The 144179-nt window shown below is 36.5% G+C and overlaps 5 protein-coding genes across 5 annotated transcripts; 1 reads left to right on the top strand and 4 right to left on the bottom strand.

Annotated features, from left to right (window-relative positions):
• Positions 1-35946: 35946 nt before the first annotated feature.
• Positions 35947-38329, bottom strand: LOC107799664 (auxin-responsive protein IAA1-like). The gene is made up of 5 exons (XM_016622829.2): positions 37941-38329; positions 37133-37323; positions 36940-37051; positions 36323-36384; positions 35947-36181 (listed from the first exon to the last, which is right to left on the bottom strand). Exons 1-5 carry the CDS (start codon positions 38195-38197, stop codon positions 36150-36152), a joined length of 654 nt encoding a protein of 217 aa, XP_016478315.1. The 5' UTR covers positions 38198-38329; the 3' UTR covers positions 35947-36149.
• Positions 38330-44764: 6435 nt separating this feature from the next.
• On the bottom strand, positions 44765-49388 carry LOC107799494 (auxin-induced protein AUX22-like). The gene is made up of 3 exons (XM_016622648.2): positions 49020-49388; positions 47946-48039; positions 44765-45138 (listed from the first exon to the last, which is right to left on the bottom strand). The coding sequence occupies exons 1-3, from the start codon at positions 49333-49335 to the stop codon at positions 45030-45032; spliced, it is 519 nt and encodes a 172-aa protein (XP_016478134.1). The 5' UTR covers positions 49336-49388; the 3' UTR covers positions 44765-45029.
• A 3939-nt stretch (positions 49389-53327) lies between these two features.
• Positions 53328-70957, bottom strand: LOC107799577 (N-terminal acetyltransferase A complex auxiliary subunit NAA15). The gene is made up of 26 exons (XM_016622742.2): positions 70773-70957; positions 68217-68295; positions 66849-66931; positions 66591-66740; positions 65637-65752; positions 64660-64765; positions 63710-63781; positions 63517-63632; positions 60806-60938; positions 60284-60361; positions 60150-60203; positions 59978-60048; positions 59062-59116; positions 58871-58966; positions 58522-58650; positions 58314-58396; positions 57999-58229; positions 57402-57534; positions 57219-57326; positions 56705-56836; positions 56396-56452; positions 56134-56231; positions 55956-56014; positions 55755-55866; positions 55547-55647; positions 53328-54122 (listed from the first exon to the last, which is right to left on the bottom strand). The coding sequence occupies exons 1-26, from the start codon at positions 70821-70823 to the stop codon at positions 53926-53928; spliced, it is 2700 nt and encodes an 899-aa protein (XP_016478228.2). The 5' UTR covers positions 70824-70957; the 3' UTR covers positions 53328-53925.
• A 1279-nt stretch (positions 70958-72236) lies between these two features.
• On the bottom strand, positions 72237-82182 carry LOC107799418 (DNA-repair protein XRCC1-like). The gene is made up of 7 exons (XM_075218943.1): positions 81713-82182; positions 80961-81149; positions 80135-80246; positions 75179-75264; positions 74953-75063; positions 74537-74623; positions 72237-72764 (listed from the first exon to the last, which is right to left on the bottom strand). The coding sequence occupies exons 1-7, from the start codon at positions 81890-81892 to the stop codon at positions 72432-72434; spliced, it is 1098 nt and encodes a 365-aa protein (XP_075075044.1). The 5' UTR covers positions 81893-82182; the 3' UTR covers positions 72237-72431.
• A 53192-nt stretch (positions 82183-135374) lies between these two features.
• Positions 135375-137185, top strand: LOC107783780 (F-box/kelch-repeat protein At1g80440-like). Its single transcript, XM_016604798.2, has one exon. It carries the CDS (start codon positions 135610-135612, stop codon positions 136681-136683), a length of 1074 nt encoding a protein of 357 aa, XP_016460284.1. The 5' UTR covers positions 135375-135609; the 3' UTR covers positions 136684-137185.
• Positions 137186-144179: the final 6994 nt, after the last annotated feature.

Genomic DNA, 144179 nt, shown 5'->3' with positions numbered 1-144179 from the left:
AGCCAGTTAAACCCAATTCACTTTTTAAAACAGTTAAACAAATATAAAAGCAGTCTAATCATGAATTTATGACAATGAGTAAAGGATATACAACCCAACACAGCCCTAACCGGGGTGTCACAAGTCATGAGCATCTACTAGGGTATAAATACAACTGAAAGCCTGGAGTGTACAAATACAGTCTAATGAAAAGAAGAGAGATAAAAGCAGTGCTGCGAACGGCGGCAGCTACCTTGCTAAACTCTGATGACTCTACCTCCGATCAGCCTAAACATACCTGAATATGCACACAAGGTGCAGAGAGTAATGTGAGTACGCCGACTTAGTGAGTAATAATAATAAATAAAAACTGAAGGCAAGAAATCACATAAAACATATCAAGATGTTGTATAGAAGCAGTCCAAAACCAATAAGAAAGCAGTAAAGCTTAAATCTCTTAAAATATCTTAGCTCAGTTTAAACTTATTTGAAAATGGCTTTTTCAACGGTTACGCAAATAAATGCAAAATAGTTAGTGTATAGAAGTACAGAAATTTGCCCCTCGGACACAAATACCATAGTTTAACAGGTAAAATGACAAGTAAATATGAAAGATAAACAAATAAAGATTCGCCCTTCGGGCACAATGTCAACAACTCCACCCCTCGAGCAATATCTAAGAACAATATCAACCCATCGGGCTATCACATAGAACGGTACCAGCCCCTCGGGCAATCACATAGAACAATATCAACCCCTCGGGCTATCACATAGAGCAATATCAGCCCCTCGGGCTATCTCTCACATCACAATGGGTACTCGCGCTCACTAGGGGTGTACAGACTCCGGGAGGGGCCCCTTACGGCCCAAGCGCAATATCAAGCCATTTGTGGCATCAAATCTAGACCCCCAGCCTCATATCAGTCAAGCCACCTCGTGGCGTATATATCTTAGGCCCTCAGCTTCATAAACAATATCAACAAGTCACCTCGTGGCGTACATATCTCAGGCCCTCGGCCTCAATCAGTATCAGTGTTTCCTCACAACTAGGCCCTCGGCCTTGCTTAGTCAAAAATACTTACAAACCCCTCAGGCATTAGTAAAACAGTATTTCTTAGCTCAAAACATCATTTAGAATATCATTTAAGTCTCAAAACGGAGTAAAAATGGATGAGTTGTAAAACAGAGGAAAATAACATAACTGAGTTCAATTAATAAGTCAAAGCAATGAGGAAATAGTAATAAAAATCCCCGAAGGGTTCAAATAGTTGGCATGAAGCCCAAATATGGCAATCAGCCCAAATCATGATGATAACAAATATGTTTCAGTCAAATACGCGGTAAAATCATCAATTGGGACGGACCAAGTCACAATCCCCAATAGTGCACGACCCCACGCTCGTCAACATGCGTGTGCCTCACCTTAATATAGCACTACGATGTGCAATCCGAGGTTTCAAACTCTCAGAGTATCATTTACAATCATTACTCACCTCTATCTAGTCTGAACTCTAGCCTGTGATACCTTTGCCTCTCGAATCGGCCTCCGGATGCACCAAATCTAGCCGAAATCAGTGCAAAACCATCAAACTGTGCTAAGGGAACAAAGCCCACTCGAAAATAATTAAATTACCACAAAATTCCCGAAATTTGACAAACCTGACCCCCGGGTCCATAGCTCGAAATTTGACAAAATTCACAAAACTAAAATCCTTATACCCTCACGAGTCTAACCATATGAAAATTATCCAATTCCGATACCATTTGGTCCTTCAATTCATCATTTTACATTTTTGAAAGATTTCACAATTTTCTTCCCAAATTCCATCCTAAGTCACGAATTAAATGATGAATTCAATGGTGGATTCATGTACTCTAGCCAAATCTGAGTTAGGATCACTTACCCCCGATGAATTTCATGAGAAACCTTCAAAAAATCGCCAAAATCCGAGCTCTCTAGGTCAAAATATCAAATAAAACCCAAAACATCGTATTTATAGAGTACCCCACAGATTTCCACCTCTGCGGACCGTAGAAAATCGACCGCGGTCCGCACAAAAATGACCGCGGCCGCATGGGCTTTCCTCTGCAGTGACAGACTTTAGTTTTATGGCCATAACTTTCGCTACAAATGTCCAAATTGCGATATCTTTACTTTATGGAAACTAGACACGAAGGGCTACAACTTTCGTTTTTGAATCATCTCAAAATTCCTTGTATATCAAAAGATATGAGCTTCCGTAAGACCAGTAAAATGTCTCCCACCGCGGCCGCACTGCATTTTGTGCGGTCCACACAGCACCTACCGCGGCCGCACTTCATTTTGTGCGGTCCGCACAACACATACCGCAGCCGCACTTCTTTTTGTGCGGACTGCGCGGGTGGGTTCCGAGGCCTGCAACCCATCTGGACCTGCTACCACTATGATTTTCGGCCTAAAACATCCCGGAACCTACGCGGAACTCCCGGAACTTCAAACCAATTGTACCAACACATCCCATGACATCGTTCGAACTTGTTCAAAACTTCGGAACGCTCACAACAACATCAATAACCAAATAATACAACAAAGCTACTGCAACTCTCGGAATTCCATTCTGACCTCTATATCAAAATCTCACCTATCAATCGGGAAAACGCCGAAATCTCAATTTCGTCAATTCCAGACTAAATCTTCTCTACAACTCCAAAACTCATTCCGATCGTGCTCCTAAGTCACAAATAACCTAATGGAGCTAACCAAATCATAAAAATTTCGATCCAAGATCATATACAAATAAGTCAAATCTTGGTCAAACCTTACGAATTTCAAGCTTCAATTGAGAACCGTTTTCTTCCAAATTCGTTCTAATTACTCTGAAAACCAAAACCAATGATTTACATAAGTCATAACACATCACAGGGGGCAAGTCATGCCTGAGAACTAGCGAGAAAAGTGCAAAAGCTCAAAACGACCGGTCTGGTCGTTACACCAGGTCACCATTTTAAATATGATTTTTCCTTTAAAATACTTTGGACTCTAAAACTAAGTCTGCACCAGAGATTTGGGTAAGGGAGAAGGTGTTAGGCATTCCCCGAGTCCCGTAGCTAGTACGGCTGCATACTTGATCTAGTCGGCTTTTAGAATGTTCGAATTGAGGTAAAAACACACAAAGGAAAATAAACATCCAAAATGTTCGAGGTCGTCCCTTTCTAATAAAATAAAATGAAATAATATATATAAATTTCATGGGGCATTCCCCGGATAAATTTAACTAAGGGACAACCTCTCACCTTATATCCGAACATTATAAATTAAAATAAACTTCCTAAAGGTTTGCCTACCCAAATGATAACGGCCTAGGCATGCTCCTAATGTCACAAACAAGTAAATAAAATTAAAAGAAGAGCAAGATAATCACTTAATTAAAGCCTAATTCTCTTTTTAGCTTTCAAACTGGAAACCACACGGTCCCGCTTATCTTCTAGTTGTCAACAACCACACAGACCATTCATCTAGCTAATGTTCCCTTCCCCTCAATTTTACTCCTAAATGTGCAATTCAATTAAAGTCCAAACAAATACAACATAAAAGAAATCATCAACTCATTTAAACAAAATCACATAGTCACACAAATAAAAATAGCAACACGAGAGAAAGTAAGAAGTGAACCTTTCTTGAAACCAAAATTTCTTTCAAAATTTGATGTAGGAATGTCTCTGAGTACGACACCGGAAGGCAAACATTTGACTATAAACTTGCACTAAATTGAAAATTGATTCGTGTCTCTGACCGCAAACACGGGCGGCAACAATAATGTGATCGCGAGCCACGAGCGGTACCTCAAACTCCAAATCTCAATTGAGCTCCAGCAACAAATAGATATTCGACCAAACGTGAGTCTAGAAACCAAATCAGATGCAAAACCGAACAGATCCGAAAGAGTACATAATTTTGGATCCGTAGAGCAAACTAGAACCAAAAATCTAGAATGTGTTGAATTTTTTTCTTTCTGGTGTAATAAAAAAACTAATATTCAAAAAAAACTTGGTTTGAACTCAAACAAAAATCAGAAGCAGGACCTATAATTGAAGAAGGAAAACGTGCCCTCCCTTTCTTTTCCATCTCACGTTCGTTCCTCCTCCTCTCTTTTTCATTATTGTTCGTCTCTCTGGTTGCTATTTGTATGTGTGGCAGTGATTTGTTCGGATCAGGGGGATTGCGATCATTGGGAATGGCTGGAGATGGGGCATTCTGGTTTTGGAGAAGAGGAGGTCGGCGGCGCTGCTCGTTTATTTTTGTGTTCCCTCTTGTGGGTCTGATTTTCGTGGCCTTTGGTTAGGGTCCAGGTTAATGGAGGTTGTTGATGGATTGAAGAAGAGGGAGGTCGCTGGTTTGGTCTTGGTCGTGTTGCTGCTATCTCCGGCAGCTGGGATGGTGCTGGGACAGCGGAATAGAGGTGAGAGTGGTGATGTGCGGTGTTTGTCGTGGCTGTGTTCTGTGTGCAGCGGCGATGGGAGGGGAGATGGCTGGAATCTGGTATTGGTTGTTGGTTGCCGCTGGTTTCGGGGTTCGTTGAGGGTGGAGAGGTCCGTTGGTGGGTCAACTGGTTAGTGGGGGTGGCTGGACTGTTGTCTAAGGTTCTAGGTCTTGTTTTGGCTTAAGAAGAAGACCCTTTAGGGTTAAGGTGTAAGGGTTTAAGAGGAATGGGAAGTGGGTTAGGTATTGTTGGGCTTAAAAATTGGGCTAAAAGACTAAAAATGGACCTCTCATTAAAAATGTGATAAACTAACCCAAAAACTCACTCTTCCTTCTGAAAATGATATAAAATTTATAAAATAAGTTATAAAACTAATCCTAATTAATTAAAGCAAACAATATTATATTGTGAAACTGTTTTGGTATTTTTCAAGATTATATAAAAATAAAAATCCTAGTAAAATAGTATGATTACAAAATATTAATGAAACTATATATATTTTTGTAATTTTTTTTTTGTGATAAAAATAAAGTAGAAGATTCAAAACTAGTAAAAATAACGATATTATACCTAAACTAAATATTTAAACGCTAAAATGAGTAAAATCTTGGTGACGGTCAAAAATTACATGTCTACAGCTGCCCCTCTTTGACGGGAAACACGAAGAGTTTTTAGACAAAGAACTACGAGACAGGTTTTTTGACTCGACCCTTATTTAGAGAAACCAAAAATTAGAAGAAAGAAGAATGTGACCGAGCCCTGGTATCTGAGCTGCCTACATATCCTTAGCAATAAAGGAATCAGGCCACGTGTAGTTCAGAAGTGAATGAGGTGATGGAGTATACTAAGGTGGAGAGCCGATCGAGGTACCGTTCTGTCGAGGTTCCGGTCTGTGGTCCTATTATTACATCAAAATCAAAAAATGAAAAAGACTAACTAAGCCTGTCAGCTATGAGTTACAAAATTCCTATCTATAAGTCTTCTGAAGCTTGATCTTGAGTCTTGAATGGTTCTTCATGCAAACCTTAGATTTGAATCTTGACGCTCGCTAGCTGCATGTGCTAGTTCATTCTTCTTCAACTTTTCGTACCAAGACTGGACATGTAGCGCTCGTAACTTCAACCACGTCTTGAGAATTTCACATCTTTTTTCTGCTTCTGCATTTGGATTTGCTTCTTTTTTTTCTCTTTATGTTATTCTGGATTGAGACTACTTCTATTGGTCATCTCGGACCATTGACTCACATTCTTACCACGAGATTCTGCTACTTCTAAATTGAATTGGATTTTGAAATGACTTCCCTTGTTCTCCAGGTGGGCGTCTGATTGCTAAAACTTGAATTGTATTCCCTTGTTCTCTAGGTGGGCGCTTGATTGCTAAAACTTGAACTTTATTCCCTTGTTCTCCAGGTGGGCGCCTGATTGCTAAAACTTGGACTGTATTCCCTTGTTTTCTAGGTGGGCACCTGATGCGAAAACTTGAAATGTATTCCCTTGTTATCCAGGTGGGCGCCTGATTGCCAAAAATCGAAATATGTTCCCTTGTTTTTCAGGTGGGCTCCTGATTGCCAAAACTTGAAACAATTCTGAAACGAATTCCCTCATTCTCCAGGTGGGTGCCTGCAATCAAAACAACAAAACAAATAAAATTTTCTGCCCCAGTTTGCACTAGGAAGATTTGTGAGTTGTTAGCAAAATTGTAAATCACCTATGTTATTTATGCAATGATGAAAGTAAAACTAAAGACTTGACTGGGATGTGTGTCTCTTGTGAATCAAACCAAGAATATTTGACTAGCAAGTGCGTTTGCTAAGAATAGAATCTGAATGACCCAGACTAGGAAGTGCGTCTCCTAGATTTAAGATTGAGCTAGCGCATCACTGGAGCTGAAAATGCCACTGTACCTAGTACCGAAGCATCTAAAAATGAGCATGCTGGATCCTAATAAGCTCATAAACAAGGTGCGTATGATAAAAGGTCCTCTTCTAATGAAAACGAAAAAGAGAAAAGCAAGAAAAAATATAGGATAATAATGAGACATTTCTCAAAGGTATGATGGAAATTATGAAAACCTTTACTGAAAGTCAAGACAAAAGAATGGGTGTCTTGATTGAAACGATTGGGTATCGTGACCGATTCAATATTCATGGCCAAATTTATTCTATTCTTGAATCTCCAGTATTTAAGTTGTACACTATAGAGAAACGTATCAAAGATTCAATGATTCTCTGTGATGATGAGAAAAAGATGGAATTATTTTTACGTATGGGTGAATTTGAGCGCCATACAATGATGTCAATGCTCGTAATTGATAAACTTTGAAAATATGGTAAACTTGTGGATATAAGTGGTGACACTAGTTTGATAGTTTTTTGCTTGGCTAACAACTTCAAAGTTTGATGATAGTGCCATTTTTGATACCTCTGGTTATTGGTGTGGGTAGGAGTATGCTAGATTTTTGTGTAACTAATGTTTATTAAATAAGTTTATCGCGAAAATGGTAACAATAATTAAATTTGTAAATGGGATTCTAAAAATACGTGATCTATTTTTATGCTATTTGTTAGGGCAGATGATGCTAAGAATATGAAGTTTGATGATAAAATACAAGCTAAAATGGGGCAATGATCAAACCGATGAGCTTGTTGTCCTGGCTTCGGAATGGTCGATGGAGGACCTCGAGGTCGATGGAGGACCTCGAGGTCGATATCTGGGCTAGATTTCGAGCTATCGGGGGTAGCCGAGAATGGGATAACAGTTAAGATATGATTAAACAAGGCTCTTTATGGCCAATACCAAGCAATAAATGAAGAACAAGTGAGAGAATAGTAAGTACTAGAGTGGCCTCGAGCTAGCAGGAACGGGCAAGTTAGAGAGAAGAAAGAGAGAGAGAGGGAGATATTATTGATCTTGTGGAGGAATAGTTGGAGAAACATCAACCCTTTACAAAGTAGTGTAGGTTCCCTTTATATAGGAGGGGAACCCGGTTATAGTACAACATGCATTAATGTAAAGTATGGAGATGGAACGGCGAGATGCGACGCTTCGGCATAGGCTCTGGATAGGCAGGCTTTGTCAGATTTAGCCGTGTGCCTTTGGAGCTTCCCCTTCTGTTCTAGCCTCGACCTCCGTCTTCTTTGAGTCGGGCCTCGACGATCCCCGAGGGAGGGGACTCGATCGTGGCTCCACGTCCTCGGGGTCTCGAGGCATTCTTTTGAAGTGGCTTGATAGTGAGGAATTAAGTCCTCTAATTGTTTCGCATACAGATAGTCTCCGCGTTTCCCAAAACGAAGCGATGGGAAATGATTCTAACACCTTACTTCATAAGCTTTTTACGATGAAGTCGTACCAATGACGCAACCTGTGGCACGAGCTTTGGTGGCAACTGGGGTGTCTCGTGGATTTGTGTATTTTGACATCATTCAATGCACTGGCATTTCCCGTCCTCCAAGGTGAATTTACTGCCGTCGATTCGGTTCTTCAAGAATGCAGTAATTGTGCCCACCGGTCAATATTCCAAAGCCTTGATGACTGTGTCATTACCCCCTATAAATGGGGGTGCCTTGGCGTTGTTTTTTCTATCCCAGTACCTTCATTGGCTCATTTGCCCATTTCTTCTCATCATCTTCTTCTATCCTAGAACATTATGCTTGGGGCTCATGGCCTCATGGCCATTCGGCAGAGCTCCTGTAGGTTGTGTTGTGGCCTCCTGTAGACATGTAATTTTTGACCCTCCCCCAAATTTTACTCATTTTAGTGTTTAAATATTTAGTTTAGGTATAATATCGTTATTTTAACTAGTTTTGACTCTTTTACTTTATTTTTATAACAAAAAAAAAATTACAAAAATATATATATAGTTTCATTAATATTTTGTAGTCATACTATTTTACTAGAATTTTTATTTTATATATAAAATACCAAAATAGTTTCACAATATAATATTGTTTGCTTTAATTAATTAGGATTAGTTTTATAGTTTTATTGTATAAATTTTATATCATTTTCAGAAGGAAGAGTGAGTTTTTGGGTTAGTTTATCACATTTTTAATGAGAGGTCCATTTTTAGTCTTTTAGCCCAATTTTTAAGCCCAACAAGACCTAACCCACATCCCATTCCTCTTAAACCCTTACACTCTAACCCTAAAGGGTCTTCTTCTTAAACCAAGACAAAACCTAGAACTCTAGACAACAGTCGAGTTGTCGCCACTAACCAGTCGACCCAATAGCGGACCTCTCCATCCTCAATGAACCCCGAAACTAGCAACAACCAAAAACTAAGACCAGATTCAAGTCATCTCCCCTCCCATCGCTGCTGCACACAGAATACAACCGCGACAAACACCGCACAGCACCACCCTCACCTTTGTTTCGCCGTCCCAGCACCATCCCAGCCGCCAGAGATAGCTGCAACACGACCAAGACCAAACCAGCGACCTCCCTCTTCTTCAACCCATCAGCAACCTCCATTAACCTGGACCCTAACCAAAGACCACGAAAATCAGACCCACAAGAGGGAACACAAAAAGAAACGAGCAGTGCCGCTGACCTCCTCTTCTCCACCCCTTTTTCACCACCTCACTAACCCTCTTAAATTAATAAAAGATTTAATGAAGCTCAAAAGGGTTTTCAATTTTGAAAGTGACCAAGTAATTGTGTTCAAAAGGATTTTTCAGAGTCGCCACCTTATATTGGTTTCGGTGTGCCGGGTCACCATTTTAAATATGATTTTTCCTTTAAAATACTTTGGACTATAAAACTAAGTCTGCACCAAAGATTTGGGTAAGGGGTTCATTTGACTCAGGGAGAAAGTGTTAGGCATTCCCCTAGTCCCATAGCTAGTACGGTTGCATACTTGATCTAGTCGGCTTTGAGAATATTCGAATTGAGGTAAAAACACACAAAGAAAAATAAAAATCCAAAAGGTTCGAGGTTGTCCCCTTCTAATAAAAGAAAAATAAAACAAAATGAAATAATATATACAAATTTCACGGGCCATTCCCCGGATAAAGTCCACCTATCACCTTATATCCGAACTTTATAAATTAAAATAAACCTTTTAAAGGTTTGCCTACCCAAATAATAACAGACTAGGCATGCTCCTAATGTCACAAACAAGTAAATAAAATTAACATAAGAGCAAGATAATCACTTAATTAAAGCCTAATTATCTTTTTTGCTTTCAAACTAGAAACCACACGGTCCCGCTTATCTTCTAATTGTCAACAACTACACAAACCATTCATCTAGCTAACGTTCCCTTCCCCTCAATTTTACTCCTAAACATGCAATTCAATTGAAGTCCAAACAAATACAACTTAAAAGAAATCATTAACTTATTTAAACAAAATCACAAAGTCATACAAATAGAAATAGCAACACGAGAGAAAGTAAGAAGTGAACCTTTGTTGAAAACAAAATTTCTTTCAAAATTTGATGTAGGAATGTCTCTGAGTACAACACCGGAAAGCAAAAAGTTGACTATAAACTTGCACTAAATTGAAAATTGATTAGTGTCTCTGACCGGAAACATGGGCAGCAACAAGAATGAGATCGCGAGCCACGAGCGGTACCTCAAACTCCAAATCTCAATTGAGCTCCAACAACAAATAGATATTCGACCAAACGTGAGTTTAGAAACCAAATCAGATGCAAAAACCGAACAGATCCGAAAGAGTACATAATTTTGGATCCGTAGATCAAACTAGAACCAAAAATCTAGAATGTGTTGAATTTTTTTCTTTTTGGTGTAATAAAAAAACTAAGATTCAAAAAAAAACTTGGTTTGAACTCAAACAAAAATCAGAAGCAGGACCTATAATTGAAGAAGGAAAATGTTCCCTCCCTTTCTTTTCCATCTCACGTTCGTTCCTCCTCCTCTATTTTTCGTTATTGTTCGTCTCTCTGGTTGCTATTTGTATATGTGGCAGTGAGTTGTTCGGATCAGGGGGATTGCGATCGCTGGGAATGGCTGGAGACGGGGCATTCTAGTTTTGGAGAAGAGGAGGTCGGCGGCGCTGCTCATTTCTTTTTGTGTTCCCTCTTGTGGGTCTGATTTTCGTGGTCTTTGGTTAAGGTCCAGGTTAATGGAGGTTGTTGATTGGTTGAATAAGAGGGAGGTCGCTAGTTTGGTCCTCGTCGTGTTGTTGCTGTCTCCAGTATCTGGGATGGTGCTGAGACAGCGGAACAGAGATGAGGGTGGTGTGGTGCGGTGTTTGTCGCAGCTGTGTTCTGTGTGCAGCAGCAATGGGAGGGGAGATGGCTGGAATCTGGTATTGGTTGTTGGTTTACGCTGGTTTCGGGGTTCGTTAAGGGTGGAGAGGTTTGCTGGTGGGTCAACTGGTTAGTGGCGGCGGCTGGACTGTTGTCTAAGGTTCTAGGTCTTGTTTTGGTTTAAGAAGAAGACCCTTTAGGGTTAAGGTGTAAGGGTTTAAGAGGAATAGGAAGTGGGTTAGGTATTGTTGGGCTTAAAAATTGGGCTAAAAGACTAAAAATGGACCTCTCATTAAAAATGTGATAAACTAACCCAAAAACTAACTCTTCCTTCTGAAAATGATATAAAATTTATAAAATAAGTTATAAAACTAATCCTAATTAATTAAAGCAAACAATATTATATTGTAAAACTGTTTTAGTATTTTTCAAGATTATATAAAAATAAAAATCTTAGTAAAATAGTATGACTACAAAATATTAATGAAACTATATATTGTTTTTTGTAATTTTTGTTTTTTGTGATAAAAATAAAGTAGAAGAGTCAAAACTAGTTATAATAACGATATTATAACTAAACTAAATATTTAAACGCTAAAATGAGTAAAATCTTGGTGACGGTCAAAAATTACATGTCTACAGCTGCCCCTTTTTGACGGAAAACACAAAGAGTTTTCAGACAAAGAACAACGAGACAGGTTTTTTGACCTGACCCTTATTTAGAGAAACCAAAAATTAGAAGAAAGGAGAATGTGACCGAGCCCTGGAATCTGAGCTTCCTACATATCCTTAGCAATAAAGAAATCAGGCCACGTGTAGTTCAGAAGTGAATGAGGTGTTGAGTAGACTGAGGTGGAGAGCCGATCGAGGTGTCGTTCTGTCGAGGTTCCGGTCTGTGGTCCTATTATTACATCAAAATCAAAAAATGAAAAAGACTAACTAAGCCTGTCAGCTATGAGTTACAAAATTCCTATCTATAAGTCTTCTGAAGCTTGATCTTGAGTCTTGAATGGTTCTTCATGCAAACCTTAGATTTGAATCTTGACGCTCGCTAGCTGCATGTGCTAGTTCATTCTTCTTCAACTTTTCGACCAAGACCGGACATGTAGCGCTCGTAACTTCAACCACGTCTTGAGCATTTCACATTTTTTTTTCTGCTTCTGCATTTGGATTTGCTTCTTTTTTTTCTCTTTATTTTATTCTGGATTGAGACTACTTCTATTGGTCATCTCGGACCGTTGACTCACATTCTTGCCACGAGATTCTGCTACTTCTAACTTGAATTGGATTTTGAAATGACTTCCCTTGTTCTCCAGGTGGGCATCCGATTGCTAAAACTTGAATTGTATTCCCTTGTTCTCCAGTTGGGCGCTTGATTGCTAAAACTTGAACTTTATTCCCTTGTTCTCCAGGTGGGCGCCTGATTGCTAAAACTTGAACTGTATTCCCTTGTTTTCTGGGTGGGTGCCTGATGCGAAAACTTGAAATGTATTCCCTTGTTATCCAGGTGGGCGCTTGATTGCCAAAAATCGAACTATGTTCCTTTGTTTTCCAGGTGGGCGCCTGATTGCCAAAACTTGAAACAATTCCGAAATGAATTCCCTCATTCTCCAGGTGGGTGCCTGCAATCAAACCAACAAAACAAATAAAATTTTCTGGCCCAGTTTGCACTAGGAAGATTTGTGAGTTGTTAGCAAAATTGTAAATCACCTATGCTATTTATGCAATTATGAAAGTAAAACTAAAGACTTGAATGGGATGTGTGTCTCTTGTGAATCAAACCAAGAATATTTGACTAGCAAGTGCGTTTGCTAAGAATAGAATCTGAATGACCCAGACTAGGAAGTGCGTCTCCTAGATTTAAGATTGAGCTTGCGGAAAACTATAAACTAAGCTTGACTAAAGTAAAAACTGACCTTATTCTCCAGATGAGATCCCTAATTTCAAGAGAACTAAAGATTAATATCTTAATAAAAGTAAAGATCTATCCTAGGAGAAAATTTATTAGACTAGGTTTTCTATCTTAGAAGAAAAATTCATCAGACTAAGATTTCTATCCTAGGAGAAAGTTCATCAGACTAGGTCTTCTATCTTAGGAGAAAAATTCATCAAACTAAGATTCCGATCCTAGAAGAAAATTCATCAGACTAGGTCTCTTATCTTAGGAGAAAGATTCATCATACTAAGATTTTGATCCTAGGAGAAAGTTCATCAGACTAGGTCCCTTTTTGTTATCTTAGGAGAAAGATTTCTCAGACTAAGATTTTGATATCTTAGGAGAAAGATTCATCACATTGAGATTTTGATCCTAGGAGAAAACTCATCAGACTAAGATTTTGATCCTAGGATAAAATTCATCAGACTAGGTTTCTTATTTTAGGAGAAAGATTCATCAGACTATGAGTTTATCCAAAGAGAAAATTCATCTGACTAGGTTTTCTTATCTTAGGAGAAAGATTCATCAGACTAAGATTTCGATCTTAGGAGAAAATTCATCAGACTAAGAATTTTATTGGGAGGAAAATCCATCAGACTAGGACTTTTTATCCTAGGAGGACAAAGCATGTTGATTGTTACCAACTCAATGCGCATACCACTTTTCCTTGACTTATGCAACTTTGATGTGCTAGCCAAATTTGTTTTGTGCAATTAGAAAGTTGGTAGCAAATTTTGAAGTCATTTCTCACATGTTTTGACCAAACAGACTCAAGAAGGGACTCAAACAAAACGAGAGAAATAAAATAAGGGACAAGGGAAAGAGATAATACCTAACAAGAAAATTACAAAGTAGAAACTTATCCGATGTGGATACTAACTCTAATGACCATGACATGCACCTTTGGATTAAGTGACCTAATCTCTTCGCTTTGAAAATGGGTTTCAGCACTTCAATTGTCCCATCTGATCCACAATTATCAGTTGACTTGTGGTGCCTTGAAGGGTTTTCACCATCAAGCCTTCCTCATTTTGTTCTTTTCTCAACTCACCATCGCCTTACGGTGCCCATGAGGGTTTTCACCAATAATACTCTCTCATTTTACCATTTTCTATCTTTGTGCTGAGTACAAAGTATTACCCATGATGCAAGAAGATCATACTTTCACCGCACACTTGATTTGACATCCTCAAAGATTGGTCGGAAGGTCTTTCTTTGGACCATATTGTAGGCTTTCGGACAGGGTTGGAAAGAAAGGGTGGCATGAAGGCTCAAAATAATTTAAGATGAAAGGGTTCAAAATTACAACTTTTGTAATGAGGCCTTTTGGCAAAATTAAAACTTCTGCCCTAGTTTCTTGGAGTTTGGGGAATTTGTTTTTCTTTTTTTCTTTTTTTCTTTTTGCTTTTTTTGGATTTTTGCTTTGATGGGATTTCTAAGAAAATCTGCCCCCACTCTTGCCTTCGGAGATTATGAAATATTTTATTTGGTGTGACCGAACCGTAAGGTTGCCTACGTATCTTGTGGTGACAAGAATCAGATCGAACATAGTTCAAACATAAAGTTGGTTTTTTTCCTTTTCCTTTTCTTTCTTTTCCTTTTTTTTCTTCTTTTTTTTCTTCTTTTTCTCTTTTCTTTTTTTCTTTTCTAGTTCTCAACTCTACTTCTGATTCCAAAAGAGGGGTATGGAACAAAGCAAATTAAGGATCAAAAAGTGGTAGCAAAAGATAAAAGTGTTTGGGTAGCAGAATAAAATGCCTTCATCATACCAAACTTTAAAAATGCCAAGTACAGACATGTAATTGAATATAAGCAAAGAAATCATACACAGTATCTATTGACGACATCAGCACAAACAAAAAGTGTCAATGGGCAATGCCTTTGTCCCAATGAATGACCCTTGCCAGTTCGAAGCAGATTTGACTCAGCCTTATCTCGATGTGAAAGAATGCATTTGAGCACTGACTGACTTACCTCAAACTGCTTAAGAGACATTTCTTTGTTGTATGCTCTTATCAACTTCTTGATTTACCAGACTTACTGCCTCAGTTTCACTCAATTCAAGCTTCAAGTCATCTTAGAATGCGTGAATCTCTACTTGTTTCCTCAAATGCCTCTTTTATCATGTTCAAAACTGTGACATTGCTTCATGATTAAACTAATTTTCAAGACCAGGCTGAGAATTATGTGTGCATGTCATGTCACTAGAATCAGGATGAAAAGAATTATAAAAGGAAAAGTAACCTAAACAAAAAGTGATCGGAACTAATAGAAAACATGAGATTGCATTAGACGGATGGTGGAGAGGGTTTGAACAAAACAAGCAAAATAGACATGGATTACCACCCTGGAACAATCCTAAATAACCCTAGACGAGTTATTACAACTAAACGAACTAGACAAAATAAGAAGAAGAAAGGTTTGAGCCACAAGACAATGTCCAGATTACAACCCCGAAATAACCTGGACAACAGACATGACAACAAAATAAACCACCAAACTCCTCCCTGGCTAGCCAAGAAAGGAGTATTTTTCCAATTACCAAGCTCAACATCTTAGCCATTGGATTGCACATCAAAATTACTGGGACCTTCACCAATTTCAATATCATTAACTTCAATCAGCAAGTTTCCAAGAGGATTATCATACTCCGTGTCACCACGCATCTTCCCCACAAAGTGTGCTGACCTAGATAAATTTGGCTTCCTAAACTTGAGCAGGGTATGAGGTTGTTTTGGCTGGTGGGGCATGGAAAATTTGGGACAAAGTGCTGGGGTAGGAGTTGTAAGGGGTGAAGCCCTGGGCGTGTTGAAGGGAAAGATCAACAGTATTGGGAATCTGGGCTTGGGACAGCGGTGGAATGCATGCATGGTTTTCTATATAGTTGGTAGGGAATGAAGGTGGAGGATGTCCCTTGATCTAGGCCTGATACATTTCCTCTATCTGATGTTTCAACCCTCAGACCTCTCCTTTCAGTTCCGATTCTAATTCAACAATCTCCCTCGGCGGGTCAACAACTCCTGTGTCCAAATCTTTGCTAGCCATGACTACTTTGCTCTTTGACCTTGTGCTGTATGGATGAATCGCCAAAGTGCCACAAACTAACCACCCTCTGTTATGATAACAATGAGAGTAACAAAAACGAGCAAAACAAAGCCAACATGTTAGCGTTAGGATATTTATCAGATAGAAATATCACATTGCGTGCAATGCCCCTAGCAACAAGTAAAGGTTCTAGAATAACTTCGAGGGTCAGAAGGTCATTTGACATCATCCCAATTTTGTTCATTTCAATTTTCTCTTTTCTTTCTTTTCTAATACTTCTTGGCTCGCTCATTTTCCTTCCTCTCTTTTATTTTTAATTGTCACTCTTTTCTTTCCTCTCATTTCTCACATCCCACAACTTTTCCTTTTTTCTTAATAATGATTCGATCGAACCCTATGTAGGTTGCCTATGTATCATGACCCCCATGAATCAGATCAAGCGTAGTTCTAGAAAAAGTAATGGACAAATAATCTAAAAATAAAAATCTTTTTGGATTTTTCATTTATAATTTTTTTTTTGGTATTTCAAATACAAAATAGTAAATACCATAACAAAAGACTCGACAATCTTAACTAAACTGACAGACTCGATACTACTGTACAAGACTAAAATTAAAAGACAACATAAGATAGACTAAAAAAAAATAAAAAGTTTCGTCAAGCAGCTCGTGCATGCAATGGTCTTAACTAGAATGGTCATCGGGTATTTGTCATGCTCAAACTCTAGCAAATTGCTCCATACCTGAATGGAAAAAATAAGATCAAATAGAGTTAGTGACTCAAGATACATGTAATGCCACGACACCTTCTATTGGACACATGCAAGGCATGATTAAGACTATTTTTGCAAAAAGGCTTACGTAGCCAAAAGTGACTAAAAATGCAAAACTTAATAAGGAAACACCTCATATGGCCCTAAACATCAAGGAATCATAACCTCTAAAGTTACTTTGCAAAAATGACCCCATTTTGCAGAAATGGCCTATGTGGCCAAAAATAATTAAGCATGCAAATTCAACAGGAATGGACCTTAAACAAAGAGGAGACAGCTAATTGTGGATTCTAGACTCTCCAGACACGGTTCAACAACCACTTCGCAAAATAGCCCTATTTTGCAACAAGGCCGATATGGCCAAAAGTGGCTAGACATGCAAATTTTGGCTAAGACCCCGCAAAGCCAAGAACCTAAGACTCACTAGAAAGACCGGACCCTATGTGGGTTGTCTACGTATCCCGCACCGAAAGACGAGAATCAGGTATGCGTAATTCGGGAAGATTAGATATAGGATAGAATTTTAAAAAAATGCATCTGATTTGAAAAAAACTATATTTTTTGTCTTTTTGAAAAAAATGATGGAAAATGTAAAATCTTTTTGTATTTTCTTTTTTTTTTTCCTTTTTTTGGAAAATGATGGGAAAGTATAAAATCTTTTTGGATTTTTCATTTTTTGTATTTTTTGGCTTTTTTTAAAAACGTTGTGAAAGAAAAATACAACTGAGCCCTACTTGTTTCATTTTTCACTCTTCTTTCCAAAACATCGGTCTGCCAAATGACCTTTCTACCCTTGAAGATGCAACAAGTATCACATAGGGATGATTGAATGTCTTTTTGGGCCACGAGCCTATTTTGACAACATTTGGATAGGCCTGATACAAAGGGACACGGTACCTGGGATCGAGCCTTGCTATGTCTAAATGACATGATGCAAATAAAATTACCTAAAGGCTGACCTAAGTTTGGGGTTCACCAGACAACGCAATTCGGGACGGCATGTGGTCGATGGCGACTGCTCTAGTTGTCCTCCCACTCCACACTCCCACGCCACCCCCTAAAGACACGGGTGAATCACAAAAGGACGTGTACACTCAAATGTACTCCGGAGGACTTGTTGCAGAAAGAAGACTCATGGTTATGCAAATGATGACAGTTTATAAAGAAGTAACACATAAAGAAAAGCGAAAAACAAATAACCAACAAAATAAGGAAATAAGACAAACAAACCAAATAAGCAGAGCAAATAAAAAAACAAACACCACAACCGAATATCCTAAAAGCCAACAAGATCAAGTACCAGCTCAAACCTGCAACTCCTCAGCAAAGTCACCAGAGCTATCACACCCCTTTTTCACAACCTCAATAACCCTCTTAAATTAATAAAAAGATTTTATGAAGCTCAAAAGGTTTTCAATTTTGAAAGTGACCAAGTAATTGTGTTCAAAAGGATTTTTCAGAGTCGCCACCTGACATTGGTTTTGGTGTGCCAGGTGTCACGACCCTAACCCCGAACCCGGTCATGATGGTGCCTTTCATGAAGACAAGGCCAGCCAGTTAAACCCAATTCACTTTTTAAAACAGTTAAACAAATATAAAAGCAGTCTAATCATGAATTTATGACAATGAGTAGAGGATATACAACCCAACACAGCCCTAACCGGGGTGTCACAAGTCATGAGCATCTACTAGGGTATAAATACAACTGAAAGCCTGGAGTGTACAAATACAGTCTAATGAAAATAAGAGAGAGAAAAGCAGTGATGCGAACGCCGGCAGCTACCTTGCTAAACTCTGATGACTCTACTTTCGATCAGCCTAAACATACCTGAATATGCACACAAAGTGCAGAGAGTAATGTGAATACTCCGACTCAGTGAGTAATAATAATAAATAAAGACTGAAGGCAAGAAATCACATAAAACATATCAAGATGTTGTATAGAAGCAGTCCAAAACCAGTAAGAAAGCAGTAAAGCTGTAAAAATTTCTTAAAATATTTTAGCTCAGTTTAAACTTCTTTGAAAATGGCTTTTTCAACGGTTACGCAAATAAATGCAAAATAGTTAGTGTAGAGAAGTACAGAAATTTTCCCCTCGGGCACAAATACCATAGTTTAACAGGTAAAATGACAAGAACTCCGTCCCTCGGACACAATGTCAACAACTCCGCCCCTCGGGCAATATCTAAGAACAATATCAGCCCATCGGGCAATCACATAGAAAGGTACCAGCCCCTCGGGCAATCACATAGAACAATATCAGTCCCTCGGGCTATCATATAGAACAATATCATCCCCTCGGGCTATCTCTCACATCACAATGGGTACCCGCGCTCACTGGGGGTGTATAGACTCTAGGAGGGGCCCCTTACGGCCCAAGCGCAATATCAAGCCATCTGTGGCATCAAATCTAGGACCTCGGCCTCATATCAGTCAAGCCACCTCGTGGCGTATATATCTCAGGCCCTCGGCTTCATAAACAATATCAACAAGCCACCTCGTGGTGTACATATCTCAGGCCCTCGGCCTTAATCAGTATCAGTGTTTCCTCACAACTAGGCCCTCGGCCTTGCTTAGTCAAAAATACTCGCAAACCCCTCAGGCATTAGTAAAACAGTATTTCTTAGCTCAAAACATCATTTAGAATATCATTTAAGTCTCAAAACGGAGTAAAAATGGATGAGTTGTAAAACAGTGGAAAATAACATAACTGAGTTCAATTAATAAGTCAAAGCAGTGAGGAAATAGTAATAAAAATCCCCATCAGCTCAAATCATGATGATAACAAATAAGTTTCAATCAAATACGCGGTAAAATCATCAATCGGGACGGACCAAGTCACAATCCCCAATAGTGCACGACCCCACGCTCATCAACAAGCGTGTGTCTCACCTTAATATAGCACTATGATGTGCAATCCGGGGTTTCAAACTCTCAGAATATCATTTACAATCATTACTCACCTCTATCTGGTCGAACTAGCCTGTGATGCCTTTGCCTCTCGAATCGGCCTCCGGATGCACCAAATCTAGCCGAAATCCGTACAAAACAATCAAAATTTGCTAAGGGAATAAAGCCCACTCGAAAATAATCAAATTACCACAAAATTCCCGAAATTTGACAAACCTGACCCCCGGGTCCACAGCTCGAAATTTGACAAAATTCAAAAAACTAAAATCCTTATACCCTCACGAGTCTAACCATATGAAAATTATCCAATCCTGATACCATTTGGTCCTTCAATTCACCATTTTAAATTTTTGAAAGATTTCACAATTTTCTTCCCAAATTCCATCCCAAATCACGAATTAAATGATAAATTCAATGGTGGATTCATGTACTCTAGCCAAATCTGAGTTAGAATCACTTACCCCGATGAATTTCATGAAAAACCTTCAAAATATCGCCAAAATCCGAGCTCACTAGGTCAAAATATCAAATAAAACCCAAAACCTCGTATTTATAGAGTACCCCACAGATTTCCACCTCCGCGGACCGCAGAAAATCGACCGCGGTCCGCACAAAAATGACCGCGACCGTACAGGCTTTCCTCTATAGTGACAAACTTTAGTTTTATGACCATAACTTTCGCTACAAATGTCTAAATTGAAATATCTTTACCTTTATGGAAACTAGACACGAAGGGATACAACTTTCATTTTTGAATCATCTCAAAATTCCTTATATATCAAAAGATATGAGCTTCCGAAGTAAGACCAGTGAAATGTCTCCCACCACGGCCGCACTGCATTTTGTGCGGTCCACACAGCACCTACCGCGGCCGCACTTCATTTTGTGCGGTCCTCACAACACATACCACAGCCGCACTTCTTTTTGTGCGGACCGCGCGGGTGGGTTCTGAGGCCTGCAACACTTCTGGACCTGATACATCTATGATTTTCGGCCTAAAACATCCCGGAACCTACGTGAAACTCCCGGAACTTCAAACCAATTGTACCAACACATCCCATGACATCGTTCAAACTTGTTCAAAACTTCGGAACTCTTACAACAACATCAATAACCAATTTAACATAGGACCCAAGCCTAAGAACTCCAAGAACTCTTAATTTATGCTTTCGATCAAAAAGTCTATCAAATATCGTCCGAATGACCTTAAATTTTGCACACACATCCCAAATAATACAACAAAGCTACTGCAACTCTCGGAATTCTATTCTGACCTCTATATCAAAATCTCACCTATCAATCGGGAAAATGCCGAAATCTCAATTTCGTCAATTCAAGCCTAAATTTTCTCTACAACTCCAAAACTCATTCCGATCGCGCTTCTAAGTCACAAATCACCTAATGAAGCTAACCAAATTATAAAAATTCTGATCCAAAATCATATACAAACAAGTTAAATCTTGGTCAAACCTTTCAAATTTCAAGCTTCAATTGAGAACCGTTTTCTTCCAAATTCGTTCTGATTTCTCTGAAAACCAAAACCAATGATTTACATAAGTCATAACACATCACACGGGGCAAGTCATGCCTGAGAACTAGCGAGAAAAGTGCAAAAGCTCAAAACGACCGGTCGGGTCATTACACCAGGTCACCATTTTAAATATGATTTTTCCTTTAAAACACTTTGGACTCTAAAACAAAGTCCGCACCAGAGATTTGGGTAAGGGGGTTCATTTTGACTCGGGGAGAAGGTATTAGGCATTCCCCGAGTCCCGTAGCTAGTACGGTTGCGTACTTGATCTAGTCGGCTTTTAGAATATTCGAATTGAGGTAAAAACACACAAAGGAAAATAAACATCCAAAATGTTCGAGGTCGTCCCTTTCTAATAAAATAAAATGAAATAATATATATAAATTTCACGGGGCATTCCCCGGATAAATTTAACTAAGGGACAACTCTCACCTTATATCCGAACATTATAAATTAAAATAAACTTCCTAAAGGTTTGCCTACACAAATGATGACGGCCTAGGCATGCTCCTAATGTCACAAACAAGTAAATAAAATTAAAATAAGAGCAAGATAATAACTTAATTAAAGCCTAATTCTCTTGTTAGCTTTCAAACTGGAAACCACACGGTCCTGCTTATCTTCTAATTGTCAACAACCACACAAACCATTCATCTAGCTAACGTTCTCTTCCCCTCAATTTTACTCCTAAACATGCAATTCAATTGAAGTCCAAACAAATACAACTTAAAAGAAATCATCAACTCATTTAAACAAAATCACATAGTCACACAAATAAAAATAGCAACACGAAAGAAAGTAACAAGTGAACCTTTGTTGAAACCAAAATTTCTTTCAGAATTTGATGTAGGAATGTCTCTGAGTACGACACCGGAAGGAAAAAATTTGACTATAAACTTGAACTAAATTGAAAATTGATTCATGTCTCTGATCGGAAACACGGGCGGCAACAAGAATGTGATCGTGAGCCACGAGCGGTACCTCAAACTCCAAATCTCAATTGAGATCCAACAACAAATAGATATTCGACCAAACGTGAGTCTAGAAACCAAATCAGATGCAAAACCGAACAGATCTGAAAGAGTACATAATTTTGGATCCGTAGAGCAAACTAGAACCAAAAATCTAGAATGTGTTGAATTTTTTTCTTTCTGGTTTAATAAAAAAACTAAGATTCAAACAAAAACTTGGTTGAACTTAAACGAAAATCAGAAGCAGGACCTATAATTGAAGAAGGAAAACATGCCCTCCCTTTCTTTTCCATCTCACGTATGTTCCTCCTCCTCTCTTATTCGTTATTGTTTGTCTCTCTGGTTGCTATGTGTGTGCGTGGTTGTGAGTTGTTCTAATTAGGGGGATTGCGATCGTTGGGAATGGATGGAGACGGGGCGTTCTGGTTTTGGAGAAGAGGATATCGGTAGCGCTGCTCGTTTCTTTTTGTGTTCCCTCTTGTGGGTCTGATTTTCATGGTCTTTGGTTAGGGTCCAGGTTAATGGAGGTTGCTGATGGATTGAAGAAGAGGGAGGTCACTTGTTTGGTCTTGGTGTTGGTCGTGTTGCTGTTGTCTCCGGCGGCTGGGATGGTGCTAGGACGGTGGAACAGAGATGAGGGTGGTGTTGTGCGGTGTTTGTTGCGGCATTGTTCTGTGTGCAGCGGCGATGGGAGGGGAGATGGCTGGAATCTGGTCTTGGTTGTTGGTTGTCGCTGGTTTTGGGGTTCGTTAAGGGTGGAGAGGTCCGCTGGTGGGTCGACTGGTTAGTGGCAGCGGCTGGACTGTTGTCTAGGGTTATAGGTCTTGTCTTGGTTTAAGAAGAAGACCCTTTAGGGTTAGGGTGTAAGGGTTTAAGAGGAATGGGAAATGGTTAGGTCTTGTTGGGCTTAAAAATTGGGCTAAAAGACTAAATATGGACCTCTCATTAAAAATGTGATAAACTAACCCAAAAACTCACTCTTCCTTCTGAAAATGATATAAAATTTATAAAATAAAAATATAAAACTAATCCTAATTAATTAAAGCAAACAATATTATATTGTGAAACTGTTTTGGTATTTTTCAAGATTATATAAAAATAAAAATCCTAGTAAAATAGTATGATTACAAAATATTAATGAAACTATATATATTTTTTTGTATTTTTTGTTTTTGTGATAAAAATAAAGTAGAAGAGTCAAAACTAGTTAAAATAACGATATTATACCTAAACTAAATATTTAAACGGTAAAATAAGTAAAATCTCGGGGAGGGTCAAAAATTATATGACTACACCTCCTGCCGAAGTTTCCCTTTGTCGAGCATAACCATGCTATCCTGTCACTGTAGTGGTTGTCGTTAAGTTTGCCGTTGCTATTACCGTTGGCTCGAGACGATGACGGACGGGGAGTCAGTTTTCCCCTTATTTATACAGTCATTCAGACTATGCACCGCTGCTCACTCTCCTGCCTAGGCCCAGTGTGGCACTTCATCCCTTGGGTTTTTCCTTTCCAAGGGATAAAATGGCACTACCAGCCGTTGAGGTTGGGGCCCGCCGAATCTTCAACCTTTGGCTTTGGTGGGCCATGTCACTTTTCTCTGCCTCCTTCGCATCCCCTCATTTTCCTCTTCTTCATCTTTTCCCTCGGTAGGGACCCCTCCGGGGATCGAGCTAGGAACCTAGAGGAGCTGGCGATCGAAGGAATCACCCTCAAGGATGTGTGCTCGAGGGGGCGACGCTCGGGGATGCTGATATTGTAGGTGGGCCTTCGAGGATGGACTGGGCTCTCAGGTTTCATCACATGTACATCCTTCCGTTCCTCCATTTTTGTGTAGAGACCGTCTGCAGGCTTTTGTAATTGTATGTAAGGACCCCTCAAGGGCTGTTGTACATGGATATTTATGAATATGAAGATACTTCCTTGATTTCTATTTTCGAATCTTGCCTTATTATTGTATGCTCTCGTGCCCTTCGAGGCCTTTGAATGTTTTCCTTTGTCGTTGACCGCTGATATCTAACTCGGACGAGAGCGTTCTTTTCGATCTTTTGCCAATTGACATGGCTCTTTTCCGAGTCTATTATCATACCTCGAACCAAGCCCGAATTATTCTGATACACCCAAGATGTCGGGCCCTTTGAGTTGCATGGAGATAGTTCACTGAGTTTCGGAGCCTTCGAGAGTGGTATCCTGACGAGGGTCATCTTCAGGCACTAGGAGGTCTGTTTTGAACTTGACGCAGATAGCCTTTTTAAAGCGTAGTGGATAAACTTCCTTTGAGGGGTTGCCTATACTTAGGCAATGCCTCGAGCCCTCCTAGAGTCTGCACGATCGGAGCTTTTCATGCTTATTTTTCTTTTTAGGAAGAAAATTTATGAGATCGGGTACCGGCTCGAGTTCTATGATGGCGTTGAAAGATTACCAAAGCCTGACTTCTTTTTTGGCGAAGATCCTCGAGATCGGGTACTACCTCGAGACTAGAGACAATGCAGTTGACTCTATAAGGCCTGACTTCTTATCGATGGATGCCTCTGGGGTCAGGTACCACTCCGAGATCTGCATTGAGGTCGTTGGCCTCCCGGGACTTACCCTAGATAGGCGAATCGTCGCTGCTTCCTGCATATATGTGGGGTGGGTTTTGTTTCCTTGAGAGTTCTCATTATTCTGGATAGTTATACCTCTGCCTTGGCATCAGTTCCTTCTTCTCTTCAGGGGCAAAAACCGTTAGAGGACGTCTTTACCTTAGTCTATCAATTTCACCATAGTTATGGCAGCAACTTCGGGGCCGGACTGGTAGGGAGGGGAGAATCCTACTCCTAACGTTCATGATCCGCATGAGTTTACTCTGAAGACTATGTCTTTGATAATAGAGGAACATCTGGAGATGGTGAGGAGATACTGCGGATGGAGAGAGGGGATCGCGTTGCAGGTGCTTTCCCCGGATAAGAGTATTACTGACTCTGTTGATGGATTCTAGAACGTATACCTATATCCCTTTGCATTTGGCCCCCTTGATAGGGTCGTGCTTGATTTCTGCTTGGAGTATCGGGTTACTTTGGCGCAGATACATCTGTCATTCTTGCGAGTGGCTGATGATGAGGTTCTTTGCGGAGAAGGTTGGGCTTGAATTCACGCTCAACCACCTCGTCAGGTTGTACCGGCCCTTCCATCACCGAGGCCTATTAACCTTGTGATGTCGTTCGTCTACGCCCTTTGTTGTCGATGACGGAGAAGATGGGGACCAAGAGTGGGTCAGTCAATTCATCCGGGTCCGGACGGTTGACATTATCCCCGTGGACCTCTTGCCATTTCCCGAGGGATGGAATTACGCGCGTGAGTGGGGTGTATTCCGCTCCTTTTGATTTGCTCATAGTAAAAGCCAGTTGGATAATCGTGTCTCTTCCCATTTTGCAACAACTTCATGGACGCCGAGCGAAGTTCTCGATCTGCCCGGCTGGGTCTAGAGGTTGGCAACCCATTTGACTTGCGATGAGCGTAGGTGGCAAGTTGTGTTCCGCAACTGTTGGGGAACGAAATGCCAGGGTATGCGCATACGCTGCTCCTACCTTTGCCTTCGTATATTTTAGATGACATTTCCATCTCTCTCTGATACCGGTTTTCCATTGCAGGTATCGGGCGGTTCCTTGGGGCGAGGTTGTGATCCTCCGGAAAGGGGAAGGAGTCGCTGGCCCCCGAGCTAAGGGATGATGGCGATAAACAGGATTTGTACCCGTAGTGTGATGGAGCTTTGAATGGGACTCAACGGGACCGTGTCTTTGAGAAGAGAACATTGCTAGAGCCTGTTGTCCCCGGAGTGCTTGATTTCAGAACAGTGGTTCCTCCAAGAAAATATGCTATGCTCGAGGTTGATTCTTCCGGGGCTGAAGGGGCAGGATCGATAGGAGTGTGCTCTACTTTCGAGGAAGTCCGCCGGCTTCACTTTATGGTGAGTTCCAGCGCTGTCTTTATGTATTTTGCGTCTTCCTTTCTTTATTGGGTTTTTCTTTCGCAGGCCTTTGATAGGCTCAGGTCTGAGCTGCTCCATCATAGGGCCAGGCTTTGGAAAGATCTAAACGAGGGTGAGTCCCTTAGGCTCCTTAGCGAGGAGAAGGAGGTTGAGTTGATGCACTGGCGATATGAGGCGTGTCAGAGCTCGAATTACGAGAGCTATTTGATGGAGTAGGTATCCTTCCATAGCAGCGCTTCGCTCTCTTTGACCCTTAAGGTTAGCCCTTTTTCCTATCTTAGCTATAGAAAAAGACGGAGGCCTGGGAGTACCTTAAGAGCGAAGCTGACCGCGCCAGGAGTGCTTGCGGTGAACTGAGGGCTCAGGTGCAGGCTCAAGCTTTAGAGGAGAGAGGCGCCTTGGACAAGGCCCCCGCCTTCGAGGCCCAGCTCCGCTTGGCTCGTGACAATGCTATAGTTCAAGCGGATATGATCGAAAAGCTCGAGTTCGATCTCTCGAAGATTCGGGCTGAGATAATCGATGCCCGAGCTGAAGCAGCGTTAAGTCAAACTAAGGTTGATCAGGAGATGGCGATTCATATAAAGGATGTCGCTGATGACCAAGCCGAGTTGAAGCGGGTCCTCGATCGTGAGAAGAGGATCGAGGAATATGTTCGTTGCAGATCCCGAAGAGAGGTACTCGAGGAGATCGACGCTAGAGGCTTTATTCTCTTGGAGGAGTTGGATCGAGCTAGGGCGAACGAGCGAGATGCTCAGTCCCTCCTTGCTTGCATCACGGAGAGCGAATCTGGGGCCGGCAGGCTGTAACCTTTTGGAGCGAAGCGTAGATTTCACTGCTTTTCCATTTTGTACTTGATATTTGCAGAGCATGTTTGTAGATGGAGACCGCGCATTTTGCGTAAATAAGAGAAAACTTGAAGCTTTATCTCTTTTATATCTCTTTCTTCATTGTTTTTGACTAGGCAGGCTGGTTTCGGTGTCCAGTGGGAGCCCTAAGGGTCCGGAGCTTACTAGATAGCCCAGAGGCTCTTAAGTGTACTTTCTGACGTGAGTAGGCGTCAAGGTATTTGTGCTTTGCCCATCTGTTTAGGCCTAGTCTCCGAGTTGGGCCCTAATTTGAGCTTGCCTGACCTCCGTTCTCCTGCACATGTATGGGAGGATGGTGATTGTCTTTATTCCTTGCCCTTGGGTATTTGTGTCTCAACTATCTCGGGTCCAATCTCCGAGTTGCGTTGCGACTCGAGCTTTAATTGACCCTCAAGTTTTTTCGTGTCCGCATGGGCAGGCGACGATGGCCCTTGTGCTTTAGGTTGAAGTGACCTTCTAAGTGTGTGGCCCGGAGGCTTGTTCAGTTGGCGACAATGGCTCTTACGTTTTTTCCCATGGGCATTTGTAGTTAACTATTTTGGATTCGGTCTCCGAATCGGGTTACGACTCGAGCTCATTTTATCCTCAAGTTTTCAATTTTTAAGCTTGCGACAGTGGCTCTTACACTGTTTGGTCGTCGAGACCTTTTAGTGTGCGGCCCGGAGGATCGTTTTGTTGGAGACAGTGGATCTTACGCTTTTGCTCATGGGCATTTTTTAGGCTTTGTATTCCTCTCGTAAAGGTCATTTTGAAATGATTTTGCCTGACCCGTCGTCGGTTCTGGAAGAACCTCGATTTCAAGTCATAACAGCGATGTTCGAGCACCTCGGAAGGTTCTTAGCTCATAGGCTGAGTAGCTCGAAGCCATGTGTTTTTTGGAGCTGACATGGTCGAAGCTCGTTTGCCTGTTGAGGGAAGCCTGTTTTAACCGGTTCTTTTCGAAGTATATTTGAAGTAATGGCCTGCGATTTTGTAAGCGACAGTCGGGCGTCCCCGAATTGCATTAATTTGGCTGGAGTAGCCATTTTGACAGTAGTCATATATGTTTAGACGGAGCTATTTTTTATCCCGTGTGATAGTTTAGGTGTCTACACCGAGGTTATGCCCTTTGGGATTCTTACAAATACGACGTATAGCCTAAACTTCGGGATTGAGTTTTATGCCTGTAGAAAGGTCTTACAAAACTTTCATGCCTATTGAGGTCTTACAGTTTGTCATGCCTGTTGAGTTCTTACAGTTTGTCATGCATGTTTAGGTCTTACAGTTTGTCATGCCTGTTGAGGTCTTACAGTTTTTGTTGCTATGTAGAATGGATCTGGTTACACTGAGTCTGCCCGCTTGGGGTCTTATGAACTCGGGTTCTCCAGTATACGGCGATTGACGACAGTCTCCGAGTTATCGAGTTTGCTTAGGCTCGAAGGCCGTTATTCGTGAGCTCAGAGTTACCTTATTGGGGCTTTATGAGCCCGGAGTTCCGACCCTAGGTCGTGCAGATGCCAAGTTGTTGATGCTAAGTCTCCGAGTACTTTGGGACGCATTTGGTGGAGGGATCCCTACCGAGAGTATGCTGAAATTCCCTTTTTTGGAGTGTGAGATGCTGAAAGATATCTTTTTATTGCTTGGTGTAATTACATATCGTTTTATTGTTGTGAGCTCGGCCCGCGGGGGCGCGACTCTTTGGACCGTTTGGTTCGGTACATGATTCCCTATTGAAGATCAGTCTGTCGTTCCCTGGCCTTTCCGAGCGGACGACCTCTTCAAAAAAAGGGGGGGTCCTTCATCGTTTGATTGCAGAAGAAGGCCTACGATCTTGTCGGATCCTCCTTAGGGGTACGTTGCTCCGCTAAAAACCTTGCTGGTGAGACCCTCTTTGGGGAGGAAGTCCGGTCGAGGGGAAAGAGCACTGCAGGTTCTGTTAAGGCCTTGAGGTCTCCGGGTAGAGTTGGAACTTCCGAACGCCCTGGCTTATTGTCTGCATACAGGTTAGTGAAAAAATAACAAAGAAGGGAGGTAGTTTTTCTTTACCGTGTGACGCGTAGGCGATGTTCCGAGGATTGGTACATTATTGTTGTTTTGGGGCACGGATTATAGTACAGCCCTCCGTTGTGTTTAATCGGGCTTGACCGACGATGGGGTTCGCTTACCCTTTGGCTCATTGGAGAGTGGAGATATTGGTGTCGGCGATGCGTCATGTGATGCGGGATTTCCCCTTGCCGTGTATTGCTTCCTGCCGATGGATTTAGTTTCGTTCCTTGTAGGGGATTTCATCCTTTTGGCATGGTGGGGGCAGCCCCGTCCTCGGGCAATGCGCCCGTGGTCGTCTAGATAGGGCGTCTGTGCCTTGCGCCTCCTTTGATGATATGGAACTCGGCATTCCGGTCCGGGCCAGTCATGCCATACTGAGAAAATGGTCTTTCTCCTTGCCATAGCGATTGTCGTTTGGAATCCTCCAAAGATTCGAGAGGTGGTTGCATTTTGACCCGGCGGTCCGAACCGCCTCATCATCTTTAGCCCGTCAGTGCGAATCGAGCCACCTGTACTCATGTGCACATGTTTTATTTAAAATAGATCGAGTGAGGAAGAAGGTTACCGGTGCATCATCGTGAGGTCGAGACGAGATCTCGATACCCTCTTTGTTGAGTGTAAGGGCGTCCTTGGGTGTATATCCCTAGACCCTCCTTTCTCCGGTGGCGAGAAATTTTACTCTCCCTTTTACAAGTCCTTAGAGAGGGTCGTCACTCCTCTATTATCATGGTAATACGTTGCGGCCTGTTTGCTTCGTTCCTCCTGGCAGCCTTCTGTACTAGGTACTGAACTTGAATTCGGTTGCTCGTCAATTTCCGATGGTGATTTTTGTCGAGCGGCTTGGCATTTTTCCTTCGGAGTTGGGGGCTGTCTTCGGCCCCGCGGCCACGCTTGTTATGTATTTCCTGCGTTGGGTTGTGATTCCTTTGAGAGGAATTCGGCCGAATTGGTCTGAGCCATTTGACGTCTCCGGTTTTGCCTATAGCAAACATGATGTTTGGTATAGCGATGTGGAAATTGTACTCTGATGGGCAAAGCGCCCTTGTCGGTTATGCATCCTCGTCAAATCTGGCTTAGTTATTGATTCCTCGATTATATTGTCCTCGGGCCGTTCTCCGATTGTTGCGAGGTAGATTGCATCTCGGGGCGTTCCCCCCATCTCCGGCGCATGGGCGGTACCTCCCTCTGTTTGGCATTGGTTTCTTTGCCAGGAGCCTGATTGAGTAAGGTAAGCACGAGGGGGCTCTCGGATGGTCATCCACGACCCTGATTTGCGACCGATGCCGGGTACGGACATCCGACAAGGTCTTGGCTGGATACCCGATCAAGTTTTGTTTGAACTGCCTTAATATCGTTGGTCTTAGGCTATTTAAGCTATGAGTGAAGGTCTGTGTTGCCCAGTCATCCGAGGCCGGGGGCAATTATGTTCATTCCACCAGGGAATAAGGTGCGAATTCCTGTGGCATTTCATTCTCCCTTTGTTTAGCCCTGGATGTGTCGGGATCTCTCATCACTACTTCGATAGCATCGGCGCGCGTCTCTACGGAGGAATCTACCAGTATGGTAGGAGAGTTTACGGGATCGGGCGCTAGATTATGACGCCACATCATGGTTCCTTTCGAAAGTGTTTCCCCGAACCTCTTCAATAAGGCGGGCTCGAAGTCATCATCTTGTGGGTCATTGCCTTTTCCCGCGCACATATAGGTGGTGATGTGTTTGTTTGGATCTGAGGTCCTGTTGTACCTATAGAGCTTGGCGTTCTGGACTTCCTTGAAATGGGTTCCGGGGCTGCTTCCTTGGTCGTTGGCTGCAATAATTCTCTCAACTGATTCGATCCTTTTGGTGAGATCCTCAAGCATCTTGATTATGGCAGGGTCGGCTACCGATCCATTATTGTTTGATCTCTCGAGAACTTGTTCGGCGGGGGGAGCTATTTCCGGCGCTGCTGTGCTGGGAGTCTTCGGATGACTTTGTAACTGAGCGATGGCCAACTGTTGTGCCTGCAACATTTCAAAAATAACATGAAGGTTGACTTCCTATTCTTCCCGGGCTGGGGTTTTTTGGGCTTCATGTCGGTCGCTCTGCCGCACACTTCTATCGGTATGTGAGGTTTCGTCGATCTGTTGTGTGTCCTGTGAGTCCGCGTCCGCTAGAATCGACTCGGGCGCGTTATCGGGGTTCTGTGGTTGCGTTCTTGCAGCTGGAACAGCCACGCCATTTTCCATGTGGTTTTCGAGGTTATCGTTCTCGATTATGTTTACCGAGCCAGACATTTTGAGCTGAATTCAAGAGATCTTGGACAAGAAAAAGTGTGAAAGATAATTTGCGTTTTTGTAGCGAAACCAGCAAGAAAATAATCACTATTATTTTTAGCCCTACGGTGGGCGCCAAACTATTTACCGTGAAAATGGTAACAACAATTAAATTTGTAAAAGGGATTCTAAAAATACATGATCTATTTTTATGCTAGTTGTTAGGATAGATAATGCTAAGAATATGAAGTTTGATGATAAAATACAAGCTAAAACGGGGCAATGATCAAACCGAGGAGCCTGCTGTCCTGGCTTCAGAATGGTCGATGAAGGACCTCGAGGTCGATATCTAGGCTCGATCTCGAGCTATCGGCGGTAGCCAGGAATGGAATAATAGTTAAGATTTTATTAAACAAGGCTCTTTATGGCCAATACCAAGCAATAAATGAAGAACAAGTGAGAGAATAGTAAGTGTTAGAGTGGCCTCGAGCTAGTAGGAACGGGCAAGTTAGAGAGAGAGAGAGAGAGATATTATTGATCTTGTGAAGGAATAGTTGGAGCAACATCAGCCCCTTACAAAGAAGTGTAGGTTCCCTTTATATAGGAGGGGAACCCGGTTATAATACAACATGCATTAATTGTAAAGTATGGAGATGGGACGGCGAGATGTGACGCTTCGGCATAGGCTCTGGATAGGCCGGCTCTGTCAGATTTGGCCATGTGCCTTTGAAGCTTCCCCTTCTGCTCTAGCCTCGACATCCATCTTCTTTGAGTCGGGTCTCGACGATCCCCGAGAGAGGGGACTCGGTCGTGGCTCCACGTCCTCGGGGTCTCGATGCATTCTTCTGAAGTGGCTTGATAGTGAGGAATTAAGTCCTCTAATTTTGCCGCATACAAAATAGCTCAACTCCAGTGTAAATGTTAAATGCATGTATAATTATACAGCTGTTATGGCAGTTCTTCAAACTCTTTGTAGTCGTTTAACTTTGAGATTCTATTATGTAATTATATAAAGTTGTTATGATAGTTCTTTAATTTCTCTTTTGTTTCTCTGATCTTACTTCTCATTGGTAATTTTTCTATAATTTGATAAGTTGTTTGTGACAGAAGAAGTGATGAATTTCTCTCCACAACTTGGCCACCGCCAAGAATGAATCACTAAAAATAATATGGTTCTCAATTTGTTGATGCAGATTGCTCCATTTTAGAGCTATACGTTCTTGTTTTCTTGAGGAGGTTGGAAGTCAAAGAGCAAGAGACCACCAACTTGATGTAAAAGAAGAATCTTTGTTAAATTTTATTAATTTTGGCCAAGATAATATTTTAGAGCTCAAGTCCAAACATATGGACTTATTTTCAAGAAGCGCAAGATTGATTTCAAGAAGCCAAGATTCTTTCCTTCTTAAAATAGAATTTGTGTTATTCCTTTTAGAATAAGGATTTTCCTTTTAGTAGGATTCTAGTTTCTTTTCCTTGTAGAAATAGGGATTTTACTTTCCTTGTCTTTAGTTATTTTATTTTCTTATTAGAATAGGAATTGTAGTCATCAAAGAAGAGATTCTAGGCCTATATAAAGGGTTCTCTTGCCTTGTAGAAAAAAAAATTACGTTTTTGAGCTTTACCCTAATTTGCAATAGAGTATTTTTCTTTATTGTGTCTTCTTTATCCTTATTTTTGGTTCCAAGCAAGGTGGTGATAGTCTTTATCTTGTTTTCAATTGTGTGTGGTGTTTCTTTATCACGTTAATTGATTCCAAGAGGTGACTTTAGGAATCTTATAGTTCTTGATCATCCAAGAACACGTGTCTTGATCTTTTTTGTTATCATATGATCATAACTTTTCTTGAACTGGTGCATCATCAATATTTACTTGTTTTGAACGAGTAAATAGTCTTTCTTATAGTTCAGATCGTCATTTTTCACCTCGTTTTTGAATCATCAGATTCTGATCCTAAAACTTAAGATACGTTGTTTCTTGAAACAGGCCCACAAACCACGTTTTCGTTTCAAGATCTTGATCCTGGTCGGTTGGTTCTTTGTTAACTCGAAGAATCACATCACAACTTCAATTCAGTAATGAAAAGTTTTACTATTAGATGATCTCTTGTTATGTAAATAGTGGGAATTGCATGTGACTAACCATGTTATCGTTCCAAACAAGTGATTATTATACACAGAATATAGCCCAAGAGTGTCAAACATCTAATTTTGAATTAACGTCACAACTTTACCTAGATTCACTTCATTGAGCAACATACTGTGAAAATGGAGCATCAAAAGTAAACTTGTTATAGCTTAATTCTTTGATAGTACTACTTTATTTTTTTGCATTATTATTTTTGTACTAATCCATTTAGGTTAATGGATCACTTAAAAGAGCCTCAGTCTTTTGCTCGAGGTAGATGTTACCTCTCAATGTTGAAAGAATTTCCTATTTTGTTATCTATGTAGTTAATTGTTATAGCTAAAGTAAAAAAATTGTGGAGGGTACTTTTGTAAACACCCAATTTTTTAAAAATTATGCAATAATTTAATACATCAAATCAAACGATGGATAAAAAATAATCTCAGTATTATTATATACTTTATTCAGCACTATTCTTATACCTCCAGCGAACGATCCCTAAGAGTCAAAAGAAAGCTCTGAATTTCATTTTAAACTAAAAATTGCCAGTGAGGCCTTAGTTTAGTAATTAGTGATTAGCAGGTTAAGATGAACGCGCTAAGACGTGACCAGAACATCCCTCGGAAGTAATAAAATCCAACTCCCAAGTATCATTGATTTGCACTACTGACTTGTCCATTCAAATGAATAAAACAACAAAAGATGCTGGCTTTTAGGTAAGATTCGACCAAGAAAGTACACTTTTAAAACTTAATCCAACGAAACCCAAACAGCAATTCATAAAATAAAATAGAAAACAGTCAAATTCACAGTGCAAAAACAGCATAAAAATCCCCACAAACCACAAAACTGTTCTGAGAAAATAACAACAACAACAATAACAATAACAATCCAATAAAATCTCACAAGTGGAGTTTAGGGAGGGTACAGTGTACGTAGACCTTATCCCTACCCCAAGGAGTAGGGAGGCTGTTTCCGATAGATCCTCGACTCAAGCAGACGAAAAAGACAATATATCAATACCAACAGCAGAAAGCATAGAAATAATAACAGAATCAAAAGTACCAAAAAATAGATCAAAACAGAAAATAGATGAAAAACAAAATAAATTGAGAAAATTCGGGGATTACTTTGGAGCTCAGAGAATTGAATTCAGGCTCGCCGGAAAGATACCATGGGCTAGTCTTTTTTAGGCTTACGAACTGGTGATCTCTAAGAGCCCAATGCTCTTGACTCAAGGAGGTCCTATCCATTAAATTAACAAGTCATAGACTCTCGGGAGAAATTCAAAAATAGCCAAATTTACAAGTGGTCATTCAAAAATAGCTACAGTTTTAAAAGTAATCGAAATTTAGCCACTTTTTATTTAAAGATAAATTTGAACGAAAATACTGTTCAAAATCCGGAAAAATACTCCAGTATAATATACTGGAGTTCCAGTATAATATACTGGTCCTATCCATACCGGTGCTTCAATCTCTAGTATATTATACTAGAACTTTTCGTGTATTGGAGTTCCAGCATAATATGTTGGAAGTTCATACACAGGTGCATCGATCTCCAGTATATTATGCTGAACCGGTTCCTGTCGCAGCAAAATAGTGGTTATTTTTTAATGACTTTGCAAATGCTGGCTATTTTTAAATGACCAGTCCGAAAACTGGCTAGCCGGTGCTATTTTTACTAGCCGCTCGAGTTCTTTACACAAATAGCCCATCATATTTACTATTTATTTTTTCTAGCCACTATACATCTATTACACTGATTATATTCGATTATACACATATTTACATAAATTATACTCTCCCCGGTCCACAATAAGTGATCAATTTGTCTTGGGCACACCCATTAAGAAAATACCAAATTCTAGACAAAATTAGTTAGTGTGACTAAACTACCCTTAATTAAATGTTGCAACATAATTTAATGTGAAGAATAAAAGACTTTTTAGGGATACGTACATAAGGATAATTTTGAAAAAATAAATTGAATTTTTTCTTGATTGTATAAATGGACACTTATTTTGGACCAAGATAAAAAGGTAAATTAATTACTTATTATGGACCGGAGTGAGTGTAATTACCTTGAAAATCTAATTCGTCATCGGTAAGTTAAATTTAAATGGCATGTTAATTACATCCATTTCTACCTAGTCTTGTTTATCCGGCCTTGTATGTCTTATTTTCTAGCAATAGTTAAATATATTTTTTGATAGCATCCGTGTTCTTTGTGGACGCTGCAAGTTGCCCTTGCTAACGTACATACTGAAAAATTAAAATCTAGATCAAAATCTTAGTAAGATGTGTTCTTTACTCTTTAACTTTGAACGATATATCACTTAACATGACTTGTATTTATACAACAACAACAACTCAGTATAATCTCGCTTAGTGGGGTCTGGGGAGGGTAGTGTGTACGCAGATCTTACCCCTACCTTAGGGTAGAGAGACTGTTTCCAAATAGACCCCCGACATCCTTCCCTCCAAGAACTTCTCACCTTGCTCTTGGGGAGACTCGAACTCATAACCTCCAAGACCTTACCCCTACTCGAACTCACCCCGCATGACTTGTATTTATATTTTAAGATAAAACCATCGCAGCATTTTTTATGTGAACTTATTTTGTGAGACGATCTACAAGTGTCACGTGAAAGCTCTATCGCATTAAGTGACAGCAAGAAAATAGAATGAATAAAGAGAAATAATGAGAAAAATTATCTCGTAGGTCTCAAAATATATTCACCAAAGACTCTTTGCTATACTTTAATTTTAAACGCCATAATTTATATAATTAAATGGAATAGTTTTCTTTCACTCTATTCCTATAAAATTGTTTCTGTGTGACATATAAGTTGCAGGTTCGAGCCGGAATATAAATATAAGTATAAGAAAATTACTGTTTAAAAATAATAATTTTAAACTTATAATTCCAAAAGCATAATGGGTGCAATAGTAAGACCTATAGATTGAACCCGTAAAACTTATATCCTAGATCGATATTTTCCTGACAGTGCACCCATTTTTTCCAAAATCTTGGATCTGCTTCTACTAATGTACATGCAGGCCAAGCTGAGAAAACTTCTTCAATCAACTTGTACTCGATCATTTCGCCATTAATTCGTTAGTTCTTGGAGCTGCAGTACACACCATTAACAAAATAATTCGTCCATTTAGTAAATTATTACTATGGCATCTGAAAATTAAGCTAATTTAATTTCACAACTCTTATATGAAGCAGGAATAACAAATTGAGAAGAAAGATAAATTAAATGTACCTAATCCAATGGCCTCTGAGCTCTTCATCAACCTGAGCCTCTTGCAAGATTCAACAAACATTCTGGCAACACAAAATAAATCATAAAAGAAATGTTAATAATAGACAATTAAAAGAAACCCCACGTAAAAGCCAGGAAAAAAGATATAACAAACAGGATTTAACTTATTTACAGTACTGACAGTTTAAGACACTATACTATATCAATTTGGCATTTAGTTAGAGAAAAAGACCTCAGTATGATGCTTATAAATACGGGAGATCAGTTTTAAACTATCAAGTAATGAAGTTGCTTCCCTTATTTTTCAAGTTATCAATTTCACTTATTATGAATGTCGTTATTTATAAATATTTTTAGGTGGATATGAAGAGAGAAATTTGCTTATTTCACTGGGCTGCCCTTCGTGAAGGGAGCCTTGGCGTAACTGAAAAAGTTGTTGTTACGTGACCAAGAGGTCACGGGTTCGAGTCGTAAAAATAGCTTATTACAAAAATACAAGATAAAACTGCGTACAATAGACATTTATGGCCCAACCCTTTCCCGAATCCCGTGCATAGCGGAAACTTAATAATGCACCGGGCAGCCTTTTTATAGGAGAGAAATGTTGTAAAACATACTTCCATGGAACGTCTCCAACTAGCATCCAGTCCCCATCTTTGTCTTCATAAGTTGGCAAGTATTCCACACCATTTGTAGGGTCCATAAGCATCCTCTCATTTACAAAGTTACCTAAAAACCCATAGTAATATTACGCCAAACATCATGATTATACTTAAAAGAAGTTGAGAAACTATGAAAGATTATACTTACAGATAGTTGTTAGGCAAGTAAACATGTTTTCTAAAGCAATTAGCAGCTGATCATAGCTGCTATACATCTCCAAATCAACTTTTCTCAAGTAGGGAGCTCCATCTACTGCCACCTTCACGTATTTGCACTTCTTTACTACTCCTATATTCTTCCTGTTTGATCTCACTGGTGGCCATCCAATTACTTGTGTCCTAATATTATTTTTCAAAATTTTGTCAAACTTTAGTGCACTAAGAATAATTTTTTTAAAAAAAATCTTCAATTATGATTAATATATACAACCATCTAGAGGTTAGTATATGGCAAGCTCATTCGGTAATCTCCCTGTTTTCCACAAGCGGAGGATTCAAACCCCATAAATAGCGTAGCATCTCTTTCCTTTCCCCCAATGTAATTGGAAAAAAAAAATACGCAGAACCCTAAATACAACCATCTATGATTAAGCAGTGTCGTAACCACATATAATGGAGCGTGGCTAGTTGAACATCCTTAATCAAAATATTATACGGTGCATATAAAATTTATATTGCGTATATAAATAAAAAATCACTTTTTATCCATCTATATTAAAACTAGAACACTCTTTGCAAAATTCTTGATTTCGCCACTGTAGTTAAGGTGTACTTCTTAACCTGTTGATCACCTTAACTATATGTGATTAACCAACAAAAAAGAAAATACTACAACCAAACAAATGTACTGTATATTATTTATTGTAGCAGCTAACCTATTTTATTTTGCAGGTAACTAATTACGCGTAGTTATCATGTGTACAAGTTGAGCTTTATGTTTTTATTAGGGAACTTACTTTGCCGAAGGTTTGGTTGCGGTGGAGATTTCATTGTTGCAATAATGGCCATCTTCGTAGTTTTGATCTTGAGGATTTGTGGAAGTAAAGCTTCCTAGGCTCAACTCAACAGCTTCAGATGAGAGTCCACGTTTCGCACCACAGATTTGTTTTTCTGAATCTCGGCGTAACCCAAGAGTGAGTTCAGTTTCCTCGAAACTGAGACAGGACACATCGGATTCCGACAAGTCCTTTGTTTTTGTTTTCTCCGATGACATTTTTTTTACTTCTAGTTCTGTAGGCTACAAGGTGTTAAAAAGTGGCTACAAATTGAAAAAAGGGGCTACGAGAAGTGTTGGGTCTGATGTTTGGCTACTATATAAGCTTGGGAATGTGGAAGGAGGCTATCATTTTAATTAACCATTCTCCTCTCAACACGTTTAGACAGATGGGCATGCAGTTCCGTTTAATTAAGGGAGTGAATTATGGGAAATCATGCATCTCTCCGATTTGATTACTTCCGCAACCTTGGGTCTCATGTGAATCATTCTCTTTGTTATATGACCCAATTCAAATTTTAAGAGTCAAACGAGTTGTATTTTGACTATAATTTTTTAATTTTTTTTAATATTTTAAATTATTAATTATTATGATTTATAATATATATATATGGTTAAAATTAAGAGATTTGAATCTCAAAAATACCACATAGAATTGAGACCTATGAAATAGCATTTTTCTTGTTGAAAAAGAGTTTGCTTTTTACTCCACTTACCGCATAAAAATATTTCGCACTATAAATTTGCTTCAAATTTTAATGCAGATTAGTGTTTACCTGTATTTCGAGTATTAGTAGCTACTCTGGCGATAAAGTGGCTAATTTTATAAACAGAATTACAAAATTAAATCTAATTCTTAAAAAAAATAGTGCAGTGACACTCTGTAATTATTGAAAGCTCTATAACGAACATGGTGGAATTTATTGAGAAAAAAAATCGTCTTTTAACCATATTGAAAAGGACCGGGACTATATGCGCCCATGTCTTTGCTTGCGCTGTTCAGTCATTATTGGAAAAAGAGGTTCTTTTTATCTAATCATATTAGATGTCCAAAGTTTATTTGTTCGCCTAATCATGATTCATGTTGGATAAATTTTGTTAAATAATAGAGAGAAAAAAATCAAATTTGTCTTAAAAATTATTTAATTTTGCTCTTCCTTTTATTTTTTGTCAATATATACTTTTTCCTTAGCAAATCTGTTGGGCTAAAACGGCTCATAGATACTGTTGATACGATATAATATTGTCCGTTTTGAATCAAGCTCACACGACCAAAAGGTCTCACACCATTAAGCGCGACATACACATTACATGTAAGATCCCAACTTTCTCACCTATCAATTTAGAAACTTTATTCGCACATCCAATAAGACCTCCTTGTCGAACTAAGTTCTACCTGGTCCACTACCATATGATCCATGGATCTCACCTTTGAACCAGTTCCACGTGGCCCATTACCACGATCGACTGGTCAATTTTTGAGTTTCACTGTGTATCACCCACATTGTTACAGTATTTTTGGCAATTGAAACCCACAACTAACTTCTTTTTGTGTCCGTGTCTCCGAGCTCATAAAGGTAAGCAAACCGAACCTCGCACTATTACTCTACCACTCGTCCCGCTGAATTTGGGATATGATGCTATTTTTAGGCTAAAACGCCTGTAAATACTTTTAATACGGCGTGATATTATTCGTTTCCGGCTAAACCTATATGATTTTCTGCCTCACACCATTAAAATATCCTTACGCTTTATATATAGACTCCCAAATTTTTCAGCTATCGATATGAAATTTTTTTTTACACCCAACAAAATCATTTTATATTTACCCTTTGTCATTACTAAAGCTCCGATCTTGAAATGAATAAACTTCACGTATCCAAAATTTACAAGAGGAAAAAGCCCAATTTACCTTTTAGTTTAAGAATTCGTTATCCTATTTCCTTTGTTCCAATTTATGTGAAACTATTTTTTTTTTTTTTACGTTTTAAAAAGAATGATAACAACAACAACAACAACAACAACAACAACGGCCCAGTATAATCTCACAAGTGAGGTCTGGGGAGGATAATATATACGCAGAACTTACCCATACCCTAAGGAGCAGAGAGGCTGTTTCTAGGAAACTTTCGGCCCAAAAAGAATGACTATTTTTTAAATATAATTTGAAAAAAATTTAATTTAAACTTCTAACTCTACCCTTAATGAGAATCATTTATAATCATATAAATAATTTAGATTCTTTTTTGACTTATTTAAGAACATAAATTCTACCAACCTTAATTTTTCTTAAATTTCATATTCAGTCAAACAAGTTCACATAGATTAAAACGAACGAAGTATCTCGCTGCACGAACAAGTGATTGAATGAAGCAAAACCATGGCGTTGGCGCCCGTGTGTACAGAAAGGTGATGAAAGAGTTGGTGGGCCCTACATGTCTGGGGTACTTTAGGGAACAGGTCAACCTAGAAGAGTCCATGTGCTATACCCAAACTCAAATTAAGAAAGTAAAAGGGTCCCACAAAGGATAATCATGTGACCCTGTTGCTTTGTCGGGTTTTGACTTATTACTACCTTTGTCACGCCAACCGACACGTCCACTCTTTATTGTATGCTTACTTATGTCTACCATTTATTCTGCAAAAAACTCAATGAAATTGAAATAGGACTAATTATTACGCAGTACGTACTATCATGGGCGAAGCTAAGGATTGTTAATTATCAAAAAAAATTCATTGCAGACGAGTTAAATCTCTCTATAACTTTTTTCGTATATAATAATAATTTATTATTGTAACTAAGCTTTTTCGGAATCAATTTTCATATTATGTTATTATAATGCATCCAAAAATATTTGAAACAAACGAGCTTGTTATAAAGAGGTTTTGACTATATAGATAAATATATTTAGATTTTAAAGATATATAACATATATTGAACATTATTTATGAAAGAATTTCTTTTATTTTTTTAAGTTTGAACACTTTTGAAGAAATTTTTATCTTCATCACATACTCACTCCATACTACCTTCTCGTCAACACGTAGTACTAAACTTGAGGGAATTTATCACGGGGTAATTGAATGAAAGTAACTTATATAAGCACAGCTAATATAATTTTTTGTCTTTTAATTCATTTTAACATTTTAATATCAAGTAATAAATCCATTTTGTTGTTTATTAGTGTTCACTCCGTTAAGTTGAAGTGTTCAAATGGAAAAATATAAGTTCATATATAGGCTTTACAAATCGGTACAAATTTAATTGAAGTGACCAGGAAACCATTACGCCTAAAAATTAATATGATCAATTTCATTATTAATCAATATTAAAAAATTAATCCCTTAATATATGTGAAAACAATTGAAAAAATAAATTAAAGTAGACATGATAGAGTATTAATCGCAATACGTTTTTTATGAACTGTGCGCATATTGTAATTTGGTACTAGTTCGTACTGTCTAAACCAGTGTAACTAAAAGCACATGCCACACATGACTCCATATTTTGGTTGAACACATATATTAATGCATATGTAATGATATATGATCTCGTAGCTTTACGGTTAAACACAGGGCGAAGCTATGTTGGGTCAACGGTAGTCAATTAAATACCTTTTACAAAAAAAAAATATTTGTTATTAATTAAAAAATAAATTTTGAATACCTTTGCATAACCCATTAGCAAAGTGTGTTCAAAACTTCAAAACTTTTATTGAATTTCATGATTTTGTCACTGGTTAAGCATAACATGAGTACTGGTAATTAATGATTTCAGTAGTGGCCTAGTGGACAGACTCTTCATTTAATATTTGAACATGACAAAATATTAAAGTGAGTTTTGGGGATGAACAGTAGACGTGGACCTGTCTTCTTGATGTGTTTCAATATTTAAGGTTATTTTTCTTGAATTGATTGGACATTGCATATTTGGCAGTTAGATGGTACTCCTTTTAGTCGAAAATTAGCTATTTTTTTTTGTTGTTTTCGCACAAAAACGCACGTATTAAGAAATTTACCTTTTAACATTAATTAGCAATGAAATTGGTCATATTAACATTTACTATCTTCACATAAACACTTCTAACACATACTTTAACATTAATTACTCCAAGGGCAATGGAGGAAAAAAATAATTAATTCATTCTTGAAATCTGAAAAAATTACTTATTTTGAACTACAAGAAAAAAGCTAAAAAATCACTTATTTTGGACCGGAAGGAGTATTATCCTTTTTGTGAAGGAATGCATACTTAGATTGACCTCTTATAAAAAGGGACAAAGAGTTTATCAACTTTTCTTGTGCGTGTGCAAGTTATTTTTGGAAATGGCATGAATTTCATTATAAAAATTACAGACAGGACATGAGTGACTACGTACTCATTGGTTAAAATCAATTGTAAAGGACAAGAACTTGTGAAATTTAGACCTACAACAATAAAACCACATGCGCTGTCTAGACTTCGTGTACAATCTACTTCAGTAACTAATTAATACTAACAAACATATGTAGGCAAAAATCTGAAAGATATATATTAAACTAGATGTTGTATCTCGTTCTTGTGCTATTTTTCAATAATCGTTATGTCTTGATCAGCTTGCATGCATGTATCTTCTAGCTCTTGAAAGAGCAAAATTACTAGTGCATGATTATAATTTCATGATAGATTTCGACTATAACATTGATTTAGATCTCCTTTATTTTTTTTATTTTTTTTTGTTGGACTAGTTACTTATTACGAACGGACTGTGATACTTTTTTTTCGAATTAAGCAATTCGCCCAGGCTTTCGCCTTTCGTGATAGTAACATTGCTTTCTACGCCTAGTTTACGAGTAATAATCAAAAGCTCCAGATCATGATACTGAATTTGCACTTTGATAAGTCTTTGCAGGGAGAAGAAGTCAAACCGACAGATACCATTATATGCAAATAGGTATATATATGCAAATAGGCAAGAAGTGCTTATTGCAGTTGAAGAAAAAGAGAATGAGTGCAAATTACACAATTCAAAGTTTCTAGCAGAACATAGTCTTAATCATGTGATTATGGATCAATTAACCGAATCCCATTTAAGATTAACAAAAAAAAATATTATTAAAATCATGTTATTCCCTAAACATTAATCACAAGAATGCCTTCTGTCGGACGTATCTTTGAGGAGATTATGGATGGCAGTTTAATTAGTTGGTTGGTATATATTAGAATAGATACGTTACTACTAAATTATGCATCTATTGAAGAACCTGCATTGATCTTAGCAATAAACTGAATACTCCATAATATTCTTGATTATATTATTCTACTGAATAATATTATATTCTTGATTCTCTTTTTCGACTTTGATAATGTATTACACCCCTAATTCACGTTGGACATGAGAACTGAAAACTTGACCTGAGAACATGGTTTCTCGTGTGCTTTAGAAATAATTACTTATGTTGGTCTTTTATGTGATGCACTTTGATTGAGTATGAAGTTTTTTTTTAAAAAAAAAAAAGACAGTTGAAATTTATGGTCTAAAACAATTAATTCATATTTGTATGATTATAATCATCTCATAAAAGATAACATGAAAATTTTAAAGTTAAATTAGTTTTAAATATAAAAATATTAAAAACAAGCTAAAAGAATGCTTTTGGGACGGAGTACCTACTACTCCATTGCTTGTTCAAAAATGGATGTTTGACTGATAAATGTTTGGATTGCATTAGAAGTCTGAGCATGCATGCATGTAAGCGTTAAATTAAGTTATGCTTATAGTGGAAACTTTCATTGTTCATCTGTTTTTCATATTCCCAAGAGAAAGATACATAATGCATGGGAAATGAGTTGGATTGATACAGAACCTTGCCATTGGTATCTCTTCTAACTAGGCCAATTATACCATGTGGCATTGTAAACTTTTCACTGGATTCTAGGGGTTTGATTGATCCAAGCTTTAATTATGTTGAACAGATAAACAACAGAATGAACCTAGCCACCACATTAATCAAAATTATCTATTTTAGAGCTATATTTGCGTATCGGGGGTCAATGTATTATTGCTCCTGCTTTAGAATAGAAAAGGATTTAATTATGCACATTGATAGTATAAGTTTACCAGCTGCGCCAAGACTCCCTTCAATCGTGTTGAATAGATAAACAAGAGAATGAACCTAGCCATCACATTAATCAAAATTATCTATTTTAGAGCTATTTGCGTATCGCGGGTCAATGTATTATTAGTCCTGCTTTAGATTAGAAAAGGATTTAATTAAGCCCATTGTTAGTATAATAATTTTTTTACATTATCAGTGTATTTGTATCTAGTACAACAAGTTTATTTTATTTTCTTAGTTATCAAATTAATTAAGTTTATAAAAAAACAGTTAATATTTGTTTGTTGTTGGTTTCTCTAATTAATCTGTTTTTGAAATCAATAATATAAAATCTCGTGTAGCACGTTGAGGTTATAATATATTACTACATTGTTTCTAAATACCCGCTAATCTGATATCTCAATAGTGACCAAACTTACCTTAGCGTACCAGAAATTATTTGTAAATTTTAATGGCTTAGTTTCTTACGTAATTTTAATGGCTGAGAAGATTTTTGAAAATCTTTTAGAGTATATTTGTAAACAATTGTGACGCAGATTAATTTTTCAAATATGGTGTTAGGAAACTTGACTAAAGCTCCCCATATTTGACGTTGCAATAAAACAAAGTTACCAGTAATATATAATGAGATAAAAAGGAAGACAAACGATTTTGTTTTAAAAAAAAAAGAAGAGAAATTACATGTCCTAAAAGAAAATGCAGTAGCTGCGAGCTTTAAGCACATTATCTGGATTACACTTATACAACAATAATAGAGCAACAAAATAACTAGAAGAGGAAATCATATACTTATTCAACACCTAAAATTACAGCCACATTTGATGTAGGGTATTTCTCAAACAAAACATACGAACAAAACATTAATAACGTAATTAATTATATGAGAGGCCACTCGTCCAGTGGTTAATCACTCTATTTCTTACTAATAATCCACTGATTAAAAATTAAATCCTCATTTGTCTTTAGACATTCCCTTGAGAAAGTCTTTTGTTCGAATTCCTATCACCTTTGCATCCGATCTCTTCATAATCCTTAGCCTTTTGCATGATTCAGTAAACATCCTGTAAATCACGGTTTAATATATTCATTAGATTTTTTACCTTTCCCCACCAAAAGATTAAGAGCGAACCGATGCACAAAGTATTTCGCATTAACATTGGGTCTGGAGAAGAACCGCACCCTAAAGATATGATGTAGACAGTCTACCATAATACAAGCATTAGTAATTGCTTCAATGCTCTAATCTTTTTAAGTTACCGAGCTCTAAGTTAATAATTGAAGCAGTACATATTCAATAAATTTCATAAGATAAATACAGGGTTTGAACTAAAGTTACAGGCTTCGACCAAACCCATAGTTGATGGGCTAGCTATGCCCCTGCACACTGATACAATTTTATCGTTACTCCAAGATTCCCTTCTACTAATACCAAAAGATCAGTTAAAAGGAAAATAATACATATAAATAAAAAAAATAGATTAAGAAATATTCAAGATATAATTGATTATGTACTAGGACGAGATAGCAAATTAAAGTTGTCTAAGGGGTCGTTTGGTAGGATGCATTAGATAAAATAATGCTTGCATTAGCTTTGTGTATTAATAATACCTTGTTTGGTAGACATTTTGAACCTATGCATTAGTTATGTAAGCATTAGTTATGTAAGCATTAGTTATACATCCTATTTGGTATTATCATATGCATAATTAATGCATAGAAAATCATGGTATTAGCAATGCAATGGGTTTTAATGCATGTATTAGCTTAGTTAAAGACAAAATTGTCCTTCAAAATTTATGCTTGATTAAAATATGCTAGTTATTATATTGATGCAAGTTTAAAATAATTCAAATAGTGAGAAATAAAATTATATCTCTAGTAAATAAATAAATACTTAGCATATTTCCTTTTTTATAAACAAATATTTAGTTCTATTTTACAATATAGGTAGACAAATCAAATAATTTTTTAAAATTTTTTCATTAAAAATATTTTTCAACATATGTTTCTTTTAAAAAGTTTGAGTGATGGACTAGTTTTGGGGGTATTTTTGTAAACAAGCAATTCTTTTAGAAATTGTGCAATGTTTTAATACATCAAACCAAACAATAGATAAGAAATATATTAGCATAACTAATATCACGATAACTAATGCAAGCATAACTAATATCAGTATTACTAATACACCATATTCAGCATTATTCTTATGCACTCTACCAAACGAGCCCTAACAGTTAATGATAGTCCAAGAGAAAACGTGGTCCAGAAAAGCTTTTAATGTGATAATTACTGTTTGACCTGCTATATACATTGTCCTATGGGACATTCTTGTCTGATTCAACAATTTCATGAAAAAATACGTGTTTGTCGGCAATTTCTGACTTCTGGAGAAGAAACTGTGGCTGGTGAAAATCATTGTACAAACTCAGTTTCCCACTGTCCTTTCACTTTTATGTGGGGATACTTTAGACTTCCGGTCTTTTGTCTTCGAATATATTTTTGGAATTCTTATTTTTTTTTTTAAATCAATGAGTTTGATTTATGCTAAGTAGTTTAACTTGGTAGGATCGGACTTATCATACATGGTTGAATATTTTATTGATCATAATTCAGGGATTTCTTCCCAAAATTTGGGGTATCTTTGGTAAAAAGAAAGAATATAACCTTTAGTATTTAAATCAATTCTTTTCTCTCTAACAAGTTTAGTCGTAATGTTCAAGTCACTAAAGACGGATTTAAGATTTAAGCGGGTAAATTTTCAAAATAGTTACAGTATATAACTATGATTTTTTCATTAAAAACAAATAACTTTGTTTTCTTATATAAAAATCATAAAATTTTCACTTATTCACATAAAAATCATAGTGACCGAGAAAAATAAATTTCTGGTAGTATTTTCTTATTTTATGTTTTTCTATTTTTTATTTTTAATTTAATAGATAATAATTCAATTAAAATAGGAGAAACATATATTATTAGCAACTCCAAAAAATAATAGTCGATATATATATATATATATATATATATATATATTATTTTATTTTTGTTTAGCGAATGCAATTAATTAGTTTCGGTTCATATTTATTTTATTTTTTTAAAATAGAAATGACCCAACTCAAACCGGCCCAATACTCATATACATATATTAAAATAATATTAAAATTTAATCTTTTCCCGAAAAAAAAAACTTAGTTTGGAATGTACGAGATTCTGGTAATAAAAAAAGAGAGGTATAATTAGAGAGCACTTGAAACAAAAATTCTATAAATTTTAATGAAATCTTGAAAAGAAAAAAGGAAAAATAGAGGTATCGTGATTTGAAAGATTTACTTTGAGTATTATTTTAATTTATATATATGGGTATTATTATTTATTAGATAGAAAAAAAACAAAAAAATTGTGGAATAAGAAAATAATACTGAAAAGTTGTATTTTTCGGTTAGTATGATTTTTGTGTGAGTTAGTAAAAAAAATTATGATTTTTGTATGAGAAAACAAAGTTATATGACTGTGGTGAAAAAAATCATTGTTGTAACCATTTGTGAAATTTATCCGTATTTAAGCACTATGAGTTTAATCTTAAAATTTTTAGCATAGAACCCACTATATTTTAAAGCAATAGTTCCATATCTACTATTTTTTGTAATTATAATAAATTTATACTTCGCGCTAAAAATACTAGGTTCAAATAAACTCTATACCTTCATTCTGCATTCGCATTTTAACTGTGTCAAAATTATCATTATTAATAGCAGTGAAAATCCTACCAACAAAGTAATACTCCCTCGTCGCATTTTAACTGTCGCAAAATAAGAAGTAAAAAAAAAACTATTTTTAATATATTTGACTAGTAGAGAAGTGAACTTACTCCCAGGGAACGTCGCCGAGAAGCATCCAGTCTCCATCTTTGTCCTCGTATATTGGAATGTACTCTGAACTGTCTCCTTCTTTCAACGCTTCGCCTGTCCATATTTCCCACCAATCTCATTTATTATTCCCTTTGTCTGACTTTCAAGTATTAATTTAAAAATAGATTTTCAGTTTTGTTTGTTTATTTTTGCGTATCAAGAAAAAAATAATTTATTTTTCCTATTTTACCTTTAGTATTAATTATTATTTTTCAAATCCATTAAGATTATACACTAATTAATATGAGTATCATGGTAAATTATATACTTTATTTATTATTCTTAAGAGGTGTGCTAAATCAATAGTGGATAGTTAAAAGTGAACGGAGGGAGCAGTGGCGGAGCCACACCCTCTTCGTCGAAAAATTACACTGTTTAGTTCGATAATTTTTTTTAGAATATGTACATATACTATATAATGACACTCCTTGACTTCTTGGTGAGTTTCTTTCTTTATATTTTGACTCCCCTTAATGAAAATTCTGGCTCCACCACTAGGAGGGAGTACTTGTCACTTTTAGCATATTAAGAGAAGACAATTTTTTTTCTGTTATACTCATAGTATTAATTACTCATTTCAAATTATTTTTTCAAATTCATTAATAATATGCATCAATTAATATGTGTATCATGATAAATTATGCACTTCATTTGTTTTTTTTAAGGGGAGTGCAAAGTCTATAGTGGACAAGTAAAGATGATCAGAGGGAGTATAAAATATTGTAGTAGTAATGCACTAATTTCACTATGATCTTTTTAATTTTCCTTTTTTCTTTTTAATTTTTAAGTCTAATTTATACTTCGCTTCCCTTCTGCATTTTCGTGATAGTTTTTTTACTTCCATTTTTCAAATTTGTTTTGAAAATGCTTTTCTTGAGTCGAAAGTCTAATAAAAATAACTTCCCTGTCTCATACAAGACAGAGGTAAAATCTGCGTATACCTCGCCTTCCCATCAACTTACAATTTCCATCTGTTTGTGTGTTTGCAATTCTGCATGGCATAATTAATAAACTAAAGAAACAACAAAACTTACAAATGCCATAGCAACCAAAGAGCTTTTCAAGATTCATGACAAATTCAGAGTAATCGTTTTGAGTCCCCAAATCAACTTTTCTAAGAAAAGGTACACCATCCATGCTAACTTTCACGTACATTTTAGAGCTATAATTCTTTCTCCGATAAGCACAAACCGGCGGCCAACCAACAACTCGATTTTTGTTGTGACACTTGACATCATCATCGTCGTTAACGTTGCTACTATTTCGATCACTGTCAATATCTGAAAATACCCTTTTCTTTTCACCTGGAATTCCCAATCTTAGCTCAGTAATTTCAAGTTCTGTCGCCATTATTTCTTTTTCGAGTCAATTTTTGAGTTAGTAATAAAAGCAAAAGGGTAGTAGTTTTAATTTATAGTAAAGAGAGGAGCAATGCCAGGTCAATGAAGGCTAAATGGTCGGTCACATGAGATAAAAAATGGTAGGGAACTATATGTTACCTAAAACACTAATATGGACCGGCAACTTTCTAATTTTATATGGGAGAAAAATCGTACGTTGGGTTATATAAATATTGGAGATTTAGTGAGTAGTGTTTGATATTTGTAAATAAAAAACATGCCATGTGATCTCCCTGATTGAAGGGTTTGCCAATTTATATGCATATATTTAGACACACACATGCGTGTATATGTCTGCAAAATAAATACACCGAATTTGTTGTGTAATTATTAAAGTGAGGCTTCGAGAAAATTCATGGAAAATATTGAATAAATTTCACAAATTATTATATAACTATGACTTTTTTTCACCAAAATCATAACTATGTTTTCCCACTCAAAAATCATATTGACCGAAAAATACAACTTTTCGATAGTATTTTCTTATTCTAGATTTTATTAGTATTTTTTATTTTCGGAAAATACTACTAGAATGTTGTATTTTTCTGAGTTATTGATAGTTCTATGATTTTTGTGTAACAAAACATAGTAGTATATAACTTTGATAGAAAAAAATTATAGTTATTTGACCATTTGTGAAATTTACCCGAAAAATATATAGTGAACCGTTTGGTTTTGGAGATCATAGAGAATTAGAATGCAAAAGGAAATGAAAATACCCGAAAAGAGACGTATCAAAAATTAAAAGTAGGTTGTTTCAACACATGATGTGATATATATTATGAGTATATACTTATGAGAGGATAGGAATGCAACTTATAGAAGTTATTATAGTTATAGGTCTTACATTATCATTTACTAGTCACATTGACATATTCAAATTAATAGAAGTTTAAATGCAACTTATGGAATAATATATATTGCTTCTTGTGGCGAGTACAAATCTGTATGAACATTTCCAACGATATCCTATCAAAGAACAACTACAACCAACATTCAGAAACCATAGTATCTCTAAAAAGGGAGGCAAAAAGTTTAAGTCAAAGAACAATTAGAATATCATGCAATTCTGTTTAAAAAGGAATTAGAAGCTATTTCGTTGAGAATCTGCCACCGCTATTAGTACATAAAATCATGCATTGAATAATATATCCTTGAATCCACATATTGCTCTAATTACTCTATTATTTAGCAATGATATAGTAATAGGACTTATGCAAATTAATGAAATTTTTGACCGTCTTCCTTCCAAAAGAGAAAAAAAAGCTAGAAAAAGGGGCATTTCCCTCTAATGTTGATTACTACTAATCATGATCCTCAGATATCTTCTTTTTTTCCAATGGGAAGATGCTCAAGCATTGTATCGACCTTATAAAAATAGAACCGAGAGAATAAAACAATTTCTTTGGCATTAATTATAATGTTGTGCGCATTGCACGGGTACTAATACTAGATTTTTTATGGAATAAAGGGCAACTCGATGCACTAAGCTCCCGCTATGCGCGAGGTCTAGAGAAGGGCCGGACCACAAGGGTCTATCGTACGCAATCTTATCCCACATTTTTGCAAGAGGCTATTTCTTCAATTTGAACCCCGTGACCTCCTGGCCGATCACATGACAACAAGTTTACCGGTAACGCCAAACTAGCATACGCTTCCTTAGGATAGGACAAGGCAATGAAACAGACTAATAACATCGTCCTACATAAGGACACATGTAATATAGAGTTTGTCCCCAACACATTGACCCAAATCATAATGTTGTTTGTGATCACTCCAAGTCAATCACATACCCATTCTGCCACTTGAGGCCCCTACCCGACTACCAGAGTCAATTAAAGAGTTTAACTTCTGGGCAGACAATGTACAGTTTTTTACATGCACGTTCAAGTAAATCTGAGCTATAACAATATTTATAGTAATCTTAAGTTGGTAACTTGAATAGTGCATTATATATTCTTCTATGACCATTTCAAGTCAATTCGCTGTGTAATCTTTACATTTGATTAAACTTTTAATTAAATTAATTAAAAAATTTAACGTGCCCAACGCAGAGTAATTTTATAAACAGTGTAATATATCACATTGTGGGAAGTTAACCTCTTCTTTCGATTTCAGTTCAGACCATCAATTAACTTATTACTTCCTCGGTCCCATCTTATGTAGCATATAGTTTCCTTTTTAGTTTTTCCAAAACGAATAGTAATACATTTTTTTTATTTAAAAATAATTTAATTTTTATACTTTTTACTTTTATAAAATAATTTATTGCCATACAAATATTTAAGGCTTATCGCAAACCTTAAATTTCAAAAAGAATTCTTAATTTATTTTCTTAAACTCTGTACCTAGTTAAATAATACTGCATAAATTGCGAACGAAAGGAGTATATGAAATGTGTGGCTAAGATAATGTTGGGAAGCCAAGTTATTAGGCCCTCGTAGCACGTGAATGGCACGTGGGGCATGCATTCAAATAAGTAGCTATTGAAATAATGGAGGTTTTCTCATGGAGTTTGCTTTAGCCTTTAACTGTTAGAAATATGTCAAAAGAAAGCTTGTGGTTAAAGGAAGAGAAATCACCTTAAAATTGTGTCAAACATAAGTTGAGACAGAACCGAGTCCATTCACGTAACTTCTATAGGTTTCACAGTACGTACATAGAAAATTATAATAGTAAAATCTCCTTTCGTTTTCACTGAAATCCACGTACATAATGACGACACATAACGTTAATTATAGTTTTATAGATGATTCACGAAGCGTCTAGTACGTAAAATTGCATGGATTTGTTGTGTTGCGAGACATGCATATATACTACGTACGAAAAGATTGATATTCTTGTTTCTTGAAATCTCTGCTTGTCTTCTACCGTTGTGCTGGTGCGTACGATAATTGATAGTAGAAACCAAATAGGTTTACAACTTCGCCACTCATTATAAAGTAGAGAACGTGGCGGATTTAGAATGTCAAGTATGAGATTAATTGACAAGTGGGATTTGCTCGGTTGGTAAAAGCACATCCACCCACGATTGTTAGGTCCTGGGTTCGAGTCATGCTAAAGGAGAGGTGTGGAAACATTATAGATCCTCCTAACTAGAATTTGACCACCAGTTATTTTTCATTGTTGATCATCTTTTTGTCCTGTTGTTTTTATTCTACTTTTATATGGCTTTTGGTACTGCCCCTTCTTGTCTATATTTTCATTAATATGTTGCTTATACTTTCCTGAGCCGATGGTCTATTGGAAACATCCTCTTTATCCTCACAAGGTAGGGTAAGATCTGCGTACACACTACCCTCCCCAGACCCCAACAGTGTGGGATATTACTGGGTATGTTGTTGTTGTTTTAATAAAAAAAGTATGAGATCAATTAAATTCACCATATTAATTTTTGAATCCATATTTTAAACACACTTGAAACTTGAATCTATTAAGTTTAAATTTTGAATTTGGCCAGCTTTGGAAGTTGCTCTGTTCTTATCGTTCCATTTTCCAGGACCCTCCTTTCACTGCTCATCAGTTCATGCACTTATGCAAGGCTACAGATAGCAAAGGCACAAAATCTAATTCCTTAATAAGAAACTGATACTCAGGCAATGTGTTCTATATATTAAAAAATGGAAATGACACTCTGGCAACGTTTGGCTTGAACTAAGCTCTTTCCGATGGCCAACAACCATTGCATCTCCTGCATAATTTAGCTCCTCCACCCTATGTGTTTACATGCTTCCAATGAGGAATGTTCGAGAACTCTCGGAGCTAGAAAATCCCAGTTTGTAATAACTCTTTCTTATTTTCTCTTATATATAAAATATAATATCAACCCTTATTACCAAAAAAATATTAATAAATGGAGCGCATCTGCTCGAGGCTCGAGCCTCAAGCCACCTAAACACCGCATAAAACAGGCTAGAAAAAACACGCACAAAACCAAGAAAGGGAGAAGAAACTTATGTCTAGTTAAAGCTTCGGATAGACAGACTTATGACCTTCGATTTGTCCAACAAATCATGGAACATCATCCCAGCAACTCTTATCAATTTTTCACTCTGAGTACTAATGCAAAAAATTTCACATAGAACTGCGTTTATACATGAAATAATGCTCGACAAAATGGAAAAATACACACGCCTTTGCAGACGTCTATGCTAGTGGTATACAAGATCAAACTTGAAACACCTCCGGAGAGCTCACTTCAATCTGTAAGTTGTTGAAATCGCATTGCACTTTGCCAAAGAAACTCTTTTTCTGGTATCTTACCAGACCCTGAGCAACCAGAGAATGCTATACCATCATAACAATATCAGATCAAATATACACATAAAGCCAACAAAATTGAATCCATGGGTGGAGAACTGCTGCAAAAGGACGTCCATCCAAAGCAAAAAATCATCTGATGTCCCACAGCCCTGGTAGGACCTTATATATTCAACTGGAACCTTTGCATTTGGTGTGTAGGCGCTCAGAGGTTAAACATGCGGTTCCAGTTAGCTTCTCCAGTACTCTTGTGGACAACTTACTTCAGCATGAAAGACAATTAGATGTGTAGATCCTTCAGTTTGTCCAGCTTATCTAATCTCCCATTAGGTGAAGGCAAAGCACAATTTTCACCAGAATTCAAGATGACAACTCCATTTTCAGGGGTTTTCTGTGTCTGATGTGTAGCAACTGAGCTACGAATGCCTTCAAAATATGTTGAGAACGGGAAGTATTCGGCACAGCGCGCTTTCCACCCTACATGAGTGCGTCAAACACATCACTCTCCAGAGAATTATTAACTATCAAATGTAATTGTCTGTCAAACAAAAATGAGGATTTTGGGTCTCCATTTTGCTAAAAAATGTTAGCACATATAGGTAAGTAGCATAACCGAACTATCACTCAAGACCCATACACCCTAATGAAAATGGCATAAAATGATGAAGGGACATACTATTACTAAAAGACACAGAAAAATGAAAGACAAGAATAAGCATGTATTCAACTTAATTTTCTCTCTTTTGGTAAAGTAATAAGGAAGCACTTAAACTTCAGACAACAGTGTGTAGAATAAAGGCTTGAAGAAGTTGCGACTACAGCTAAAAGTCATTTCTTGTAGGTGTCGCACTTAATGGGAATGGGATAGTTACCGATTTTTCTCTTTGGGTAATTGTTTATAAATACCTAAAATCAATCAGAGAAAACAAGCAGACAAAAAAAAGACATTTTTACATTTGAAGATGTATTTATTTGAAATGAACAAATTTGGGTGATCTATCACTGCTGCCACCCTGGATGGCCACAATTGACTAGCACGAGGTTGAATTTACTACTAAGAATAGTTTGTTGGATAATTAAGCGTTTAATATAATACCAAAATGCAGATAAGAGGAAACAAAAAAAGAAGCATGTTCCCAAAACGGGCCAAATAATTCCAATCAGATGGAATGCGAATGAGGTGTCGGCCAACTTCCTCGAATAACATGCACCTTTTAGAAGTTTACTCCTATTTCAATGCTAAAGTTCAGGGAGATAAACTGGAGGGGGGGGGCAGTTATCTTGACTTAAAATCTCGTAAATGTTCGTGATGCTAGAGAATACCACCAACACCCTGATATTCATGCTGTGGAACAACAATGAGAAATATGGATATGACTGGTCAAGTGCTAAATGTCTATCAAGTCAATGATATGCATGTCCCATAACAAACCCATGATTTTCATGGTGCAGAACATTAAGGAGAAACATGAATATGACCAGTCAAGTGCTAAATGTCTATCGAGTCAACGATGCATGTCCCATCTGACCTAGGATGAATTAATTTGAACTCTCCTCTATCTTTCTTAAAGAACCATAAAAAAAATCTCTTTAAAAAGATGGAAGAATCGGAATAGAGCAAAAAGGAAACATCTCTGCAAAAAAACATAAATGAACAGGAACAGAACAAAAGCACTCACTTTCTAAAATTTAGCAGTTTGACATGGACTGTATCGTTTTTCAAGCCACAAAGGTGTATTGGTCACAAAATCCAAAACAAAATGAGTGGCTAATTTAGTTTGCCCCATTAAGATTGCAGAAATGTTATGTATGTATTTTTTTTATCTTCTAACGAAATAAGAATAGCATGCATGATATGAAGAATCAGAACAGTATGAGATGGCAAAGAGTGAATAACTTACTCAATGCAGCATCATGGTCATTAAAGGTTGTTTCCAGGAGTTTGTGAAGTGAGATGCAGTCTTTCAGTTTCCATGTACTATCAGCTCCTCGGTCTCCATCTCTAATAATTTGGAGAGAAGTTAAAACAGAACCCTTAAAGTTTTGATAACAGAGAGAGCTATGTATGTGATAGACTGCTAATTAATTTCCAGTACTGCAAGTCCTTACAAAGAAACAAGATCATTAACCGAGTCTTCAATTAACTTGACAGCCTCAGCCTTCTTGTTTGGTTCCAGAACATACATCAACTCAGCCACTGCAGCCCTGTGCATCAATGATTCTGCACACATACAACAAAGGAAGTCATTCTTTTGCAACTGAAACATGGACCGAGAATGTCAAATCCATTAATGCCAGCCGAAAATGCACCTCGATGCTTTTCAAGGAAAATATTGTTTGCATCAATTAGAGATTTCTCGTGCAACTGACTGAAAAAGCCAACAGAAACAAATAGGTAACTCAGTCTAATAACAAGGATAAATCACTGTCTAATAAATGAATATCTAAAACGTCAAAGATAGACGGAAAGTGGATGGTTCAAGGGAACCTAAAGGTAGGTCGCTCGACTTCTAAGACACGCCACACAAGTTTTTCAGCGTCAGTTACTGGAGCAGGCAATGCTCCTACTTTATGGAAGAATTTTATCTGCAAGAGATCACATTCTATATCAAGAAAGATGTAGAATCCTCAGAGTTGCAAAGAGTTCAACAAGAATTTGAACCCAGTACAAACAGTTGGCGAGGCAAACGAATATAATCTACACTACTGCAGAAAACATTATTCAAAAGTCTTAAACAAGGTAAACATACCAAGCAGAGATGAGATTTTGGATTATCTGCATCCAACCTCACCAGATGCTTTACAGCCTGGAAAAGATAAAAATCAAAGAGAACGTTTATAAATGGTCATACAGAAAGGAAAGGACGAATCCTGATAGAGCATTAGATGGATAATTACACCAGAAAAAAGAAAAGGGTGGTAATTCAAGAAGCCCGCTAAAATGCACTGGAACCAGTACCCGGCAAAGATATACCATACAAAATGATATATAAATGGATAGAAATTTGAGTAAAATGGAAGAGGAACTTTTCTAACTGTTGAGTTACAAAGGACCTTACCTGCAAGGCAAGCAAGATTTTCTGTTTCCTCATGTTTACTTCAAACGACAGTAAATGTGTCTCCAAGCAATCAGACGAGTGCGTAAGGAGCAGCGTCAGGTACTTCGTAGCTTCGGCCAGAGGATCTTCAATCTGAAGGTTTCTCGGTATTGAGAAGATTTTATTCAATCAAAATATGCAAAATTTGGAATAGCCTCAAATTAATAAAGATTTGTTCCACCCATTTTATTGGAAACATAGACTCCAAATATTTAACATGACCTCACAGATATACGACGTTAACCACTCAGTTTCATGAACTCAATTTTCATGGAAAGTAAAAATTCAAATGGTGATGGAGTTATTCCTCAGCATACTAGACTCCATATAAAATCATTTCGAGTGTCTTGTAACATCACTAGGGTCATACAGCACTACTTATTGTGTCATATTGTGCATATATCAGACTGGAGTTTATGAAGTCCAAATTCACCATGCGTAGAAGATGTGACAGCACGTTACAAACAAAAAGTACCTGAGCCAATTTTTCACCATGTGGATCAGGATCTACAGGCTTCAACTGGCGCTTCCCCGATTTTGCAACGCAAGTGGAACTTGATTCCTCATTTTTAACTTCTGCATCCTAAAAGCATGCAAAAGACTAAGTCACTTCACACTAAGTTAATTTTTCAAAAGCAATAGGAAGCAATTTGAGTACTTTCTTAGCTCGGGCCTCCGCTTTCCTCAATTTTTGCCTTAATTTCTTCTTTTGAGAGGCAGGCAACTTAGACATCTCGTCATCTTCTTCAGCTGCTGACTTTGGAGGACAATCATACAGCCTCAGGTAACATCTAATTACAAGCAAAAGGATGCCCAAGGAAACATAATAAGCTTCACTCAGAGAAACGTTCAGTACACTAGCCGACAATCTAGGACAAAACATGGATACTAAGCAGAATCATTTCAGTTATCGGATTAGCAAATGTCTATCCAAACACAAGTTTCAAAGGAAGATAACACAATAACTGAATCAAGGTCAATAACAACTGAATCAAAGATGCCCAAGGAAACATAATAAGCTTGAGTCACAGAAACATTAAGTGAGCTAGTAGACCACCTAGGACAAAATGTGTATACTGAGCAGAATCGTTCCAGTAACCAGATTGGCAAATGTCTTTCATAGGAATACTTCGTAAATTTCAAGGGAAGATAGCAAAACAGCTAAATCAAGGTCAATAATAGCAGAACAAATTAAAAATCCAAGGTTCCTGAAGATCCAAACCTCTGACAATTTTAGCGAAGTCAAAATCAGTACCTGATAGCACCACTTGCTGCTTTGCGAAAATAAGCATGTGAATGGAGCCGATCTTGAAATTTCAGCATTTCCACATACATGCGTAGTGTCATTTTCCTTAAGCAATAAGAATGAAAATCAAATTGGTCCTCTGTGATATCTGCATAATGCTTTTCCACTGCCAGAAATTTCTTTAAGGCCCGTCCAAGCTCGCGTTGGCGCAGATAACTTTCCCCAGATGCCAGTTCATACCTTTTCAAATATTCATCAAACAAAAGCTGCTAAAAGGATCACAAACCCAAGCAGATCATGATCAAGCTTTGTGAAGAGACTTACCACATGCACTGCATATCGTAAAGGTTGTTGTGTTGATCCCCATCTTTTGTGAATAATAAAGCCGTCTTTTCGGCCAATGCTACCTTCAAATACATCCAGCATAAAGAAATGAAAAGACAAATATAGGAAAAATGCATAGAAATTGAAAATTACCAGCAACGATTAGAGAGATAAAATTAAAGAAAACGAACATAACAAAGCTTTGTACCTGATCAGCCTGAAGCATACGCTTAACGCATTCACTGTTAATATAGCGATCCGCAAGATCCATACACCTGGCTTCATCAGCCAATGCTGCAGCAGCAGCCAAGTCACCACTATGTTTTACTATGCGGCTCTGTGTCAGAGAGAACCAAAGTCCAAATACAAGTAGAACTTAATTAGACACATGAAAAGAGGAACTTTTCTTGATAAACTAGTACTTAATAGATAGTGTGTGGGTGGATTTTACCAGGGATATTGCCAAATATCAAAGTCAACAAACAAATGGTAACAGCAACAGGAACGAATTATGACAGATTAGAAAATATTTTGATAAAATAGATGAGCAAATATACCTTTACAGAGTATAAATCTATAACAGTAGGAGTGTGTTCTATTGCCTCATCAATTTTTATAAGAGCAATGTCATACTGTCCACATCTATCATAATGCTGCAGCAAGAAAGTTTTTCAGCAATAAGGAAGGTGAAAAGGAACAAAGAAATGGACATGAAAGCTCTGAATATTTATGGAAGATGTGAGCAAACCTGAGCCAAATAAAATAATATCCACATAAGTGTTGAAGGAGGCTCTTTTCCCTCGCTGCAGCAGGGAGAATAATGTTACATGTAGAGTAGAAGAGTATATTCTAACATATAAATATATAAATAAACGAATCAAAATCCACAGAAACCATAGCATCAAGGTAAGCACTGATTACACCTTGTAGAATTCTAAGACTGAATACCCTTAAGTTGATCTCAATGGAATCAAAGAGCATCTAGTTTGATTGCTAGAAGAGATTGAGAGCGTGATAAAGGATAAGAAAACCAAATAATCATGCATGAAAAAATAAATAGTAGCTCCTCAAAATTCATTTCTTGAAGTTGTATTGAGAGTGCAACAACAACAACAAACTCAGTGCAATCCCACACGTGGGGTCTGGGGAGGGTAATGTGTACGCAGACCTTACCCCTACCTTATGAAGGAAGAGAGGTTGTTTCTGATAGATAGTATTGAGAGTGCATTAGTCAAATTTGAGAAATCAGCTCTGATGTTGAAGTTTTATTGTGATACATGCAATTTTATCATGAGAATCACTTTGATTTTGGTCACACACACACACATATATTCATCTCTTAGCCTGAAACTAGCAAAAAATGAATTATTTATTGCAGCTCTTTAAAGTAAAAAATGTAACCTGAATTTACCTAGTAATAAGAAACCTATAAACTAGCGTCCAACCCTGAACTGGTCTCAAGAAGGTCAAGGTAGTGCAAGAAGAAAAGCAAATGAGAACTTCTTACTGATCAAATAAGATAAAGGGGGCAAAATAAACAATAAATCAACTCATGGTAAATGGTTTATTCGGTTTGACCAGCAGTTTGGTTAAGCCTATTATGAGTTTATGTGACATGCAATAAGTGCAACACGCATCGGTAAGTACAGACAGACTTTGCTTACCTCTCGGGATATCCACCAGTAGTCTTAATTGACTGCTCCAACCTCAGAACCAATTCACCTAAAATACTGGCCTGTAACAGATACACAAATAATTTCAAACACCAAAATAAGCAGGAACATAATAAACCCATGCATCCCCCGTAATAGTACATGAAGGAAGATATAAGCTAACCTTGCCAGGGTGATTGTACAATGGATAAAGATCAGAAAACAACGAAGGAACACCCTAGATATTCATCACCAAAAGACATGTCAGCTTAGCTCTAAAGACCACGGAGACCAAAAAGTATTTTAGCCAGTAAGTACCTTTGCTAGAAGAGGTCGAATATAACTCTCTGCTGCCTCCCGAAACTTGTCATCTCTGAGAAAATCAAGTGGAATTCTCTGAAAGAAATAGGAAAAGAAAGTTCACTGCGGATGCTTATGATATTTCCACAAGATTGCAACAGGTAAGAATGGTGATAGACTAGTAATAAGATGTTTGCATGTCAAGTTGCTGAAGACAGAAACAGGAAATCTGTTAATGTCCTTTTAACATTTTAAAAAGGAAAAACAGTAATCATGAGAGAGTATAGCTTATACTTCAACCGTAATAAGGTCCAAAGAGACAACAAAGCAAGGTAACAAGATCAGCTATCACAAAATATACACAGTACTTTGCTGACAGCAAATATAATTAAGGAACTTCCTTAAAACGATTCGACAGGATATGGAAAAGAAAAAATAGCCACTGCCCAACAATCATTGGCAACAGAATAAATTCAATGATTATTGGACAGAGCTAGACAGCTATTATCTTGAGAGTAGGCAGGATAAAGCACACGTTACCTTTACGGCAGAGGATCTACTATATTGCTGGGCAAGTGACTTGTACAAAGATTCTAACTTATCAATTTCATCAGAACTATACTGCCCTTTTTCAGAATGCAGTCCCAGACATCTTTGTAACCCCTCGTAGTATCTGAAAGTTAAAGAAAGAACATATTACAGGTACAGTTCATTCTTCAGCTTCGGTAAAAGAGGAGCTAACCATCTATGTCCATCCACAGAAAAGAGAAAGGTCAAAATGACAAGAAAGACACATGCATGTGATTAAGAAAACAACAAAGAAAAGGCCAAGGCAAGAGCATTAGAAAGTAGGACTAAATACATGGAGCATCACCCCAGATCAGGTTCAGAAGGAAGAAAAGGAAGAGAACGGAATGCAACGATTAGCTTCTTTTCCTTCTTGTACCTTGTACCTTGTATACAACAACTGTGGAAGGCATAAAAATGTCATGACAAACCTGAGGTACCAGAAAAGATCACCGTGCCTTTAAAAAAAATTACTATTTCTTTGAAAAATCCTAAAATATTATTGGTAGTTCTGGCACTCCTAACAGCTCATCCATTGCACCAGCAATATGTGTCTAACTCAAAGGTAACTTGAAGTTAAAAGAAGAAAACAACTAGATAACAAGTTTCTTCAACACATTGCTTGAGAACTGGACCTTGAATCATTAGCTGAAACAACCTTCCAAATTATATTGGTTACTTTGATCTCCATTTATAAAGGACAAAAAGACACAATAAGCCAATGAATTGCCTACTTCTGTTTTATTTTTGGTGCAAAGGTGAGTTTGTAAATGACATAGAATCTCTGTTGGGCATTATAAAATCTTCGTAAGAAGAACAAAAATTTACTCTTGGGGCTTTTTGCTTTTTGTAAGTTGTAAAGATGGCTCTTGATGGTAGGCTAGAAATATGAAAGCCTATTATTTGCTATATTTTAATTGTGTTTGAGCTTAAAAGTAAAGAATTTATACTAATTAGGTGTTTCTTATGTGCAGGAGCAAGTTTGGATGAAAGCTGATCAAAAGATGACAAGTTGAACGCAAACCAGGAAGTGAAGAAGTAAGAGAAATAATGGAAGCTGTTGAGATGTGGAACATGTACATTCAACGGTGGCTTCATTGTTACTAGATGTAAAATTGCAAGTCATTTTGGTGGGACCAATAATTATGTAATGATGAAGCATAAGGAAAGAGACATAAACTAATAATGGAAGACAAGCACAGAGAATGGGAAAGGATTGTGCTTTGGATTTAAAGCTCCAAAAGCTATAACGTGAGGCGGAAACGAATCAGAGAAAACGGCAGCAGAGTTTGACATTGGACAAGCCCTCTGATAAGTCTCACAGGCACGGTGGATGGTGCGCTGCGTGGCGCGTCGCGTCTGTGCATTTTCTTAGAGAGGGTAGTTTCGTCCGGGCTCGTTCCTACTTGGTATAAATACAATGACAACACGTATTTGAAAGGACTTTTGATCTACGAAAGATTTGGGAAGCAACTAAGGCAAGAAGACACGAGATTTCACCAAGATTTCAACCAACGATCGGTGCAATACGGGAGTTTGTATCTAATCAATTGATGTTTTCTATGTCTTTAAACCTCATTGAGATGACTTTTTCCATTGCTATGGAGTAGTTTTCCCATAGGGTGTTGACAGATATAGTGTATTGATAATTTGTTAGGGATTCGATTCTTGACAATTGTTTGACTTAGTTGATGGAGTTCTGAATTATATTGTGAAGTCGGTTCATTATTTTCCTTAATCGAAAGAAGAGTTTCATATTGAATTTCTTTACATCTTAAGCTCTAGTTTAAGTTCGTGATTCAACTAGGTAATCGAAAGAGTCTTTTGAATTATTAATCGAACCAGAAAATAGGAAAATATTTGTGAGAAGTTATCCTTTAGACTAAAACCATCATTATGTTCATAGCAAGTATTCATAGTGCTTCAATTGGATTATTTCTGGGGATTAACGTTTAATCGAAAGAGCAACCTTAACTTCAAGTGTAATCTAATTATCTGGTAAATTCGCGAGAATCAATAGTATTATAGAGTGAACTACTTCAAGAATTGGATCCCGAGTCAAGTGTCTTGCACATGTCTAGTCAATTACCCTTATTTCTCTTACTGATATTTTTGTGTTACTCAACTCTTGTCTTCCGTGATCAATTGATAATTGCTTAAATTTTAGTAGTTACTTATAGTTGATAATCATTCCAATCAAGTGTTAATTTCCCTGGATAGTAATTAAAGGAAGATTATTCAAACATTGTTCAAATACAATCCCTGTGGAGACGATAATTAAACTATACTATCTTTGACTAGCGAGCAATAATTTCGTGTTGTGTTTTGCGCTCGTCGGCTCTTAGCACAGACTTTGTGCTAAATATTCAAATAAAACTGTTATCTTTCTCAAAAAACACCTTACATACACAGAAATATGAAAACTCGAGTTCGCTCTTATCATTTTGCATTAAACAGCAGAAAACTAATTATGAAGATTCCTTCTACTTATCAGAATTTACAGGAAAGAGCACCAAAATGAATACTGATTTATTAACCAAAGAACGACCTAATCCTAGAATAAGCGAAAAGATGTGCACACAGAGAAAATTACAGGTTACCTGTAAAAATGAATTTATAATTATATACAGCATCACCGAAACGTCTCAGTAATTTATGACAAACAAACTGAGATAATAATGCACCTGTAATTGTCAGGATTCATTGAGAGCAGCACTCTGAATAATCTTTCACCTTCTTCAAAGCGGCCAAGCTTCAAAAGAAGTGAAACCTCTTGCTCCTTGTAGCCCAATTTGTCAACCTATTGTGGCATAATAAAGTCAACATCCGGGTGTAACTTCAAACTGATTTCTTTAAGACTGCATTATATGAACTTACAATCTTAGACTCTTTCTTGTGCAACTCTTCAAGGGCCCTCTCAAGAAAACCATATTCCTCCAACAGAGAGATCTGAAACAGATTACAACCAAGTGAAGTTGAAGCTTTCAGAACAAAAATAAGATAATTCTTAAGGCAGTTGATAACAAAGTGCTCCAAAAACAAAAGGCGTTCATTGGTCTAACTTGCAAAATGCATAAATCACCACATAAAGTAGTAATTTGTTTCACATATTAAAGAGTTGAAAAGCAATTGTAATTTAATTGAAATAAGACCAGTGAAGTCTCGTTTAAATAGGCATAACCTGACGAAAATTAGTTCAAACCCCAAATTCTACTTATAACCTCAAGCAGGACGCAGAAATGTCAAAATCAGGAAGATCTTCGAAATTAGTTCCTTGTGGGTGTTTAAGTAAAGCAAGTGAATGGTTTTTCATGTTTAATTTCACAGCTATGCATAGCAGCTTTTATCCAAAAACATTTTACAGGAGCTGAGGGCCTTTCAGGTTTTTTGAATAGAACTATATCAGAAAACAAGGAAATAACCATTTATCCAGAGTCAGTTTTTAATGATTAATTATGTATCTCAGGGTCAGGCTTTCGGAATGTGTTGCTAAACTAGCACTACAATGAGCCAAAATTGAACCAGATGTGTTGGTTGAAGGAAAAACCTTCAGCATGCTGACAGTAGGGCGCTGGAAAGCACCATCCCAAAAAACTATTCTCATGAGATTCCAGCTCATTTTGGGCAGTAATAAATAAAAGTACATTAATCTTGCTGGAAATTTTAAGCCTCAAGGTACAAATCCTAGGTGGTATCGAGCAGCAGAACAGCACTGGTATATGTATTGCACTAATCAAACACACTTCCCATTGTTCCCAAATAAATGAAAAATTAGCAAGAACAAAATCACCAGAAGCATGAGATAGATACTCCCAGCAGATTGTTACCTTGTATAGAAGCATCTCTCCATGTTCACACCGTTCATTTTCTGGAGGATAATCATCTTCAAGAGTCCCTTCATATGCCTCAAGGATATCAACAGCTTTTGATCCACTAACATACAACAAAATGAAATGCGGGTTGATGTTAAAAGTCAATGTTACTTTTTGAAATGCAACATCCATTATAAAACAGTCTAACGGAAACAAAAAGATACAGTACCATTACCACCAGCACGGGACAATTGTAAGCAACTAAGCATATTCAGGCAAGGGAACAGCAACAGAAGATCACATGATTTGATCGCACAATATCTTCACATTATTCCATTAGAATATACCAAACTCCAATTCTTGTGATGCCTCTCAGCAATTAATAATAGTTCTATTTACTGTTTCTCCACTAAAGAGGCTGGTTATTACTAAAAAACCATGCCATTAGCACTTCGAGAGACTACATAACAAGGACAAAAGCCATGCATCTTCAAATTTCACGAAACCTAAGAGTTAACTTTTCTGTTCTACTGAGTAAACAAATATTACCTCATTTGCTTTTCTGTTCTACTGAAGTAAGCAGATAATACAACTTTTGTTCCTGTTCGCTCACCCAAGACCCCCCCCCCCCCAAAAAAAATCACTGAAGTAAACAAATATTTCTGTTCTACTGAAGTAAACTAATCTTATCCTAAACATTTGCAATGTGCGACTATGGCCTACAACCATAGTTGAAAAAAAGGGAAAAGAAAATGACAAACTAAGGAGTCAGATCACTGCCAACAATCAGTCATACTCTATTTCAAATGCAAACTAAATCAAATTCCCCAATATGGATGTCCCACATCTCACACACAAAATCACTGTGTAATGCAGCAGTTCTGCAACTCCTCAACTAGATTTGCATCAGACATCAATATAGAGAATCGCCAGGAGAAAAACACACATCTACCAGTTGTACTAGCTATTTCTATAATAGTAGAGCAAGTTACTTGGAGTTTAAATGATGAGAAACAGCAAAGCCAATCCAATTCATGCGATGATTTGGTTTCAGAGTGAGCAGTTGCTGTCTCGTTTCAACAAAACCTGACAAGTCACGCATTTGTGCCTGCAAAGAATACGCATAACCCATAAGTTGGACAAAGAAGCACGCCAATGGAAAATGAAAACAAAACATAATGAACGTGACAGAAGTAAAATAACAGAGCTGCTACACTATACAAAAAAAGCTCTTGCTCACCAATCTAACCAAATTTTTAGATGCTAACCATGCAAAAAACGCTTTGGCATAGAAAATTATGATATCAAGGACCCGGAACAATTGAAGCTTACAACAGCATAGAAGGAACCTTTAATGCCAGGGCTGCAGCTTAATTTGGAATGCCAAAAGTTACTGGGATCGTCGGATCCATGACATAAGAAGCATTAAGCAAGTGATCCAAGAGAATATACCACATGAATGTCACATGATGAAATATAATACAGCTTTAAGCACGGAACACAAGAAATAGGATTTGCATGAATGCTAAGACATTATAACTTTACGAGCATAAGCAACCCTCTTAATCCACTTGCTGGTGAAGGGTATACAGTGACAGTGCCATCCAATGCTCCAGATACACATCAGCGATGAGACAATAACGATAAATGTGCTTCAATTGTATGTGCAAGCTCAAAACCAGACAAAAGAAAAGGTTAAGCAGAAACTAAGGCAAATTCTTTATCCGCCTCCCTTTTATATGAAAGCTTCTTATGAATTCTTGTGACTTGCTCATTGGGGAGCAGCTATTTAACGACAGTTTAAGATATGCGATTGAGATGCAATATAACTCTAATCTTTAGCAACCATGATATGAGGCTTAGCCTGATGACCTTGAATGAAAAACATCTTAAGTGCAGGCAAATTCTCAGAAGGGAAAGAAGAATGTTATTAAGATGAGTCCAACCTGTAAAAGAGATAGATCACGTAATATCTCAATGTTGTCTGGATCAATTCTAAGGGCATTGCGGTAGCACTTAATTGCTTCACGGTACTCTCTATCAGACCGGTAGAGTAGACCATAAACATGCCAACAAACATGACTCTTAAGGTCATTCTGCAAAGAGAAGGGCAGTTAACCCTGATATACATAACACATAACAGTAGAAGTTAAACTAGGAACTTTCCATTCCTAAGAGAAAAAAGGGAACTAAATTAACTCTACCTTCAATCCAAGTCGGACAAGTTCATATGCTTCTGATTTGCGGTCCATGCAATTCAGCGTTAATCCTTTCATTGCTAGAGTTTCTGTAACCAGATCATTAAGTAAAATGACAGCAAATAACTTAGAAAGTCTCAGAAAAAAGGACAGTCATTAAGATACAAGAATACAAGAACTAGTGCTACTTTACTCAAGCTCATCCTGATTACTTCACATCCAGCAGAAAAATGGTCTTAAAGTGAGAGTTTGAAGAACTGATCTAAAATATATAAGGATAAATTTCATTTGGCATGCATATTGCCTATGGTTTCATATATATTTTGTTATCCATCATACTTACCAGGGAAAAGTAAGGTTGCAATACTTCATCTATTTACAGATTACAAATTAACTTGCCAAGGACCAATTAAAAATGGAAACGGTTGTTATTCAGGAACACCCTTGCCAATTGGAGTTTTGAGCGGAGCTTAAAGCCTTTTACACAATATATATCTTTGATTATTAATCAAATTACTGAATATGCAAAAGCATTCAAAAGATAATGTAGATTCACTACAACAACAACAACAACGACCTAGTATAGTCCCACAAGTGGGGTCTGGGGAGGGTAGTGTGTACGCAGAGTCGCAGACCTTACCTCTACCCCGATGGGGTAGAGAGGCTGTTTCCGAATAATGTAGATTCACTATCAATCAAAATAAATAGAAGGGAAAAAAAAGGCAAAGAACACATGTTTGAATGCAGAAATAGAATTCAAAGAGTTAGCCATATCATATTTGAATGCAGAAATAGAGATCCAGAGATTAGTTCATCTCCCATACTCAGCCTTTGGTTTTACTCTATAATCTCCTCTTGATTAAGGACACTAACTCAGTCCCACTATAAGAAGCAATGCAACTAAACTATCTGTAGGTAACATACTAGCCATGGAATATCAAGCCAACCTTGACATAGCCACAGCAGTTCAGACTAGAAGATTTGACTATAACTAGTTATGCATTTATTGGCTCCAATAATACAAGGAAGTGGAGGCTGTTGATTGTGTCCCTCCATCACCTTGATATCATTAACGCAAGCAAAAGAAGAGGAAACTGCAGCACTCAATTAAGTTATCTTGATAGGTGTTTTATATTTGATACCAAAAAAAACTCGTCGCTTCTCCCAGACAGTGATTCATGTATCACTGCTTTCAGGCACTTCCACTACGAGAAGAATGCAATACTTCATGAAGCAAGTAACTCAATCTATCAACCCTAAAACGGTACACATTGGCTTTTACAGTTGAAGGAGCAAAAACCAAACAAACTGATATTTCTATCTAACGTTTTATGATTTTTAATCCAGATGTGCACCAAGTAGAATTGTACATACCTCCATGGTCGGGAAATTTCTTGAGAACAGTGTCAGCAGCTTTCAGACCTTTCTTATACTGCTTTGTCTCATACGATTTCTGTAGCAATTGAGAAATTCGACTCCAAATTAGTCATGTTTTGGCCATTCAGTAATAACGAAATTAGAAGAGAAAAAAAAGGTTGGACATTGTAATATGTACACAAGTCATAATGATTTAACTGGAATATTTCATGTTAATGTTAGTCATATGATTTAGTACGAAAAAGATTATATGTCAAATCTTACTATATAAAGTAAGTATTCCTTCCGTCACAACCCAAAAGAAAAGACTGGATTTAGGATACAAGTCAAAGCATCTAACTTTCTGTGTGATTTTTTTCTGATAGATAAGAAAAAAGTTTTATTAATCAAAAGTAGCCTAAGCTTGTGCTCTGAAATTATAACAGGCGAAAATTCAGTTCCTATCTAGACTAGATGAGGTAACAGGAAGTCTTGTATGCTATCCACATCATATACAATTGCATTTTACACTGAAATATCAATAGAGAAACACTAAATTTTAGCCGGTTTACGTTCTCCTTCTCACTCTTAAAACATTTCTGATTCCTTCCCTTCCAAAATTACTCAGCATACACAAGCAAATATTCTCTCCTTTTTCTAATTTTTAACATGAATTCGGACAAGGACTCCTAACTTTGGAGATAAAAGTATATGTTTGAAAACCACATGCAAAGTACTATCTATCACATTTTTACACTAAATATATTTAAAAAATAATTGAAAAAGTTGGTTTTCGTCAATATAGATCCTCTATATATTCTTGATAAGGTATACATACCCTATTTATTCGGCTATATTATAACTTAATTCATTACAATATTGGTGATTAATCTGTAGTTCAAGAGTTCTTTAAATCTCAAGCTCATACCTACCCCTACTTAATGTAAATCTAAGAAGTAACAACAACAAAGCCTTAATCCTAACTTGCTTTCAAATCTAGAAACTGTAGGTCTTTCTACTTATCCAGAACAACAAAAAAAAAGGATGTAGATCTTTTGAAAAACTTTCCTTCAATGTGATTTTCAAGTCTACTTTGTTCCCTTTTATCACCTTCAATCATCATACTATCTCACCTACTAATTGGCATAATTGAAGGTCTACCCCGAACATGGTGAAACCATCTCAAGTGATGTTTGTCCTCAATGTGTGTGACTTGCACGCTGTCTGATCTTAACATTTATAACCTTGTCCAATCATCACGACCGCACATCCATCTTAAATTCGCATTACGACCAATCCTTCTAGCAAAAATTAGCACCTATTCTAGATCACCAGGCACAAAAGTGAACTGGCTTTTGATGAATGTCCCTGGTATATGCTTTCATACTTTTGCCTAAAGTTTCATTTTATGACTCTTGAGTTTAGCACCACTATAGTTTGCATAACTTTAAAAATATATCCCTTTATTCTTATGTTCTAAACTTCATACTCTTCGTGTCATCATTTACTCTTATTGTAATATGAAAACGATACACCACCCTATCCAGGCGTCAAAAATGGTTGTTTCCCTCTTTACTCCCTTGATGATTTGTAATCTCGTGGTTGAGAGCGGAAAGGTCTTTCCATTGGAACAGCTTCTTTTTCACACATCTAACTCCACGAATATAGCTAAGGTTTTTTCCGTATATATACATATATTTCGCCTATCCTGGATGTATTAGAATTGGCAAAAAAAAAAAAAAAATCATCAACACTTGTATTGAGAAATTAATCAAAATAGCCTCTCAATCTCTCTTTGATCTGTATCTCTTTTTTATTTTAATAAGGTTGATCTCAGCTGTCTCCTGTCAAAACTTATTAAGAATATTCCTTAGTACACTTAACTTAGTTTAGTCCAAGCTAATACATTTTCTTTCTTCCCTTTCCGTATCCATAACTTTCGGTATAAGTCGTCTAAGATAATCCAAGCTTTGTGAATCGCCTTCTTGTGTTGGTAGTAACTTCATATGCCACTCTCTTTTTTGTCGAGCAGATTTGCACCAACTCCTCAGTCCACAACCATGCATGTGATTCTAGACCTTAAGAAACATCTTGAGCTTCATTTGTTACTCAACTTATAAATTTCTTGGATGGATAAAGGAGGAGGATTGTGGTAGGTTGAAAATTAGCATGAAAGGAGTCAATTTATCATGAATCCTCATAGTACTGACATGCCTAGTCAGTATAGTAGAAATTCCTCTAAAACAGGTATTTTGGACCAAATGAATCCATATTTGCCCAGCACAAAACCATATTAAAAATCGCCAGCGCAAGTTCAAATTCACGATTACACTACGATTCCTAATTTAGCATTGCAACTCAAATGCTACCTGCTCTTATAAAGTCAGAACTCAATAAACAGCATCGACAGATACAAATGCAATCGTCATAGTAAATCAGTCAATGAAGTAATTTAGCATAAAAACTAGATTTTTAACTGGAAGAAAGAAGACAAAGGAATTGAATTAAAGTAAATACGACCTACAAGCCTCCATTAAAAAACAATTTTTTTTGTGAGAGAATCGAAGAACTTACAACGATGAGTTTGAAGAGGTTGGCCTCTTTAGGAGGAAGCGACGCGCCCATTGTTGAACAGCGAAGGTTCTAGAGAGTGAGGCTGAATTGAGAAGGTAGAACGGAGATGGTGGCGTTTATCTGCTGCAACCCTACTGAGAGTGAGATATACTCAAAGTTGCAGCTCTCGGGCTTGGTGGGGAAGTCCGCAGGGGGTATTTGAGTAATTTCGTTAATTAGTTACTCCTGTGTTACGTTTATGTGAAACTATTTCTTTTTGGTCCGTTCCAAAAAGAATGAACCCTTTCTAAATTTGGTAATAATTTAGCTTAAAGTTACAACTTTATCTTTAATGAGAAGTTTTTATAATCACACAAATACTCTGGGTCCCATTTGGACTTGTTTAGGACCACAAATTCCAAAAATCTTATTTTTTATTTAAACTCCGTGCCCAATCAAACAGATTCACCACGGAGTAGTACATTCCATCTCTCGGGGAAATTTACTTTTCAATTTTACACTAGTTTGGAAATTTACTAGTTTACTCAAATGGGTAGGTGAAAAAAGGATGTTACTAAAATGGGTAAATTTCGAGATTAATTTTCAGAATTGTCTTTCCCTACTCTCAAATGCTGAATATAGTAAGCTAGCGTTGGACATAAATTTGATTAAAACTTTTTTTAAAAAAATTTAAAGTTACATTAAAAAATAATTTTTGAAAGTTAAGAATGTGTTTACACATGCATTTTATTTGAAACAAAAATTGAAGCTTTGTGAGTGTATAAAAAAAATTTACCCAAAAACTACGTTAAACCATTTTTTAGGAGCTTAATAAAAATTCAATATTTTTTCAAGAATTGATCTTATGAACAAATAATGTTTTCAAAAAAAAAATTGAATAAAAATTGCCAAAATTTATGGCGAAACAGGAGCTAAGTTTCCTTCCTAACAACAATTAAAAAATAAAACGAGCATAACAAACAAATAAGGGGGGAAGAAGAAATTGATGTTTGTGAGGGATATTGTTACTGACTTTTGGGGCCTAGACCAATTTGACCCAAAAAAAAAAATCAAGAAAGATAAGATCAATAATTCGATGGACATCTGCCTGGAGTTTTTCAAATTGAAAATTAAGGAGTTCGAGCATGGCATGAAAATGCAACATCTACACTAACTATAAGATGACACATCGCAAAAACTTTTATTTATATTCGCGTGGAATGAGTTATTTTGTATACGGCATGGAGAAGTAATGAGCGCTTGAATATTATTTTTTCGGGTTAGCTTTAACATTGACTAGTCTGGAGGAGCCATGCTACCGCTACAAACGAGTTTAAAATGCGAGCTCTCACCCTCAGGCCTAATGAGCAATCTGCAACCAAGAAAAATGAAGGTTTGAAACAATAGCATTCATGTTGAGATTCCCTACGCTCCAGACATATACTTGGACTCGCAACAATTCTTGAGCTCAGAAAGAGAATTGAGTTTGTTAAGCCAGTTGGTACCCTCCTAAAGTAATTGAGTTTTTGTACTATCTACAACAGGTTACAGATGACTACTCTTGGATGTTGACATTCGCTCAAGATATAAAAGAGACAAAAACAACCAAAAATGAGGAGCGGAATTGAAAAATTCGGTTAAGCAGATATACGTCTACTCTACCTCCCATTTCACGCTCACCTAGTGTTTTATAATGGTAGATGCCACAGCATTATAAGCTCGGTTAATTTCCTCTTCCGTCATCTCAATGGTATCATCACTGTCATATGCTGCAACATCTTTGGCAATGTCACCAGCTTTTCTGCTTACACGAGTACTCTGCTCTTTTATCTTCAAAAGTTCATTATCTTCTCTATTTCTGTACTCCAACTCATAGATCTGTTTCCAGGTCACAGCTTGTCTGCAAAGATCATTGTGTGGTTTAGCTGAACCAACAGAACTACTATCAAACGTTGCCAGCTCCTCAACTGCCCGAGGGACACATGCCCACTGCTCAGTTATTTGGCGAATATCCTACAGAGTTGAATAATGACGACCAACAAGCAAAAAACAGAGATTAAATGGAGGATGAGTCGGACACATTATCAAAATCTGGAGTAATGCAACTAATGCCAAAACCTTTCATTTCAGTAATCAATTTTTTTCTTTTTTATCTCTACAACTTGAATTTATCTGTATAACTATTCTATTATAAATCTTATAACAAAATTTCCAGTAAGTTTGTACCGGAAAATTAACATGAATACAGCTAAAATTCTTACAACATTCAAGGACCAAAACCGTGATGAAGTTTCTCCACAGGAAGCACAATATTCAAAGAATAGGCCGAGCAAATAAATCGACAACCTACCCTCCATTTCCTAGGACACACAATTCAACTTCAAATCCAAATCAAACACTTCTAGCCCTAACAATGACTGCTTACTCTTTCAAAAGAACAATTAAAATTCTCTCCAATGGCACAGCCATCTTTTTATAAGGGCAACGGCACAGCCATAAAAAGTTTTTCAATGGGTTCATCGCATCACCTTGGTCAATCATCAGTCTGCTACAAGATGTAACTAAGTCATTTGCTCATTCAGCTCTATGTAGCTGTGCCAGCGCTCCAACTTCTACTAACACTTGCTTGGAAACCAGCAGTCTTTTGCCATCGTTTAACACCATTTCCAGTTGCTTAAGCACCCCTCTACACTGCCAACCATCACCAATACCACCCTAGTAAACCACCTATAATCCTAACGTGCCTCCATGATAGCCACAACATCTAATGTTCACCCTGACTAAACACACGACATTTGCTGGTTACAACCACCACATTTACAGGTATTTAATGTACTTGAGATTGAAGAATTGACTGCCATCACTCTCACAACCTTCCTCCATGTATTTAAGGTACTTGAGATTGAAGAATACTCTCAGAAACTATGTTGCTCGGACTGTCCGGAAATGTCGCCGGGTGCGTGCCAGATCCTCCAAAAGTAGTGTATTTTGGAGGATCCGACACGGGTGCGGCAACATTTTGGAGAGTCTGTGCAACATAGTTCATAAAATAAAATTTCTTGATGACATGACAAATTGCTTAATAAACGAAATTCTATCATGAAAATGCTCTTCACTAATATAGTATGGTAAAATCTAACAAAAAATCAATTAGATAAAAATTTGCAATCTAACTATTTGGTGTAGAGAGCTAACTATTTTCTTCATAAAATAACTATCAACAGCGGTAACTAGTTTGTGTCAAACATAAAATACTACTTACTTTATCATCCACGGCAATAACAACTATGTGCAAACAGTCCAACATTAGTAATCAACTAAGCATAACTCCCAAACCAATTGGGTTCAGCTATAAGAACAAAGAGTCCAACATCATCAACAACAACAACAATAACAAACCCAATATAATCCCACAAGTGGGGTCTGAGGAGGATAGAATGTACGTAGACCTTTCCCCTACCTTCAAGAAGGCAGAGAAAAGTCCAACATCAATGGTGCTAAATAATTTATAGCAACTGAATATGTTACCACAAATTGGCAAGAAGGAACTCCTGAGGCAAAACTATAGCAGTTTCAAATGGTGACAAGGGAAACAAGTTTAACAGCAAATGGTAAAGTTGATAACAGAGTTACTATCGTCCTAGAAGCTTTTTCCGGTGGGTCATATAGATTACTAAGGATATCCAAAATGACAAGTAAGAGACCAGCAACATAATTCTTATTCGGTATAAAACAAACATTCAATAGAAAAAAAAGGTGGAGAATTCTTGCCAAAAAAGATTTACCTGCCCTTGCTTAAGAGAATCTATGGCGTCCTGTAAACAGGTTAGAATTCCCTCAGCAGCTATTTTCTTCATCTCACTGGGCTCTGGCTGTATCAAAATCAAATTTGATGGAGTAAGAGAGCTTGTGATAAACAACTACATACAATTATGCAGGATTAAGTATTCATTCAGACACTGGACTCTTTCTTGCAATTCCACCAATGCATTTCTCACCTTCTCTCCTCCCTGCTCCCACCCAAAAAAGAAGTAACAAAATTATTGACCTATTCTTTGACAGAACTCCATTTTGTTTTGTTTTCTTTTTAATAAGACAGACACAAAGCTATTTCATGCTTAAATGAAGATGACCAGTCAGATTGAGAACACTCAAGTACAAGCCAACATCTGATTCCAAAAAATTAGATACATCACTTTACCCTTTCATCTTGATTCTCCAGCCATGATATGGTTCGATTAAGATCATCTATAGCCCATTTTTTCACTTTAGAAGGAGAAAACCCATCTTTTACCTCATCACCACGTACATCCTGTCACAATAAGATAATGTGAATAACAAAAACAAGTTCTGGACAGTTGATACATAATTTCAAATCTATATATTCGGTGAACCTGTGTAATTACAGACAGGTAAAAAATAAGTACCTCAGATGAAGGAGTAGTAGTTGTCTTAAAAGGTGAACTTTTTTTTTCTCTTTTATGAGATTTTCTAGATGTGGATGGTTTTTGATCTGCAAGGTCCAAGATGGGTCAGTTGTGGAATATAGACAAATGGAAAATAGGTTAAAGAAAAATCTCTCTTCTTTCAGAAACAGAGAAAAAGAAAGTTTCTATTAAAAAGAATGAAAATAAATTAAGACTTTGTCCCATGACTCCTCTGTCATCAGGTCAGCAACTTCCTTGACCTTCCGGCACCGGATAGTCATCAGGCCCCATAGTATTTTACGACTTTGCAGAGACCTGAATTTTGGTATGAAGTCACCCAGGCATGGTCATGGTCACTGCATGAGGAGGCACCCCTTCTCCAAAAGTTTAAGGCGCTAATTTTTCTAAGTTGCTTAGAGAGAGTCTTGGGTCCCTAGATATTCTATCCCTACCCGTGTCAATTTTAGGTACAAGTACCCTCTTGCCTAAGATCATTTAAGCTTTTCCCCGAAGCATGGCATAGGTTTTTCAGCACCATAGCTCCTGGCATTTGAACGCTAGCTCGAGTATTTTCTCTACCCCTTCTTACCCTGAAAAACTAGGGAAGCCTTATGTACTTTAACTCGACCATCTTTTCTCATTTGAAGTTACATGTTTCTCCCTACATTTGTATGTCCTACATAGGTTGGCCACTTAAAAATTAAGATACCTTTCATTTTCTTTATCTGAATTAGCAGTAGCTTCATGTGGACTGATTGAATAACATTGCCTAAGCAAGTCTCTCGAAACAGTCCAAAATTTTAAGGATAGTCACTTATTGGGACTGCAAAAAACAAAATTGCTAAGTCAACTAGCAGGTTTTGAGACAACACAACAACTAAGAGCACTGACAGAGGAGGAATCAGTGAGGAAAGCAGCTACTCTAATGGAGATTGAGGAACAACTCAAGAATGAAGAAATTGTATAAAGACAAAAATCAAGAGCTCTGTGGCTCAAAGAAGGGGACAGGAATACAAAATTTTTCCATCGCACTGCAAATGCACACAAGAGAAACAACAACATTGATCAACTAATGATTCAACATGAAGTAGTCGAGGATCCAGACAGAATAGAGATTGAGATAACTGAATTCTACAAGGAGTTATACAAAGAGCCTGAAGAGTGGAGACCAACGGTCAATTTCGAAAATAGCTCAAGAATTTCTAAATCAGAAAGGGAGCTTTTACAGAGTAACTTTGAGGAACAAGAAGTTTTGACCTGTCTGAAGATGTGTGCATGTGACAAGGCCCTAGATCCGGATGGATACACAATGGGTTTTTTCAGAAAGTGCTGGGACATTTTGAAGGAAGACATCATGGCGGCCTTCAACAACTTCCATTCTCAGGAGATGTTTGAGAAAAGCTTCAATGCAACATATATAGCTTTGATTCCAAAGAAGACAGGTGCGAAAGAATTGAGAGATTTCAGACTAATCAGTCTGATAGTGAGCTTCTACAAATTGCTCTCAAAAGTCTTAACCGAAAGACTTAAGAGGGTGGTAGCGAAAATTGTCGATGCTCAACAAATGGCTTTCATCAAAGGAAGACAAATAATAGATGCAGTGTTGATTGCCAACGAAGCTGTGGATTCAAGAATAAAAAAGAAGGAACCTGGAATCTTATGCAAATTAGATATTGAGAAGGCCTATGATCATGTAAATTGGAGCTTCCTACTCAGAATGTTAGAACTAATGGGTTTTGGGCAGAAATGGAATAGATGGATGAAATTTTGCATATCTACCGTAAAATTCTCCATTCTCATAAATGGATCTCCTAAAGGTTTTTTCCATTCACACAGAGGTCTAAGACAAGGTGATCTTTATCTCCCTTTCTATTCATTATAGCCATGGAAGGATTGAACAACATGATCAAAACGGCTAAAGTAAGTGGATGGGTTAAAGGTTTTGAGGTAAACAGCAGTGGGGCAAACAATCTAGAGATCACACATCTCCAATATGCTGATGATACTCTAGTCTTCTGTGATGCCGAAAAGGACCAACTTAGATTCCTAAGAATCATTTTGGTCTTATTTGAGGGAGTCTCAGGATTACACATCAACTGGAGAAAGAGCAATATTTTTCCCATTAATGAAGTTAACAACATGGAGCAACTGACACAGATATTGGGAGGAGAAGTTGGGTCCCTACCAACTGTTTACCTTGGGATGCCTCTTGGTGCAAGATCCAAATCAAAAGAAATCTGGAATTCGGTCATAGAAAAGTGTGAGAAGAAGCTGTCAAGATGGAAATCACAATACCTATCATTGGGGGGCAGGCTAATACTAATCAACTCAGTATTAGACTCACTTCCTACTTATATGATGTCTTTGTTCCCAATTCCAGCAGGCATTTTACAGAGATTCTTTCTTGGGCTTGCGGGTCAAGGTAATAAGGAGAAAAAGGTCTTCCATTTAGTTAAATGGAAGACACTCACAATGGATAAAAAACAAGGTGGTTTAGGAATAAGGAATTTGAAGAATCATAGCAAGGCTCTTAGAATGAAATGGTTATGGAAGTACTCTCAAGAACCCCAATCTTTATGGGGCAAAGTGATCAAAGCAAAGTATGGTGAGGAAAATAACTGGGTGTCAAAAAAAGTCAGAACATCATATGGAGTAAGTGTGTGGAAATCCATCAGAGAACCTTGGCCTATAATGAAGAATCACTCCTCCATAAGAGTGAACAACGGAAGGAACACATCATTATGGAATGATAATTGGTTAGGAAACGGAAGCTTAAAGGAAAGATACCCGACATGTTTGGTTTAGCACAAAACCAGCATAAGACAGTAGCTGATATGAGGAGTCATCAAGGATGGGAAATCGCTCTAAGAAGACAGTTGAATGACTGGGAGATAACAAGATTAGCTGACCTTTACAAAGAGCTGGAAGCATTTAAAGGATTACAGGAAGGTTTTGATTCACTTTGGTGGAAGAGGCACAACAGAGGGGTTTACCGGGTGAAGGATGCATATAAGATTTTGAATCATAATAATCAACAGGTGGACCCATGGCCTTGGAAACATATATGGAAAACAAAGATTCCATACAAGGTAGCTTGCTTCACTTGGCTACTAGCAAAGGAGGCGGTATTAACCCAGGATAATCTCATAAAAAGGGAAATTTCTCTGTGCTCAAGATGTTTCTGTGCGAGGAAAATGCTGAAACTGTCACACATTTGTTTCTACATTGCAAGATTACAGACCAACTATGGAAAATCTTTATTAGTCTTAGGGGTATTTCATGGTCAATGCCATACAGGCTTAAAGATGTCCTTTATAGCTGGGAAGAAGCTGGAGCTGAAGCAACTAGTAGAGATAGATGTAGGACTGTCCCGGCTTGTATCTGGTGGACAGTTTGGAGGGAAAGGAATGCTAGATGTTTTGAAGATAGAAGCAATTCAGTGCAGAAGATCAAACTCAATTGTATTCTTCTTTTTTGTTTTTGGTGCAAACAGATTTACATAAAAGATACATTGACAATCATAGACATACTAGGATCTTGCTAGGTCTCGAATTAGAACATCTACTAATCCTCTCCATGTAAATTTGGTTTTCAGTGCAACCTATGTACTGATGTTTTTAATATATACAATAGTTACCAATTCAAAAAACAAAAAAAAGATACTCAAATCATGAAAAAATCATGCATGCTTAGAAGGAGATAAACATTTGGGGAGGGCAAGCAATGCATCTTGTTATCAGTTGACATCAAGCATGGATTAAAACAGCAGGAATTCCGAAAGCACGAGTGAGGAGATATATTAGGCTGTATTAGATAATTCTAAGTTTCACTTATACATTTCTTTTTTGAATGGGTACTTCGACATTACATGTTGATTGAAGAGAGACACAAACACCAGAGACAAATTTCATTAACCTAAAACTTAAACAATTCACTGGAGTTGGAAAATCTAGACATTAAAAAGCCACTCATGGATTAATCACTCACCATCACCATCAGGTTATTGGTAAATTTTGTTGCAGTGTAATTTTTTTGATAACCTTCTAATTCCAAAAGCTACAATACTAACTAGTGACTACCTCTCTAGACATGTATCCAGAGTACTTGTCTCAGCAAGGTGCAGACACCAAATGAGCATGCCTACACTCAAAGGAAAGTAGCAGCATGCTAGATTCATTAAGCAAAGCTGCAAAACAATACTTTTAAAATAAAACACAAAGAAATCATAAATAGGTACTTTGATGTGCATGTAGATGCCTCAAAATATACATATCTATACACACACACACCAAAATCTATATATATATATATATATATATATCGTGTCTGTGTCTATGTGTTTATTTATTTATTTAGCGGCTTTATACAAAGTACATTAGTACACCGATCCTTGAGATGTTTATGAAAGAAAGAGGGTAACCAATGACATAATCAGAAGTATCTATGCTGATTGCACCCTAATCTAAATAAATTGATGGGCTCAATAATGGAGCCACACTTTAAAAGTTAATCAAACTTTTATAGGGCGAAGGGGAAAAGGATTTAAGATATTTCTTATTTTTTTCTCTTTCTATTTTCTTCTTGAGGGGGGGTGGGGGGGTGGAGGGGAACCATAAGTTAAATGTGGACAGGGTGGACTAAGACATAGTCTCTTGCGCTTAACAAGCCTCAGCCTCAAACAAGTAGGGGTCCGCTATATGAATCCTCAGTTCCTCACTAACCATATTCCCCATTTAAATTCATCTCAGGTGTCTCTTGCACTTGTCTATGCAATTTTCAGCATTGACAAATGTTCTACCCTATCTCTATTATGACTGAAACATGGGTTAGTTAGAAGTATCATTCACTATATTGAGTTCAATGAGTCCCATCCTTGTTTAAAACACAAATAGTCTGCGTGTTTGGCGTGGGGTGGGATGGGGGAGAGGAGGATAGACAAAGACAGAGAGAGGTAACCTTGGCTGGATTCATGAGAGACACTTTGACACCTCCATGGTTTGCCAGCATGCATAAGGTAAGTTTCAATTTCAACAAGTTTTCGTTCTTTATAACACTCTGTTATCCACTCCTGCACAAAACAAGCAAAAACCTTTAGTCTTAGAGAGAGCATAGTTTGTAGAATAAAAATTAAATTCCAATAGTAACCCCATGTCCCCACATAAAGAAGGTTCTCAACGTGAACCAATTTGAACAAAATAACACCCACTGTTAATCCCTCATTTTCATGTCATGTGGATGCCTAATACTTCCACATACAGCGCAAAGCACCCCCTGCCCAAAAAAAAATAAAGAAAAAAAAGATGAATAAAACAGAAGGAAGTCGCAACAAAAAAGAAACAAATACTTCTATCAGGTTTTTTGTCTCAAGTAAGTTATCCCTTGATATTACAGAAATATCAAAAAAGTAAGATCCACATCTAGGTCTAAAACACTCTCATGTTCATATACAGATTGAAGTATCATTTTCTGCGGAGGAAATAGCATTAATAAAATAGAAAAGATCAAACAGAATAATATTTTTGAGAAGGTAACAGCATAGAAAGGATCACACACGCATAGAAAGCAGAAGGAAATTGGCACAAAAATTTTCCATGAGAACAGGAGCAAGCATATAGTTCTATTTCAAACACAATGACAAAATTGAAGCCTACAAAGCAGCATTTCTTCGTTGAAACACGTATTACTTGGTGCATCACTATCTCCTAGTACATCAGCCTCCTTTCTGTCATAATGGACTTGCAGGAAATCAAGTCATTTATAGAACTTAAAAGGAAAGAGCTACCTTTGATACAATTGTTCCATTATCTGCTTCAACCTGCCGAAACTTTGGTGTATTGGGAAATGCACAGATCAAGAGTGTGCAACCCGAGTTCCAATCAGGTTCATACTTGGCTCCCATTTCTAAAGCCTGGGACCTTAATGTACCACGCTCGGGATTGACAAAACCTGATAGCACAAATACAACCCCTTCCTGCAGCATTCAGAATATGGAATAGTGGTCAAGATTTAAATGAAACAACAAACGAGCTCAATCAGTCAACTATTCCCAAATTAGTAGGGCCGACTATATGAAATGCCGAGTATTAAATTCCACTCCATTCACCACATTTTCATACAAACGAAGCTAAAATTAACTAGGTTCAACTATGTGAGTCCTATATATTCATTCTGTGCTATTTAACCCATTTCATGTCAACCCCAGCTAAAATTAGTTAGTGGTCGGACAATGAGCACTGTATATTCTTTCTAACCTATCCTACCCGTTTCATAACAAATGCAGCTAAAATTAGCTTGTGTCCAATATAAATCGTAGGTATTCATTCTGCTCTATTTGACCCATTTCAAAACAAACAAAACTAAAATCAGTACTAGTCTACTACTTGAATCCTCTATATTCATTCTTCTCCATTCGGCCAATTACATTACAAAAACAGCTAAAATTAGTTACTGCTGACTATTTGACTAATCATTCCGCTCCATTTGGCCCATAACATAACAAACACAGCTACGATTTGGGAAAACTCAAAAATTTACCATAAGTTTTGAGAAATTTGAACCGCTCGAAGTCGATGTAGAAACTTTTGCTTCATTCTCGGCTTCGTTACTCTGAGCTGAACCACTTGAGGCTTGTCTTGAACTCATCCATGAAGGAAGATTACGTTTCCTCCCATTCTTGCCACCGTCGTTTGTTTGGTCTTTCTTTGACGCAGACATTTTCGAACGGCACGCTTATCGATCGATATCCACCCAATTTCAGACTAAAAGAAGTCAATTGAACATGCAATACGCTTATTTACATTTATAGTGATACAATGGCTGAAGAACCTATAAAATTTAGGGCATATTGAGAAAGAGCAATCACTTTAACGATATCAGCAATTTGATTGAATATTTTTAGTACATTTACTTCATTTTATGGGTACTAACATATTCTCTATACCATCATTTAGCTTCTCCTACGTGAATTAGTATTGGATTTTTACTCGTATTTATTTGATGGCTTAATGCTACAGTATGTCTAAATTAGATATATATACTAGAAATATATAACTAAAAAAGAAAAACAATACAATTTCTACTACTCCATTCACTTTTATTTGTCCACTATATTAAAAATACATTTTCACTTTTACTTATCCACTATACTAAATTAAGGGAAAGATAATATTGTTTTCCGGTTTTACTCTTATCATTAATTATTTATTTCACAAATCATTTCCTAAAATTTTTGAAATTACTATCATTATTATGGATAAAATTATAAAATATATACTTCATTTACTTTTTCTCAAAGGACGTGAAAAATCAAAACATATGAACGGAGGGAATATCTAATAAGAGAGTGTTAAGAGACACTCTCTTATTAAGAGCACATGTTTGAACTCCATCATTTTGGGCCCTAACAACCTAATACTCTTTTGTGGGGCGATGTGCACAAATAGCTATTAAGAGCACTTATCTTTACTTTAAAGCCAGTATTTTAAATGTTTTTAGTCTTTAGCCACTGGTTTAATAAACTTTTACCTGACTAGACGAAAATACCCTTCTACTATAACTTATATCTACGCTTTTATTAACTTTTACCTGACTGGACAATCAGCAGCAGCAGACTGTGATCGTCAAATTTCAAACTCTAGAATTGCAGAAGCTTCTCTTCCGATTTGAAACTATTTAATTCAACTTTCTCGTCCAAAAATAGACATAAATTTAAATTAAGTTATGCTTTTGTGTATTTCTATTGATTTTTATTTCGTTACCATGAATTTGATTCTAGGAATTTGATTTTTTTTTTTTTTAATTTCTGGATTGCTAAGGTTAAGTACATCACGTCCTGTGATAATTCTATAAAAAGTGAGCTCATAATGTTAAGGATTTGGTGTCCTTAACATGACCGTTGTTGCTAATATTAAGGACATAGAGTCCTGATTTTTCAAACTGAATTGAAAAAGTTAAGGACACAATGTCCTTAACTTTTTTGTTGTTCTTTTGAATATTAAGGACATACTGTCATAGTTTTGCAAATTGTTTTGAAAAAGTTGAGGACACTTGGTTCTGAAGTTTGAGTTTCAAGTTGAAAAGTTAAGGACACTTGGTCCTGAACTTTGACTTACATGTTCAAAAGTTAAGGATACTTGGTCCTTAACTTAGAGTTACAAGTTAAAAAGTTAAGGACAGGCATTCCTTAACTTCAATTTCAAGTTCAAAAGTTAAGGACACTTGGTCCTTAGTTTGAGTTTCAAGTTGAAAAGTTAAGGACGCTTGGTCCTGAAGTTTGAGTTTCAAGTTAAAAAGTTAAGGACACTTGGTCCTGAACTTTAACTTACATGTTCAAAAGTTAAGGACACTTGGTCCGTAACTTAGAGTTACAAGTTAAAAAGCTAAGGACATGTAGTCCTTAACTTTGAATTCCAAGTTCAAAAGTTAAGGACACTTGGTTCTGAACTTTTATTTACAAGTTCAAAAGTTAAAGACGCTTGGTCCTTTACTTACAGTTCCAAGTTCATAACTTAATGACACTTGGTCCTGAACTTTAAGTTCCAAGTTCATAAGTTAAGGACACTTGGTCCTGAACTTTGAGTTCCAAGTTAAAAAGTTAAGGAAACTTGGTCATGAAGTTAAGGACACTTGGTCCTTAACTTTAAATGCCAAGTTCAAAAGTTAAGGACACTTGGTCCTTAACTTGGTCTTTAACTTACAGTACCTGTTTTTAATTATATAAGGATGGCTCTATAAAATATGTTCAGTGTTTCCCATTCTCTTGACTTGCAGGATGAAAACAATATGCATTATAGTTGCTTTTAATAGTAGATGGACTGAAGACTATAAATATCTTGATCATCAAACAAAGCTTGTTCTAGTACCTGAGGCAGTTCGGTTTGAAGATTTCATTAAACAGACCTTTGAAATTATTGAATCGGATAGAGACAAGTTTGAAGTAGTGATATGGTTTGATATCAACCTTGGAACAAGCAAAGGAATGCTTGTATCCAAAGATTTAGATCTTCACACATGTATAGAGTTCCTAAAAAGTCATTCACTCTTCAAAGGCTGTCGTTTCATTGTTGATATTTCGGAAAGAGTTTTTGGATCAACAAGCACCTTTGAACATGTCAACAGAGAAACTCAACATGACAATCAAAACAAATGCCAACAGATAATGGAAATAGATATGGTTGAAGCTCAACCAATAACTAAAGAGGTGCTTCAAATTTTTGATTCTGCTCAAGTAGAAGGACAAAGCATTATAGAGATTGACAACGAACAAGCTTTGGGTATTCAAGTCTTAGAGAGTGCACCGGTAATCGAAGAAGTTTCTGAAAAAAACTCTACTCAACTAACTAGACGAAGGTCAAATTTGAAAAAAAAAAAGAATCCCTAACTACGATATTAAGAGAAAATGCTTCGTTGGATGAAATAAAAGTGGGATCAATATTTGACAAAAATAAGAGTATAATTAACTTTTTTCGAATATAGCAATTAAAGGACATTTGGAATTCAAGGTTGTTAGATCAATCTCAACAAGATATTCATTGAAATGCAATGATGATAGGTGTGGGTGGTGTGTGCGTGCTTTCAGAATTAAAGATTCAACATTGTTCAAGATAGAAAAGATTGAGAAAAATCATGACTGCTATGTTAACACTATGAAAGATGATCAAAGGCATGCAACTTCAAAGTTGATTAGTGGTTACATTATCGACAATCTTCGAGACCCAAGGTTTGAAGTTACACCAGCTTTTGTCATGGCAGAAATGCAAAAATTTAAGGACTCTATGTCCTTAACTTTTGACTTTGAACTCAAAGTTAAGGACTGCATGTCCTTAACTTTATAACTTGTAACTCTAAGTTAAGGACTGCATGTCCTTAATTTTTGACCTTGTTAGTCTAACTTCAGGACTACTTGTCCTTAACTTTTGGCCTTGTAACCTGAAGTTCAGGACTACCTGTCCTTAACTTTTGACCTTGTTAGTCTAATTTAAGGACTGTATGTCCTTAACTTCTGTTAACCTTGTTTTATACTGTATTTTCAGGTTTCTTTATATGTTTTATGCATATGGATAATCAATATCTGGTTGGAATCATTGTAGACCAGTGATTGTTGTTGATGCAACTTTTTTGAAGTCAAAATTTCGTAGTGTTTTAATGATTTCAGTTTCAAAGGATGCAAATAACCAAATTTTCCCACTAGCCTTTGGAATAGCAAAATCTGAAAATAACAATTCCTATGAGTGGTACTTTAATGAGCTTCGCAATGCAATTGGAAGTCGTGAGAATTTAATTTTTTTATCAGATATGCATCAATCTATTGCATATGCCATCGCAAAGGTATATCCTGAAAGCCACCATGGAATTTGTATCTATCATTTGGAGCAGAACCTAAAGCGAAGGAAAGTGAAAAGTGAGGTCATAAAACTTTTTCAAACTGCTGCAAGAGTACAGGCGCAAAGAATTTGATCTTTACATGTCGGATATAGCAAAAGTAGATAAGAAGACTTATGACTACTTGATGGAAGAACCATCGGAAACGTGGGCACGTTTTTGTAGTCCACGACGAAGATATGACATGCTCACAACAAATATAGTTGAGTCAATGAATTCTATCCTATTAGAAGCAAGGGAGCTGCCTATATTAAGAATGATGGATTCATTCAAGTGAAGCTACAACGTTGGTTTTATGAAAGAAGAAATGAAGCAGAAGGAACATTTTATGATGTTTCTTGTTGGGTAGAGGAGGAATTGAAGAAAAAGATAGATTTAGAATTTACTTTGAATGTAATTATTATGTTCTATGTTTAGATTATGATTTTAATATAATTTCACATAATGTACTAACTTATAATTTTTCAACATTGAAGGTCTTCCCTGTTGATTCATGGCGTTCTAGAGTTGAAGAAGAAGAAATAACTTTCTTGGTGGACTTAAACAAAAGAACATATAATTGTTTTCAGTTTCAATTTGATGAATTACCATGCATACATGCAATTGCAGCTATCGAGAAGAGAAACATCAAGAAGTCCAACTTTTGCTCGCACTGGTACTTAACGGAATCTTGGCTGAAAAAATATGAAAGACAAATACATCATGTAGGACATACTGATTTTTGGATTGTACCAGAAAATGTTAAGTCACAAATTGTTAAACCTCCAGATTTCAAAGTGCCATCAGGTAGAAGGCAGAAGAAAAGGCATATTCCAGTTACCGAGTCATCAAAAATAACATTCAAATGTGGTTGTTGCAGAAGAATTGGTCATAATAGAACAACTTGTATATATTCTCCGGCAGTCCATCCAGTTTCAAGAAAGCATCGAGAATAGTAGATATATCCACTTATGTTTATCGACTCTTTTAAGTTTTTGCTATAAATTGGATTCATTTAGATTATTCTTATTTGAGCATATGTCTGAATTTTCAAAATTTCTTTCTACTTACATTCTTTTTATTTCTTTTGAGTTAAAAGTTCAAAAGTTAAGGACAGACAGTCCTTAAGTTTGACTTACAGGTTCAAAAGTTAAGGACAGGCAGTCCTTAACTTTGAGTTCAAAGTTCAAAAGTTAAGGACAAATAGTCCTTAACTTTAACTTACAAGTCGAAAAGGTAAGGACATTTGGTCCTTAACTTACAGTTCCAAGTACAAAAAATAAGGACACTTGGTCCTGAAGTTTGAGTTCCAAGTTCAAAAGTTAAGGATTCAATTTCAAAAGTCGAGGACACATGGTCCTGAACTTAGACTTTCAAGTTCAAAAGTAAATGACACTTGGTCCTGAAGTTTGAGTTCCAAGTTCAAAAGTTAAGGACACTTGGTCCTGAAGTTTCAGTTTCAAGTTCAAAAGTTAAAGACACATGCTCCTGAACTTTGACTTACAAGTTCAAAAGTTAAAGACACTTGGTCCTTAACTTTGAATTTGAAGTTCAATTACACTTGGTCCCGAACTAATACTTACAAGCTCAATGGACAAATCAATACTTGACAGAAACAAAGAAATTAATAACATGATGCCTTCATATTACTTCTGAAATTGTAATTTTGCATAGCTGTGACAAAAAATTATGCTATGCAAACAAAATAAAAGTGCCTTTTGAGGAATTTACAAGATATTTCAGAATTCATATGGATTCTTTACAGCAATTTTATACAAAAAATCAACCACAACTAACTTTCTTTACAACTAAACTACAGCTCCTTGGACAACAAGTTTTATTTTCACTATCATAGTCGTCGCCAACATTTTCTGGTGGTGTATCATAACCAGAATTTCTTTACTCTCCATGTACCCAAAGATTTGCTGCAATTTCTTTTCTAAAGTATTTTATGTCTTTAGGTTGGAATTTCTCCACATCCTTTCCCTTCATCAACAACTCCACATACTTGAATAGGAATGCACCACAATCAGTCCTAAGAAAATGTAAGATACAGGATCAATTAAACAATAAATCTAAAGTACATATAAATTATATAATAAATAGCAACACGTACGATCCAGTTTGGTGTGGTGATCTTTGCCACTGAATATCAAATTTGTTGAATGCATTTCCAAAAGACTTGTGATGTTTCTCAAACTGTGAGAACTTGAGCAAGTGGGGGATCATGCGTGCATACATTTCAATGTGATTCATTCCTGCCTCATATGGCTCACTATATATGGAATCGTACACATCAATCTTTTTCTTATTCAAGTCCAATACCCCCAAAAGAAAATGTGTCACAGCATTATCATATTCTGAAGGAAGCCGACATGGAAAAAAGATCTTGTTAACCTTTGTCCAAGAAATTCCACATCTACGAGTCACCCCACACATATGGTGTCAGAAACAATTGATTATCACCATACCAAAACTCATCTACAGCATCTTTATTGAAATCCTTATACACAAGCACCATATAATTATCAAAAAGTATATATGTAGTTGTGCAACGAAAATGATGGTCGCGAGGGTGGTAGCATTCCTTCTTTCTGAGATAACATATGGCAATGTCAATATGCTTCATAAAAAGGCAAAAAATAAAACAAATCCATCAGTCACAAAATAATTAAAAAACGATAAATTAAGAATAAAGAAAATAAATGCCCTGTGAATTATCAAACCTTATCATCAAGTACAAAGCTACTATCTGAAAGCTCAAGGAAGAACATTTTGCTACTAATTTTTTGATGATACAATTTGTATGGATTCTTTCTCACACCATTATCATCAGCATATATATCAGTTTGTCCCCTGAAAATTTTGAAAATATCAAAGTTAGAGGTTAGTCATGAACTTAGACTTTCAAGTTGAAAAGTTAAGGACACTTGGTCCTGAAGTTTGAGTTTCAAGTTCAAAATTTAAGGACACTTGGTCCTGAAGTTTGAGTTTCAAGTTCAAAAGTTAAGGACACATGGTCCTGAACTTAGACTTACAAATTCAAAAGTTCAGAACACTTTGTCCTTAATTTAGACTAACAAGTATAAAAGTTAAGGACATGTAGTCCTTAACTTATAGTTTCAACTTCAAAAGTTGAGGACACTTGGTCCTGAAGTTTGAGTTTCAATTTGAAATGTTAAGGACACTTGGTCCTGAACTTCAAGTTTCAAGTTCACACATGGTCCTGAACTTGGCTTTTCAACTTCAAAAGTTGAGGACCCTTGATCCTGAACTTAGACTTACAAGTTTAAAAGTTAAGGATATATAGTCCTGAACTTTGACTTACAACTTCAAAAGTTCAGGACACTTGGTCCTGAACTTTGAATTCCAAGTTGAAAAGTTAAGGACACTTGGTCCTTAACTTTGATTTCCAAATTCAAAAGTTAACAACACTTAACTTTAGGAATTTCAATATCAATATACTTAGTCCTAAATTTAAATTACAAGTTAAGGACACGAATTTAAGTAATTAACAAATAATGAAATACATTTCGGGACTTACGCTTTTTTGCGACCTTTCCTTTTCTCCTTGCCCAACCACACAATGAATTTCTTCAATAATTTTGCATCATCTTTGGCATAATGAAAAATACATGTACGAGTATATTTTGATTTTATCCAGCCCATTTTTTGGGAGTATTTTCATTGTGTTCCATCGATTTTCCTGTTTTTCTTTCCTGTTCAAAAGGAGATTTCAAATGCCAACTAAGCTTCTTCTTCCTTTTACCTCGACCAAGCTCTTCTTCAAAATTTCCTTCAACCTCCATAGACAAACCCTTATCAATGCCCATTTGTATACTTGTAGGAGTAGGAGTAAGAATAGAAAATGATGGATCATCATAACCAATACTATCTCTCTTCCTTTTCCTAGTATATTGGTTAAGATCTTCATCTTTGTTTTGCTCTGCAGACAAATGAAGAGACAAAAACTAAGAACATTATTTTTGAAATGTACTGGCATTTTCAATTATGAATATAATATTTAGGACACAATCATTACCTGTCTTGTTCACACTGCCTTCTTGTATTTTTTCAACAGACAATTGAGCTGACATATTGATTGCATTTTCTTTATCTTCCAACTGCACATTTTCTTTATCTTGCAACTATTCTCCATGTTCTTCAATTGCAAGTTCACAAGATTATGCAAAATATTTACAAGAGCTAACACAATTAGTACTTGTTACTAATCTTTGATTAAAATAAACATGTATAAAATTAAAAAAAAACACTGTCTAACCGTTTGCAACTGTCAAGATCATCGCAATTAAATCATTATCTTCACTAGCATTTTCTTGGCTTCCAATATTGTCGGTAAGAGAGCGAGGTGTAGAGAGATCACACGTTCCATCTATGCATTTGGAAACAATCTCACTTATGGTTGTTCCTTGGGTATTTTCTAAGTCTTGAGATTGTACTCCACTTTTCTCTTGATACTCCACTCCATCTTCTTCCCTTGCAGCTTCAAAAGATTTTGTAACATTTACAATTAATACCCATTCTAATAGTTCACTAAAACTAACATTCAACATATCATGAAAATTTCATCTAACCTTGATTGGCATAATTTTGAACTCCAAATTTCTCTTTATATGAGAGAGGTGTATACATATCATATGTTCCTTCTAAACATTTGCATACAATCTCACTGACACTTGTTCCCAATGGACTTTCTAAATCCAGAGGTTGCACTCCACATTTACAAATTTTTTCTGTTACTCCTGTCTCTTTTGGATTTTCCGGGTCTTGACATTCTACTACATCTTGAACTTCCACTCCATCAATAGATTCTACATATATTTGTAATCACAAAAAAGTTTATATGTATTACACTATTGAATATAAATTTCAATGACAAAAAATTTAAAATCTATATCTAACCTTTCCCAATTTCACTGCCAATATCAGTTTCATCATCTAGATGTGCATCTCTATAATCGCTTTCATACTAAACTTCTGCATGCACATCTGTATCATCACATTCATCACCACCTGCATCTTTGTTAATTGTAACAGTAGGTTTTGTACCATTACAATGATCATCAACTCCATCTTTAGTAATTGGAATACTAGATTCTCTCTCTATGTTCCTTTCATCAGGTTTCACAAAAATCTTCAACAAAGTATCAATCTTTTATCCTAGACTTTTCTTTAAATCCTATGAGAGAAACTAAGTTAGAAAGTTAAGGACAAGTAGTCCTAAACTTCAAGTTACAAGTAAAAAAGTTAAGGACAAACAGTCCTTAACTTAGAGGAACAAGTTCAAAAGTTAAGGACACTTGGTCATAAACTTCAAGTTTCAAGTTCAAAAGTTAAGGACATGCAGTCCTTAACTTTGAATTACAAGTTAAAAAAGGACAATAGGTCCTGAACTTCAAGTTTCAAATTGAAAAGTTAAGGACACTTGGTCCTGGACTTCAAGTTTCAAGTTCAAAAGTTCAGGACAGATGGTCCTGAACTTAGACTTACAAGTTCAAAAGTTAAGGACACTTGGTCCTAAACTTCAAGTTTCAAGTTCAAAAGTTAAGGACAGAAAGTCCTTAACTTTGAATTCCAAGTTCAAAAGTTAAGGACCATGGTCCTGAACTTCATGTTTCGAGTTCAAAAATTCAGGACTGATGGTCCTGAACTTAGACTTACAAGTAAAAAAGTTTAGGACAGGCAGTCCTTAACTTTGAGTTACAAGTTCAAAAGTTAAGGACACAAGGTCCTGAACTTAAACTAACTGAAATTAATGATATTACCTTGATATCATTTTGAATCTTTTTTTCTGATACAAATATTTTCTGATTTATTCTAGTAACTTCAACATGTAGATCCTTTTTAAACTTCTCTGATAATCTCTGAATAAAAAACCACAAAAACAAAAAAGTCTCCTAAGCAAAAAACAATCAAATAAAAAACTAATGCTATCCAAAGACAGAAAACCTACTTTAATAATTTCCTTAAGCATGACTTCATCAAATTGTGTGGAAGAAGGCATTGAGCTTTGATCTTGAGAAATTGGCTCATGCACACTCACATGCTCTGTATCTTCTTCAATAGGAATAAATAGTGCCACCTCGATCAAATTATACAACTATTATATAACAAAAAAAAAATTTTCAGAACTAAAACAAATAAACAAAAAAATAGCTAGTAATTAGATTAACTCACATTTTCATTATGGAAGTATTTTTTACACAAAGAATCATATTGTGGAGATTTCATTTCCGAATAACTTAACATCCGAGGAAAATCACATTCTTGGAAGTTCACAAATTGTTTTTCCTAGAAAATAGGCAATACTTCCATAATCCAAACACAAAAAGCAAGAGGAAAGCCAAGTATAGTGTAGCTATCCTTGTCTTTATCTTTCTCTTTCTCTTTCTCATTCTCATTAGGCTTTAAATAACTCTTCAATGATTTTAATAACGTTTCATAGCAAAGAGATCCCCAGTTGAAAGAAGAGCAGAGTTCATCATCATCTACGATTTTTATTATCTCCCCGGACACATTCCTTTTCTTCCGCTTCCCCATCAAAATAGATTCAACAAAATAAATTGTTGCCAACTTCACAGCATCATCACCGCTGCCTACAAATGATGCAGTAGTACCATTTGGGTGACTAGTAATAAAATTAAATAAATCACCCAACTCAACTCTATCCTTTCCGGGGAAATAGACTTTTGAAAGTCTATTCTCTTTTTCATGCAAATCTTTGATGTCCAATGAAGAATAACACTTCAAACAAGTAATTATATGAAATGTCTCATGTGTAAACTTAATTTCATGGTCAAAAATCTTGAATGTCATCGAATTATGGTCATTATTTACAATTTCTAAAAGCAATACACAATGAATAAGTTTACCACAGAACTTCACACTTTGTAATCGGAAAAAGTTTCCGAAAATACCATCTCTCAACTTCTTCCACTGCCTATTCGACAAAGAACTTTTGATTTTTTCCTTATACTGTAAATCTCATTTCAAATAACTCATTAAATTACGCCAAACATCAAAGTCGAACACACGATATCCTTCCATTAGCACACTACAAAGAAGGAAAAAGAACATAAAAGATTAGGACTTACAGTTACAAGTTGAAAAGTTCGGGGCACTTGGTCCTCAACTTCAAGTTTCAAGTTAAAAAGTTAAGGATAGGCAGTCCTTAACTTAAAGTTTCAAGCTCAAAAGTTAAGGACAATACGTCCTGAACTTCAACTTTTAAGTTCAAAAGTTAAGGACACTTGGTCCTTAACTTCAAGTTTCAAGTTAAAAAGTTAAGGACAGATAGTCCTTAACTTATAGTTTCGAGTTGAAAAGTTAAGGACACTTGGTCCTGAACTTCAAGTTTCAAGTTCAAAAGTAAAGGACACTTGGTCCTTAACTTTGAATTCTAAGTTCAAAAGTTAAGGGTACTTAGTCCTGAACACTTACAAGTTCAAAAGTTAAGGACACTTGGTCCTTAACTTAGAGTTACAAGTTAAAAAGTTAAGAACATGCAGTCCTTAACTTATAGTTTCAAGTAGAAAAGTTAAGACACTTGGTCCTGAACTTTAAGTTTCAAGTTCCAAAGTTAATGACACTTGGTCCTGAACTTCAAGTTTCAAGTTCAAAAGTTAAGAACACTCAGTCCTTAACTTTGAGTTCCAAGTTCAAAAATTAATGACACTTGGTCCTTAACTTTTATGAACACAGTTAACTAACAATTCATAAACACAGTTAGCTTATGAATTCGTACGACTATTTTTATGAAATGTCCTTACATAATCAAATATATTGATTGAACCACAAACACATTTCAATACCAAAAATTTCTGAATAACTTCCTCACAAAAATCCGCTACTTATTCGACACTAAAGCAACTTATAATTATTATTTTTGAAATTTCAGACATACTTGACACAACATTAATCATGATTAAACATATACAAAAACAAAAATGCATAAAAGCAAAAAAAATAAAAAAATACCAGTTCGATCGTTCGATGCAAAGAAGATGACAGAGAATATGATGAAGGAGAAATATTAAGTGGAGCTGGTTTGTATGCGAGGACGATACAGATACTGAGGAGCACGAGAAACTTTCCTCTGAAATTTTCGCTCTCAAATTTTCCCTCTGAAGGTCTGAACGAATAAAACAAGGGTTTGAGAATATAAGAATTGAGAAAAGGGTAAAACTGTCTTTTCAAAATAATTTTAATAGAGTAGTGGTTATTTTTGCTCAACATTAAAATTAGTGGATAAAAAATAAAGACCACCTTACTTAGTGGCTATCACACGCCATTTTTACTCTTTTGTGACATCAAGTGGACATGTGAAGAACCCACGGGTTCATCCCTAGTTCATGGCACTACGACAACCAACAATATATTCATTTTTTCTCTTCAATTTAACATTAACAATATAGTAGCTTGCTTTCCAGAGGGTCTAAATAGCGTAAATCGGTCAAATACCACATGTATCTATTCGTCACCTTGCGTATACATATTTCACATACCACAAATAGCACCATATATCACAATCCCAAGGGACACAACGTTAGGCAAGATACTTATCTAAACTAGGCCAACTCGACCATCAAATATATAGTTTTTCCCTTAAAACTTGCCTCAACACGACTCAAATCTAACCAAAATTGACCTAATAACATCAAACAATCCAAGAGAAATCAATTACAATAGATAAAACTTTGATCTTTACACATTAAAGTCAACAAAAGTCAACTCTGGGCCCGCCCGATCAAAACCTGGGTCCAAGGGTAGATTTCGATTATCCATAACCCATGAGTCCATATATGTGATATGTTTTCAAATCCGAGTCCAAATCGTCTCTCAAAACTCAATTCTTCATTTTTCAAAAAAAAAACATGACAAAATTTCCCAACTTTCCTCTTTGATTCTCATAAATTTGATGTTTAATCGAAGTATAATTATTAAATATAGTTAAAAATTGATAAGAATAACTTACCTAATGTTTGTAGATAAAAATTTCTATAACGACCCGACCGATCGTTTTGAGCTCTAGTGTGTCGTTCAACAGTTGAGGCCACGAGCAGCTTCACTTCAGGTATTATGACTTGTGCGCATGGTCGGAATTGAATTCCGGGAAGTTCAGAGTTGATTTGGAAAGAGAATTCTCATTTCGGATGCTTTAAGTTGAAAGAATTGACTAAGATTGGATTTTTGAGTGAATGGCCTCAGAATCGGGATTCGAAGGTATAGCAGGTTCGTATGATAATTTCGGACTTGGGCGTATGTCCGAACTGGTTTTTGGAAGACCCGGAACATTTCAGCGCCTATTGTAGAAGTTAGCATTTTTGGAAGAATCTCATAAGTTTGGATTGAAGTGCATTTCAGGGTTATCAATGTCCGTTTGTGATTCCGAGTCTGGGAATAGCTCTGTATGGTGATTTTGGTATTGGGAGCGCGATCGGAAATGAATTCGGAGGTCCGTAGGTCATTTTGGAGTCATTTGGCTAAAGATAGAAATTTGAAGGTTTTTGAAAAGTTTGACCGGAAGTGGACTTTTTGATATCGGGGTCGAAATTCGATTCAGGGAGTTGGAGTAGGTATGTAATGTCAAATATGATTTGTGTGCAAAATTTGAGGTTAATCAGACGTGATTTGATGAGTTTAAACATCGAAAGTAGAAGTTGAAACCTTAAAGTTCATTAAGCTTGAATTGGAGTGTGATTCATGGTTTTAGCGTTGTTTGATGTGATTTGAGGCTTCGAGCAAGTCCGTATTATGTTTTTAGACTTGTGCGGGTGTTTGGTTTGGAGCCCCAGGAGCTCGGGTGTGATCCGGGATAGCTTCGGAGTGATTTGTTAAGAAATAGGATTGCTGGTACTGGTATGATCGCAATTGCAATGCATTGGTCGCAAATGCGACCTTGCATTTGCGAGTTTCTGTTCGCATTTACAAGCCTGGGCTTCTAGGGGAAAGTTCGCATTTGCGAACGAAGGATCGATTTTGCGAGGCTGTCACCTTCGTATTTGCAAAGAATCTTGTCACAAATGCGACCAGGGCAGGGTGGGCTAGGCTTTGCATTTGCGATGCAATTGTCGCAAATGCGACATCGCATTTGCGAGCCGGATGTTGCAAATGTGACTGGAACTCAGGGCTTTTTATCCCGAGACTTAGCCCATTTCCTTCATTTCCCACTTGGCCTTAGGCGATTTTTGAGAGTATTTGAGGAGGGATTCCATCATCATCAAAGAGGTAAGTAATTTCTACACATCATAAGTTAAATACATATATTATGGGTGGATTAACATGTGAAAATTAGGAAAAATCAAGGGTTTTAGATGAAAAACTTAGAATTTGGTAAAAACAAGATTTAACCGGGAAATTTGTTAGGGAATGGAGTAAAAATCATATATTCTTGATCCTTAGGTTATGGGTAACAATTTTCTTCAAAAATTTTCGGAATCCGGGCACGTGGGCCCGGGGATGAATTTTAGGAACCTTGAATTTAGGGTTGGGAAATTGGTTTAATAATTAGAATATGAACTTTTGGGCATGTATTGACTAGTTCTTACCCTATTTGAATAGTTTTGGATTGTTCGGCTCCGAATTGGAGGTTTGAGTGCGTTCTTGAATTGGAATATAGGCTTCAGAGCGAGGTGAGTCTCCTTTCTAATCTTGTAAGAGGGAATTGTCCCCATAGATGAAATAATTAGTTATGTGCTCCTATTTGTGGGGGATACATACGCACGAGGTGACGAGAGTCCGTGCGTAGCTACTAAAATATATAAGTCCGGGTAGTCTAGGACCCAAAAGCATGCTATACTTGGAATATCTGTAATCTTATTGACAGTTGAATTGCTTAAATCCTATCGAATGAGTAAATGAATTTCTAAAAGGATTAAACTTCATTTTCTTAAATCGTTAAAAGAGAATTGGCTTTTATTTGGATAAATGTTCCCCGATAAATTCCTAATTGGTTGTTTGAGCATGTATCCCTATGTGTACCTGCGTCGCATGTATGGTTCGCGAGCAGGGTGATTGTTTATTTAAATTTGACCGCGTCGCATGTATGATTCGCGAGCGGGGTAATATATGCATCTATGGTTCGCGTCGTTCGACCCTCGACAGTGCACATTTTACATTTATGTTAGATCGGTCCGTACGACCTCGACATGATTTGTGCATGCTTGTATTGCTTACCTGGAGATTTATTGATATTTTCTCTCCCTGGCTTGAGATAATTGTTAATGAATGGGTTATGAATTCGGACACTTTTAAATAAAAAGGAACTTTTACCTGTCTCGTGACTTATTTGAATTTACTATTGTTCTTAATAAATCCGTGATTCGTCGCATTAATAATATTACTATTGGACCACTAGCAAAGTGTCGAAGTAGACCTCTCGTCTCTACTTCTTCGAGATTAGACGGGATACTCATTGGGTACATGTTGTTTTCGTACTCATATTACACTTGCTGTGCATTTTTGTTGCACAGGGTCATATGTGGCTAATGGCTTAGTGGCACAACGGCATGGTTGATATGGAGACTTAGGTGAGCTGCATTTATCGAGACGACCCGCAACCAGCAAAATCCCCTTCGGAGTATTGTACGGTATTTTTTTCATTTCTGTCCACTTTGTATTTGGGACTGTTACCGTATTTTATTTCATTCCCTAGTAAATACTCATGCACTTGTGACACCGGGTTCTGGGATGATTATGGGGTATCTTGTATTAACTACTTAATATTCATATTTGATTTGAAACGATTATCTTTTACTGGTAAAATTGAAGGAAAATTATAATTTTCAAAATTATTAAAACGAGAATTTAATTAAGTATTTTAGTTAGCTTGCCTGACAGTGGTGTCCGGCGCCATAACGACCCTTAGTAGAATCTGGGTCGTGACAATTTCCTCTCCAAATCGCCTCCTACCGAGTCTAGGTTTCTAAAATATGAAAAATAAGACCTAAATTCTGACTTTTCTAACTTTTGTTCAATGTAGATGTCACGACCCAAAATCCACTAGTCGTGATGACACCTAACACAACCTGCTAGGTAAGCTAACTACTAACTATTCAATTTCAATAATATTAGTTAAACAATTAAGCAAAGGAATTTTCTGAATCTTTTACATTTCCCAAGTACTGGTAGTACAAATTATGAGCTTCTAAGAATAGAGTTTACAAAGCTGATATGAAGTAAATACATCGTCTGTTTGAAAAATACATAAACAAAGTTTTATAATTCTAAGGCTACCATGAACAAGAGGCAGCTATAACAGGAACGCAGGTACATCTTTCAAATCAGCTCCCATCGAACACAACAACATCGACATCCGAAATCTGCACGCAATGTGCAGGAAGTGTAGTATGAGTACAACCGACCGCATGTACTCAAAAAGTAACAAACCTAACCTCAGGTTGAAAGTAGTGATGAGCTGGAACATAGGTCGGGTCCAATACCAATAACCAACAACAGTTCATAACAGCGTTGAGCATATATAAATAAGGAAGTAACTCAGAGATAAAATACTAAACTTTTCACAGTTTTCCGAAAAAGTTCTGCTTTTCAAGTATATCAATAAAAATCCAAATCCTTTATCGAAATCTCAAGTACCTACGTCAAATGAAATACCTCTCAGTGATGAAATCATGTACTCACACTCTCAGAGTACTCAACCTCACTGTCTCGCATTATCTCTTACCGTGCTCAATACTTAGTACACTCTATCACTCAATACTGTACAGTACCCGTTGTGACGTGCAACCCGATCCATAAACATATACATAGTCGACTGCGCTCACTGGGGGTGTGTAGACTTCGGAGGGGATCCTACAACCCAAGCGCTATAATCCACACAGATAACTCACGTGCTATACCATCAATATCAGAATCGGCACAGACAACTCACGTGCCGTAGTATCAAGATCAAAATCTGCACGGACAACTCACGTGCTGCATGGACAACTCAAGTGCCATAATCTCAATATTTAACAATCAGGCCCTCGACCTCACTCAGTCATCAATCTCTCCAGTCTTACTCACGGGCTCACAATGTCATGAAACTAGCCCGACAACAATGATATGATGTATCGATAAATAATTATATATATATATTTAAATATACCTACATACTTTTAAATATTGCATACACATTTACAAACATGCACAAATATTTTTATAATTTTTTCTATAATTTTAAAGGGCTTAAAACAATTTATTCCTATATTTTTATTTATACAAATATTCAATAACTATTCCTCATATTATATTTATGAAGATTTAATTATCTAAATTCATCATTTTATGCCCATATAATGCTTGAATATTTTAATTGCATTTTTACAATCACTTTTACATTTTTAGGCTAGAATTGCATATTTTTGCAATAATAGCCTATATATATATGAAAAATTATATTATCCATATAGAAAATGACTTTTCATATTTTTACAATATTAAGTAAGTATTTTAAAGCATTTTCATGCACAAATCGCATTTTTATCATTTATAAATTATTTTATAAAATTATTTTAATAAATTTATTTAGTATTTAAAATCTAGCCCTAGAAAATACCAATTTTAAACCTAGCCTATTCCAATTACCCACACCCGTCCAACCCAATCCCAGACCCAAATACCCATTTAACTTAAATTGCCCCACCTAACGTTTAATCATCAACCGACCCCTTTTAATATAACAAAATCCCTAAACTTACCCATTTTCTTCCAGACCCGCCGCCCTCATATGGTCTCATCTCTCACCCCTCTCTAACCCTAGCACCATCACCTGTTATCTCCTTCTATTCCGACCTAAAATGGAATCAGCTATGGATTCCCTTACATTATCGGTCTCTCTTCACCGTTGGTTACTCGCCTACGACCCTATTTAGTTGCTTCCTAAACTTGGCAAAGCAAATCTGGCCAAGATTTAGCCAGATCTGGTTCAAGATCTTTCATGGCTTGACTATTTTCGTCTATATTCATTTCAATACTTGTGAGTACGAATACCTTCATATTTTAGGGTTTCAAATCTCCAGTTTAAACCAGATTTGGTTCAACTTCTGTTTATTTTATGAATCTGGATAATTTTTCGGTTGAATCTATTTAGATCTTCTCCGATCTGAAATGGTTTCATGTTTATTTTGGTATTTCTTCTTTAATTTTTCAGTACTTCCACCTCGATGTGTTCTGATCTTTCCCTATTATTATTTCTAATTAATTTTGGTTTACCTTAAGATTAAGGTCTTGATTTCAAGGGTTTTTCTACAAATATTTAACTTTTAAACATTTTCGTGTTCGAGTACCTGTTAGGGTTTCCTGATTTATTCTTGTTTACTATATGCTTCTGTATTTCTGCCTAATCTCTTATAGTTCTGACCGATTATTTGCTATTTCTACCCATTTGCCTTAAACTCTGTCGACTAATTGTTAATTAATTTTACTTACCTAAATTAGGGCTTGAAATTGGGCTTTCCTTAATACCGGTGTTTTCTTATTAGATTTTACCTTTCTTACCTTATGTGTAACTATTAATTGGTGCTGCTAGCCTGATTTTATGTTTTGATTTCCAGAACCAATTTCTAATTGATTTCGGAGTTAGTTCTTGCCTTATTTAACACATCCCTTAATTACTGATTGATTCCATATACAATTTTTCTTAAACTAAGTAATACTAGTCTGATTTTATGGCTAATTTGTTCATAAGTGACTTCATTTGATCGATTTTCTGATTATTTCTTACCTTATTAACCTTGCTCTGATTTACTAAGGGATTCCTTGTGAGACTTTCTTAAATTAAGTATCATTTATGTGATTGAATCATGACTGATTGTTAATTGATTTCCATACCTTATGTGCATATGATTTGCTCATTACCTTATGGGTCCTACTCTATTGCATACTATAAAAAAACCTCATTGTTCTGGTTCTCGACAGACATTAGTTCACAATACACACACACTCAAACTATTCTCCTTCTTTGCTACTTGTGTTACTTGTACTATTGTGGGTCTAGCCAAGGCTAGATAGTGAGGCTACTTGATCTATATTCTGCACTCTCTTCCCTCAACTGGTATATCTCTAGTTACATTTGACACCCAAACTTTATGTGTTTCATCCCCGCATTAGTGTATTGGTTATGAATTTGACCTACTTTCTTATTTGCTTCTTTGTTCAAGCATGCCTAAAATTCTGCCCTGCTTTATGCGCAACTAATATGTTTACACTTCACGTGCTTATTTGATGCTTGAATAGCCTGTTTGACTTATGCTTAGCTGTGTGATCATGTTGGTTACTTATGCTTATTGTTGATCCTGCTTGTGTGCCTGATTCTATCCTCTACATCTTTGCTCCATGTGTAGTTGACTACCTAGGTTAATTCGTTTAGGTTGTAAGTGTTCTATGTATATTACTGTCTGCCTGTCTCCCTGCACCCCATTCATGTACCCTCAATAAGATCTCCATGTGTTCCCAATCCCTTTTTTCCCCTGTGTGCAAACATGTTTGCTAAAATATCTGTGGAACTGAACCTTCTATGATCTAGTGACTGTCTACTGAATTTGCTCTCCTTTGAACTGTTTTCAAAATGTGTTCTTCTAAAACTGGTTTCATTCCTAGCATTTTTCTACCCCTATGGTATGTGTACCGCCTAGGGATCCTTGAGATCTCTCTGAACTCTGGCATATCAGGGTTGGCTCTTCCACACTGACATAATTAGTCTTTACTTGAGAAAGGTCTTGGTGTGAGCACTGCCCGGGATCCTTGAGGTCCTTAGGGAACTCTGAAGCACCTAGACACTTGTTGGCCAGGGAACTTCTGAGCATTTGAGACTACATTTAAGGCCTGGCCTATCCAGGTGTATTTGGGCCTGCTGCAGGCTTCCTATAATGTATATATTCTATAATTCATTCATTCGATTATGGGCTGTAATAATTATTTGTAATAACAATCAGGATAATAATAAATGGGGAAATGGGCTTATTTTAGATATTTTGCATGAAATGGGGGGGGGATAACATGTCTATAGGTGTTTACTTTACACTATTGTATGTTAGATAGCCTGCCTATGGATTTACTTCATTCAAAAGCACTCTGCTATTGTATGTTTGAAAACTTGCCTAGATGTTTACTCTAATCACTATTGTGTGCTAGATAACATGCCTATAGGATTTACTTTGGCTCAAATGTGCTTTGTTAGATAACCTACCTATAGGGTTTGTTTTGGTTGAAATAAGTTCTGCCTACTTTGTTTACATGATTAGATGCCATGCCTATAGGGAATAAAATAACTAAGGTTCAACTTTCATTACAACATATATTCAAATCCGTCTCTTTAGAAATCATGCATGTAGGTTTAATTGGTTATCACACTTGCTCAGTCAGTATACGTGTCTAATAAGAACTAATAACAACTTCATTCGTTAGAGATAGAACTCATGTCCATAGGGTAATTACCATATGCATTAAGTACTAAAACTGGAACTTCATACAGTGTCTTGTTAAATGTCACTAGAAAGCATGCCTATAGGATAAAAGAACTTCAAACTGTTTCCCAGAATCGTGCCTGCAAATACACACTTAGGCAAGTCTTAGGATGTTAAATAATTATGAAACTAGTTCTGTTTATGTGTGAAATTATCCAGGCTTAACAGGCTATAAAACCAACAGGCAAACTGTTAGGATTCTGCCACTTCCCTTAAAACAAACGCTGCATGTTCTGTTTTGTGGTGCTCATCCAGATATCATGTTCCTAGGATTTCTAAACTTATTCAAAATCAGTTGTTTGAGATGTGCTGTTTATTTTCTTATATACATGTGGAGGTAAACATGAGCCTTAACTGCTTTTCCCTATTTGATTGTCTTATATGTTCTTCGCTTGTCGCCTATATTTTCCCTTTTAAACACCTTAGGTTGTCTAGAACTGCCTAGATTTAAAGGTCCTAAACTCCTCCAGGACCACAAGGAAGGGACGGGTAGCAGCACGCTTAGAGGTCGTTAATCAAACTCGCTTATATAACCATTAAGGGGAGGATAATGGGTAGTAAAAGGATATGATGACCTGCGCGCTAATGCCACGTGTAACCCCTCTAGTTGAGGAGGATTACCAGGCATTGCACAGATTGATCCTATAGGCTAATCAACTTAGGACTTCCCTTTCCCAATTCCTATATGTGTTTAAATTATCTAAACTTCCTTTTCTTGACATATACATGTGTAAGCTGTCCAAACCACTCTTACTTTCATTATCTGAATTTCCTTGATCACATATACATTTAGAATGTGAAAACTACCTTTATTTGCAAATATGTGTTAAAACTGTTTAGTTGTTAAAATGACTAATTCACATAGTTTAAGTTCGGTCGGGACCCACCACTGTGGACCGCGAGGGGTGCCTAACACCTTCCCCTTAAGGTTATTTCGATCCCTTACCCTAATCTATGGTAATGCAAACTAGTTACACGAGTTAATTACTCTAGGTGCCCTAACTCACCTTAATCTGTTATGTGGCGACTCTTCAAATACTCAATTCCCTAAAGGAAACGAGTTGTTCCCAATGAATGTCGAAACCCGGACTCCGCGGGGGAAAAGGGGGCGCGATAACATGTCAACTCTACTGGGGATATTCTAGGCTCTTACTATAACGAATTTATTTTTGTGAATTAGTCCAAACATGCTCTATCCCATGTACCCTTTCCCCCATTTGAATTTAACTGCTTATTTTCAAACATTTATGATTTCTTTATTTTCTTGAAACTGACTTGTCTCCTTGTTTTCTTTTTCCGTAACTATCTTTCAATTATTTAAATATTGCATTTATCATTTTTACGTGCAAATACTTGACAACATGCTATTTATTGTTGCATAAATCATGCTCAACATCATATTCCACTCGTGCGTAATCAATCCTATAGCAACGGTTGATGAGTGATTACGCTCTTCCTGTATACCACCCTTTAAATTTGGAAAGGCGTATTTGGGGTAAAACTAGTCGATCAGTGGTGCGTTCAATGGTTTCGTGCTTTTCCCCCTCAAGTTTTCCACTTGAGGGTCTCAGTCTAGACCTTTATAGTAGCCTTACTCTGATTAATTGTACATGCATCATGGTCAAACCTAGCTGGATTAATATGTTGTCCGCATAATAACCCTTTAAGACAAGCCTCGTCCAAAAGTCCATCGGTTTTCCACAATCCCAATGGACGTAACCATGATTATGTGCATTAATTTGGAGAAATAAGTGCCAATATGCTAATTATTACTGTATAAATAGACGAACCTGGAGGGGAAAAGGGCCTAACTCTCTCTTGTTTTGCAGAAAATGAGCATGAAGTCCCCAGATTCGGTATGGTCGGTAGCATACCTCCTGTTTTGATAGACTGGTGGAGGGACCTTCCCTCAAGTGACCAAAATCATGTGAAAAGACTCATGGGTAATTTGCCATCACTATTGGATCTTCAACCAAACAAAATGTTGATTGAGGCTGCCACTCTGTTTTGGGATAAGGAAAGGGTTGTGTTCCGCTTTGGGGATATAGAAATGACTCCCCTCCTAGAAGAAATAGGAGGATTTGCTGGGCTCCCATGGGATAGCCCTGGTCTGTTGGCACCTGAAAATCGCACCACCAGAGGGTTCCTTAAGATGATGGGGCTGAAGAAAAATGATGATTTGGAGTGTCTAAAAAACTCCTACATACCTTTTGATTTCCTTTATGAAAGATACGGTCACAGCAGCTCCTACCGTATTTTTGATGATGAGTTCTCATTCACCTCTTTGGGTTAGGTTCATCATAGGGTCTTCGTATTCATTATGCGCTTCTTGGGCATGCTGGTATTCCCAATTCAAGGGGATAGAATCCATACTAGGCTGACCATGGTGGCCAAAACTCTAATAGACGGGATCGAAGGACAGACATATACTATTGTCCCTATGATCATTGCGGATATGTACCGGGCCTTGGAACGCTGTCAGAAGAGGTCCAGATTCTTCGAGGGTTGCAATTTGTTGTTACAAGTCTGGACTTTAGAACATCTCCAAAGGGGCCAATACCACTAAGAGTTCCCACGAAGGCCATGGAACGACCACATAGCCTTCCATCTCTCTAAAAGGATGACTTACATTCCAGACATGTTCGATCAACCTAAGGATGCTGTAGGATGGGTACAATTTTTCAACAAGTTGACTGAGGACCAGGTTCATCGGATGTTCGAGTGGTTCCCCACTGACGAGTTCATCATAAGATCCAAAAATGTCCCACATTTGGTGTTGACCGGGTTAAGAGGGATATACCCTTATGCTCCCCTTAGAGTTATGAGACAGACAGGCAGGAGACAAGTCATACCACGGGTTGCTAAGATGAGCCACTTTAGAGCCGATTTCTAGGGTGACACCATCCCATATAAGAATGAAGCACAACATATGTGGACTTTGAAGATTATTGTGGAGAAGGATATCATCGAGCCGGACCGATACCATGAGAGCCATTCATACTTTTACCCCTCATGGTTGGACGATAATCTATCAAGAGTCTTTGAACCAAGGGTTGGTCCAGGAAACAGGGTCATAGATGAGTTTGTCGAAGAAGAGGTGAAGTACAATAAGTTGTGCAAAAGAGTTCGAGAGTCTGAAGCTGAGCATATGGCACAACATAAGGCCGACATGGAAATGATTAACGAGTGGAAAGAAAGAGCTGTTAAATCCAGTGAGAGGCTGGAATATCTGGAGTACAGTTTAATGGAATTGGAAGGAAAGATAAGGAAGAGGGTCACCGACTGTCAGAACGCTGAAGGAAATTAAGGAGGGTATTTAGCAAGAGCATTCCTATTGCTGAACCTGCGTGAGCTGGGGGAGTTAATCGACAACAACATCCGATCTGGAGAGGGTCCTTCTGGGACCAAGTAGATTAGATTTACTTGCTTTCCTTTTAAATGTAATAAGGCCAAGTGCCATTAGCAACATTATCTTATCTAGTTTCGTTTTGGGTTGTTTAATTTTACATTAATGAAATGAGGCAATTATTGGCACTAAAATTCTCCAAATTTATTTTTCGCTAGGCCTACCTCGGGCACAACAAGGTTCCCAAATTAGGATGCGAATTTATATTCCCGCAATATGTGTTTAAATACTGCAAATATTTCAGAACCCTTACTGACTTATTTATCTTTTGTTTTTCTTTATTCTTTATTCACATCCCCTAAGGTTGGTTCGCACATACTGGCATCATCAACGTATCACACCAGATCTAGAGGCCCTCCATCTCCTCCTTCTCCAAGTAATACAAAGAGCAAAGGGAAAGCTAAATGGACGATTTAAGTGGTATTCAAAAGGAGAATGTGGAAAATGCAGAAACTTTAGATGGTCGGAGTACTCCGGCACCAAATGATTTAGTTTTAAGATTGGAACAAAAGATACTAGAGCTATAGGGAGAGCTTGAGCAGGTCCGCAACTTGGAAAATCTATCCCTCACCCTGAATGTCCCCGATGTCAACCAACAAAACACCAAGAACCCAGCACCTACCCAAAATACACTGAACCAACATCCCCAAAACCCTCTTACACCTCATCAATATGCAACCCCACCTCAAAATCCCAATCCCTTACCGATACCAACTCCGCCATAACACCACCTTCAACCAATCCAGTATCCACCAACCACCACTTATAACACTCCCCAAAACACACCACAACCCATTCCTAATCCTCAAAACTAAACCAATGACCACCACTACAACCAGGCTCCTAGCACTCACCAAAATAACCCTATATATGTGGAAACCGTACCTCACTCCATCCAACCAACTTCCTATACACCAGAATCTGTTGAGAAGGAATTGCTCATCAAAAACATGGCTGAGGAACTCAAGAAGTTGATAAGTCGAGTTCAGGGTGTCGAAGGAGACAAAGAGATAGAAGGTCTGAATTATGAAGACCTATGCATACAGCCAGATGTAGAACCGCCAGAGGGGTACAAACTCCCAAGTTCGAGATGTTTGACGGTACAGGTGATATCATGGTTCATCTAAAGACCTATTGTGACAAACTTATCGGGGTCAGAAATGATGAAAAGATCCGGATGAAGCTTTTCATAAGGAGTCTTACGGGAGACGCTTTGTCCTGGTACATCAGCCATGATCCTAAGAAATGGTCCAACTGGGTGAGTATGGCGTCTAATTTTATGGACTGATTTAGGTTCAACACAAAAAATGCACCAGATATTTTCTACATTCAGAACCTCAAGAAGAAGCCCACCGAGACTTTCCGCGAGTATGCTACTCGTTGGAGGTCGGAAGCAGCCAAAGTCAGGCCATCTTTGGACGAGGAACAAATGAATAAGTTTTTCGTCAGAGCACAAGATCTACAATGCTATGAAAGGTTGATGGTTATTGAAAACTGTTGGCCCAAGTAAATGTGAAGTTTTGAAGACTGACAAAAGGAACTCAGACATGGACCATGTCTATCTTGTGAAGCACATTCGTGATCAACCCAAACATGTGAGATGCACGTTAAGAAGATAAATCTAACTTATCAGAAGTAATATCTCCCAATCTAATAAAAAAGGTTGCATATTGGATAAGGAGAGAAAGACTCCTTACATGAAGAGAACACAGTTTCGGAAGAGGATAATGTTAGAGTATGAGATCAACTAGAACTCTTCTACCATAAAAGAGTAGCATCTATATCCCAGTCAATCTTTAATTACTAACCCATTAAATATCACTGTTGTTCTCTTTTACAGGTAATGCACATAAGCAAAAGTTAAACGTGAATTGAGAGCAAAATAGCAAGGCAATTTTGCAAGCAATTTATGTGTGATTCAAGCGTGCAATCCTGAAGCTACTTGAACTAGATAGAAGAACCAGTTCCAAGTGTCTATCTTTTATTCTAGTTCAATTGTAGTAGGTGACTTCACATTGTACCTTTCAGCTTTTATAGAATCAATTGTACTAGGTACTTAGAGTATTCAAGTTAGAGTTAACCTGAAGTTGTCGCAACAGTTGAGGCTGTGTGCCACAATGGGATTAGAGTTAATCCTTAGGTTTACAAAGAGTTTTGTAAATGCTGTTTTGGCTCAGTGATTTTAGTGAAAGTTTGGGAAAATCCTACTGAGTAGTAGGTCGTGGTTTTTTCACCTTTTGAGCTAGGTGTTTTCCACGTAAAAATCTCTATGTTCTTTATTTTCTTTAGTTATTATTCCGCAAACAGTAGGAGTTGGAACACATAGAAGAACCAGATCCTTCTATAATTAAGTTAGGCAAAAATTGGGAACCACACAAATCACCTCCCCTCTTATTTGGTATTGAAGTATAAAACATTAATTGGTATCAGAGCGGGTAATCCTTGAAGAGGATACCAACCTTAGGAATAGATCAAGATGAGTGCACCACCTAGAAACTGGGAAGGGCAATCCACTGCTAGGCCCCCACTCTTTAATGGTCAGTACTATTCTTGGTGGAAGAACAGGATGAGAGACTACATTATAGGAGAAGACTATGAACTCTGGGACCTAGTCACAGATGATCCCCCGGCTACTACAAAGAAGAATGCTGAAGGAGTGTACGTGCCAAAGACAAGAGCTGACTGTACTGCTGAAGATTTGAAGAAATGGGAAAAGAATACCAAGGCCAAAAAATGGCTTGTGTGTGTACTAGGTCCAGACAAGTACAGTAGGATTCAAAGTTGTACCACTGCTAAAAAGATATGGGACACTTTACAAGTGGCCCATGAAGGAACTCCTCAAGTAAAGAGATCAAGAGGAACACTGTTATATTCTCAATATGAGAATTTCACCATGAAAGAAGGAGAAACTATCCAGGAGATGTACACAAAGTTCACAACACTAACAAATGAACTTAAATATCTTGGAAGAATTATCCTTGAAGAAGACAAGGTTGAGAAAATCTTGACAAGGGTCTTACTAGTAACTTGGGAAAGCAAAATCACTGCTATTCAGGAATCAAAGGACATTGCTACTCTCAAGTTGGATGAACTGATTAGAAATCTCACTGCCTATGAACTGAGAAGGCAAACCATGAAAATGGATGCACCAAAGAAGGAAAGAATTCTGACTCTCAGAATAGTTGAAGGTGCAGATCTAGAGGATGATGAAATGGCCATGATCATAAGGGATTTCAAGAAGTACCTGATGAGAGGAAGGGGTTATTCAAGAGGTACAACCTTCAACAAACCAAGGGCTCCTGAGAAGCAGACCAACGAGGGATGCTACAAATGTGGCAAGACTGACCACATGATCAAGAATTGTCCTTAATGGGAAATAGAATGGAAGAAGGAAAGGGATGAACGAAGGAACAGCAAGAAGGAACAGGTTCAACCCAAAAGGAACAAAGGATCAACAAAGGCTATGGTTGCTGCTTGGGGAGAAACATCAGATGAGGAATTAGAAGATGAAGCTGGAGATGAACAAGCACTTATGGCCATTGGAGAATCAGATGATGAATGAGAGTAAGTGTGATTCATCTCAAAGATAAGATTAAATTTTTGTCTAAATAAAGGTTATCTAAATTATTGCTAGACTTCATCGATGAGTCTGAGGTAATAAACAATGAGAAGGAACAACTGTCTAGGGAGTGTGTTATCTTAAAAGTCAAGTGCAAAAATCTAGAATCTAGGGCTAGTGAGAGTGACAGTAAAAATGCTGAGTTAAAGAACTAGGTTCTTGAACTCGACACCAGTATCTTGGAACTTAGGTCTAAAAATTTAAAACTGAAATTAGGAACAAGTAAGAAGAAAGCTGATCACACACATCTCACCTTAGAAGAAAATCTAGGAAAGATGAAGGATGAATTGTATAAGAAAGATGAGCAGATAAGAGTCCTAAAAGAAGATCTAGGCAAGGTGAAACATGAACTAGATAGAACTTGCAAATGGAATAAGTCCTCTGATGCACTATCCTTGCTACAAGAGCACCATAGTAGCAATAAGAGAGGACTTGGCTATGGGATCCCAATACCTAAGTGGGATCCCAAAAGCAAATACATCACACTTCCTGAAAACAAAATCTGCACATACTGTGGCAAGACTGGTCATTACAAAAGTGAATGTAATGCAAAAGAAAAGGCCAGTCAAAAGAACAAAACCTTTGTTCAAGAGAAAAATAGGCTGCCTGGATGGGGCAAAAGGAATTTAATTCACCTCTTTACCTATAGAAAGGGACCCAAACTAGTTTGGGTTCCTAAGACTAAACCCTGATTTCCTTTTGCAGGTCCAAGTGAAGGGAAGTAGCCAAATATGGTACATGAATAGTGGCTACTCAAAGCATATGACTGGAAGCAAGAACCAGTTCCTTTCACTTGAGGATCTAAAAGGAGGTAATGTCTCCTTTGGAAATCGGAAGAAAAGTGAGATCATTGTGGTTGGAGAGGTAGGTAAGACAGACTCACATTCTATTGAGAATATCTACTTGATAGATGACTTGAAATATAGCCTAATCAGTGTATCACAACTGTGTGACAGAGGTAACCTTATAGCATTTACCTCTACCAAATGCTTTGTGATTAATCTTACTACTGACAAGATTGTTTTGCAGGGAAAAAGAGTTAACAATATTTACATTATAGATTTGTCCACTATTTCAGAAAATGAACTCACTTGCTTGAGTGTGTTGGACAATGATCCCCTCCTGTGGCACAAAAGACTTGGTCATGCAATTTCAATCAACTCAACAAATTAGTCTCCAAGGACCTGGTGATAGGGTTACCTAACATCAAGTTCAAGGAAGACAAAGTTTGTGAGGCCTGTGCAAGGGGGAAGCAGGTAAGATCATCTTTTAAAAGCAAGAAAATGATAAGTACAACCATGACGATGGAACTGGTTCATATGGATCTGTATGGTCCAATGAGAACATTGAGCAGAGGTGGTAAGAAATATGTGATGGTACTTGTTGATGATTATTCTAGGTTTACCTGGGTACTATTTTTAACATCTAAGGATGAAGCATTTGACATATTTACTGCCTTTGTTAGAAAAACTCAGAAACAACTAGGTAATTAACTTGCATCAATCAGGTTTGATCATGGAACTAAATTTGAAAATACTAAGTTTGCTGAATTTTGTGATGAGCATGGTATAGATCATAATTTCTCTGCCCCTAGGACTCCTCAACAAAATGGAGTAGTTGAAAGAAAGAATATGACTCTTGAAGATATGGATAGGACTATGCTTCTTTCTAGTAAACTGCCTCATAGCTTCTAGGCAGAGGTTGTAAATACTGCATGTTACATCATTAATAGATGCATGACTAGACCTCTTGTAAAGAAGACTCCCTATAAGTTACTTAAAGGGAGAAAACCAAATATATCTTATCTTAAAGCATTTGGATGCAAGTTCTTTATGCACAATAATGGAAAGGACTCCCTAGGTAAGTTTGATCCCAAAAGTGATGAGGGTAGAAAAGAAACCCAGTGAAAGCTTTAGAGAATATGGGTCCCGATGAAGGGAGCACGCTGCACGAGTCAATCCTCCGATGGAAGAAGATGAGATGGTTGAATACTTTCTTCAAGCCCTGGAGCCCACTTACTATGGCCATTTGATCTCAGACATTGGTAAGTCTTTCAATGATGTGGTAAATATGGGAGAAATGGTAGAAGAGGGGCTCAAGTCGAGCAAGATCATGAGCTATTCTGCTATAAAAGCAACCACCCAGGCAATCCAGAGTGGTATCGGAAGTTTGCTAGGCAAGAAGAAGAAGGACAATGTCGCCATGGTTGTCTCTGGACCATGGCATGGACAAATGGGTTCACCTCATCAGTACACCCATCCACGACCCCGACCTCAAGCCTACACCCAAGCTCCATATAATCCACCCCAACATTGCTTTCCCCTGCAAAACCCCCAATACTCAGCCAGGCCACCCCAATACCATGTTCACCATGCCCAATCATACACGCAACCTCCTTCTTACCCACAATGGTGTGCCTCAGCCCCACACAATACCTACCCAGCTCCACAAAATACCTATCCACCCCCACAACCCTACCAAAACCCCAATGGTTCAAATTTTTGACCAAGGCCGGAGTATAAAAGAGAGAGACAACAGCGGAAACAAACTTTTACCGTGCTTAGAGAGTCTTATACTAGTCCATTTCAAAGATTAAGGCAGTTGGACATCTTGAGGCCAATTGAGTCAAAGATACCAAATCCCCCTCCAAAGAACCTCGATTATTCCCTAAGATGCGCCTATTGTTCTGATGCTCCAGGGCATGACATAGAGAAGTGCTGGCATTTGAAAAGGGCAATCTAGGAGCTCATTGATACAAACCAAATTGTAGTCCAAATCCCAGATGCGTCAAACATCAACCAAAACCCTTTGTCAGCCCATGTAGAGACGCATATGATTGAAATAGTTCACAAGGATGGGGAGCCCAAGAAGTCTTCTAAGTCTATCATGATGATTCAGGCCAGTGAAAGTAATTTGGTTAAAGCTCCAGACTCTACCAAAGCAAAGCCCTTGATAGTTGAAGGGGCGACAGAAAAGCCGAGCTCGCTCAATTTGAAGCCACTGGTGTTGGTCGTGAAAGGGCCTTCGAAAGATATTGGGGCAAATCCGGAAAGTTCAAAAGTGGTAGTGCCAGGGATTCCAAGTAATCCTGTCATAGTTGTGAAGGGGGCTCCTATCACCCCTATCATCATTAAACCAGTGACCTAGTTGCCACTGGTTGATGCCAAGGCTGTTCCGTGGAATTACAAATAAGTGATAGTGACATACAAAGGAAAAGAAATAGAGGAAGAAGTTAATGAAACTGGAGGATTGACTCGTTCTGGGAGATGTTTCACCCCAGAAAAATTAAGGAAAGCCAGGCCATTCAAGGATAGCCAAATGCCAGTAAAGAAATCGGTCACCGAAGAAGAGGCTGAGGAGTTCCTGAAAAAGATGAAAGTGCAGGATTATTCCATTGTGGAGCAGTTAAGGAAAACGCCAGCTCAGATTTCTCTTTTGTCTTTGTTGATACATTCAGATGAACATCGCAAGGTCTTGATGAAGATTTTAAATGAGGCACATGTTCCTGACAAAATCATAGTGAACCACTTGGAAAATATAGCTAGCAAGATCTTTGAAGTAAACAAGATCACTTTCTCAGATGATGAACTTCCTATGGAGGGTAAAGTACACAACCGAGCTCTTTATCTCACAGTGAAGTGTGAAGATTCTGTCGTCTCAAGGGTTTTGGTTGACAATGGCTCTAGTGCAAATATTTGTCCCCTGTTTACTCTGGAAAAATTGAAAATTGGCACCGAAAGAATCCACATGAACAGTGTGTGTGTTCGAGGCTTTGATGGGGGAGGTAAAGATTCTGTTGGAGATATAATGCTCGAATTGTCGATAGGGCCAGTTGAGTTCACCATGGAATTCCAAGTGTTAGATGTGACTGTCTCATACAATCTGTTGTTGGGCAGGACCTGGATACATGCTGCTAAGGCAGTCCCGTCTTCTCTGTACCAAATGGTGAAGTTCGAATGGGACATGCAGGAAATAGTTGTGCACGGTGATGAGGAGTTATCAGCTTGTAATGACACAATTATTTCGTTTATCGAAGCTGAAGATGATAAGGGACCTTGGGTCTATCAAACTTTCAAAATAGTGTTTGTTGAGAAGATTCTTAAAGGAAAATGCATTCTGGGTCCTAAGCTATCCTCTGCGTCTGTCATGGTAGCAAATGAAATGTTGAAGAATGGTTTTGTGCCGGGCAAGGGTCTGGGCTCATCTCTGCAGGGTATTGTGCATCTAGTGCGCCCCAGTGGGAATCCGGGTACATTTGGTTTGGGATTCATACCCACAAACAAAGGACGTGAAAAGGGTTAAAATCTAAAACAGAAGGTATGGTCACTCCCCAAGCCTGTCCCGCACATCTCTAAGTCTTTTGTCAAGCCAAGGGCCGAAAAATCTCCAACCTCCTCAATCCCAAAACCTGTGGTCGATGTTGGTGAAGAACTGATCAAGAGGTTCCAGAGTCTGTTCGATGAGGTCAATATGGTAGAAGTTGGTGAAGGTTCTAGTAAGGCAGATGTGCAGCTCGTTGAGCCCAATGTGAAGCTTAGCAATTGGGAAGCTACTCCTCTCCCCACCAGGAAGGAGTTTTGGTAGTTTGCTTTATTTTCCTTTTTGTTATCTAGGTTATTCCAGGGTTGTAATCCAGATTTTTTGTTTTTGCTTATTTTGATGTTCAAACCCTTCTATCCTTTTATTTTCAATGAAATGCAATTACCCGTTTTCCGTTATTCCTAATAGTGTTTTATTATGTTTTCTTTCTTTTGTACAGTTCTTTTTATGCTGGTTGCAATGACATGACATGCATGAAGAATTTTCAGCAGAGTCTTAAAAGCCAATCTAATTCTGAAATAATAATCCAAGAAGTAGAGTATGATGATGAAACAGATTATGACGAAGAAGAAGCATTTGAGGAAATCAGTAAAGAGCTAAAACACTTTGAAGAAAAACCAAAGCCTAATTTGAATGAAACTGAAGCAATTAATTTAGGGGACCGGGATAATATTAGGAAAACCAAGATAAGTGTGCATCTTGAACCGCAAGTTAAAGAGGAAATAATCAAAACATTGTTTGAGTACAAAGATGTGTTTGCATGGTCGTATGACGATATGCCGGACCTGAGCACTGATCTGGTAGTTCATAAATTGCCAACTGATCCAGCATTCACTCCTATCAAGCAAAAGTTGCGAAAGTTCAAGACTGATATGAGTGTGAAGATCAAAGAAGAACTCACAAAGCAGCTTATTGAAAAGGTCATTCAGGACACTCGATATCCCACTTGGTTAGCCAATGTTGTGCCAGTACCAAAGAAGGATGGTAAGACCAGGGTATGTGTTGATTACCGTGATCTTAACAAAGGAAGCCCAAAAGATGATTTTCCATTGCCGAACATTCATATTTTGATCGGTAATTGTGCTAAGCATGAGATTGGGTCTTTTGTGGATTGTTACGCGGGATATCACCAGATCTTAATGGATGAGAAAGATGTAGAAAAGACAACATTCATCACGCCATGGGGAACATATTGCTATCGGGTAATGCCATTTGGTCTAAAGAATGCTGGGGCAACTTACATAAGGGCGATGACCACCATATTTCATGACATGATACACAAGGAGATTGAGGTTTATGTAGATGATGTGATCATAAAGTCAAAGAAGCAGTCTGACCATGTCAAGGACTTGAGGAAGTTTTTCCAAAGGCTCCGCAGGTACAACCTCAAGCTCAATCCAACGAAATGTGCATTTGGTGTCCCGTCTGGGAAGCTGTTGGGATTCGTGGTTAGTAGATGCAGCATTGAGTTAGATCCATCAAAGATCAAAGCCATCCAAGAGTTACTGTCGCCAAAGAACAAAATAGAGGTGATGAGTTTGCTTGGAAGGTTAAACTACATCAGCAGGTTCATTGCTCAGCTCACGACAACCTGTGAACCCATCTTTAAGCTGTTGAGGAAGAATGCTACAGTCAAGTGGACTGACGAGTGTCAAGAAGAATTTGATAAGATTAAGAGGTACCTGTCAAACCCACTTGTGCTGGTCCCACCAGAGCCTGGAAGACCTTTAATTCTCTATTTGACAGTCTTGGATAATTCTTTTGGCTGTGTATTGGGTCAACCTGACATCACGGGAAAGAAGGAGCAAGCAATCTATTATCTTAGTACGAAGGTCACTCCCTATGAGGTTAAGTACACTCTGCTTGAGAGGACGCGTTGCGCCCTGACTTGGGTGGCACAAAATTTGAAGCATTATCTTTCGTCCTACACTACTTACCGCATTTCTCGCATGGATCCTCTAAAGTATATCTTTCAGAAGCCTATGCCCATAGGAAGACTTACAAAGTGGCAGATTTTACTCACAGAGTTTGACATTATCTATGTGACTTGGACCACGATGAAAGCCCAAGCCTTGGCTGGCCACTTAGCTGAGAACCCGGTGGATGAAGAATATGAGTCACTGAAGACTTATTTTCCTGATGAAGAAGTGATGCATGTTGATGAGGTGGACCATGACAAAAGGCCAGGTTGGAAACTCTTTTTTTATGGAGCTGCTAACATGAAGGGTGTCGGAATAGGGGTTGTACTCATCTCTGAAACAGGGCAACACTACCCTGTAACAACTCAGCTTCGATTTTATTGCACCAACAACATGGCTGAGTACGAAGCATGCATTCTGGTTTTGAGGTTAACTATAGATATGGGAGTCCAGGAAATACTGGTTCTAGGAGACTCAAACTTGTTAGTTCACCAGATTCAAGGGGAATGGGAGACTCGAGACTTGAAGCTCATACCGTACCGACAGTGTCTGCGTAATCTTTGTCAACGATTTAGGTCGATAGAATTCAGACATATTCCTAGAGTTCATAATGAGATTGTCGATGCCTTGGCTATTCTAGCGTCAATGTTACATCATCCAGACAAGGCTTATGTCGACCCTGTGCATATCCAAGTTCGTGATCAACATGCTTATTGTAAAGTGGTTAAAGAAGAAATTGATGGCGAACCTTGGTTCCATGATATCAACGAATACATCAAGTCGGGGGTATATCTAGTGCATGCCTCGGGTGATCAAAAGAGAATCATTCGACGTTTGTCTAGTGCATTTTTCTTAAGTGGGGGAATCTTGTACAAGAGGACTCCAGATTTGGGACTGCTGAGGTGCATAGATGCTAAAGAAGCTTCAACTATCATGGCCGAAGTGCATTTTGGAGTTTGCGGTCTGCATATGAATGGGTATGTATTGGCAAAGAAGATACTTCGAGCAGGTTATTATTGGCTCACCATGGAACGATATTGCATCAGCTTTGTTCGCAAATGTCATCAATGCCAGGTACACGATGATTTGATTCATTCTCCCCCATCTGAGTTACACACAATATCTGTACCTTGGCCCTTTGTTGTTTGGGGCATGGATGTCATTGGACCAATTGATTCGGCAGCGTCAAACGAGCATAGGTTTATTCTGGTGGCCATTGATTACTTTGCCAAGTGGGTCGAAGCTGTAACTTTCAAGTCTGTGACCAAGAAGGCAGTGGTAGATTTTGTTCATTCGAATATCATTTGTCGGTTCGGAATTCCCAAGGTGATCATCACAGATAATGCTGCTAATCTCTATAGTCATTTGATGAAAGAGGTATGCCAACAGTTCAAGATCACGCATAGGAACTCCACTCTGTATCGCCCCAAGGAAAATGGAGTTGTTGAGGCTGCCAACAAGAACATAAAGAAGATACTTCGTAAGATGGTTCAAGGTTCTAGGCAGTGGCATGAAAAGTTGCCTTTTGCCTTACTGGGTTATTGCACTACTGTTCGCACTTCAGTAGGTACATCTCTTTATTTGCTGGTATATGGAACTGAGGCAGTTATACCTGTAGAAGTTGAGATTCCGTCCCTTCGGATCATTGCAGAAGCTGAAATTAATGATGACAAGTGGGTCAAAACCCGGCTAGAGCAGTTGAATTTGATTGATGAGAAAAAATTGGCTTCAGTATGTCATGGCCAATTATATCAGAAGAGAATGACAAGAGTATACAACAAAAAGGTGCGTCCTCGAAAATTCGAAGCGAGCTAGATGGTATTGAAACGCATCCTTCCTCATCAGGTGGAAGCTAAAGGTAAATTCGCCCCAAACTGGCAGGGGTCATTCGCTGTGATAAGAGTGTTGCCCAATGGTGCTTTGTATTTAACAGACATAGAAGGAAATGGGTAGATATTTCTATCAATTCTGATGCAGTCAAAAGGTACTATGTATGAGTTCTTTGCTTATTTTCAATCGCATTTTGTACTTGGCATGTACAAAGTTGAAATAACGAAGGCATTTTGTTCCGCTACCCAAACACTTTCATCCTTTGCTACACCTTTTGATCCTTATTTATTTTTCTTTCATACCCCTCTTTTGGAATCGAGAGCAGAATTAGAGAATGAAAAAAAATGAAATGAAAAAAAATGAATGATGAGAAAAAAAAGAAGGAAAAAAAAAAGAAGAAGAAAAAAAAGAGAAAAGAAGAAAAAGAAAAAAAAGAAAAAAAAAGAAAAGAAAAGCAACAAAAACAAACAACTTTCGTTTGAACTATGTTCGACCTGATTCCTTTTAAGCATACGTAGGCAGCCTTACACGGCTCGGTCCCATAAAAAAAAAGTTTCCCAGACCTAAAGAAACTGGGGCAGCAGTTTTGGTTTTGAAAAGATCTGATTCCAAAAGTTATAATTTCGACCCCTTTCATCTTAAATTATTTTGAGCCTTCAAGCCACCCTTTATTTCTAACTTTGTCCAAAACCAACATTACGGTCCAAAGAAAGACCTTTCGATCAATCTTTGAGGATGCCAAGTCAAGCAAGATAGAGGTATGACTTACATCATAGGTAACACTTTGTTTATGGGCACAAGAGAGAAAATTTAAAATGAGAGAGTTTTATCGGTAAAAACCCTCACAGGCACCGTAGGACGATGGTGAGCTGAGTGAAAATTTAAAATAAGAGAGTCTTATTGGTGAAAACCCTCACGGGCACCGTAAGGCGATGGTGAGTTGAGAGATGAACAAATGAGAGAGGCTTGTCGGTGAAAACCTTTCGAGGCACTGCAAGTCGAATGAGGCTCGTGACTTTACAGAAAATTTGGATTAGTGAGAGCCCAGTTTTCGAAGTATGAAGACCTGACATGAACTGAAACATGATTGGTTGGAAGGATTAGGCTGATCAATCCAAAATGCATGTCATGATCATTGGAGCTAGCCGCTTCACTCAGATAAGTCTTATTTTTCCCATTCTTCTTCACATAGTCATCTGTGTTCAAAATTTTCCTTTGCTCCTTTTGACAAAATTCATTTCGTTTTGCTCTTTAAGTCTATCTTTACGAGTCTCTTTTGAGTTAGCCCTTGTTGAACAAGTAGGAAAGGATTCCAAAGCCTACTACCAGCTTCTAAATTTCCCAAAGCGGAGTTCGGCCAGGCACATCACAATTGATATGATTTATAATAAGAAGTATTATGATAACTGAGGTTCAGGCAATCAATTGAATCTTGAGTTTTGAAAAATACAAGGATGCATCAACAACAGAATGAAAACACAATGCAATAAGTGAGTGTGAGAGATTCAGGTCATTCAGAGGTGTTGTGGTCCAGTTCCAATCAAAAGGTCATTCAACTCCTTGTTGGCCCGAAGCAGCTGATCAAAATGAAGCATGGCAGTGGCAGAAGCAGACGCTTAGCAATGATGCCACAAACTAACCACCACGTTTCAATCTAACAAAATTTTATTTGTCTGAAACAGGGGCAAGAAAATTTGTTAATCCACAGGGACCTCCCATGAAAAGGCATGGCTCAGGGGCAAGAAATTCTGTTCAGAATTCACCAAGACGAGAGCATGACTCAAGACCCTCCTGGATAATGGGACCTAGTTAAATTTCAAGGCCTCCATAGATAACAAAATTTAGCATAAAGTTCTACATTTAGTAAATATAATTTAGCTTTAAAGTTGTCGCTCTTAAGATGAGAGTTAATTTGAAGTTTTTAGGGACCTCCTGGATGATGGGATTTAGCTTTTAAATTCTTAGATCTCTTTTAGGTAATATGATTCGATTAACACTCACAGATGTGCCCAGATTCCAAACTGGGGCAGAAAAATTTCTTTTGTTTTGTCTGTTTTGTTGTAATGGCAGGTGCCCACCTGGATAACGAGGGAATACAATTCAAGTTTTTGGCAATCAGGCACCCACCTAGATAACGGGGGAATACAATTCAAGTTTTGGCAATCAGACACCCACCTGGATAACAAGAGAATACAATTCAAGTTTTTGGTAATCAGGCACCCACCAGGATAACGAGGGAATACAATTCAAGTTTTTGGTAAGCAGGCTCCCACCTGGAGAACAAGAAAATTCATTTTAGAATTGCTTTCAATTCGCAAATTCAAGAAGCATCAGGAGCCCGCCTGAAGAACAGGATTCACTTTTCAGTCTTATGTTGAAGATCAAGTAGAGATTCAAGACAAGAAGTAGATAGGATCTTGTATTTTTCTTTTACTTTTGCTGTAATTTTTCCTTTTATTTTTGATGTAATGGCTGGAACCGCGGATCGGAACCTCGATGGCGCTTCACTCGACTCTCCACCTCGGTACCCCATCGTCCTTCTCACTTATGAACTACACGTGGCCTGATTCCTTTATAGCCAAGGATATGTAGGCAGCTCAGATACCAGGGCTCGGTCACATTCTCTTTTCTTTTAGTTTTTGTCTCTGTAAATAAGGGTCGGGTCAAAAACATGTCTTGTTGTTCTTTGTTTGAAAATACTTCGTGTTTCTCGTCAAAGAAGGGCATCTGTAGATATGTAATTTTTGACCCGCGCATTAGAATTACCTTTAATAGTCCTAGCATTTTTAGGATATTTATTTGGGTTTATTTCTATAGGATTTCACTTTATTATTAATTTTAACTCTATTTTTAAAGGCACAAAAATTTTAAAAAATATAAAAATAGTTTCATTATATATTTTATTATTTTTAACTTAAGGCCATTAGTATTTTATTAGCAATATATTTTTATTTTTATTTTTACTACGATTTTTACGTATTTTTCTCTACTTTTATTTTTAATGTATTAATTTATATAAATTATATATATAAAAATGTAAGGTTTCATATTGTGATATAATTTACCCTAGTTAATTAGAATTGAGTTATGTTTTAAGAAGAAAAGGTTTAAGTCTTTCTTAATGGATGGATTTAAAGGGTTATAGTCCAAATTTGAGGCCCAATTTCAGCCAAGCTTGAGCCCAAAATGGGGGCAGCCCATCCCTTTTCCCTGTTAACCCACCTGAGACCCGCCCCAAACGACCCAGTAACCCGCCCCACTTCCCACACTAAATCCTAGCCCTTTACTCCTTTTAATCCAACAGCCCATATTAATTCCCACCCACATATAAAAACCCCATTATAACCTAAATCAAACCCTAAACCTAAATCCCAACTACACCCAAATGGTGCCCCCCACCCCCTTCACCCCAACGATTCCGCCGCACCAGCCTCTCAAACTCGCCGGTCTCGGACGAGTTCGCTCAGCCTGGTCCCCCACGGTCCCCCTACTCTCTTCTCCTTCTTCCACGCCACTCAAATAGTACGAATATCATCATTTCGAATTGATTCACTAAACAAAAATCCGAATCCCTTAGATAAAAAATTGGAAAATGGGAGCCATTGGATCAAGGTCTTGATCCAAGACCTCCATTTTTTGATTTTTTGTTTACAAAAAAGAATGTTCAGATTTTGTTTTGGGGTCCACACGGTTTCGGGCAATTTCTTGTTGAAGAAGGAGAGAAGTTTTCGGAGAAAGCGATATATTTGAGGTTTTTGGGACAGAAATGGGGGAGACGGAGAAGGGATCGAAAAGTTAGGGTTCTCTTCAGTTTTATTAAGATTTTGTTTGGTTTGCTTTCCAGAAAACAAAAATACAAAAAAAAAATAGTTTGAATTTGATTTTCATTCGAATTTTGTTATATTTCGAAAAATCAGAAAAAATCCAAAAATATTTTAGTTTCTTCTTTTGATTTTGGTTTCAACATGGAGATTAATTGAGCCGAGGTCGATTTCGCCGTTCGAGTTTTTGGTTCGTGTCCAACGATTCTATTCGTTCGTGTTGCTGTTTTTTTTGTGTTCGACCTTTGCAAAAGAGATTGTACTCACTGATTTCTCCTGCTATTATTAAAGGAATTTTTGGCTCAAACAGGTTCGTTTCTTTCCTTTTCACTCTCATTAGTAGTGTGATTGAAAATATGATAAGAGCCATGGTTAAGTAGTTTAGAGAGTGTTTCAAAGCTGATATGCTGGAATTACTTAAGGAATAACTTAAACGAGTTTCAAAGGTTCACATTGAATTTGTTTCAGTATTTTTTTGTGTGTGATCCTTAAGATGGAATCTGGTTGATTGTTAATATGAATGGTCTAAAATTTTACTTTTGGGCTTTGCTTATGCTTGAAACATAGACTTGATACTCTGTTTTACTTTGATATAAGTTGTGTTTCTGTTTTGAAGTTAAGCTCGTTGTTGGCTTAGCTCGATCGTTCTAAGTTTTTTGAAATTTGCTTGTTCGTGTGATTTATGGATCAGCGATGCACTTCGTTTGCAAATTTAATTAGTGTCTTGTATGCTGGTTTAAAATCAAGATCGAGGAAGAATGAATACGTGGATTAGTCTGGTTGACGTTTGCTTGGATAGTCGAATTGATGCATTTAGTTTCATCTTCAAGCTAGTGTCCATGTTTTAAAGATCATGTATCAAAAACCATAATGAATGATCAAATCTTCCATGAAAAGTGAATTGTTTATCCTAGTATGGAATGTGAAATGGATTTCAGTTAGTTTTAGACAGCCCTCTGTTTGGCCATAGTCACACCGATTTCAGTGTTATTTTCTTGATAACTGTTATGCCCTCATCCAATTTTGGTCATTTGAGAAACTGGTAACTTGAAATTGTCATCCTAATTGCCATCTCGCCTCTGATGATTGGGAAGACCCATGTTAGTCCTTATGGTTCAAACCTATATCTCAAGCACCAAGCTACTTGTAGGTTTGGAGTTGTTTATGTTTACACGTTCAACTGATTTGTTGTGCCTCAATGTGAACGTGCTCAGTTTCGTGATAATTTCATTCTGTTCTCATGCTATTCTGATAGGTGTCCTTGTTTGCCTTGAGTTGCCTATCTAATGTCCGACTTCCATGAAATATGAATGGTGTCACTGTCGATTCCTTCATGTGTCTTCAACTTTAAGCATATGAGTGATAGTCTATGAGAAGATGATTTGCTTGTTTCTTTTGAATTTAAAACACAAAAGGGGTCTGTGCTTTTCATGTCGGATCCATTTTTGCATCGGTTTGGTTTGAGCTGTGGGATTAAGGAGTGGTTTGAGAAAGATGAAGTGATATTGCAAGGTGTTTGTCATATTTCCAATCTTGATCTTTGCATTCACTTGTTTTACTTTTATTTGCCATTTTTTTACTAGTTAGTTTATTTAGCTTATACATGTTGCATAATTCCCTCTTAGGTGTTAATATTCAGTTTTGAATATGTTTCCATGTTCACAATTTGGTCTTGTGATTTAGCCTAATTGGCTAGTGTTTGGATACTGTTTATATGTTTATTTGAATAGAATGATAAGGGAATTTGGGGAGTTCACTGTTAAAATGAAAAACGACCATGAATTGAAGTCTCCTTTTTATTTAATTCTCCTTATTTACTTATTTTCGTATTGTTCATTGTCACACCTCCTTTTTCCACCCCTGGAAGGGCATAAAAGAGTTTTTCCAATTAAAGGACAATCGAAACGGGATTTATCATTAAAAGAATCAGAGTCTCCACTTGGGATAATTTATGGTGTCCCAAGTTACCGGTTGAATCCCGAATCGAGGAAAAACTTGACTCTGTTTAACAGTCCGCGAACCAGAAATCCGAGTAAGGAATTCTGTTAACCCGGGAGAAGGTGTTAGGCATTCCCGAGTTCCATGGTTCCAGCACGGTCGCTCAACTGTTATATTCGGCTTAATTATCTGATTTTAAGACTTTTTTAAACCTATGTGCCTTTTAACTTTAAAACCGCTTTTAATTATTTTAAAGAAGATTTCAACGTCATCTAAAATACGTCTTTGGACCACGCCATATGAAATGTACCCACAGTCCAAGACACATTTTATTTAACGTTGTTGAGATTTGGATTTGGATCACATGAAATTCACACCCGAGTTTAGGCAGGTAATTTTAAAATAGCGCGTCTAAAGCAATTACGCACTTTCGGATTTGTGAGGGCCATGAAAATTCACTAAATGACACGCCTCGATTTCTAAAAAAATTAAAATATTAATTAAGTGAGGGCCGTGCATTTTGAGATTTTATTTGGCACGGCGCACCTCAATTCCAATTTTAAATGGAATTCAAACTAAGCTTTTGAGCGCCATAACTATTTTTTGTTATTTAATATGACTCACTTCAACTATTAGAGGAATCTAATTATTTAAACATTAATGGTATTGGAATTCTACTAATGTTCCAACAAATTAAAAGAGGATCGCTTTTAAAGAGGAATGAGGGACGACTATTTGAAGGAAATGGTTTGGGCCCAACAACGGCGCTGAAGTAGACATGATGGGGCAGGCCAAGACCTGATGAAGTCCTGTAGCTCCATTTCAGATGGTTTCGTGGCCTGAAGCCCAAATAATATCCCAAATCTTTGAGAAAACTCAGGTTAATAGGGCGGGACTCGAGGTCGAATCTCCAAGTACGCAAATAACACATAAAATCAGGATTATTGGCAAAAGCCCAACAAGACTTCCAATAACAAACAAATCATTTGTCAATCACGCGTGAATCAATTTCCAACTAATTTCAAAGGACAATTCCAAGATTTCAAATTGACTTAAAACCTTCTGCTCAAGACATATAATTGACAAACGAAATCCTATAAGATCATCCCCAACAAACAAATATGAATCTGGACATCCATCTCAAACAAACATGCTTAAACTCATACTATAAATAAATCAATGCATAGCTTGACCCTTAAGGTCATCACCCAAACCATTGTTATCCAATGATTGTAAACTAAGTGATGACTTTAAAAATCATCAACGATTTAACGAAGTAGAGCACTACATGATTTTCCAAACAACAAATACAACACTAGATGAACTTTATCATGACACTTTCTGATTCAGACCTTAGGAGCATCAATTTGGACATGTTCAGACAAGTTCCCTCAACAATACTGATTTCTCAACCTAAAGCAGATATGGGACATTCTTATTCTTCTAAAATTACACTAACTCCCTATAATCCATACATACAGAAACTTAATCCATTCACAAACCAAATCGAATAAAAGTGTTATCCCCATTTACAAATGGAACTTAAAGGCAACAATTGAAATCACTAAATGAGTTACATGACAAAAGGCTATACGTATTATGGATTAACATGAAATTGCAGAGAGAATGTAACATGTAAAAGAAGAGGCAATGTAACATGATCTTTGGCCTTGTAGCATAGCTTCAGATCCTTTTATTTCACATATCTATGAGGTGTAGAAGAGTACCTGATTACATCAGTAAAACAACAGGAAATGAATTCAAGATGGACCAGAAGAGAACAGCCAAATTTCAGCAATGGAACAGTGATATGAACAGCAAATGAAACCAAAGCTTAAAACCAATTCGAAATCTTCTCAAACCCAGATACACGACCTCAAAAGCTTTTAGAAATTATCAATTATTCAAAGGAATCACATGACCAAAACCAAGCCTAACTCAAGCAACTTTCAGCATTTTTCTTTTTTAAATTTAGAAGAAGACTCAGCCGTTTTCAGTTTCTGTATTTTCTGGATTTCCAGCTCTAAGAAAAAAATCTAACTTGAGCTCTAAGTAACAATGCCTTTATAGGCAAACTACTAGGGCAGCCTCAAAGAGCTCAAAATTGCACTTTAAACCTTCTGAAATTTTTATTTTAGCTTAAAAATCCCTAGTGTAAACCTCAGAATTTCAAAATATCCCTCACCCCAGCTTCTAGGAAGCTTCCTAGTTCAGTTACCAAAAGATTCCCTATCCCATAAAGCCTGAACTACCCTTAAAGTTTAGGTTATTTACCCTTCAGATTATGGGTCAAATTCAACCCAAATCCCACACCAAACCCGTGGGTTGGACAGCCAGATTTGAGCCTTCCCCTTTATGGGCTCCTGACTTGCGGAGCCCAAATCCTAAATTGAAATAGCCAAACCCAAAAGCAAACGAGCTAGCGAAGTTATAAACTCCTGCTATTACGAATCCCATGAAACTAAAATTAAACAAAATTGAACAAAATCAAACCACGACAACGAACAACCTAATAACAAAGGCAGTATTATGACCTAATCCTAACATGCAAGCAAGAAAATGATTTAAAATAATATAAATAAATAAAAAACAGAAAGAAATGAGAGGAATCAGAAATAGACGAAGAGGTGACTAAAACAAAAGGTGGAAACAAAGAAAATACACAACGATACCTAAAGGAACGGCCAAGCTTGGGATAGACCTCCGGCAATCTCCGATTTGAACCGGAATGGGTTTTAATCACGTGTTCTCAAATGAAAACATATGCATAAAACCCCTTCCGACTTCAAATCTTCAACACGACCACTGATTTATGCTTTGGAGACTTAGTGTCTGAATCTTTGATCTAAAATTTGAGAAACTCCAGGGGAATTTGAAGCAAACGGGGTGGGGATTCGAGATGAGGAGAGGGAGGTGGTTGTCTGGTGTGATTTTGAGGATGAAAGGAAGTGGTGCCGCCGGGTTTCTGGGTGGTGGGAATGGTAGCGGCTAGGGTTTTGCCGGGGTGTTCTCTGAAGGGTGTGAGAGAGATGAGAGATGGGGGGTAACATTTCGGACAGATTTATATTTGCCGGTGCCCAGTTCACAGCCGTTGGATCACATGAGATCAACGGATGTGATGGAAAGCAAGGAAACGATGCCGTTTGGTTACTGGTGGGGGCGAGGCGGGTCTGGGCCTGGATTGGGCGGGTTTAACGGGTTTAAGGGAGCATTGGGTTGGGCTTGATAGAATTGAAATAAAAACGGCTCAAATTCTGATTCAATGCTTGTCCCTTTTAAAAATTATTCTTTTTCTTCTTTTCTCTTCTTTTTTTTTTTCAAAATTAAAATTAAAAATAAAAACCTAAACTAAATCTTAAATCAAATTAATCCTACCACATTAAATTAATTAACTCTAACAAATAATTACCACAATTACTTAAAAACCAAATTAAAGGAAAACTACCAAAATGCGAAAACTAAAATTAAAAAGTGCCAAAATAAGTTATTTTTTGTAATTTTTCTATTTCTTATAAAACAACTAATTTGTTAATTAGTCTGAAAAATGTAAAATTAAATCCTAAATGCAAAATGCAACATATTTTGCATTTTTTCAAAATTAACATGCACAGACAAATGCAAACAATTAACAAAAATGCTACGAAAAATCTACGAAATTGCAAAAAATGGAAAAATTATTTTGTTTTGAATTTGTAGGATTAATTCATATGGGCAAAAATCACGTGCTCACATTCGTTTAGATCATGTTTAGGCCGACCACATTGGGGTAGGCAAGCCCTAGGTCTTTCTTATTTCGAGGCGAGAGGTCGTTTCCTTAGTTAAATTTATTCGGAAAATTCCCCGAAAGATTTGTATATGTTTTATTTTGGGGTATACCTCGAAGTATTTGTACTTGGAGATCGATGATAGAACTCGTAGTATTTTTATTTTTTGTTTTTCTTTTTCTTTTTATTAGATGGGGACGATCTTGAGCCTCGTGTGTGTTTATTTTATTTTTTGGTGATTTTACCTCAACTTGAATATTTTAAAAGCCGACTAGATCAAGTATGCAACCGTACTAGTTACGGGACTGGGGGAGTGCCTAACACCTTCTCCCCGAGTCAAATGAACCTCCTTACCCGAATCTCTGGTGCGGACTTGGTTTTAGAGTCTGAAATGTTTTAAAAGAAAAAATTATATAAAAAAAAAAACGGTGACCTAGCACACTGAAATCAAAGTAAGGTGGCGACTCTGAGTTATTTTTCTTTTGAATACAATTTTTGTCATGTTCTAATTGGAAAACCATTTTTCAAGCTTTCCTAAATCTTTTTATTTATTAAGAGGGTTAAGTGAGTTTGGGTTAAAAAGGGGTGTGACACCGATTGGACTATTTTGAAATTCACATGTGGATATATTTTCACAGGCGGTGGATGAGCAGTGTCATGAAAATTATCCAAATAAAGATACATTGCCCGCTCTACAATGGAGGCTGAGCTTATAGCCTTAGAGAAGGCCGGCGAAAAAGCTTAATGGCTCCGAAATTTCTTGAGAAAATTCCCTCTTATCCCAAAATATTGGTACCTATATGCATATATTGCGATGGTCAAACGGCAGTAGGAAGGATTGTGAGCGTTATGTATAACAGAAAATCTCATCATATATGACAAAGACATATAAATATTAGACAACTGCTCTCTAGGGGAATTATCATAATTGACTACGTGAAATCAAGTGATAATGTGTCGGATCCAAGTACAAATAGCCTAACTAGAAAGACAGTTGAGGGATCATAGAAGGGAATGAGACAATGGACGAAGACAAGTCATTGTGGCAGTAACTCAACCTAGAAGACTGGATATCCCAAGATCTAGGTTCAAGGAGATCAAATAAAGTCATTGGTGACTGTTCAACATTGTCAACTAAAATTTTGGTTTATTCTCGTGATGAGGCAATGTCCAGTATCAAGGATAAAGAGTTAAGGCTTTTTAATGGTTTCTAATTTGATACTGGGTATATCAAATAGTGTATCTACGGGATGACACATTTAGGAATCTCCAATGTAAGTGTGAAATGTTAGCCACTTCAAGGAGAATTTGTAAAGCGAGTTCTCTACGTACTTATGAAACTAGGCAAATCAAAGACGGCTAAGGGTTGATTGTGTGACTTATAGTTGTCTAGGTATACACCAAACCTCGACGGTTCAATGATATCAAATCTACCGATTGACCGAGTATATCCGACATAAGTTCACTACAGAAAATTTAAAGGGAAACCTACTTATCCAGATGCGATTAATCATTGCGAATCACAGAGTTTGTAATACATATTTTATTCCATTTCCCATTCATGTGGGGGGATTAGTGGGTTTTTACTGAAGGGTGTGAACGAAAAATGGAAGAGGCACCTGTTAAATTGCACCTCTTCATCTCACTCTTTTCTTGTCTATAAATTTAGAGGTTTGGCCTCATTTTTCATACATCCGAAACTATGAAATCCTCTCATTTTCTTTATATTGTTTTTCCAAAACAAAATATACGTGTGATGTGTGATTTTCTCCGCCTTATTGCGTTTACTAAAATACTAGGGTTTGAGGTACCGCTACATCATTGCAGATAATCCGTTCTATTCTAGGAGGAAATAACCTTAAATCTCATGTGGTAGAAGGGAATTAAGTTCCTTAAGGACACACTATGAACTCAGTGGGCTCGGATTTAATTTTGTTCTTCCCATGCATTTCTATTTCTCTTTTACTTTACAGAATTTTCTGTTTTAAACGCAAAGTTTCAACCGTATTCAAGTTCAAGATAGTGTATAGTAATAAATTCAAGATGGCTTGCTCTTAATTTTTAATATTCCAAAATTCTATTCCGATTGGAATGTCGCAATCAGCAGCAGCAAATAAAATCCATTTCCCTATTGGACAAGCAAGGTTTCATGGAATCGCCAAGCGCATAAGGAAGCAAGGATATTCAAGATTGATCTTGATGTTGCATATCAAATTGGAAGGAATAAGTATCATGCTCAGATAGTTCTGTTTGACCCAAAATTAGATCTAGATTTAAACAATTAGATTTTCTAATAGAATAGAATTAATCTTAACAAATATTAATATCCAAAAGATGTATTAATCGTTTTTGGGGGAAGATAGTACGGGTTCAATCTATGTAGCAATAAATGGTGAGACTACTGTTATATTCAATGATCCAAGAATGAAGGAGGTAGCATTAAATAATAATAAATAGCAATGAATGATATTTAAGTAAATAAAAGCATGTGAATTACCCGAAAAATGTGAGATTCTTTAGTATTCTTTCTGACAATGATGAATGATTGATGAACCTTTGAATATTTAAATTCTTCTTGGATCGTGGGGGAAAAGTTAGACAAGAATCTCAAGAAAAAAGTATATTTTGTCTGTATGTAATGAAGCAAGATTCTTCAGAGAACGTCATTGTGTTGTCTTACAAATGTCCCCTATAACTATGTTTCTTTCTATTTATAAGAAACATGTGCCAAAAAACTCTAATAGCACAGATACAGAGAATAACCATTGGAATATTCTCTTTAGAGTCTTATCCTAAAACTAGCCGTTATTACTCTGTTTAAGACGAGTGCTCGTCATCGACCTTGATCTATGTTAACTCCTCGACCTCGCACTTCATCTCTTGTGAGACCACTTCGACCTTGAGCATCCCTTTTGTCGAAGTTATACTATTGACATGTGGCAGCCTTTGAAGACCCTCTTAATGCTGATATGGTTTATTCATAACTAAAATAATTTTTGGCCCGTACAGTTTCTAGTATGTACTCCCACCGAAATGTTGCGAGGAAAATACGGAGATACTAATTAAGCTAGATGTATAAATATCGAGTTTCCTTTACAAACATAGGCTATATTGCAGGGAATTAAAATATGCTGGCAATATGGATCCTTTAATGTGTTGGTGGAATCATACTCTTTGTTGATAGTGAATATGATTAACAAAGATATGAGACCTTCTTGGCAGATTAAACATATATATGTTTGAGCAGATTAGAGAATATGTTGACATAGGAACCTTCTGTATTGCATATACATATAGAGAAGGCAATGTGGTAGTAGATCAATTAATTATTTTTTGGAGAAAATATAAGAACATTTCATATGTTCAATGAAGCTATTTCTCTTCCTAGCTAGACAAGTTAGAGCTTCTTTGAAGTTAGAACAAGATGATCTACCTTACTATGTCATCATGATAATGGACCTTTGCTTCGCCACTGTGATGGACCTTTGATTAAAATTTTAAAAAAAAAAAACATAGGCACAAATTAGTAACACAAAAATTCAAAGATCCTCTATAAAGGAAAAATAATATAATTAAAATCTCTAAATTTTCTTCACATTTCTCCACATATTTCCACCAGAAAATAGCTAACAATATTTTTATTTATAATAGTATAAAACGTACTTTACTTAGAAACTAAAAAACATATTCCTATATAATTCTGATATAAATCTTTTTTAGATAAGAATTACATAAACTAACAAATATCAAATCTTAAATAAATTTGATTTCCCACTCCGACTTTGAATCGATTTTCAAACACTCTAAGCATTGGTTATTCAAACAAGCTATATCTTCGTCTATTGGAACTTAAAAACGCAGATATATAATATATATCGCCTTTGATGTAATAATGTGAATTGTTTGCCTTTTTTTTTTTAAACGCCAAAGTTGTGAAATGGATGTAAGATACTGTCAACGTACGCATACCATTTAAATAAATGTTAGCATAGCTTTCCTATTTCATTAGCAAGGATTATATTAGTCATATTGATTCTATGAAAGCATCACTTAAGGTGCTGAAAACTAATAGCGTATATTAGAATGTAATGTGGAAAAGAAGAAGTTAGACTAAGTTAATAAATAATTCGATAAAATGTTTTTTAACTTATTAAAGTTGAAGCAACCAAATCATTATATTATGTCAGTTTGAGGCTCCAAAATGCTAAGCAGCATGCTCATACTTCATAGATCATGCCTTAATTAGCCTTTGAATAAAATGGTTATGAGAAAGAATGTAAAATAGGCAAGCAGGGTTGATCATTTTAATAAACGTGCACATATTCGGAGGCGGATGTTCAACCTTTAAGATTTTTAGTATTGAACTCATTAGATATGGGTTCATATCTACTAATATATATTTATTGCAAGTTTAATAGATTTTTATAGATAAATCCATGCTCTGCATCAAAAGTTATGAGTTCAATTGAATTTGTCACCTTAATGTTGCATACGCCTTCTACAGATATTTAGGTCATAAATTCATGCGCAAATGCTGCTTTACTAATACAGTGAGACATCTCTATAACAACATTCCTATATAACAACACTTCACTATAAAAGCCAAGCTTTTTCAGAACCAATTTTTATGTTATGTTATAATATATGTTCTTTATAACATCACTTCGCTATAATATCCAAAAATATTCGGAACAAACGAGGCTGTTATAGAGAGGTTTGACTGTATTTGCAAATCGAATTTGGTAATGAAGTTTTAAAGAGAAAGAAAATTGATAAGGATGTTTTGGATTTAGAATTTGACTTCATGTGAAATATTTATTGTAAATATAAATAACATTATTTTCATTTCGAATTTGTATTTTAAGTGAAAATTTTCAATCTTCAACTTAACACACACAAATTATCAACTTAGATAAGGAAGTTTATGTTCAAACATTATGTCAACATCCACAATTTTTTTGTCAACTTCAGCTAAGTTTTATCTAAATTCATACTTATTATCCCCTTTATTTTTTTTAATTCTCTGATTTTGTTAAATGTTTCTACAAGAGAATCGTCATACCATTGATTCGTTCAATCGAGACTCATCTCATATAACACTACACTAGAGTAAAATTAGATGAGTTATACGTCATTAACGTGATTCATGCCGCACGTGTTCGGATAGCTAAATACCAAAAAAGAGTAAACAGTAACAAAACGGATAGGAAAGGGATAAAATAACAAACATAGATAATAAAATAATGAAAAGACTACTGCCCGTTGTTTAGGTTTAAAATATTACGGGCTAACCAGTTTTCAGATTGGTCATTCAAAAATAGTCAGCGTTTGCCAAGTCATTGAAAAACAGTTACTATTTTGCTGCAACAGAGACCAGTCCAGCATAATATACTGGAGTTCGATGAACCTGTGTATGAACTTTCAGCATATTATGTTAGACCGACATATTTGTTGGCTCCAGTATATTATACTGAACCGGTATATTATACTGAAACTCCAGTATATTATGCTGGAGTATTTTTTCGAATTTTGAACAGTGTTTTCGTTCAGATTTATCTTTACATGAAAAGTGGCAAAATTTCGATTACTTTTGAAACTATGGTTATTTTTGAATGATCACTTGTAAATCTGGCTATTTTTGAATTTCTCCCGTTGTTTAGGGATGTCCATCAACCCGGTTGGTTCGGTTTTATCAATATCAAACCAAATCAATTATATTGATTTGGATTAGTTCAGTTTTGACGATTTTTCGATTTTTTTTTGTTACATAAATATTGTTTCAATCTTACTTCGTTAAAGTTATAGATAAAGTTTTGATAAGTAAATATATGTTTCGTAAAAATTAAAAAAAAAAACTGACAAACATATGATCTATTAATATATTCTTATGGGAGAATTTTGTAAGTAACACATGATAGTTATTTTCTTAGTCTTATAGCAATAATTTTTTTGATGTAAGCTTAAGGTTAATCGAGTTTAATAATTGAACATAAAAATAAATATGAAACCTAAATAATGACATATTCTATTTAATTTTAAAATTATCGAACTACCATTTCAAATTCGAAAAAAAGATATAAGAATGGAATAGATCTTGACATATGAGTATGAAAGAACAAAGAGATTGACGCATTTTAATGACACTTGGTAAGAAAGTGATGATATAACCCATTATTTAAAATAAATAGAAATGAATGCACTTCATAATTCTATTAAATATTAGATCTCATGGGAGGATCCCAAATATTTGTAGATATGTTTTAAAGGAATTTCTATATAAAGTCTTAAAAATATATAAAATTATATATTTATATGTAAGTTTGGTTCAAAATTTTTTACTCAATACCAAACCAAATCAGACCAAACCTAATCGAGTTTTTTAATCTTTTTAGTTTGATTTTTTCGTTTGATGCAGTTTTTTGGTTCGATTTGAAGACTCCTACCTCCGTTCATACAATTTTTTTTTTCCTATTTGTCGATTTTTTTTTTTTCAAAGCTTGTTTGGATATACATTGACCGAATTCTTAAAAAAAATTGAAGATGAGTTTCCAAGTTTGAAAAAGTGGTGAAATACTTTTTTATTTAAAGTTCTATTTCCTCTCACAAAATTATAATATTTTTTCAAGTGGAATGCATATCAATATCTTGTTTCAACTTCACTCTAGAAACTAACTTTTTTCTTCTAAAAATCATATTTTTGTGTCCAAACGCCTACTAAGACTAAAAAACCATCTCTGACTAGCAGTAAACAACAATGAACGGAGTCAGCAAAGGATGTATTGCAAACATATATAGATATTAAATAATGAAAAGACTAAGAGCCTGTTTGGACATAAAAAAAAATTCATTTTTTTTCAAAAAAATTTACTTTTTTTTTTTAAAACAACGTTTGCCCATAAATTTTTTAATTTTCACTTGAAGATGAATGTTGGAATTTTTTGAAAATTTGAAAAACTCCAAAAAGCTGTTTTTCAAAATTCACTCATTACTGACATAATTTCAAAAATAACCCAAAATTATATTCATGTCCAAACACAACTCAAATTTTCAAATACCATTTTCACTAGAAATTCTTTTTCACTTTTTTTTGGAATTTTATAATTCTTATGTCCAGACGCCCACTAAGATTAATAAGAAACCATTAGTGACCAGCAGTAAACAGTAACGAACGGGGTCAGAAAGGGATGTGTTGCCAAAAAAATATGGAATAATGAAAACAATAGAGACTATAAAATCCTTTGGATTTTTTAAAATAAGTGACCAATTTACTTTTGGCACGTTCATTAAGAAAATACTAAATTCTATACAAAAATAACTAGAATGACTAAACTACTCTTAATTAAATATTTAATGTGAGGAGTAAGAAAACTTTTTAGGAATATGTACATAAGGGTAATTTTGTAAAAATAAATTGAATTCTTTCTTGATTATACAAATAGACACTTATTTTGGACCAAAATAAAAAAATAAATTGATCACTTATTATGGACCGAAGGAAATAGACCTCTACAACAACAACAACAACAACAATAACAACCCAGTATAATCCCACTTAGTAGGGTCTGGGGAGGGTAGTGTGTACGCAGACCTTATCCTTACCCTAGGGTAGAGAGACTGTTTCCAAATAGACCTCCGGCATCCTTCCCTCCAAGAACTTCCCACCTTGCTCTTGGGGAGACTCGAACTCACAACCTCTCGGTTGGAAGTGGGGGTTGCTTACCATCAGAGCAAAGGAAATAGACCTCTGATCCTCTATAAATAGACAGCAATTTTAAATCTTGATTATAACCGTAATAACCAAGTTGCCCTACTTGTCGACTATGAGAGATGCACAACTTGATCCCCTTTATCTCTTCTCGAATTCTCCGTGCCTACTAGTGCTTCAAAAAAATTATATAAATAATTAATTTATTGTTTACTTTTCCTAATTGATATATGTAAATTATATATTAATTATATATATATATATATATGCGAATTCATATACTAAATTTAGGTGTTTCAGCACCCATTAAACTTCCACGAAATATGTATAATTATACAAAAAACTTTAGGCCTTAAATAAGAAATCACCCATAATACAAAGGAACTAATAGGTGCTTCGGTCAAGCAAGGGTAGTGTGTGCTTTTACTTAGTGTGGGGTTGAGAGATTGAATCGTACTCTTAACAGGGTCAATTTTACTTTCTTTCTTTCGGGTCAATTAGGTTTTTTTGAAGGAAAATATCTAATCCAGTAGCTACATTTTTTATCCAATACTATTACTTTATTTATTTCCTTTTCAGACTACTTTTTCACTAAATTTTATTTTACCTTCCTCTTTTTTAATTTTTCCTTTTCTATTTTACCTAATAATTCCCCATAACAAAGAAAGGAAGAAACTCCATAGTTCGTCCTCTTCTACAAATAAATAGTTTCTCTAGAGTGGCAAAATCCATTAAAAAAAAAATCTCTCCCGCTCATTTTTCTTTACACGCATCTATAATATTAATACGAATTTTTTTATTAATTTTTTTGACCGTCATATTCAAATAATTGTGCACTTATTATACTATGTGATTGATATATATATTAGTAACTGCATGTCAAAAAAAGTTAAGCACCCACGAACCCAAAATCCTGGATCCATCATTATATATATATATATATATATATATATATATATATATATATATACCTTCAAAATAGTTATATTTAATTTAAGTGGCTGGGGCCTGGGGATGGATATTTAGGTTATTTCTTCCAAAGGTAAACTCAGTTTTGTCCCTATTGTCAATTCATGCGCAAAACAGTATAAAAAAACATCCGCTTACGGTTTTGTGAAACCATGCCTCATAATTTATGTCCTTCCTTCTTCTTTATTTATCCACTCACATTACAACACTGAAAAAACCCAACTAAATTCACTTCGTAATTTCTTCTGAAACTATACAGTTTTAATAGCAATATTCATATCATACAAATCAAAAGCCATGGACCTGATCCCAGGGCTACCTAATGACATAGCGATTGAATGTCTCATACGACTTCCTATTGACCAGTTTTCTAAAGCAGCTTCAATATGCAAGACCTGGAACGGCGAGATTACGCTGCCGGAGTTTCGAAAACGGCGGAAAATTTCCGGGTTCACCCGACCCGTTTTAGCCATGGTCCAAGCTATGGTTGCTACTGTAAAAAAGCCTCAGGGTGACACTACCCTCTCGTCTACCCAGATTTACCGTCTCTCCATCTGTGACCCGGAAAACGGCTGTTGGTACGACTTGCCGCCGATACCGGAGTTGATTGACGGGTTGCCGAATTTTTGCCGGATTGTTGGAGTTGGATCCGATTTAGTAGTGATTGGCGGGTGTGACCCGGTTACTTGGCGGGTTATGGACTGTGTTTTTATCTACAACTTCATATCCGGAACGTGGCGACGTGGAGCGGATATGCCAGGTCAGCAGAGGTTGTTTTTCGGATGCGGTTCGGATTCCGATCAGGTCATCCTCGTCGCCGGCGGACATGACGACGAGAAGAACGCGCTGAAGTCGGTTCTGTTATACGACGTCGTGAAAGACGAGTGGGTTACAGTGCCTGACATGGTGATGCAGAGAGACGAATGTAAGGTTGTGTTTCATGAAGGTAAATTCCACGTCATTGGCGGTTATCCTACGTGGGCACAAGGTCACTTTGAGAAAAATGCTGAGGTGTTCGACTTTGCCACGTGGCAGTGGAGTTTTGTAGATGACTCCTTGAGTGTTAATAATTCTCCTCATACTTGCACTGAAGGTGATGATGGGAGATTATACATGTGCCAAGACGGTGACGTGGTCGTGAAGGAACATGCTACGTGGCAGATGGTGGCAAGGTTGCCAGCTCAGATTTCCAACGTGGCATATTTGACAGCGTGTCAAGGGAAGTTGATATTGGTGGGAAATGAAGAATATGATGAACTCCATAGTGTTTATGCTTTGGATATGAGTGAAAAAGTAAGAGCGTGGATAAAAGTAGAGACTCCAGATGAGTACAGTGGTCATGTTCAATTCGGTTGTTATTTCGAGATATGAGATTTTCAAAGGCAATCAATTATTAACAAATTTAGTACTCATGTTAAAGAATGAGAGTGGCGGGAGTATTTGATTAACGGTAACTATATATATAGGTCACGGGTTCGAGTCGTCGAATCAGCCGTTAATGCTTGCATCAGGCTAAACTGTCTACTTCACACTCCTTGAAATATGGCTCTTTTCTGGACCCGGCGTGAATGTGCAATACCTTATGCACTATGATGCTCAGTGATTGGCCTAAAGAAAAAAGAAAAAAGAATGAGAGTGAGTTTAAGCTATATTCTTAGTTGATTATTTTATTTTCCTCTATTACAGTGATTGCTCTTATTAATTTGGCACAGTTGTGTTTCAGCTTTTATTTGAAAATTACTTGTAAAAAAAGCCTAGTTTTGGCCTCCATATTGTCATTCCATTGCAGTGATCATGTTAGGCCGTCTCCAACCTTACCCCATTTCTTCATAATTGGGGCAATTTTTAGGGTAATGAAGCTTTAATCCTTCTCAATTTTTGTCCCCAAAATCGGGGATGAATAGTATTCCCTCAAATATGGGGTACACTATTCATCTCCCATTACTATTCATATATTTTTATTATTATTTAATCTTTTAATTTATTTCTTTATATATACATAATTATGTTTATGTAATGTCTTTATAATATTTTTTACATCATAACTTTGGCGTATAATTTTGATAAATTAATTTTCGTGTATTTATTATTTTTACGTAAAATTGTAAGTTAATTTTATTAGAGGTTGAAGTTGAATATTTATGTAGTATTTCAAATGAATTTTATCGTTATGTAATATGTATTTAATTAATCTTGTATCGCAATGATTTCACTTTTATTTGAATTATTAGTTAATCTATAATAATTTCTTACAAATTATATTATTTGAAATTTTATGAAATTGTTTTAATAGAAATTACAAATTAATAAAAATAAAAGATGAAATTTGTTTAATGAAAATTAAAATGAAAGATAATAATATAATATAAAAGAGAGAAAAGAATATAAAAAACTTTGGGGAAAAAAATGGGGGAATGATTGGAGTAAGTTGTCCCCAAAATGGAAAAATCTCTATTTTGGGGATCAAAAATAGGGTAAAAGTTGGAGATGCCCTTAGAGATCTATTTGTATCACTATTGCTAATCTAACAGAGAAAAATTACCATTATTTGAGGTACTACTAGAAAAATACTTATGTTTCAGATTTAATATTTTGTTGATGTCAGCGGAATATGCAGAAATTTTCGTAAGCGATGTCAATAATTGAACAAATGAATAAATTATTGTAATGGCAAGTGATATCATTTTTTATATTTATATCCAAAATTTTAATTTTATTTATAATTTGTGATACCGCTTCAAGCAAGATGGCTACGCTCCTGGTTGGCCTTTTTTCTAGTTTCTATGATGTATAGAGATGACTGAATTATATTTTTCGTCTTAGAATTTAGTTTTATGACTTTGATGCAATAAACTGAAAATTGAATGATTATCTGCAAAACTTTTTTCTTTTAAAAAAGGGATATATATATATATATATATATATATATATATATATATATATATATATATATATATATATAAGCACAAAATAATAGAGTTGAAAAATGGATGGTTAACGGCAAATGAATGATATCACTTGTGCTTGCTTGCGTTGGTTTTAGCATAATAATATGGGAGTTCTCCCTCCGGTACATAATAAGTGGTCAATTTGCTTTGAACACATTCATTAAGGAAATATTAAATTCTAGACGAAAATAGTTAGTGTGAGTAAACTATCTTTTATTAAATGTTGCACCATAATTATAGTAACACTTTTCTTTTCAAATGTGAGGAGTAAATGATTTTTTAGAAATACCTACATAAGAATAATCTTGAAAAAATAAATTAAATTTTTTCTTGATTATATAAATCTAACACTTATTTTGAACCCAAAAAAGTAAATTGATCATGGACAGGAGGAATAGTATTTACATTAATGCTCAAGTTGACTTTGTACACAGATTAGCTAAGACACACACATTGGGATAAAGACTTCGAGTTTGTCAAATCAACTTGATATATAAGATATTCGTCTTACATCTTCTTGTTGAAATATCAACAATAAGAATTAATGTGGTAGAAATATTAGTACTATTAATTAAAAGGAAAAATTGAATTTCTCAAGTTTTGAAAAGCGGATGGGGATGCATGTTTAATACGAGTGGTTATAAATTGTTTCTTTCATGATTTAAATGTGTGAATTTTTTTACTCAGGTATATTGCCAATAATCATAACAATTTAACATAGATATATAAAAAAACTAATTCACTTAAAATTAACGACTTTATTTTTTTGCTCTAGAAACTTGCCCCTACAAGCAGGGGCGAAGCCACATGTCCGAAAGGAGCTAGGAATTTTCCTAAAGGTATTCAAATTTGAAAGAAATAAAAAAAAAATCGCGACAAAGAGTGTTCAATATGTGTTATATACCTCTAAAACATAATATTTTTCCTATATACACAGTGAAATTTTTCAACGAAGTGACCACCCTTGTGACTAGGGGTGTCAATGGATATTTAAAAACCGATTAAACCGACTCAATTGTACCATACCGAATCGAATTTTAGGTTTCTTTTGATAAAACCGTAGGTTTTTATATAAATCTATAACCGTACCGATAATTAGGGTAGGGTTTTTTATTTTATGAAAATAAACTGAAAAATTACCGAACCGTACCGAATAAATTTATAATGTGAAAATATATTTATATATTAAGTTTAAAAATAATAAAGCATTGAATTTTTTCTTGGACCTTGGAATTATGAAACAGTTACAAGCAAACTAGTAATTAAACTCAAAATCCTAATTTTCAAACCTATTATGCTACTTCTATTGAAACTAGATTATTTCCAGCATATTCACTAGCAAGACACAATGTATTGTAGCGACTATGTGTAGCAAACTACAATGTATTGAATGTTTCCTTTCATATGATTTAGATTTATCTTTTTGGATGTTTAATCTTCTATACACTTTATTCTTGAATCCCAACTTGATTAATATCTTTCCACTCGTGTAATTAATATTTTTTTGTATTTGCTTAGTTTCTTTTACGATGTTGTAGAATCGTTGATGTATCTATACTCTAGTCATTTTTTATATTTTGTGCTTAGTTTCTTTTACGATGTTGTAAAATAGTTGATGGATCTATACTCTAGCTATCTTTCATATTTTCTTAATTATCCACCTTTTAAATCGTAAAAATATTTAGAGAGTTTTGCTAAGTCCTATAAAAGTACGTATATTATTACATTCTACTTCTACTAGTGACTTTTACATGACATTTAAAATAATTACCGAAAATTAACCGAACGTATCGATACCGAAGAGAAACCGACGTAATTGGGACGGTTTTGAAAAGTCTAATTTTGGTTATATATAATAAAATAACTGAAAAATTGGTATGGTAAAAACTTTATAAAATAACTGGACGAACCGAACCATTGACACCCCTACTTGTGACCATATGGCTTCGCCACTGGTCAACTGACACCCTTCGTCGAAAAATTACACTGAGTATATAGGTAAAACATTAGGTTTTATAGGTATATAACATATATTGAATACTCTTTGTTGGAAATTTTTTTCACTTCTTTCAAGTTTGAATATTTTTGAGAAAATTCCTGGCTTCGACGCAACCTACGAGGAAAAGCTGAGAAAATTTAATCTTGTCAAAATGCTTGACAAGGAGAACCAATTATGTCTTCTATGAGTTGCATTCCACCTTCAAGTGCTTGATAATGAAAGCAAATATCATGAAAATAGAGCATGGCTATTTGGTAAAGTCTTCTTTTACTATGTTTTTTCAGTTTGGATTTAAATTATCTATAAATAAATTCTTACACTTTCAATAGTTTTACCTGTTGTAACACGTCATTTACAATAATATTGTGTTATGTGTAGGTTACCAATCTATATTTGATATAGAGAGTTACATATAACTGATTTTAACTGCATTGATTGAGTAAAATTCATTTATATTGTCACTATATCGTTTGGTGTGTTTCTCATAAATCTTTCAATTGCCAACTACTATCAACTAAGAATTTGTTTTCTCATTTAACATGTGTACATACCCATTGCTGCAATTTGTACCATTTCATTTTGCCATTAAGGCTAGACTTCTTAGTGGTTAGCCATTTATATTCAAAGCTAATCTTTATCCTTCTTAATTTATTGGAGTTTGGCATGACACTCAAGAAAAAGAACAAACATAAAGAGAGAAGAGAAAAGAAAAAAAAAAAGAAGATTAAGAATTACTAATAGGAAAATTGAAGTTCTTCCTTTATTTCCATTTAATTCATCAGTTGCTTTTCCTTTTCTTTCCTTTCCTTTTCCTTTTCCTTCTTTAATTATTCCTTTCTCTTTTAGATAACTTTTTTTGGTTTTCTATCCGGTGTTCGGTATCCATATTTGAGCCCGACCGTATCCTGATTCGCACCGCGTAGGACCAATAATTTGGAGGGAAGCGCTCTATATCAAGGATTTTTTCATACTCAGAGTTCAAACTCGAGACCTCTAATTAAAATAACAACAATCACATCCGTTGTACCACATCCTTTGATGGTCTCTTTTGGACCACTTTACTTTTTCATTTAGCAGCTTTGTCCAGCTATATAGAATCTGATACAATGGCTGAAAAAGTTGTTCCCCACAAAACTATACTTTAGAATTTTTGTCACGTTGAATAAGTTACATCCAATTCTGAAACTTACTAAAATTACCTTTTGAGGTTCATGTTAAAGACTGTATCGTTTGGTTGAAGGAGTTAGGTAAAATAATCTTAGCATAAAATTTCACATAAAATAATAAAATATATAGTTGGAAGAATTTTAAAAAATAATCTCTACATAACTAAAATAACATTAGATTGATTCTATAATTAACCTAAAGTATGCAAAAAGAAAGCTTTAAATTTTTTTCACCTTTTTTCCAAAAAATTTTACTTTTTTCGAAATTAGTGTTTGACCATAAAATTTTCAATTTTCACTTGAATATGAATTTTGGAATTTTTCGAAAATTGAAAAACTCCAAAGAGCTGTTTTTTAAAATATTCACTCAGATAACTCACAAAACTAAAACAACCCAAAATTATATTCATGTCCAAATATAACTCTAATTTTCAAATACCATTTTTACTTAAAAAATTTCACTTTTTTTTTTTTTTTGGAATTTTACAATTCTTATGTCCAAACGCCCACTTCATCTACTAGTTTTTAGAATAATTGGAACTTAAAAAGCAAATGCGTTCCAATTTAAAACGATAGGCAGAAAGAAACTCAAGTGTCAATAGCATATGTTTTGCTTACTTTGAATCGTACTAATATTAACCACAATTTTAATAGAAGATGGCCCTACGATACCTGTAAATGTAAAAGTCAATAATGCATTTAGCAGCAAAAAAAAATCATTGCGTACAAACGAAGAGTTTGAGGTCACTTTTATTTGATAATAATTAAATAAAAATTGAAACTATATTTACTGATAGTTTAAAGAAGTTTTATACTAACATTATGATAGAATTGGTTGGGCCAGTGGCGGACGCAGAATTTGAAGGTTAAGGGTACATTTTTGCTTTCAACCAAAGTTTGCTTTGTATACGGGGTGTCACTACTCATATATCAGTATTTTCAAAAAACTATATTCATGAAAAATTTGTCGAACTTTCGGGGGTGTCGGTGACCCCTCACCTGATAACATATGTCCGCCTTTGGATATGGCAGAGCACTTAACCTATTCTACGAGTTGTTAACATCATGCTTACTATAGAGATATAAAAGACAATTAATAAACCAATAGTATAAAATCTTTTGACATTTCCAATATATAAAAGTAAACCTAATTAATTAAAAAAAATCACATGATTTGTCGGCTTTCAACCAAAGTTTGCTTTGTATATGGGATGTCACTACTAATATATCAGTATTTTCAAAAAACTATATTCATGAAAAATTTGTCAAACTTTCCGGGTGTCGGTGACCCCTCACCTGATAACATAGGTCCGCCTTTGGATAGGGCAGAGTACTTAACTTATTCTACGAGTTGTTAACATCATGCTTACTATAGAGATATCAAAGACAATTAATAAACCAATAGTATAAAACCTTTTGACATTTCCAATATATAAAAGTAAACCTAATTAATTAAAAAAAAATCACATGATATGTCAGCTTTCAACCAAAGTTTGCTTTGTATATGGGGTGTCACTACTAATATATCAGTATTTTCAAAAAACTATATTCATGAAAAATTTGTCGAACTTTCCGGGTGTCGGTGACCCCTCACCTGATAACATAGGTCCGCATTTGGATATGGCAGAGTACTTAACCTATTCTACGAGTTGTTAACATCATGCTTACTATAGAGATATAAAGACAATTAATAAACCAATAGTATAAAACCTTTTGACATTTCCAATATATAAAAGTAAACCTAATTAATTAAAAAAAATCACATGATTTGTCGGCTTTCAACCAAAGTTTGCTTTGTATATGGGATGTCACTACTAATATATCAGTATTTTCAAAAAACTGTATTCATGAAAAATTTGTCGAACTTTTCGGGTGTCGTGACCCCTCACCTAATAACATAGGTCCGCCTTTGGATAGGGCAGAATACTTAACCTATTCTACGAGTTGTTAACATCATGCTTACTATAGAGATATAAAAGACAATTAATAAACCAATAGTATAAAATCTTTTGACATTTCCAATATATAAAAGTAAACCTAATTAATTGTCTGCTTTCAACCAAAGTTTGCTTTGTATATGGGGTGTTACTACTAATATATCAGTATTTTCAAAAAACAATAATCATAAAAAATTTGTCAAACTTTCCGGATGTCGGTGACCCCTCACCTAACAACATAGGTTCGCCTTTCGATGGTGCAGAGTAATTAACCTATTTTACGAGTTGTTAACATCATGCTTACTATAGAGATATAAAAGACAATTAATAAACCAATAGTATAAAATCTTTTGACATTTCCAATATATAAAGTAAACCTAATTAATTAAAAAAAATCACATGATTTGTCTGCTTTCAACCAAAGTTTGCTTTGTATATGGGGTGTCACTACTAATATATCAGTATTTTCAAAAAGCTGTATTCATGAAAAATTTGTCGAACTTTTCGGGTGTCGGTGACCCCTCACCTGATAACATAGGTCCGCCTTTGGATAGGGTAGAGTACTTAACCTATTCTACGAGTTGTTAACATCATGCTTACTATAGAGATATAAAAGACAATTAATAAACCAATAGTATAAAATCTTTTGACATTTCCAATATATAAAAGTAAACCTAATAAATTAAAAAAAAACACATGATTTGTCGGCTTTCAACCAAAGTTTGCTTTGTACATGGGGTATCACTACTAATATATCAGTATTTTCAAAAAACTGTATTCATGAAAAATTTGTCGAACTTTCCGAGTGTCGGTGACC

This window comes from Nicotiana tabacum, chromosome 8 (genome assembly GCF_000715075.1).
Source record: "Nicotiana tabacum cultivar K326 chromosome 8, ASM71507v2, whole genome shotgun sequence".
Lineage (NCBI taxonomy): Eukaryota > Viridiplantae > Streptophyta > Magnoliopsida > Solanales > Solanaceae > Nicotiana > Nicotiana tabacum.
Note: the sequence above shows the minus strand (reverse complement) of the source record. Positions and strands in the feature narration are given on the sequence as shown.

Coding starts and splice junctions, on each gene's coding strand:
- LOC107799664 (XM_016622829.2), bottom strand. CDS start 38,197: ATGTCATCGGAGAAAACAAAAACAAAGGACTTGTCGGAATCCGATGTG. Junction 37,052..37,132: donor TACTTGCCTAACAACTATCT/GTAAGTATAATC, acceptor ATGGGTTTTTAG/GTAACTTTGTAAATGAGAGG. Junction 36,182..36,322: donor CTCAGAGGCCATTGGATTAG/GTACATTTAATT, acceptor TGTGTACTGCAG/CTCCAAGAACTAACGAATTA.
- LOC107799494 (XM_016622648.2), bottom strand. CDS start 49,335: ATGGCGACAGAACTTGAAATTACTGAGCTAAGATTGGGAATTCCAGGT. Junction 48,040..49,019: donor CTTTGGTTGCTATGGCATTT/GTAAGTTTTGTT, acceptor AAATATGGACAG/GCGAAGCGTTGAAAGAAGGA. Junction 45,139..47,945: donor CTCGGCGACGTTCCCTGGGA/GTAAGTTCACTT, acceptor CGTGATTTACAG/GATGTTTACTGAATCATGCA.
- LOC107799577 (XM_016622742.2), bottom strand. CDS start 70,823: ATGGGCGCGTCGCTTCCTCCTAAAGAGGCCAACCTCTTCAAACTCATC. Junction 58,397..58,521: donor GTATGCTTCAGGCTGATCAG/GTACAAAGCTTT, acceptor ATGTATTTGAAG/GTAGCATTGGCCGAAAAGAC. Junction 56,015..56,133: donor GTCGAGCGACCTACCTTTAG/GTTCCCTTGAAC, acceptor TGGCTTTTTCAG/TCAGTTGCACGAGAAATCTC.
- LOC107799418 (XM_075218943.1), bottom strand. CDS start 81,892: ATGTCTGCGTCAAAGAAAGACCAAACAAACGACGGTGGCAAGAATGGG. Junction 80,247..80,960: donor ATGGAACAATTGTATCAAAG/GTAGCTCTTTCC, acceptor TGTTTTGTGCAG/GAGTGGATAACAGAGTGTTA. Junction 75,064..75,178: donor CTACTACTCCTTCATCTGAG/GTACTTATTTTT, acceptor TTATTGTGACAG/GATGTACGTGGTGATGAGGT.
- LOC107783780 (XM_016604798.2), top strand. CDS start 135,610: ATGGACCTGATCCCAGGGCTACCTAATGACATAGCGATTGAATGTCTC.